Below are 142,909 nucleotides of genomic sequence, written 5' to 3'. Positions count from 1 at the left end.
GACTCCTGCACGTCAAATCTCTTCTTAGCCTCAGCTTCTTAATAGGACCGAACCCATGGAGCCTGTTGGAATAAAATATGAGTATTGAAAACGTGTGCTGTGGCAGGAACATAAAGACGACCCTTGGCTGGAAACATCTGGCCCTATCCGTGTCCAAGGTTGCTCAAGGCTGCTTGTGTGTTGTATCTTATTGCCAAGCTGCCGCCGTGACAGAATTTCTTTCCCTCCTTCCCTCCATCCTTCCTTTCTCCCTCCCTCTTTCTTCCTGCAGAGAACAGGGTCCTGGCCACGCTTGCCTCTCTGTGATTTCCTATTGCGCTTTCTCAGAGGGTCCCCAGGCTCTGCCCAACCCCTGAATAGCTTTGTTCCATTTCCATGGCCTCTGAAACATTGTAACAACCCAGCCTGAAGGAACATGTGTGGAAATCTTAGCTGGAGAATCAGAACTGGGTGTTGCTCAGAATGTGGAAAAAATGCAGAGTGTTTCCTCTGCTAAGCATTTGATCCACACGGTGGTCTGTCCCGCAGCAGAGCTGAGGCCCTGGCCAGGGAAGGTGCTGGAAGACCCACGCAGGATCTGCCCACCCTACCTCTTGACCTCAGTTGTGGGTCACCCCACGCTTCCCTTGGAATGACACCAATGCCCCAAACCAGAGCACCCCCTTCTGGGGGGCTGCTGTGTCCAATGCCGGGTTATGGAGCCAAGAAGTCCTCCCCTCCTCGGGGTCCACAGCTTCTTTCACCAACAGCACAGACTTTTCTCGGAGAAGGAAGAAAGCCCTGGCGGAAGGTGCTGGCCTGTGATGTGCTGGGTCTGTGGGAGGGTGAACCCGATGGGCCACAGCCGAGCCTGCAATGGTGCTAGGAAACACTGCCCTCCTGAATGCAGTCATGGATCTGGTGGTGCTCCCCAAATGGCAGCTGAAGTCTCACTTCCTGTGATGGAATGAACTCTATGCTGTATAACTATGCATATAATTAAACACAAATTTCAGAATTTAGAAAAGCCCTTTCAAGCCTGGCATAAAAAGTCTGATGCTTTGAACTTCTAATGTGTGTGCACCTTACCTGCCCAGACTGACCGTGGGCCCTGTGGGGGGAGGGTCAGTGGGATGGAAGACGGTGCCAAGGGTGGGTGTCTCTGACCCCTTTGGTCTGTTCTCCCAGGCTTTGCGTCCAAGTGGGTTTTGAGGCGTCTCCTGGACACTGTTCCGTCCTCCAGTGGCACAACCCCCTCTTCTGGATGCTGGTCACTTGTCTTCGCTGCACGCCTCTGGCTAGAGACCTGTAGGAGTCAGAGCAGTTCTGATGTGTCTGGCGTCCTCGAGGTGCCCCGGCCAAGCTACCTTTCCGGGACAAGTGCGATGATGCTGGCTTTTGTGTTTACACATGGTCAGTGGATGACCAGCTGCTGAGCCACGGGGTGTGGTGACCTGGCTGGAGGCAAGCCCTGAGGTGGGGATGGTCTAGAGGGAACCCACAAAGACAGGGTGTCCAGGAGACCCCAGAAAGGCCCTGCAGAGGGGTCAGGCTGAGCCACTGCTTCAGGGAGTTTCATGGAGATGTGACTTCTTCGCTGAGCAGTTTGGAGAGACACGGTGGCGACTGTCGCTGCTGCGGAGTCTCTTTGGATGGGACTGTGTGTGAAATGGGATGCATGGCCTCCCTCCCCACCAGTCTCTGCAGCTGACCTTCCCACTCCCCAAATGAGCTCTCGTCCTCACTGGGCAAGGGAGCCAGAGAGACCCCTTCCAAGGGCAGCTCCCTTTATTGATTTCCTGTGGCTGCTGCAACAAGTCATCACAAACTTGGTGGCTTCAAACAACAGAAACTGATTTCCTTGCAGTTCTAGAGGTCAGAATCTGCCTGCAATGCAGGAGACCTGGGATCGATCCCTGGGTTGGGAAGATCCCCTGGAGAAGGGAATGGCAACCCATTCCAGTATTCTGGCCTGGAGAATCCCATGAGCAGAGGAGCCTGGTGGGCTACAGTCTATGGGGTCGCAAAGAGTTGGACATGACTGAGTGACTTCCGCTTTCACTTTCCACTTTCTAGAGGCCAGAAGACCCAAATCCAGGGGTTGGCAGGGCTGCGCTCCTTCCAGAGGCTCTAGGCGGGGAGATGTCCTCCTTTCTTACAGCTTCTGGGGATCCCAGGCGATCCTTTGTTTGTGGTCATGTCACCCGTCCTCTGCACCATTCTCTCCCCCTTGGCCTCTCTCTCTTTAGTCTATTATAAGGGCGCTGCTCATGGCATTTAGGGCCCATGCAGGAAATCCAGGATGTTATCCTTGTGAAACCCTTAATTACATCTGCAAAGACCTTTTTCCAAATAAGGTCAAATTCTGAGGTCCCCGGGGGTTAGGATAGATCTTCTGGGGGAGCTGCCAGTCAATCTGGGCTTCTCTGGTGGCTCAGTGGTAAAGAATCCTCCTGCCAATCAGGAGACATAGGAGAATGTGGGTTTGCTCCCTGGGTCAGGGAGATCCCCTGAAGGAGGAAATGGCAACCCACTCCAGTATTCTCTCCTGGAGAATCCCATGGACAGAAGAGCCTGGTGGGCTACAGTCCATGGGATTACAAAGAGTTAGACATGACTGAGTAACTGAACACACACACACACACACACACACCATTCAAAACACAGTAACTAAACATCCAACACATCCCTTTTTCCAGGCTTCATCCCTATAAGACTCTGCAGAGTCTTACCAGAAGAAGACAAAGGACACAGCTACGTGTTGGCTCTCCAGGGGGCCTCTCTGCTATGTGGCACTAAATGGTGTGAAGGAGAGACGTCTTTTAATTCCTATTTGTTTAGTGAGTGTTTACATTCTGTGTGGTGCAGAGCAGGTAGAGGGGCAGACCAGCTTCTCCTGGATATACAGCTACTGCTCCTTTGTGTGATGCTGGTGCCTGACTCCTTCTCCAGGCTCGCAGACCCTGTCAAGGCTAGACCTTAACATTGGCCTTGCTCCCTCCTGGGCTGGCCTTCCTCTGGGGTTGACCAGTTGTTTGGCCTTGATATCCCCATGGGTCATTCCCTAAACACCCAGACCCCAGTGAGGAAGCATGGGTTCACTGCGGCTCCAAGGGGGGGCATTTCAAGAGCAGAGCCTTCCTCCAGAGAAGGGGCTCCGTTCATTCCAGTTCAGTTCAGTCGCTCAGTCGTGTCCGACTCTTTGTGACCGCATGGACTGCAGCAAGCCAGGCTTCTCTGTCCATCACCAGTTCCTGGAGTTTACTCAAACTCATGTCCATTGAGTCGGAGATGCCATCTAACCATCTCATCCTCTGAGAAGGGGCTAACATGATAATTTTAGGCTGGGTAGTATGTCACAAAGAGTCCTTTTAAGGAGGTAAGTACTCTTCAAATTATAGTAATAAATACATACCTGAACGTTTAAAAGGAATGGTAGAAATAAAAGAGCAGAAACAGGATAAAGAGAAGGAGTGGGTGAGAGTGGACCAGAAACACTGCATTATTCCTCAGAAGTGCTGACACTTTCTGTTTGGGGCCTGTTGCTTAGTGAAATTCCACAACTGGGGCGTCATTCCTACTGGATTCAGGCTTGTTCAGAAACCTCATGAGACCAACGGCTTCTACTATTTTAATATATGGGTCAGTGGAAAACGGTTGGAAATCTGGTAGCTGGTTAAAATTTCACAGGCCCGCCCTGTTTGAATAGACACATTTATACTTGAGTTGATGCTCAAATAAATTACACTGAGAAGTGGTAGAAAGTTTGTCAGAAAAAAGTTTTGGAGGGTGGGAGGAGTGGAAGTCTCAGAGACATGGAGCTGGGTGGGGGGCCGCTGGAAGACCACCAGCCCTGCGCTCCCTCCCCCGCCTCAGGTCTCAGGACCCCCGCTATCTCCCTGCTGTGACAGAGGTCATGACCTAAGCCCTGCAGCGTGTGTTTTGTTTCCAAGAAAACTTGCCCCCAGCTCGAAAAATCCAGATGGACGCAGGGTGAGATCTCCAGCTTGTCTTGAAGAGCCAGAAGTCCTGGCCACTAGGGGCTGGCGTGCTTGCAGGGCAGAGGCTCCTCTGGCCCCCGGTTCCCACCTCGCCTAAACCACACGGGACTGTAGAAATGGGTGTGAGAGGGCATTCTGGAGAAGGGCAGTGTCAGAAGGGGGGCGGCATCTAGGAATCGCAGACTGGTCTCTGAGAGGTCTGTGCATGGAGGTGGGCATTCATACGGACAGACGAGCATATGCACACACACCTGTATATGTGTTCACGTTTACGTGTGTGTGTGTGTGATTCTATCACTGGTCTGTCTATCTGTCCATCTATCCCACAGGTATAACTGATATACCTGGAGCCGGCCTGGGAGCCTGGGCTCTGGTGTGTGGCCCCCTTCAGGGAAGCAGAGCAGAGACTGATATCCTTAACCCGCTGGTGGGCCAGATGGAACCTCTGGGGAAGGGAGGACAGGGCCAGTCCCCAGCAGCTGGGCCTTGGCCTGAAATCCTTCAGGGTTCCAGAGAGCCATGGAGTCCTTCATCAGCACCTCCAGAGGGGAAACAGCCCAGTAAAGATTCTACAGAACTGGCTTCTGAGAACTATGCACTATGTTTAATTAAACAGTAAGTTGATTAACACAATATATAATATATTTAAATATATTTAGCTGTATAGTATAATTAGGTTATATATATTCTATTGTGTGTTAATGTGTATAATACATCAGATCAGATCAGATCAGATCAGTCGCTCAGTCGTGTCCGACTCTTTGCGACCCCATGAATCGCAGCACTCCAGGCCTCCCTGTCCATCACCAACTCCCGGAGTTCACTCAGACTCACGTCCATCGAGTCAGTGATGCCATCCAGCCATCTTATCCTCTGTCGTCCCCTTCTCCTCCTGCCCCCAATCCCTCCCAGCATCAGAGTCTTTTCCAATGAGTCAACTCTTCGCATGAGGTGGCCAAAGTACTGGAGTTTCAGCTTTAGCATCATTCCTTCCAAAGAAATCCCAGGGCTGATCTCCTTCAGAATGGACTGGTTAGATCACCTTGCAGTCCAAGGGACTCTCAAGAGTCTTCTCCAACACCATAGTTCAAAAGCATCAATTCTTTGGTGCTCAGCCTTCTTCACAGTCCAACTCTCACATTCATACATGACCACAGGAAAAACCATAGCCTTGACTAGACGAACCTTTGTTGGCAAAGTAATGTCTCTGCTTTTGAACATGCTATCTAGGTTGGTCATAACTTTCCTTCCAAGCATAATATAATCATCAATCACTTATATTCTGATTTTTCCCAAAAGATATTGAGAGGGTATTCCTTACTATGCACACACATACCCTTTTATAGAAAGTATATAAAATAAGAGAAAAGGCCAGATCAGCTGGAAAAAGGGGTTATAAGATAAATATTGGGAGAGGTAAATTTCTTTTCAAAATTAGTTATAGAAGGAAGTGACTGCATAGCTTCTGAGACAAAATTCTTCAAGTGTCAGTCTGTAGCAAAGGGTCTCAGTGATGCCTTTTTTTGTAGCTGGGCTCTGAAGATGCTGAGAACATGGTAAAGAAGGGTTTCTGTGGGGCCAGGCTGATGGAGTTCAGGAAGGTGGCTTCTGCCCCTTGGATTTGAGGTGATGGTGGGCTTCAGACTGGAGCTGCTGCTGCTGCCAAGTCGCTTCAGTCGTGTCCGACTCTGTGTGACCCTGAGGACGGCAGCCCACCAGGCTCCCCTGTCCCTGGAATTCTCCAGGCAAGAACACTGGAGTGGGTTACCATTTCCTTCTCCAATGCATGAAAGTGAAAAGTGAAAGTGAAGCTGCTCAGTTGTGTCTGACTCTAAGCGACCCCATGGACTGCAGCCTACCAGGCTCCTCTGTCCATGGGATTTTCCAGGTAAGAGTACTGGAGTGGGGTGCCATTGCCTTCTCCTCAGACTGGAGAGGGAACCACATTTCTATCACCCCTCAGAGAAAGTGAAACTGAAAGTGTTAGTTGTTCAGTCCTGTCTGACTCTTTGCGACCCCATGGACTGTAGCCCACCAGGCTCCTCTGTCCATGGGATTCTCCAGGCAAGAAAACTGATGTGGGTAGCCATGCCCTTCTCCAGGGGTTGAACGTGAGTCTCCTGCATTGCAGGCAGATTCTTTATTGTCTGAGTCACCAAGGAAGCCCACCCCTCAGAGGGGACCTCTGAAATCATCTACTCTCAGGTAGCTTGCAAAATCAAAGAGGAAATAGCTTATTCAGATCATCAGATCAGATCAGTCGCTCAGTCGTGTCCGACTGTTTTCGACCCCATGAATCGCAGCACGCCAGGCCTCCCTGTCCATCACCAACTCCCGGAGTTCACTGAGACTCATGTCCATCGAGTCAGCGATGCCATCCAGCCATCTCATCCTCTGTCGTCCCCTTCTCCTCCTGCCCCCAATCCCTCCCAGCATCAGAGTCTTTTCCAATGAGTCAACTCTTCGCATGAGGTGGCCAAAGTACTGGAGTTTCAGCTTTAGCATCATTCCTTCCAAAGAAATCCCAGGGCTGATCTCCTTCAGAATGGACTGATTGGATCTCCCTGCAGTCCAAGGGACTCTCAAGAGTCTTCTCCAACACCACAGTTCAAAAGCATCAACTCTTCGGTGCTCAGCCTTCTTCACAGTCCAACTCTCACATCCATACATGACCACAGGAAAAACCATAGCCTTGACTAGATGAACCTTTGTTGGCAAAGTAATGTCTCTGCTTTTGAACATGCTATCTAGGTTGGTCATAACTTTCCTTCCAAGGAGTAAGCGTCTTTTAATTTCATGGCTGCAACCACCATCTGTAGTGATTTTGGAGCCCAGAAAAATAAAGTCTGACACTGTGTCCACTGTTTCCCCATCTATTTTCCATGAAGTGGTGGGACCGGATGCCATGATCTTCGTTTTCTGAATGTTGAGCTTTAAGCCAACTTTTTCACTCTCCACTTTCACTTTCATCAAGAGGCTTTTGAGTTCCTCTTCACTTTCTGCCATAAGGGTGGTGTCATCTGCATATCTGAGGTTATTGATATTTCTCCCGGCAATCTTGATTCCAGTTTGTGTTTCTTCCAGTCCAGCGTTTCTCATGATGTACTCTGCATATAAGTTAAATAAACAGGGTGACAATATACAGCCTTGACGTCCTCCTTTTCCTATTTGGAACCAGTCTGTTGTTCCATGTCCAGTTCTAACTGTTGCTTCCTGACCTGCATACAAATTTCTCAAGAGGCAGGTCAGGTGGTCTGGTATTCCCATCTCTTGAAGAATTTTCCACAGTTTATTGTGATCCACACAGTCAAAGGCTTTGGCATAGTCAATAAAGCAGAAATAGCTTATTACGACACTGTAAATTCCTTTTATCAATTGGATACTGAAAGTGAGTTTTAAAGACTTGTATACATTTCATCTCATTTTGCCATAACTCACAGCAGAGTTAATGGAATAACATATGCTAAGGTTCCACCATTGATCTTGTTCAGTTTGGATCCCATAACTCTTCAGTGGACATGAGTTTGAACAAACTCTGGGAAATAGTGAAGGACGGGGAAGGCTGGTGTGCTGCAGTCCCTGGGGTCGCAGAGAGTCAGACATGACCTAGCAACTGAACAGCAGCAGCATACCTCTTTCTGATGATTTTGGCAAAACAGCTTACAGAAAAAATCTTCTCTTCCTAGTAGAACTGACAAGAAGATGGATCATTTCATAAAGGAAGAGCTGCGAGCTTTTGAGGAGGTGAGCTCTCTGTACCACGGGGACTGTAATGAGGAGGAGGTCCTCAATCAGCAGAATGGAAGACGCCGAAAGTGATTCTTGAAGTGTGAAAGTTCTTTCTTCTGTGGGATGTCCGGCTCCTCTCTGACCAAGGGCGAGGGCAGCCCCAGGTGGGGGTGCAGAAGGGCTCTGCCTGGATGAGGGCTTCTCACCTCCTCTCTTCTTTCCTCTTCTCTCCCTTTTCTAAGGCTGCTGTGGTATTTTTATTTAAATATCACCATTACAGGTCCAAAGTGTTTCATCATGCAGATCAATTCTAATCACATCCCTAACCTAAAGCAGAAATGTGTGACAGAAATAACCCAACTTATAGATTCGTTTTTGGGGTCTCTTCCTGTGTTTTGCTGTACATTAAGTTCTGCCAGGGCTGGAGTGTGTCATCAGCTCCTAGCATCTGCTGTCAGATAGGAAATACCTGGTAAATGCTTAAGGATTAACAATGCAGCGTTCAGATGCACCCGCCTGAAATTCCTGCTTTCTGGGATTCCTTCTGTGGATGATCTCAGTGGCTCTGGTGTCTGGAGGAGGTGCCAGCTCTCCTCACTCCTTCTGAGGGTTTGGGAAGGGCAGGACACACCCACCTTGGGGTGCAAATCCAGCCTTCTTGGGAGGGAAACAGCGCCCACCTTGGTCCAGCGGATACAGCCTATCAGGGTCCTAACAGGATGAGGGAGGCTTCTAGAAGACACTCTGAGGTCATTGGAAAAGACCCTGATGCTGGGAAAGCCTGAGGGCAGGAGGGGAAGAAGGCAGCAGAGGATGAGAGGGTTGGATGGCATCACTGGCATAATGGACATGAGTGTGAGCAAGCTCCAGGAGACAGTGAAGGACAGGGTGGCCTGGTGTGCTGCAGTCCACAGGGTCGCAAAGAGTCAGACTGAACACCAGCAAGCACCGAGGTCTTTGGAGTCACTGCTGGGTTCTAGTGGCCTGGTGGAGACGACTGTTCAAGCTTGGTCCCCCTACAGGGCTTCATTCATTGCTTCCTGGGTGATGTGGGGACAGAATGCGTGAGGACAGACAGACGGGGCCTGGGAACATCCGCAGGGGCCATGAGTGTCTTCAAGTGCGGCTGTTGCAGAGACCAGTACTCGAGAACGCAAGCACAACTCTCGAGAGCTGGAGAACTCAGGTTCATGACACCAGCAGGGCCCAGAGGAGTTACCACTCCAAGCTCTGAGCCCCGAGCAAAGGGGCTAGAGTTGTTATACACGGACAGGCATGCTTAAGCCGGTTTGCGGGTTTGTAGGGGCTGGGCGATTGCAAAGAGCAGGACAAGGGTGAGTGAGATAAGCTCCAGTTCCTAGTATTGTGAGTCCTCGCTTTCTGAGACTGATGTGATCCAGATTTTGCAAGGAGCAAGCGGAGTTACAGTGGAAGAAGGAGCAGGAAGTCATGTAAAATTTTAACTTCTCCTCTTCACAGCCAGGACAGCAGCACGGCTGTCCTGGGCGCCATGAGTCACTCACCCCAGGTCCAGCTCATCCCAAGACCTGCCCCTCCCTCACGTTCCTGCCTCGCAGGAACGCTGGTAGTTCTGGGCACCCACCGCGCAGCTCCAGGGCTCCCCCTCTGCTGTCACTGTTCCTTTTCCCTGGGATGCCTTCTCCCCGCTGCCTCCACACTCAGAAAACTCCTATACATCCTTCCAGATGAGGTTTAGGCATCCTCTCCAGGAAAGCTTTCCTGACCCTGTCACCTGGGGTGCTCAAGGATGCAGGTCCTAGAAATGACTGAAGTAGGGGTGGCGAGTGGCATTGGTGGGGAGCTAGGCTTTGTAAATAAGTTCCAGATGATTCTGAGATGCAGCCTGGCTTATAATCACTGCTCTGCTCCAAGTGTTGAAAGTGAAACTCGCTCTGTTGTACCCAACTCTTTGCAATCCCATGGACTACAACCCACCAGGTTTCCTCTGTCTATGGAATTTTCCAGGCAAGAATACTGGAGTGGGTTGCCATGCCCTTCTCCAGGGGATCTTCCAGACTCAGGGTTCGAACCTGGATCTTGTGCATTGCAGGCAGGTTCTTTACCATCTGAGTCACCTGGGAAGCCCAGTTGCTCGCAAAGGCCATGCTATTTATATGCTTATTTTTGGGGGTAAGCTTCATCAGTTCTTCAAACTTTCTTCCTGGAAATGAACTTTCAGCCTCAGATGGTGGATAAGACACCGCCAAATGAAAATGCCAGGAGTGAAAAATTGGTACCTGGCTGGTTTGACTGTGATGTTCTTGGGGAGGTGAATGGATGGGTGTCAGGTGCCTGCCTCGTGGCTCAGAGCAGCTGCTACATGATGCAGAGGGAGCAATGGACACCACAAGGGTTTTCTACAGGCAGGGAGTGTCCCACCCTTGGGCATGTGAATATACACACACAGTCTGCACGACACCCTTGTGGGCAAGTATTCCCCACCCCTACCTTACAGAGGAGGACCTGAGACCTGAGAAGAGCAGGGCCTGGCTCTAGGTGACTTGGTCCAGCTGGGATTTGGTGCAGACATTCTGGAACACAGCTGGCTCAGGTCTGACTTCTGGAAGCAGAGGCTGAGATGGATTCTCCCACAAGTGACTGACCGAGGGGCGCCCCCGGGGACATGGGCGGGTCTGGAGGATGGGAGCAGGGGATGGGGAGAAAGGCAAGCCGTGTGCAGCCATGCAGGCTCTCACTGCAGCTCTGGGGCACACGTGGAGCCTGTCCTGCACTATTTGCACCCCCGCCTTGGCCAGTCTTGTGCTTTGGGCCTCGCTTAGGAGCGAGGACGGTGGGGGCACAAATTCCTGGCACTTCTGGAGAGAATCCTGCAGAGAAGGCTGCAGGGGAACGAAAGCCTTTCTCAGCCACACCTGCAGCTGTTTGGGGCTGGGCTCCCCTGACATGACAAGGGGTCCCAGGGGCTGGACAGGGAGCCCCAGGTGTGGCTATAAGGGCCCTACCCCTAAATAGGGTGCAGAAGTGTCAGCCACCCCACCAGGTCCAAGCCTGGTCAGTGCAGTTCTTGAGAGCGGCATGCTTCTGGGGTTTTCCCTGGGCTCATGCATCTTGAGCATGGCAGCCATCAGTAGGTCTGATCCCTGGGCATCTCTTTACTGCTGCCGGGGGGGCATCCTTCCCTGGAGAGAATAAGGAAGTGACAAGGGATGTCCTGAGGTTGTTGAAGCCCTTCCTCTGTGCTGAGGCCCACTTGGTCTGTGTTTAGTGTCTGTAGCCCTTGACAGGTCCTGGCATGAGCAAGCCCTTGGGAACAGCTTGCTTGTATGAGTGAATGAATGAATGACTAGATGAGTGAGTGAATGAATGAGTGAGTGAATGATAAGTGAATAAACGAGTGAGTGAATGAATGAATAAGTGAGTGAATGACTAGAGTGAATGATAAGTGAATGAATGAGTGAGTGAATGAATGAATGAGTGAGTGAATGAATGAATAAGTGAATGAATGAGTGAGTGAATGAATGAGTGAGTGAATGAGTGAGTGAATGAGTGAGTGAGTGAATGGATGAGTGAATGAAGCAATGGTGCCTCCAGCCTCATTGCTATCAAGTTCCAGCCAGGAGGCTGCAGGGGAGACAAGGTCTTGCTTTCCGCCCCTTCTCAGTCTCTGGGCAGGACTGCAGCCCACTCCCCACCCTCCTGCCTGCCCCCCGCCACTCTCAGAACTTGGCTGGTAGATTTCACGTGTGTCTGTGTCTTTTCAAGAGTTCCCTGTGCTTCCTCAGGATGCTCGGCTGCTGGGGGTGAGGAGTGATGGGGAGCTTTGGCATGCCCGGGGCTCAGGGCTGGAGGGGTGAGGCGAGGCGAGGGCGGGGCGGAGACCCGCGGGCACGGCCATGGTTACCGTTTACAGAAGCCAGGCTGCAGCAGCCAGTGGAAAAAGGACTTCACCATTGCCTGTAAACCGTGAATCAGGGGCTGCCCTTGCTCGCGGCTTCCTCGGTGAGTACCCCATTCATTCTGCCTCTGCAGGGAGGGCTCAGGGGCACCGAGAAGGGTGTGCCCCTGCCACCCTTCCTACGGCCGGCTGCCGGGCAGTCTGTCTGCTCCACCCGAGATGCCTCATTGAGCCCAGCCCGCCAGGCCCCTCCCGGTCCGTGGCTGCGGCGGGCGGGCCGGAGGGGAGCGGGCCCTCCTTTGCTGGCCTCCACCCTTACTCACTGCCCTGTCATCTTCCGCTGTCCGCACCCACCTGCTGATCGCCTCCCGGTCCTGGGCAGGGGCAGGGAGCCCACCCTCCTCCCTTCGGTCCTCCCATCTCCACCCACCCTCCTCTCAAAGGGTGCCTGGCTTTCCCCTCTCTCAGTGCTGGCAGCAAGGTGCTGGGTGTGGAGGGTGGACCGCCTGGGTCCAGGGCACAGAAGTGACCCCCTGGCAGCCCTGCGTCTGAAATGGCAAAGCTTCTTACTTGTTAGATCTGCTAGAACATCCCGTGGCCTTTGAAACGCTTTGACTTAACTCCTCTCAACCACGCTCCACAGCAACCCTGTCGGACCAGAAAGATGGGAGAATCCTTCTCATGTTACCAGAGAGAAAACTGGAGCTCAGCTGGAGTGACTGGTTCAAGGTCCCACAGCCAGATGGTGCAGAGCATCTGCACTGCAAGCCCCCTGGGCCAGCCAGATGCGCCCCCGCCCTGCGCTCTGCCCCTGCTTGTCCTGCGCAGGATGTGTTGGTCTGTTCTGTTCTATTCTCCCTGCCTCCCCCCAGCCTCCAGCTCTAAGCAACCACTAATATTCTTGTTTCTGTTGATTCTCCTGTTTGGACACCACGTGTAAATGGAATTATGCAGTATGTGGCCTGTGTGATTGGCTTCTCCCCCTTAGTGTAACAGTTTCAGGGTTAATACAGATGGTAGCATATCTCAGTATTCCATTCTTTTTTAACGCTGAATAATATTCCAGTGTATCGATATGACACATTTTATCCATGCACTCATCAGTAGGTGGACAGCTGTGTTCTTTCCACTCTCTGGATATTCTGAATAATGCTACCTATAACACTGTGTGCACGCTGTGGGCGTGTGTGCGTGTGTTTTTCCTTCTCTGGTATATACTTAGGAGTGGACTTGCTGGCTTCTATGGTGACTCTATGTTCACCCTTTTGAGGAGCTGCCAGCTTGCCCAAGTGTTCACCAAACTGGTGGACTTTCACACTCCCACCGGTAGTGTGTGAGGGTTCCTCTTTCCTCATATTCTCACCCGTACTTACCATCTAAGCTGCCCCAGCAGATGTGAAGTGGTATCTCGCTGTGGTTTTGATTCGCATTTCCCTGAAGGCTGTGATGTTGGGTGTCTTTTTATATACTTACTGGCCCTTTGTATACCTTCTTTGGAGAAATATCTGTGGAAATACTGTTATCTATTTGAAAATACTGGATTGTCTTTTTGTTATTGAATTGTAAGAGCTCATTATACATTCTAGGTACAAATTCCTTACCAGACAAATGACTTGCAAATATTTCCTCCCATTCTGTCTTTTGACTTTCTTGAAGCTTCTGAAGCACAATAATTAAAAAATTTGATGAATTCAGCTTATCTATTTTTTTCCTTTGAACCCTTATTCTTTTGATTATATCTAAGGAACCATTACCTAATCCAAAGTCATGAAGATTTAGCCCTAGTTTTTTTTTTTTTTTATCATTTTAGCTTTTAGATTCATTTTGAGTTAATTTTTATATATGATGTATATGATATAAGATAGGGATCAAATTTAATTCTTTTGAATGTGGACATTCAGTTGTCCTAATGCCAGTGATTGAAAAGACTATTCTTTCTCTTTGGAGTTATTTTGGTGCCTTTGTTGAAAAGCATTTGAACATGAATATAAGGGTTTATTTTTGGATCCCATTCTATTCCACTTATCTTTATGTCTACCCTTATGCAGGTCTCATGCTATCTTGATTACTGTTGCTTTGTATCAATAGTGAGCTTTAAAATCGGAAGGAGTGAATCCTCCAGCTTTATCCTCCCCTTTCAAGCTGGTTTTGGCTACTCTGGGTCCTTTGAAGATTTATATAAATTTTAGAAGCAGCTTGTTGATTTCTACAAAGAAATCAGCTGGAATTCTGGTAAGGACCGCACTAGACAGGTTTGGATGGAATTCTGGTAAGGACCGCACTAGACGGGTTTGGATGGAATTCTGGTAAGGACCGCACTAGACGGGTTTGGATGGAATTCTGGTAAGGATTGCACTAGACGGGTTTGCAGAGCGGCACCACCTCAGCATATTGACTCTTCCAATCCACGAATGCAAGATGTCTTTCCCTTTATTTAATTCTGCCTTAATTTCTTTCAATAATGTATTGAAGTTTCCAGAGTATAATTTTGTACTCCTTTTGTTCGTTTTTTCTAGGTAATTTATTCTTTCTGATGCTGCTGTTAGGTTGTTTGGTATTTTCTACTTAGATGATCATGTCATCTGTGAACAACGACAGTTTTGTTTCTTCCATCTCAGTCTGTGTATTTATTTCCTTTTCTTGTCTTATTAGACTAATACAGACTTCCATTGTAATGTTATTAGGAATGGGAAGAGAAGACATCTTGATTTTAGGGGCAAATTATCCAGGTTTTCATCACTAATTATGATAGCAATAAACTTTCTGTAGCTTCCTTCTATTCCAAATTTGCCAAGAGTTTTTTCCTTCATGAATGGGTGCAGATTTTACTGAATACTTTTTCTGCATCAGTTGATATGATCATATGATTTTTCTTCTTCAGCCTATGGATTTTCAAATGTTGAACAGACTTGCATTCCTAAAATAAATCTCACTTGATTATAGAGTATAATTCTTTCTACAAATTGTTAGATTCAATTTGCTAATATTTTATTGGTGACTTTTGCATGTATATTCATGAGAGATATTGGTCTCCAGTTTCCCTTTCTTGTAATGTCTTTATCTAGTTTTGGTACTAGGGTCAAGCTGGCTTAATGGAATTAGTTCTGAAGTGTTTTCTCTGCCTCTATTTTTTGGAAGAGACTGTGGAGAATCAGCATCATTTCTCCTTAAATGTTTGGTAGAGTTGATCAGTAAAGCCATCTGGAACTACTGTTTTCCTTTCTTTTTTTGTGAAGTTGTCAGCTATTGATTCTGTTTCTTTATTAGATACAGGCTTATGCGAATGATTTGTTTCTCCTTGTGTAAACTTTTGTTCTTTGTTTTTCAAGGTTGGTCCATTTCATCTAAGTTATCAGATTTGTGGGTGGCGGAAAGAACTTGTTCAAAGTATTCTCTCATTGTCCTTCCAGTGTTAGTGGGGCCAGTGCCGATGGCGCCTCTTTCACTTCTGAGAGTGGCAGTTTCTGTATTCTCCCCTTTGCCCGATTTCCAGCTTCTAACTGGCTAGAAGTTTATTAATTTAATTTATCCTTTTAAAGAAACAGGTTTCCGTTTTGACTTACTGTATTATTTTCCTATTTTCAATTGCCTCAAATTCTGCTCTAATTTTTATTCTTTCTTTTCAACTTAAGAAGAAAATTAAATTGCTTTTCTTTCTGCAGTTTTTCAAGGTGGACATTTAGATTACCGATTTTAGATGTTTTTTCTTTTCTAATATATGCATTTAATGATACAAATCTTCCTCTAAGCATTGCTTTTCACTGCATTACACAATTTTTTAAGAATTATACTTTATTTTCATTTAGTTTAAAATGTTTTTAATTTCCTTTGATACTTCTTTGACCCATGTGTTATTTACAACAGAAATGTGTGTTATCTGTAAATATTTGGAGATTTTTCCAGCTATTTTTCTGTTACTTCAACTTCTGTTAAAGTTTACTTGTATACTTTACTTGATATGATTTCTATTCTTTTAAATCTGCTAAGGTGTGCTTTATGGCCCAAAGTGTAGTCTATCTTTGTGAATATTCCAGGTGAATACAGACATTGAGAAAAATGTCTGTTCTGTTGTTTTTTGATAGAATATATCATAAATGTTAATTAGACCACAATTATTGATAGTGACATTCAGGTTACCTATGTCTTTAGCTATTTGATTGATTTATTAATTACTGAAAGAGGGCGATTGAAGTCTCCTAGGAGATCTGTTTATTCCTCCCTGCAGTTCTATCAGGTTTTGCCTAAGGTGTTCTGATGCGCTGTTGTTAGGCACATACATGTTAAGGACTGTTAGCTCTTCCTGGAGAAATGACTCCTTTATCATTACATAATGTCCCTCTTTATTCCTGATCATTTTACTTGCTCTGAAGTCTGCTTTGCCTGAAATTAATATAGCTACTCCAACTTTCTTTTGATAAATGTTGGCATGGTGTGTCTTTCTCCTATTATAGTCTATTTATCTCAGTCTTTAAATGTAAAGTGGGGCTCTTATAGAAAATATGCAGTTGGATTTTTTAAGAGATGCCCTCTGACAATCTCTGTCTTTACTCGGCACGTTAAGATTATTACCGGTTTAAGTGACGACTAATGTAGCTGGATTAATATCTCCTATGTTTGTTAAGTGTTTCCTACTTATTGTACTTGGTCTTTATTTCTCTTCTCCCCCCGCCCCACCTTTTTTATGCCTTCTCTGGTTTTCATTGAGAATTTTATATGATTTAATTTTCTTTCCTCCCTTGAAGTGAAGTGAAGTCGCCCAGTCGTGTCCGACTCTTTGGCACCCCATGGACTGTAGCCTACCAGGCTCCGCCGTCCATGGGTACTAGAGTGGGTTGCCATTTCCTTCTCCAGGGGATCTTCCCAACCCAGGGATTGAACCCAGGTCTCCCACATTGCAGGCAGAGGCTTTACTGTCTGAGCCACCAGGGATATCATTATACATTTATAAAAGTACTTAATGGCTTTTCTAGAGTTCACTATACACATTTACAAATAATCGGAGTCCACTTTCAAGCAATACTCTATCATTCCACAGACAGTGAAGATATCTTACAACAGAGTATTCCCAATTTCTCTCCTCCATCCCTTATAACATTGCTGTTATTTAATTTATATCCATAAGCTATAATCACCGAATATGTTGTTTTTATTATTACTTTGAGCAGTTAACTATTATATCAATTAAGAATGAAAAAAATCGTTTTGTTTTGCTTATACATTTATTGTTTCTCTGATGATCGTCCTTTCTTTATGAATATATATGTTTTTGATATCCCTGCCTTCTTAAACCCAAGGGATGATCACTGGCTGGTACCAGAAGAGCAGTTAAGGAAGTCAGGGTACATTACCATATGTGAAACAGACAGTTAATGGGAAAGTGCTGTGTAACACAGGGAGCTCAACCTGCTGCCCTGTGATGACTTAGAGGGGTAGGGTGAGCTGGGGGGTGGGAGGGAGGTTCAAAAGGGAGGGGACATATGTGTGCTTATGGCTGGTTCATGTTGTTGTACAGCAGAAGCCAACACAACACTGTAAACAATTATCCTCCAATTAAAAAAAAAAAAAGCCAGGTACCATGGAGACAGGAATGGGGAGAGCAGTCAGAGCTGATGCAGCAGAGCTTATGAGCTTCAGGGGGACCATGGGGCCAAGCTTGCCTTGTTGCGTGCTTCTGTCCGGGGACATGGGTGAATTAACGGTACTGACAACCCCCAGAGTCCACTGGAGCTATTCCGCAGTCTATGCTGAAAGTTCTTGCCAAGTTTGGGACAAACTCACAGTTATTTTGGGCTAATGGAAGAAGAGAATTTTGCCTCCAACCTTGTACTTATTCCACTTTTAATTTTTGTACATTAAACTTGGGCTACCTACACGCTCATTATCTTGAATAATTGTGACCCCAAGTAATTTTTCTTAAAAGCTGTATCAAAACTTTTAATGCCTTATTTTGGGTAGGAACCCAGGGCTAGAAAGCTAGGAAGGAAGGCAAAGGAAATTCTTCTTTCCCTGTGAGGGTTGTGACTCAGAGTCACTTAGGTGTTGTGGATGACTCAAGGGAATAACCAGGGTTGAGTTGTTTCGTGAAAGAAAAATCTCATCACAGTGTATCTTCTGACAAAGATTTAAGCAGGGAAAAGCTGTCTCCATTTGGAGGCTAAAGATAGGCAGAATAGAGAAAAACTCAGTGTTCTTTTCAGGAAGCTTGTGGTGAAGGGTGAGAGAATGTAGCAGCCCACAGGGAGACCTGCAGAAAAACGAGAAGGTCATCAAGACGGGCCCTGTGACTCACAGGGCTGGGGAACTGGGAGGCTGAGTCCCCGATCCAGCTCTGCAGCCAGGTCTTCCCGTGGCCTGACAAGCCTTTTACTGCCTCAGTTTCCTCATCAGTAAAATAATTTGTATTAGATGCTCTTTCAGGAGATCGTCCATTCTCAGCTCCACTAGTTCTATGGACTGACACATTTTCCAGAAGAATTCATTTCTTTAGGTTTGGCTGTGCTGGGTCTTCGCTGCTGTGGGGCTTTCCTCTAGCTGGGGTGAGGGGGGCTCGTCTTGGCTGTGTTGCGGTGGCTCCTCTTTCTGCAGAGCACGGGCTCCAGGGGTTCAGTAGTTACGGTGCCAGGCTTTGGTTGCTCCGTAGCTTGCGGGGCCTTCCCAGACCAGGGATCAAACATGTGTCTCCTACGTTGGCGGACAGATTCTTTGCCTCTGAGCCACCAGGAAAGCCTTTGGACTGACCCATTTTGACATGAGGTGAGGTTTTTTTCCTTTTTCTGTTGAACAGACTCTTGGGATTAGACTGAAGAGCGAGTTGAGAGCAAGGATTTGTCTCCTTTGCTGACCGACAACATCCAATTAAATTGTGAGAAGTGGTTTTGCTTGGCAATGCATTTGATGGCATGCTAGGAATTGAGGAAGCTTGATTTTCTGCCAGCTCCGTTGCAGAACTAATCTCAGCAGACATCAAGATGTTTTAAGAGAAGGGAAAAGTAAGAAGTTTTGAGAAAAAGCTATGAACGGAGAAAGAAGCAAAATAGGGGTTAGGGCTGTGGGACTCTGTCTGAGCCTATCTGACCTCCATGCACCTTTAGAACTAAACTCTGAGTCCAGGTGATGTCTTTCTTCATTTCCCTCCTTGGAGACTGCGCAGGGACCAACTGCCTGGGTTCAAATTTCTATCTGCCATTGATTAAGAAGGGTGAACTTGGACAAATGTCTTAATGCTTCCAAGCTTCAGTTTTCTCATCTGTAGATGACAATTATGACCGTAACATCTTATGGGGTCTTGGTGAGGTTAGGGTGGCCAGAGCATGTGATGCCCTTGGCATTGGGTCTGCTTGATGCTGGTCATTATCACCCGAGGATGCAGATCTCCCTGCAAGTCACTCAGACCGTGGGGCAGATGAGGTTTCCCGACCTTGGGCTCCACTGTTCAGAGCCTGGGCCTCCCAACAGAAACCCAAGAGCTAAGCATATGGTGATGAACCAGGCCAAGGACATAAAATTGGACATATTTAAGGCAAAGAGAAGGCACAGACTGTCTTCCGCCATCTTTGCAGTGCGTAGTGGTTACAATCAGACTTCTATGCTCGTCTATTAGTCAGCTCTGTTGTGAGGGACTGTGACAAACAGTCCCTAAATCTCACGGCTTCTAACACTGAATGCTTATCTTTTCATCATGTTGCATAAAGTGGCTATGGGTTGGCTCTAAAAGTCCCTGCGTCCTCTAGCTTGGAGAAGCAGCCCCTGTCTTGGACACCCTGGTTTTGTGCAAATGGAGACAGAGTCACAGGACTGTAGAGACTGGGAGGCATGTCTTCCATATCGTGTTCTCACACACTCCACTGCCCTGAGCAAGTCACTCGGTCTAGCTTGACAGTGGGATGAGAATTAGAATCTGCACAACCTTTTGCTTCTCCAGGGGATCATCCCAACTCAGGGATCAAACCCAGGTCTCCCGTGTTGCAGGCAGATTCTTTACCAGCTGAGCCACCAGGGAAGCCCATGCACAAAGTTGGATGCTGTAAATCAATAGCCACTGGAGGGAACGCATAATTTTCTGGGAGAAGAGGGTGGCTATTAGGGGAGCAACAATATACTCTACCACAACAGCACACTTTCCTCTTTTTCTTGTAAACAAGGGAAAAGCAGAGCGTATTGGGAATTTCAGATAGACTTTGCATGGTGGAGCGGGTTATTCATTAGATGGAATCCTTACATTAATGCAATGCCTGCTGCTTGCTAAGTGTTTGCTGAATTAAAGAACGACACAATGCAGACGTAGCCGAGAGGATCACATGTTGCATTCTTTAACAGCCATTTTATGTGTGTTGTTTCAAATATTTTGAAACACAGAAGCTACAGTGAATTTCACTGACAAAACAAGGTACATTTGGGGAACATCTTTAAAAATTACCCTTTGACCTTCTTTTCCAAGTGGGAAAAATTCCTTGGAACACAGAAACGGCAGTTCATTTAGAATTAATGGAAACCAGATCTTTATAGAAATGTTTAGAAGGATTCAGAACCCTTCCCTAAATACGCCTTTTGTCTTAGAGGAAAGATTAAAAGCACTTTTTGAAGGCAAAATGGTATGGCACAGCTAAAACGTCTCAGTCCATGGAAATCTAAGACACAACTTGTAAACAGCACTGTTCTTTTTGGCGTGCAACCGTGCTCCATAAGGAGTGTTCCACACCACGCCACAACCCCCCCCTTCAGATCACCAAGGAGGAGGTTTGCTACTGGTTTGTGAAGAGATTGGACTCTGCTTGACAAAACAGAGTCTGTTTTAATCATGACAGAGACTCAGTTGTAGAAAAATAGATGAGAGAAAAGCTTTAGATGAACGTTCCCCTTGCTCCTGCCTCCTACAGTGCAAATCCTTAACGCTGAGACATCAAGACACAGTGAAATGTCCTTTGCTTAAATTCAGGTTAATACAATAACCTGCTAAGGCTGTGTTGAAGGGAGTTGAGATTTGGATTTTAAGAAAGCATGTCAGCACTTCTTTTTTTCAATGATGCAAGTGTATATATACATTTATGCCTCAAAGTTTTAAACTTTGAGCCAAAAAATTCACTTCTCCAAATCAAAAGTAGTACTTGGGGACACATAACCTTGATGCGGTTGTTAGGAACCCCTCTCAGAGTTTTCTATCCTTTAATCATCTTCAGAAATTTTGGAAACCAAGTATTAAGCCCACAGCTAAGTTATTTGATTTTCTTCCTGATTTTGTTTTTCTTTCTTTTTTTTAAAAAGGGACAATTAAAAAAATAAACTAAACCCAGAAACTCTCTGTCCTACCCTTTTTGAAACCATCTGAACCCTTTTTTCCTTTCTTTGGATGTTTGTCTCCATCTACGTGGAATACTTACACTGTTATTCTCAGCTTTTTCAGCCACAAGTATCTTCTGACTTCTTCCTATTGATAACTTTATTATGTGTTTGGCTTAAACAGTTCTTCCGTGTTTGCATTTTTAGGAGAATTACTAATGACCTCTTCTTTGCGGTGCTAGTCTCTGTACCTATGCATATTTCTTCCCCAAGCCTCTTTCGATAGTCATCCAGCACAACATGTATCTATTATCAGCTTCCTAAGTTCCTGAGAACCCCCCTTTTGGACTCCTACCCCTCTTGTTTTGGTCCTGGCTCGTTGACTGCCAGGCTCTGCACAAGTGGATGTTTTATATCATCTACCTGCTTCCCAGGCGGCACTAGTGGTAAAGAACCTGCCTGCAGTGCAGGAGACTAAGAGACACGGAATTGACCCCTGGGCCATGAAGATCCCCTGGAGGAAGGCATGGCAGCCCACTCCAGTGTTCTTGCCCGGGGAATCCCACGGACAGAGGAGCCTGGAGGGCTATGGTCCATGGGGTCACAAAGAGTTGGAGACGACTGAACGACTAAGCACGCACACCTGGAAATGCCCTTTTCCTGCTTCTTCTGTTAGATTCCTGTCTCTCAGAGCCCTTGTTTTCCACTTTCTGGTTTTCCTTCTCATTTTGGTGGAACACATCCTTTAGTAGTCTCCTGAGAAAAGGTACTGGAAAATAATTTTCTGAAATCTCACCGAACGGTGTCCTTACTCTGCCCTTCGTTACCGTTCAGCCTCTCAGTCTGACTCTTTGCGACCTCATGGACTGCAGCACGCCAGGCTTCCCCGTCCTTCACGGTCTCCTGGAGTTTGTTCAAACTCTTGTCCTTTGGGTTGATGATGCCATCCGACCACCTCATCCTCTGTGGCCCCTTTGATTAATAGGTGGTTGGATGTGGCATTCTAGGATGGAAATATTTATTTTTAACAGACTTTTGAAGGCTTGGCTCCATGGTCTCCTTGTTTCCAGTACTGCTTTTGAGAACATCTAATAGTTCTTCCTAATTCTTTGTTTAAACCTTCAATCCCCTTTTCCCCTTTTTGATTTTTGGTAAGTTTTTAGACTCTTCTCTTGGTTTGCAGTGCTTTGTGAAATGTGGCAGAGATGTGCCTTGGCAGAGATCCCTCTTCATTCTTTGTTTCATTTATTGTCCAGAAACTCAGCCCCTCCAATTCTGGGATTTATTTATTTATTTTTGTATTATTTATTTGCTAATTTCATCCCTATTGTTTTCTGTTCTTTCATTCTGTACTTCTGTTTCTCAGATTTTGGACCTCTTGGGTGAGCCTGTAATTTTCTTGTCTTTCCTGTTTTATTTTTTTTCTCTCTCTTTGATTTTTGTCACACTGGCTGAGGGATTTCCTCTAGTTAACTGTCCAAAAATTTCTATTGAATTTTTTAGTTTTCCTATAGTATTTTTTTTTTTTTTTGCATATTACCATGATCAAGCTAATTAACACATCCATGACCTCACACAGTTCCTTTTTCGTGTGTGTGTGTGGTGAGGACATTTAAGATCTGTCCTCTCAGCAAATTTCAAGTGTCCAAAACAGTTTTATTAACTATTATCACCAGGTTGTGCATTAGAGCCCCCAGAACATATTTAACTTGTAACTGAATTCTTGCCAACATCTCCCCATCTCTCCCAACACTCAGTCTCTGGGCTTTCTTAGAATCCACATATGAGTTACATTTGCTATGTTAGTTTTACCTACTACTGATAAATGTTTTTTTATCCACTAAATATTCTCATTTAAGAGGTAGCATCCTTTTCTTGTTTCATGGTTGCACTCTCTCTCCATGAGCTGCTATGAATATCCATCCTTACTCTGTAGAAGAGTTTTCTCTGCTTCCTACATTGTTGCTCTCTCCTGTAAGTTGAATTTAGTTCATCTGTGTTCAGGATGGGGCTTGCTGAATGATGCTTTCCACGGTGGGGTGAAGATCTACCTATTTTTCTGCAGGACCTCCTATGTATCAGCATCATCTCAGCTTTTTCTCTTTGTCCAGTGAGTTTTTCTTTCTGGTGGAAATTTCTGGTTTTCTGTGGGGAGAGTGTAATGGGTTGAACTGTCTTTCCCAAAAATGGTTCGTCCAAGTCCTAACCCCCTGGGCTTCAGAGGTGACCTTATTAGGAAACAGGGCTCAGTTCAGTTCAGTTGCTCAGTCGTGTTCGACTCTTTGTGACCCCACAGACTGCAGCACGCCAGGCCTCCCTGTCCATCACCAACTCCCGGAGCTTGCTCAAATTCATGTGCGTTGAGTCAGAGATGCCATCCAACCATCTAATCCTCTGTCGTCCCCTTCTCCTTCTGCCTTCAATCTTTCCCAGCATCAGGGTCTTTTCTAATGAGTCAGCTCTTCCCATCAGATGGCCAAACTATTGGAGTTTCAGCTTCAGCATCAGTCCTTCTAAAGAATATTCAGGACTGATCTCCTTTAGGATGGACTGGTTGGATCTCCTTGCAGGCCAAGGGACTCTCAAGAGTCTTCTCCAACACCACAGCCCAAAAGCATCAATTCTTCAGTGCTCGGCTTTGACCTCATTAGGAACCAGGCCTGTTGCAGATGTAATTGGTGAAGATGAGGTCACAGAAGAGTCGGGGGACGCTGATCCAGTCTGACGAGCGTCCTTGTAAGAAGACAGAGGCATGCGGGGAGAAGCCCTGTGACGCAGAGACAGAGGTTGGGTGAGGAGTGCCTGGGGCACCATCAGCTGAAGGAAGAAAGGGGGTCCCTCTCCCAGGGGTTTCAGAGGGTGCATGGCCCTGCTGACACCTTGATTTTGCACGTTCAGCCTCTAGAACTGAGAGACGAGACCTCTCTGTTGTTTTAAGCCTCCTGTTTGTGGTGCTCTGTCACAGCGGTTCTAGGAAAGTATTCCAGAGGGCACGTGCCAGCTGCTGCTTGCTGTGGGGGCCGAGGGGGCAGGAGAGGGACAGGAGGGGACAGTGAGCTGGGGTGCGGGGAAGACGGGAGCTGGAGGGGGCAGGGGACTGGGAGAGGGGAGGAGGTGGGAGGGGGCAGGGGTCCAGAAGAGGACCCATCCTCTACAAAGTGGGTTCAGGAGGTGGGCTTTATTTAACCCCACATCCTTTCAGGCTAGTTGACGGTCGCAGGCGTGCATGTGTGCTCAGTTTCTCAGTCTTGCCTGATCTTTGAGGCCCCATGGACTGCAGCCTGCCAGGCTCTTCTGTCCATGGAATTCTCCAGACAAGAATACTGGAGTGGGGTAGCCATTCCCTTCTCCAGGGGATCTTCCTGCACCCGGGAAACGAACCTGGATCTCCTGCATTGACAGGTGGATTCTTTACTACTGTACCGCCTGGGAAGCCCAGTTGAGGGTCTGGCCCTTGTCCTGTGCTGTGTCCGCGGGTCCCTGGGCCTGGAGTTCATCGCTCTGGGAGTGAATCTCCTGGTTCCTCTGGGGGTGAGAAAGGCATGGCCCTCATGGGGCAGGGCTGTGGAGCCTGTGTCCTCGTCACTCGGACTCCCAACAAATCCTCGTGCTTTCAGCCTCAGCTCACTCTTGAAAAGCAACTGGAACCTCTCCATCCTGAAAGACCTGCCTCTGCACACCGGTGTTCAGGTCTCAAGGCCCGCAGCCAGAGGTCATGGCTTCCAGGAATCCCTGAGCCCTCCCGGAAGGGGGCGAGGGCGCCCTCTCCTGGCCTCCCCAAGAATTTGCGCCAGGCTCCCTGTAGGTCCCGCCTGGCCTGGAGGGACGCCTTTCTGTCTGATGCATCCTCCCCGCACAGCACTTTTCCACACAATAGTCCTCAGTGCGTGTCTGTGGGATAAATGAATGGATTGAGATGACATTGAAGCTAAAATGAGAAGACATTTGACTTTATGCCTAAGGCTAAGATTGTTAAAAAAAACAAAAAAAAACAAAAAACCAATCCACCCATTCTTTACGGATGGAAATTTATATCTCAAAGCTAAAAAAAAAAAAAAAAAAAAAAAAAGAGTCAAAATTGGGACTCTGGGTAGTCTGATAATTATAAAACCAAACATCCATCTCCTTGCTGGAATTTTTGAATTCCAATCAACTGCAAAAAGTTTCTTGGCCACTCTCACAGTTGGGTTTGCCATCCTTAAAATGAATCGGCAGAGCATGGTTTATAGCTCACAAAATTCTAGGAAGAATGTTATAATTTTAACTGGGCTATTTACACAGATTTTCCTAGAGCCAGCTCAGTGCTGGCAGGCTACCTCTGCTCCATGCATCTTCTCATTCCCCCAAATGGAGGGGGGCTCACATGTTCTCCCAAAGTTATTTAAGCAAGATAAATAGGAAATTCCTCTCGTTAGGCAATTCTTTGCAAGAGCCTGTATTGTCACGAGGTGTTTCCTGAACCCTTACAGTTGAAGACTCGCCTTAGGAAGCAAAGCCCTCCCCTATGTCTCGCTGGGTGGATGCTTTGGAGAGGTCACTGAATGTCTAATTTTCATGGCAGGCGTTTGAGTCCATGTGACACCCTGTGACAACGCCTTCCTGTCTGTTTGATTAGAAAAAATGGCTCTAAGAAAAGTCAAAGAATTCATGGAAAAGGATCTGAAATATATATATATATATATAAATTTGTTCAGTATATATCTGAACTGCTTTGCAGTAAACCCGAAACTCACAAAACATTTAAATCAACGATAATTTGAAAGAGAAATCAAGGAAAATCAAGACAGGGTCCATCTGTACTACAGCAGAAGTGATCATGGAATTGCCGTGGTCATTATTGCGATGGCCGGACTGATCTGCTACCCTTGGACTTACATTAGCCCGTTGCTATGTGAAGAGTTTTTATTAATGGATCAGGCAAGACTACTTTGATCACTGATCTTGAGATCTTAATTCAAATTAGCGTTAAAAATGAGTAAGTTTCAGCTCACAAGCTCAAAGGGAGACTGCAGGTAGGTAGGATGAGACCAGCCCCGGGACAGGCTCGGGGTCTGGACTTCGGGAACCAGGAAGCAGACGGTATTCTCCTCTCCTGGCGGCTTCCTTCTCTCTCGCAGCCTTCCTCCCCACGGCGGCAAACATGGCTGCTCCTGGGATCGGGAGACGGCAGGCTCCAGGCCCGACCTGGAAACCCGGGGCCGGAAGCGCGGAGCCCTGTGTCCCGCACCCTCCCTGGATGGACCAGCGGAGGCGGGCCGGGCGGGTCTGCGTGAACATGGCGGCCCCTGTGAAGCACGTGGTGAAAGCAGGCAGGGCCTTTCCCAGAATGAGGCCAGGGCCCCCTCCAGACAAATGACCAAGTGGATGTCCTTCCACTATCTGTGTATGCTTTCCTTCATAGCTTGCTATGCCTAATTTTTTTATTTTATTTTTGTACAATTCTTATGAGAGTACAGTTGATCTACAATGCTGTGTTAGTTTCAGGTGTACAGCAAAGTCAATCAGTTACGCATATACACATACTCTTCCTTAGATTCTTTTCCCATAGAGGTCATTAGAGAGTAGTGAGTAGAGTTCCCTGTGCTATACAGTAGGTCCTTACTAGTTATCTATTTTATGTATGCGCTTGTGTGTGAGTGCTCAGTCGCTCCAGTCGTGCCTGACTCTTTGTGACCCCATGGACTGTGCCCTTCCAGGCTACTCTGCCCATGGGATTCTCCAGGCAAGAATACTGGAGTGGGTTGCCATGCCCTTCTCCAGGGGCTCTTCAGACCCAGGGATTGAACCTGGGTCTCCAGCTTTGCAGGCGGATTCTTTACCACTAAGCCACCAGGGTGTAACTGTGTGTGTATTTCAGTTCCAATCTTCCAATTTATCCATTTCCCCTTATCCCCTGGTAACCATAAGTTTGTTTTTCACATCTGTGACTCTACTGTTTTATAAATAAGTTCATTTGTATTTTTTTTTTTTAAGATTCCACACATAAGCGATATTCTATGATATTTGTCTTTCTGTGTCTGACTTACTTGACTCAGTATGACTATCCCTGGGTCCATCCATGCTGCTGCGATGGTGTTGTTTGCTCTTTTTAAATAGATGAATAATATTCCATTGTAGATATACCCCACATCTTCTTTAGGTAGCTTTGAAAGGTTGTTGTTGAATCACGCGAATACACCGGGATTCTTGGCCCCCAGAGGACAAGAATTCAATCCGGGGCCAGAGACGAGGCTTGATCGCTCAGAGCTTTTGTGTAATAAAGTTTTATTAAAGTGTAAAGGAGATAGAGAAAGCTTCTGACATAGGCATCAGAAGGGGGCAGAAAGAGTACCCGCTTGCTAGTGTTAACAATGAGGTTATATAATCCAAAAAATGTCTGGAGGTTGTAAAGACCTCATCAGACCTACTCCCATAATTTACATTTTAAGATAACAGAAGGTTGAATCCAAAGACTGTCCTTAGGCAGGATACATTATTGTTATATAATCCTAAGGAATGTGGAGAAAGAAAAAAGTTTGTCCTTTCTTCCTCCTTGAGAATTCCAGACCCCTCTCTCCTTGGGGAACCCTAGACTCCCTATCAACCTGCTTAGGAACTGACTCTCTCAGCTTGCTGTGCTTTAGTAACTGAAGGTGAGACGTCATTTAGCTTTAGACCCCAAAATTGCTACAACTGCATTCTTTGAACAGCAGACTGAGTCAGCGTGGAGGATTTTGCCAATGTGCGCATGCCAAGTGCCCACGGGGAGCTGGGTGAAGAGGCAGTGAGCCCACTGGGTGTTTCTAACCTTGCTCCAGAGCCTGGGATTGGGCGGGGCTGACTCGGGGTGGAGAGTCTGCGTTTGCAGCCTGGGGCAGGGGAGGAGGAAGTAAAGGCTGGTAACCAGGCTGAAGCAAGTGTGGTTGCTCCAGCCCCAAGTGGCCGGCATTGATGCTGGACCGTGCTGGACACCCCAGACACGGCTGCACTTGGTCCGCAGAGGAGAAAGCGGAGCCTCACCGCCCCAGGCCTGCGGTTATGAACCGCAGGGAAATGGCAGGGAAGGACTAGGGCCTTCTTCCTAGCCGGGCAGCCCGCTTTCCACTATTCTGCTCACTAGTGGCAGGGAAGGACTAAGGCCTCATTCCTAGCCGGGCGGCCCACTTCCCACCAGGCTGCTCACGGAGGCTGAAAACAGGCGTCGGGATGGAACGAGGACTCCCGCCACCCTCCAGCCTCGGGGTCACAGGAAACCTCAAGTCCTCCCCCTTGGTTGGACTCACAACCCTTCTTCTCTTGAAACAGTCGAGTTGCCTCTTGGGTTCTTTAAGCCGACTTTGGAATCTCGCATCTCCCCTTTCCCATGGGATGAAACTCCAACCTCATAACAAGCAAATCTATGAACACAATCGCACAGGCAGATGCTTGCTGTGGGCTCTGAATGCAGGAACTCTGCAGGTGAGCAGAGAGCCCTCCAGAGTCTCTCCTGCCCTCCCTACCCCGGACTCTGGCTCTTCTAGGAATTTGATTTTTATCTTAAAGGCAGAAATGCCGGTTAACTTTTCTTCCCTGCTCAGTGTTTCCTACGCGTCAGCAAGTGCAGGATTTAATGCCCAGGTTTGTCTGCACACACCCAGACGAACGAAGGGCCGCTCCAGGCTGCTGTGATGGGACAGCTGCCTTGACCGTGTGCCCTGACCTGAGACCCTACCCCTCCCCACTCTCACCCAAGGAAGATGGGGCTATTTGCCTCTTTGGTGAATGCCCCAGCTGGTGACAATGTGCTTTTCCTTTTATTTTAGGATTATTACAGTCTTTTAAGGTCAGGACATAACTATGCAGAATTGAGATTCTTCCTTTCCCACAATGCTGTCGTCTCCATGTCTGCCAGTCATTTCCCAAATCTATGGATTCCTGTTGAGACGAGGTCTTCGGTCTTGAGCAGTGTCCTGGGGCTAAAGAGTCTGGGTGCTGGCTGCGGTCCAGAGCAGGTCTTTCCAGCGTGGAGGCCAGCGAGGTACCCCTTGACTTAAGAGACCCTGAGCTCAGAGGGCGAGGCCCTGGAGCACACATCTCGGAACTGGAGGCTCTGGTCTCCACGCAGGGGCTTCTGGCTGCCTCCCACTGCCAGCGCTACCAGTGCCTGTTGTGGGATGCTGGTTGTTATGGCAACAGGGAATGGGCGTGGTAGTAGAGAACTGATCCAAGGGGATTATTGAGGACACCAAATAGAAGAGGGCTTAACTCACATGCACTTACAGAAGCTCATTCCTGTGAGCTGGTTGTGAATCATTCGACCCCTTGCTCCCAAGGCGTCTGTCAGGGTTATTTCTTAAGATTCTCATGAGCTCCCTGGGGCTCCATGTCAACTGTGATGCAGTTACAATTTCAGGGCCCTGCTAGTGGTGTTATGTGCATTCTCCTCCCCCTCAGCGTGGACTTAAATGAGAAGGAAGAGACGGCACTGGAGGAGAACGCATTTCACATTTCTTCTAAAAATGAAACTGAAACCCATTTAAGTGTAGACTTTCACATGTATGGCTGAGACAGAGCAATTCATTGGAAAAGCCTGTGTCCCTGTGGGTCGACTCTGTGTGTTCGCTAGTGCAATGAAGTCTGCAAAGGGCAGAGAGACTTTATCAGAAAGAAGCGCCAAGAGAGAAGTGCAAGACAAACAACAGAGCCCGCATTCAAGGGAAGAGACGCACAGGCCGAGAGGCCACTAGATACAGAAAAATCTGTGCGTCACTGAGCCAGAGACTGATTGCATACGTATTACATCTACAGTCCCATTTGGGCATAGCGCTATTTCCTTTTCGTTCAGTCATATAAAATATATAAGCACAGGCTGCTGGAACTGCAAGAAGCTTCAGAGCTGATGTAATACGTCTGTACCAGTCGGGGTTTCAGGCAGGAGACAGAAACCGCTCTCCTTACTGTGAGCAGAAAGGGATCCATCACGGGGAATAATCAGGAGGGCTCAGTGGCGTGAGCTGGGGGCGGGGCCTCCGGGAGTAATTCCCAGGGCCGCCCAGCGTCGTCTTCTGGTCCATTCTGGGAGGTGGGGAAGTAGGGTGCTGCACTGTGGAGCCCGAGTTTAGGGTCACAGCCTCAACCCAGGGGTAAGGGAGGGAAGACGGGGCAGGCGGTCCGCAGCCTACTCCACGCCGTGCTGCACTTTGGGGTTTGGCTGTCGCTACCTTCACAGACTGTGGGTGTGTGTCCCTAAGTTGTGTCTGACTCTGTGACCACAGGGACTACACACAGCCCTCCAGGCCCCTCTGTCCATGGGATTTTCCTGGTTGCCGTTCCCTTCCCCTTCTCCAGGGGATCGTCCTGACCCAGGGATTGAACCTGGGTCTCCTGCATTGCAGGCAGAATCTGTACCACCGAGCCACCAGGGAAGCCTATTGTCTTCACTACCTCCCTGTAACTCCCCCTCAGCACCCAGGAAGCTGGGGTCTCCCTTAGACCCACCACACCCATCCCAGCACCTCCGGAAGAGGCAGCTTCCAGCAGCTGGGGATAATCCTCCAAGGAGGGAGCTGTGGCTAGGGCGGCTGTCCTGGCCTCGGAAGGGGTCTGGGAGGGGCTAGAGCCCCATTCCGTACTGGCCACCAGGGAAAAGACCAGCCTAAGTAGCAGAGAAATCACCCCCCACCCCCACACCCGTCCCCAGCATCACTCCAGTGCATCCTCACCCGGAGCTCTAGCTACAGTGGAGCCTGGGAAACAGGGGTTGCAAGTTTCTAACTTGTGCAGAAGGAAAAGGGAGGAGGTACCAGTGTTGGTTCAACACAGCAGTTACGGGGAAACCAGACTGTGAGATTCGGTGACTTCTGAGTTCCCTTGGGGGGCTTCCAGGCCCAGACCCAGGACCGCCGATGCTGCGGTCAGTGCTGATTTCTGGGATGGTTTTGTCTTGGAACCAGGTGGCAGGAGGAACTGGTCATTTCACCGAGAATCCCAGATCCCAGTGATTCAGTGAGAAAACCATAGGAGCCACAGTGCTCTCTCTGGTGAGTGCCTGGGAGGATGTGGGAGGTTTTCCACCAAAGGCTGCCAGCTTCCAGAAGTTTCTGTGACCACGGGCTGTGTTGGTAAGGGTCTAGATTGTCAATGATTAGTTACAGTTAAATATTACGGAGATCTGGTTCTGATTAAGCAGGGGTTTTCGTTTCTTTACCCTGAAGAAGGAAATGGGAACCCACTCCAGTACTCTTGCCTTGAAAATCCCATGGACGGAGGAGCTTGGTGCAGGCTACTATCCATGGGGTCGCAAAGAGTCGGGCACGACTGAGCGACTTCACTTCACTTTAGTTTCTTTAACGCTTGTTCTCAATGATACATTGCCATTGCAGTTTAAATAATGTTGATAGTCATTCCTAATACCAAGGAATGTATTTTCTCTGTGATTTTGAAAAGAAATAGCTGTATTGGTATTTGAAAAAAGGAACCACTGAATAGGGACACAGAGGCCACACTTGTTCTGTAAACCTCTCTGAGGGGCGCTGCTTGGGACAGAAAGTTGTGAGTGAATGTTCCCTAATTTGCAGCCCGTGATGTGCCTGGCAGCAGTGGTTCCTGCAGACCCAGCCAATGAAGTGGCAGCACGTGTCCTGGTCCATGGGTCCGAGTCCATGCCAGCACCTCGGAGTGGGGACGCTGGCGGGACACGTGCTCTCCTGTGTGGGAACCCTGTCTGCCCACACGTGACGTGGGCCGTGTTGCTCCTGCTCAGAGCCCCCGTTCATTTCTTCTTCCCCTGCAGGAGACAGGCAGGGAAGCACCTCAGTCCAGGTCTTCGTCCCCATCCTGACATTCTTCCAGCCAAGCCCCCAGGGTGTAGAGAAGGGGTGAGCCTTCTGATGGGTGAGTAAGGGGGCCCCTGAGCTTCAGGAAGACAGTGGGCACCGTCTCTCCTGTACCACCTTCCCTTTCTCCCTAAATTCAGGAAATCGTCTGGAAAGGAGTTAAAGATACCTTGACTCCCCAGATTTGCTCTGGAAGGATCTCCAAGTGAAAAGCATCCTTCAGATGTCTCGCTTTCTTTTTTTAAAGGATTGTTTATTGAGGTATGATTTAAAATGTGTTAGTTTCAGGTGTAGAGCAAAGTGAATCTGATATATATACATATACACATAGCCACTCCTCTTTTTTTTTTAAGGAAAACAGTTCTTTACAAATTTTTTTAAATTTTATTTTTAATTGGAGGATAATTGCTATACAATATTGTGTTGGCTTCTGCCATGCATCATCATGAATCGGCCTTAGGTATACAGATGTGCCTTCCCTCTTGACGCTGCCTCCCCATCCCGCCCCTTTAGGTTTGAGCAGCAAATTCCCTTTGGCTATCTGTTTTACATATGGTAATGTGTCTGTTTCCATGCTACTTTCTCAAATATCCCACCCTCTTCCTCCCCAACAGAGTCCAAAAGTCTGTTCTTCATGTCTGCGTCTCCTTTGCTGCCCTGCAAGTACGATCATTAGTGCCTCCTTTCTAGATTCCATACATATGAATTAATATACATTATTTGCTTTTCTCTTCCTGATTTACTTCACTGTGTGTAAAAGGCTATAGGTTCATCCATCTCATTAAAACTGACTCAAATGCGTTCCTTTATATAGTCAAGTAATAATCCATTGTGTATATGTACCACATCTTCTTTATCCACTCATCTGCTGATGGACATCTAGGTTGCTTCCATGTTCTAGCTATTGTAAATAGTGCTGCGACGAACACTGGGGTAGAGGTGTCCTTTTCAATTATGCTTTTCTCAAGCTTTATGCCCGGGGGTGGGATTGCTGGGCCGTTTGGTAGTTTTATTCTTAGTTTTTTAAATGAATCTTCATACTGTTCTCCAGAGTTGTTGTACCAATTTGCATTCCCACCAACAGTGCAAGAGGGTTCCCTTCACTCTTTTTTTTTTTAGATTCTTTTCCCATATAGATCATTACAGATTATTGGGAAGAGTTCCCTCTGCTATACAGTAGGTCCTTATTAGTTCTCTATTTTGTATATAATCATGTGTATATGTCAGTCCCAATCTCCCAACTTATCGCCTCCACCTCCACCCCCTGGTAACAATAAGTTTGTTTCTGCAGATGTCTCTTGATATTTCACATGACTTTTCAGCAGGGTTGCGTGATGGGTGGGCAGTGAGAAGTTTAGGGCGTCCACAGCCAGAATTCTGATCTGAGCTCTGCTACAAAGCCAGGTTCTTCCCATCTGTCAAATGGGACCATAATCTCACTTAAGAAAACATGACCTATATCTATTTCAAAGGTGGGAATGGTCTTGATGCAAGAGATAACGCATATCAAAGCACTGTGAACTGTACCAGCTTTGCAGAAACACAGGTTCTTTCTCGAGGGTCTTCCTGTAAATCTGAGCATGATAACCCTTCTTGTTCCCCTTGTGTGTGTCCTGGAGTTGGGACCATTAGTTTCATAATCAGAATCATTATATACAGAATGACCAAAAAAAAAAAAGGATGTAGCCTTTTTTTCTTGCCTTTTCACTGCCAAACAGAGCTTTGGTTAGCCGAATGCCAAGGCAATTTTAATGGCCGTTTTTTTAATATCTGAAAGGGGAGGTTATTAGGAGAAGTCTCAATTCAGAAACTTCAAGAAGAAGTGGGAGGGTGTGGTGAGGGTGGACGGGGGAGACTGCATTTCCTGTTTTCCTTTCAGATGGTGTTGGGAAACACTGCTGGAAAACCATGGAGACCCACGAAAAAAATTCCAGAATTCATTCTCCTTGCGGCCGCCGGGGGCCCAGCCCCAAAGGTGATGAGTAGAAGGGGTGGATTTTTTTTTTTTTTCAAGAGTTGGGGTTTGCAGGCATCCAGCTCCGGGCTCGTGGGGTGAAGACAGCCTTCCGAGGTGACATCAGCTCGTGGTCCAGGCCAGAAGCGACAGAGCAGGAGTCTGGTTTTCATTTACAGTGTTGGGGCAGGCCCGCTGGGGAGGGGGAGAGGAGGGGCGGAGGAGGGAGGAGGAGGAGGAGGAGCTGGAGGGAGCCTTGACTGTATCCCTGGACCCCGTCCAGTTTGCAGCTCAGTCCTCCACCAAAGGCCGCTCAGTTCTCCCGCGCGCCAGCCTCCTGTGAAGACCACGAGAGCAGCTTTCCGCCCGCCCAGGGTCCCCTCTCCCTGCCTGGGGTCCCCCCTCTCCTGCAGAAGGGAAAGGAGACGCAGCCCGTGGGGGAAAACCATGCGTCAGAATCGCACATAATTGAATATCGAAGCCCAGGGACGCAGGCTTCTCCAGGTTTGCTCAGGGTAAGTGCCCCTTCGCCCCTGTTCCCCCGGTTTGGGGTTTGCGGCCAGAGGGAAGGGCTTCAAACCCCACTGGCCGCGTCTCGATGGCTCTCAGGTTCGCGCCCTGAGAGTCCCTTTTCGGTAGGAGCTGTGGTCTCTGGAAGCCCCGGCCGACTTTTCCTTTCTCCGTGTGTGCCACCTGGGTCTCCCCTGGCGGGGCCAAGGGCTGGGGCTGCCCTGAGTCCTGCAGTGCAGTCTGTCCTGTCCATCCGTCTCTGCTTTTCGGGCTCACGGTTTATTTTATTTGACGTTGCCTCCTCCTTCGAAAGCTCAGCTGGAATCTGAGAATCGGCTTTGTTTGCAGAAGTGCCTGTGCAGGGATCCCAGAGCCACTTTGGGGAGACTCTCTCCGAGGTGGCCGGTGGCGGGGGGGGGCTGGTTGAGCGCCTCTGTCGCCCACCGGGAGACTGGGGTGACTTTGCTGTCCAGGCAAGGGGCAGGTGGAGGCTTCCTCAGCTCTCACCATCAGGGCTCCATCTTTTCAGGAATCTGAAGTCACTGCTGGTGCCTTGGTCCCCTCTGGGGTTCCCTAAAGGAGCTGCCAGGGTCAGAGGAGGAGAAGGAATTTGGTGTTTGGGCAGCAGGCCCGGTGGATAAGGCAGGGCCCCTGGGGCCACGAGCTGGCCTGCGTTGCCCAGATGTGTGGCGTGTGCCAAGCCCGGAGGCCCTGGGGCCTGTTCCCCCGCCGGGAGGGTGGGGCCCCGGTCCTCTCACCCAGGATGCAAAGTGTTCCCTGATAGTCACCAGTCTACTCTGGGGACCTGTGTCGGGGGCTACTGTGTGCGGTGGGCTCCCTGGGAGGGCCCAGCAGAGTCCTGGGGGCTGTAAACAGAGATTGGCATTTCACAGCCAGCCCAAGGAGCAAGTTGAGAGGCAGGTCTGGACCCCAAGAACAAACTGCTCTAGACCCAGGGGAGTGTCCTCCACCCAGTGGGGACTCAGAGGAGCTGGCCCTTGCCAGCCGCTTCTCTTGCTGAACACAGCTAACTCCGCACGAGAACCACTGGGTCCCATAGCTGCAAGGGTGCTTGGACCCTAAAGGGAGAGACAGTTCTCACTTGGGGATCCCCCATCTCTGTAACTTCAAAAAACTGAACAGAAATGACTTTAAAATCAGGTATTTTTTTTTGGTTCCTAAGCAAAATGTTATTGAAAACCAGCTGATTGGTGGATGCTATTGGAACTCCTGAGCTCTTTAGCTGGGCTAAAGAGAAAGGAAGAGATTCATGGTCGGGAGCGCTGAGGTGTGGTTCCCTGGCTTTAAAGATGTTCCCGGGCTCTGAGATGCTCAGTTACTTGCAGAGGCCATGGCACCAGTAGGTGGCTCAGAGGGCAGTCCAGTCTTTACCATTTCAGGAAGGCAGACAGTCTGACTGTGGAGGTCCCCGAACTAGCTTGCATCGCGATTTGAAACGTGCCATTTGATTCTGTTCTCCCAGAAGAGAATGCCCTCCTGTCATATTCTATGAAAAGTGATGGGGAAATCGGTGTATGCTCCCCAGGGTTCTCCCAGCTAACAGGGAAAGGAGTGCCAGGCGAGAGAGCTGGTCCCCAGAACAGACCTGGGCTTTGCAACCAGAGCAGCTGAGCAGGCTTCCTGCATTCAGGCCACCTCTGGGGACGGGGCCCAGAGGGATGGGACCTGCATTCTGCTCCGTTCCTGCGTGGGCTTTGCTGAGGGTGAAGGCAGAGGGATGGGAAGGTGAGGGGTGTTTGTAGGAATTCAAGATCTAGGAATGATCACGTGGTCTGGAGCTCTTGGTTGAGGCAAGGGTTTTCCGTTACCATAAGGTGTACTTTTTTTTTTCTGTCTCCACTCACGGCAGTGAGAAAATCATTAAGAAGATCCTGGGTGGAGAGGAGGCTTGGGGGAAGAGTCTCATCACAGGGTGGTGAGGGTGGCTCTTCTTTTTCCAGTGGGGGAAATGGAGGGTGTGGCCACCCCCAACTTCCTGGGAGGTGGCCGGGGGAAGCCTCTAGAATGTTAGTTCTTGGCCCCGGCTCTTCCAGCACTTGGGAGGGTGTGTGCCCCACCCCACCATGCTTGTGGCCCTTAGGGGGTGGGATACATGGTGAATATCCAAACTGGGGGTCTTCAGGATGCTTTCGATGCCCGATAAGCGTCTTTCTGAATAGGAATTGCTCTTATTTCTGCACTTCCCTTCATTTTCAAAGTGTTGAGGATTCACTGCTTCTCATTCTCTCATCCTAAGTGCCATCTGTGATTTTGTACCTTAGAACCTAATACATCACTGATGATAAAGTAGAAAGAAACCCCCTCTGTTCAATGGACAACTGATGATGAGTTTGTGGCTCCAAGGAGGCTCCCCATCTGACTTTGATTTTAAAGCCAGCTTGAAATCAGACCTCCTGCCTTTTGAAAGTTAGCAGAGTTTCGCCCTGGAGGCTTCATCCATGCCCTCACTCAACTGGTTAAAGTGGTCTTTGTCATTATCCAGTTTTATGTGAAATTCCACATTTAGGATTTAAAATCCACAGGGAGGTCCTGAATTCCTGGGAGGCTGTCTTGCCCGCATGCTAATCACTTTAGGCAAACGTTTCACTTGAAAAGCAGTCCCTGTCGGTTTCCTTTTTGGAAGAACCCGGGGATCTGTTATCTCTTGGGGAAGAATCTTGGGCGGGTTCCCATCTGAAGGGGACTTTCTGTCCCAGCAGCCTTTCCACCAAAACCTACAGGAGCGAACTTCTCACTGTGCCTTTGCTGTGGACAGCAGGCTGTAACACCCACACCACTGCTACGTAAATAGCTGAAGACCCGCGGAGCGACCTGGCATTTAAAAAAATCCCATTAGCAGCTCTCACTAAGGAAAGGAACGCTCAAAAATGATTCAGGTTTTCAAGAAGGGAAGCTTAAAAACATTCCTGCTTCTTCAGATAGTCTTGGGCTGTCTTCATCCACTTTTCTAGATACGGATTCTCTCTTTCCAAACATCTGGGAGATGATCCTACCCTTTTAAGAAAAAAAACACTGTCCCCTCTGAACCAGGGGTGATGACCGTCTGAAATTCAGGGAGCACCCGCAGCACCCCGATTTTCAAAGAGGAGTTCTTCTGGGGAATTTGAAAACGTAATTTTCATACCTTCTGGCCTCATCTGTCTGTTTCAGGAAGGACGTGAAAAGGCGAATTAGTGTCTTCCTCCTGGGAAAGCTTTTCCTGAACGTGCATTCTGCTTTCTGTCCTCTAGAGGGCGACGCATCCCTCTGAGCCCTGCGCGGTGCAGGGAGTCTGGGGGTCACAGGCAATCTGTTGAGGTACATCTCAGCACTTTGGGACCCACCTAGAGACTGTTTCCATACCTAGTTTAAAAAAAATGTGACTAATATCTGAAGTAAATGTACGGTTAAGATTTTACTATTTTCTTTCGAGGTGAACGGCTGCTTGCGGTGAAGCAGGCTGTCATTTTAAAGTACCTTCATGCAAGGGCGTTAACCAAGTAAGAACTTTTAGAGGAAACGTGTTGCTGGTATCTACTGAGAAAGAAAGTTTAAATTAACACGACGGTGTTTTCAGAACCCAGTCTGCTGTATCCGGGTAGGATCTTTGAGTTTTAGAAATAGAAGGGATGTTAAGACGGAACTAACCCAGTAACTCCCAAACTTTGGCCCATGTGTCTCATATTCCTTTAAGCTTAATAAACCCCATTGTGCTCCAGGGCAGGGAACTCTGGGGTGGGAGGAGGGGACAAAAATGACTAAGACTCCGGCCCTGCCCTCGCCTTAGGGCACATTATTGACTTGGCAGGCTATGGACTTCCGTTTGGCTACTTGAAATATCCCCAAATTACTACCTTGGTGGGTGTTCTGCCCACACCCTTGACACCTCAGATGAAGAAATGGAACCCAGAGGGGTGAATGGCTTGTCTGAGGTCCCAAGAGTATTAGTTGCTCAGTCGCGTCCGACTCTTTGCGACCCCATGGGCTGCAGCCCGCCAGGCTCCTCTGTCTGTGGGATGCTCCAGGCCAGAATACTGGAGTGGGTTGCCATTCACTTCTCTAGGGCATCTTCCGGATCTGGGTCCCAAAGCAGAATCAGCATTTCCTGGACATGCCCGTGTGCTCTCACAGGTGGGTGTTGAGGACCAGGAATATAAAGAGAGAATGTATCTTCAGGAGTGCATTTTGGAGTATCACGAGAAGAAAGGTGCTTTTTTTGGCCATCGGCCAGTCTTTTATAGAGTATCATATTTTATTTAGCAGAGAGGTAATTGTTGTTTCAAAAAAAAATCTGGAAAGAAAAAAAAAAAAGCAGAAAAATAGGACAAGTATGAAAAGTTCTGCCAAGCCCTCTCCCGAAGGCTGTTAGTCTTTCGTTGGGGCCTGGCTGCATTTCACATCGTGTGATCCTGCTGTTCTCCTGAATTTTAAGATGTTTCATGAAGTACAGAGAAACATCTGCAAGGTAGGTGTGGCTAGGGAAAGGTGTGAAAGAAGTGCTTCTGTCCAGTCCCCCTGGTTCGGCCCATATCTTTGGTTTTCACGGACCCAGAGCATCAAGAATTGGCCACTGGAAGGGAGAGCTTGTGCACTGATTTAATTTCAAATGCAGAGCTGAACAGCAGCTGGAGATGACTAAGGTCTCAAGAGAAGCCATTCCAGGAAACGGGTTTTCTCTTCTGCAATCCTCATCAGTTGATTCAGCAGCCCAGAGCCAGCTCAGCTAAGCCCACAGACACCCCGCAGCCAGCACTTGGTGGGCTCTCTGTTTCTCACGGGGGCAGAAGGAAACCCACCAGCGGTCAGAGCCTAGGGCGACAGATGGAAAAGCAGCTGCAGGACCACTGCTGGTTAGAGCATCGGGAGTAGACCTCATTCTGCCCATAAAGCTGGGGCGGCTGGGAGAGATGAACTGACCTTTACGGACTGAGACGGGAATGCAGTACATTTTTTCCAGGCTATTATATTAAATCCACAGTGATATTTTATCAGCTACTTAAATTTAATTAAAAAGAACTATTTAATTATCTAGACTTGAACATGAATCAAATTAGAAAACAAACAAAATTGGTTAAGATTCCCTTACCATCTGAGGACATTTTAGCCGCTTTGTTTGAACAGTTCTACAATGGAACCCCATGCTTTGGAGAGGCCAGTGGCCCCTAGTCCCTGGCCAGGGCAGGCAGGGAGGACATACCAGCATCTGCCCTGGAGCCGACAGCACCGTGTGTCATGTGGCAGGAGTGGAACGGGACGATCATGCACTTCCTTTTGAAGCATCTTCTAAGGCATTCTCTTCTCTTATGTTAAATCTGAACTAGTCTCTGCCTAATGCTTATCACTAGAAAGAAAAACCTCACATTTAAAAGGGTAGAAAGTTATTTACGTGTGCATCGTGGTATCTAGTTTTTCCAACCACAGCAAATGTGAAACTTTCTGCTTCGTGTTTATTATCTTGGACCCTAACAATATGTCTTTAAATACATTTCTGAATATCTGGGTGGTTAATCTGGAGGTTCTTCAAGGTGCCTTTATGGGGAAAAGGAAGGTAGCCCCAGATGGTGCTTGGCAGAGCCTCATGGGACCTCGTTCTGGGAGGAGGTTACCTGTGAGGGCACAGTCCCATCTTTCCTTTCTGGATTGCTCTATTCCAATGTATGAGCTGCTGAACAGACTTTTTTTCCTTTTAACAGATAGGCACTTAAAAATTGAAGTATACTGTTGATTTACATGTTGTGTTTCAGGTATATAGCAAAGTGATTCAGTTATACATACATGTTCTTTTTCAGATTCATTTCCATTATGTTATTACAAAATACTGAATATAGTTCCCTGTGCATGCATGCTCACTCAGTCATGTCTGACTCTTAGAGCAAGCCGGTAGACTGTAGTCCACCTGGTTCCACTGTCCAAGGGATTTTCCAGGCAAGAATACTGGAGTGGGTTGCCATTTTCTACTAAAATAGTTCCCTGTGCTATACAGTAAATCCTTTATCTATTTTATATGTAGTGGTGTGTATCTGTTCATCTTAAAAGTCCTAATTTGTGCTTTTCTTCCTTGGTAACCATAAGTTTGTTTTCTATGTCTGTGAGTCTGTTTTGTAAATAAGTTCATTTGTATCATTTTTTAAGATTCCACATATAAGTGATATCATATGTTATTCATCTTTCTCTGCCTGACTTACTTAATATGATAATCTTCAGGTCCATTCATGTTGCTGCAGATGACACGATTTCATTCTTTTTTATGACCGAGTAATATTCCATTGGGCATAAATACCACATCTTTATCCATTTATCTGTCTATGGACACTAAAAGTCTACAGATAATAAATGCTGGAGAGGATGTGGAGAAAGGGGAAGCCTCCTACACTGTTGGGAATATAAATTGCTGCGGCCACTATGGAGAACAGCATGGAGTTTCCTTAAAAAACTAAGAATAAGTCTACCATATGATCCAGCAATTCCATTCCTGGTGTATATCTGGAAAAGACAAAAACTCTAAATTGAAAAGATGCACATACCCCAGTGTTCATAGCAGCGCTGTTTCCAGTGGCTAAGACGTGAACAGACATTGTTTTACATGACATTACCAGGAAGATCCAGAGGTCTTGAATCTGATACTCAGTGTCTGACAAGGACACCAGTAAGTGGCAGTGAGCCCAGGCTGACACTCAGGATCAGAAGAGTTAAGTTTTGCTATCACAGGACATACCTTCAGAGCCTGGGTCAAGGAGATGATTGCTTACAGATGTGTATGCGTGGCTAAGATTTTCTTCTGTAGCACAATTTCATGGAATAGAAATGTGAGATTCAAATTGTAAAATAAATGGTAAAAAGAAGCTTTTGATGCATTTATTTGGAGGGGGTCTTCTTACAGTTGTTCTAAATTGCTTGCTTTTGAAGGTTCCCCCAAAGCTCTTTCAGTAGCAATAATATGTTAGATTCCCATGTCCTCCCTCCCTAACTGGAGGATCTAATAAACCCTCTTTTAGCTTCCTCTCTGGGACAAGAATTTTCCCCAAGATTCAGAGAAGAAAGAGAAGAAGGACAAGAAAAAGAGAGAACTAGGGTGCTGCAAGCTGGAGACCCCTGGGGTTTAGAGAAATGTGACTTTTCATCTCACAGCAGATGGCAGGGCTCTCTGGCTGTGGTCTTCCACTATTCCTGCAGCTCCCACATAAAATGGGACAGTCAGGAGTTAACAGAGTGCTAGAACTTGATAGGAGGACCAGCCTGGTTTTAAAAAGCAGTGCTTGGAGAAGACTAAATAAATGACTTCAAATTGGGAGCTCTGGATACATTTAAGTCTTTGTTGGAAAATGATTTCCTTGTGTGCATGTGTGTGTCTCTTTCTTAAAAAAGATTTCCAGACATGGAAAATGAAAAAGCTTTTGAGTAGACTTAATGAAAATTAATTTCATGAAATTGCAAAATAGCTTGGGAATGTCATTGGAGTCTGAATGCAATTTTGAGTTGAAGGGCCATGGAGGGTAATCTTCATAATGAGAGGTGTCTTTATAAGTTTCAAGTGGACAGCTATGAAAAGCAAAAAGGCATCTCAAATTCTTTTTAGAATGAGACCAGTAAAAAAAAAAGAAAAAAAGACTTACTAATGCTCAATAGAAAGAGAAGAATTGAATGAAGTCCTATGATTGGATCTATTGCCTTTAGGACATAGAATCTATGGTACAAAGCTGCATAACACCCCATCCAACCCAAGGGTCTCAGGCAGCCAATTCTGACTTTTTCATATTTGAAAGAACAGCAGCAGACAAATGAATTCTGTTGATACAGAATCTGTGGTTTGCCACCACCAAAGAAATTAGGTCTGTTCCCACCCCCGCCAAAGACAAGACATGGGGAGTTTCCTTGAGATTGGGGCCAAGTCTGGCACAGCCTCTTGGCATTTCCTGCCTTTGGTTTGGAAACGCAAACCTTCCTTAGGATTCTGGTTCAATCTTGTTTTTAAGTGGCAGTGGACAAAACACTTAGTCTCACCTGGGTTCAGTTTCCCAGCTATAAAATGAAGGAAAACACAGCCATTGGGCTGTGGGAGGAGGGCATGGGATCCCACCTCTGAGACAGGGGCTTAGCAAATATGACTTGTGCCCTCCTGCCTCTGTTTCTTGGGCGTGGGAGGGAGGGTTAAAGAAGGACAATGAAGGGCAGGGAGTGGCTGCCTTGTTCCTCCTTATTAAAATGGGCAAGCTGGGTGATCATTTGGGGAGATGATGTTTGACATGTTTTAATAATCTAAATGAAAAAAAAAAAAGTCTCCAAGATGGGTTGCCAAGAACTTCAGTTTTAAAAAGTGGGATGCCAAGACATGATAAACATTAGGAGAGATTTAACTGCAAACAAAAACATGAACAAATATTCAACAGCTGGGCTGGGCATGCTTGAGCCACATGACTGGCTCCTAAGCACTGCAGCAGGATGAGTGTGGGGGAGCTGAAGGCATTCTTCCCACCTGGGAATTCAGCTCAGCCCAACATGTGAGCTCATTAATCATCCATGGAGCCTGGAATCCTTACCGTCCAGCAGACGTATCTTCTGTCTTTTGCTGTCCGGGCTGGAAGAGCATCTGCCCCCTGCCCTCTCCTCTCCTCCCCCTCGTGTCTTCCCCTCTCTTTCCCTTTCTTCAACATCTGGGTAGATTTTAGGGAAGGCAACTGAACCACACTGTATATATTTTTCATTTCTTTGTGTCCCAATGAGAAGCACTTCATTTAGAAGTCTCCTCGACTAGAGATTAAGAGCTCTGAGATAAAAATCTTTACATATATTTTTCAATCAATTTAAAGCTCATTTTCCCTAGAGAATAAAGTAAGTAGTAATTAATGCCTCAGAAGATTCCCTGGTGGCTCAGCGGTAATAATCTGCCTGCCAGTACAGGAGATGCGGATTCAATCCCTGGGAAGATTCCCTGGGGAAGAAAATGGCAACCCACTCCAGTATTCTTGCTGGGATAATCCCAGGGACAGAGGAGCCTGGCAGGCTACATATAGTCCAAGGGGTCTCAGAGAGTTGCACATGACTTAGCAACTAAACAACAACAACAAATCAGACTGGACAATTATTTTAGAACTTGTCCACAGAGACCCCACCCATTGTTTAAGATATGGCAGAATACATGGGTTCCACAAAGTTGGATCTGATCCTGCTGTAAGATATAGGTCCATGGAATTCTCCAGGCCAGAATACCAGAGTGGGTGGCCTTTCCCTTCTCCAGGGGACCTTCCCAACCCATGGATCGAACCTAGGTCTCCTGTATTGCAGACAGATTCTTTACCAGCTAAGCCACAAGGGAAGCCCAAGATATAGGTAGGGATGGTAAGAACAAGAAAAACCAGCAAAAACCACTCAATGCCCAGTTCACCCATGCTCTCTGTCGAGACTGTCTGCAGAGACGCCTGAAGCTGACCGCACCCCACACCCAGCAGTGGCTGAACAGGTCTTGTCTCATATCCTATTTTTTCTTCATGGATTACACTGTCCAGTGCTTTGCAATGAGGTCCTATACTATTTTCATGCCCTCATTCCAAAACAAAAATACTACTTAAAATCCTGCATCTTGAACTGGACCTCCCAGAAGAGTTGCATCAGATCTTTTTCTTGAAGCAGTGGTGCTTAAACTTCAGGGGGCATTAGAAGAGATGTGGCTAGAATCACAGGTGAGCATGGACCGTGCCCCCCGAGACCCCCACATACACAGGTATGATGTGGTGCACATTTGCAGGAGGTTCACAAATCCTTTGAAATCTATGGATCCATAATAAAAAAAAAAGATTCTTGACCTATTAGAATATTACAAGTTGTCTTCAAAAGCACAGGCTAGCACAGGCTAGAAAGAATCCAGTAAAATGTAAATAATGTAGGTGGACAATTTTCCCATAAAATAGTTTTCTAGTAGGATAACTGTTGCTGATAAATAAACCCAATGTTCAATTTTAATGGAAAGAACCAGGAATAGCAGATGTATGGGGTACTTTTACCTTGCTCTAAAGAAAGAAAGGTATGGCCGGATGGAAAGGTCTGGAAGATTCCCGGGGTAGAGGGCACTGGGGCAGTGCTGGGACAGTGGCTTGGTGGGTCATCCACAGTGAAGAAAGCAGAGCAACCAGCCATGCGTGGGTTTCTACACCGCCTGTGGGGATTGCCCTGAGCACCGAGCAGGACTTGATTACGACTTGGGGACCCTGTGAACAAAAGCTCCGGATGCTGGGGAAATCCCTTCTTATATCATACAGATCCCTGTCTAACACGTGTCAACTGTTTGAAGCCAAGAAGACTGGGCCATATTTCTGGAGTGTTACCATTATCCCCACTGGCTGTCACTTCACTGTGGAAAGAAATATGTTCTCTTGATGACTGGCCTTTTGATCATCTTCAGAACAACTTTTTCTTCTCACTCTTAATACATTTCCAAAAAACAGTTGTATTGATGGGAGGTTTTGTATTAGCCACTGGTGGTGTGTCTGCAAGCTCCTAGAATTTGAATCACAGGGTAAATGTGTCTTATCACAGGTGATACTTTTGGTCAACTTCCCTGGGACATCCAAAGCAACTGCAGGACTTGGAATCCATTCTCTTGTTTACGGTTTCGTCTTTTTCCATTCCACCAGTTTGGCAGGCTGGACTGGCCTGGGGCCCACACTCGGCTCTTGCTATTCCTCACAGCTGGCCCTGTTCCTCCCTCTGGGCCTGACCTCAGGAAAACCACGAGGCTGAGCCCACTTCATCCACAGCCTTGGGTGACAGCCTCAGCAAGGGGCTCTTTGCTCTCCTTGGCCCTCTGTGCTGTCTTGCTATGAGGCCCATCTAGACACCAGTACCCTGCCAAGGCCACGTCTCTAGCCAGACAGACTTTCTTCTGCTGTCATTAGTTCCATTGCTCTAGAATGCAAACATGAGAACCTGAGACCATCCTTAACATTGTCTTCATCAGCAGTAAGGGACAATGGGATTCCTGAATTATGTATACAATGGACAACCACCAATGGAATCGCCCAGTCCATGGCATGGCCATGGCAAGAGGAAAGTCAAGGTAGGAAGATCAAGCAGGTGCAAACGCTTAGGCCTTAGGTGGAGTGGATTTCATAGCTCTGATGACACTATTAACACTTGGGACAGAAATAACTTGTTCCAGGTCTCAGTGTTTATATCAGATTCTTTTTCACTTTCCTGAGATTCAAGTCCTCTTCCCCCAAACTTAACGTTTTGCTGGCAAACACTTCGTTTCTTCTTCCTTTCCAATTGTTTTCTAGTGCCAAGGAAATGTTATGTTATTTAATTATAGGGGCACATATATATGCTTTAAAAAGATGTGTAGTCATACTGTTTTCTTATTTTAGAGAAAACTTAGCTCTTAAAGATTGGTGGTGGTGGTTTGGTCGCTAAGTTGTGTCTGACTCTTGTGGTCCCGTGGACTGTAGCCCGCCAGATTCCTCTGTCCATGGGATTTTCCGGGTAAGAATACTGGAATGAGTTGCCATTTCCTTCTCCAGGGGATCCTCCCAATCCAGGGATCGCACTCGCGTCTCCTGCATTGGCAGGTGCAGTCTTCATCACTGAACCACCAGGGAAGCCCATCGTAAAGACCATCACATCCCAAAAAGGAGATGCCACATTTTTACCATTCCTGTTAAATTGGTGGCTACATTATAGGCGTACAATTCTGTTCAGTCGCTCAGTCCTGTCCGACTCTTTGCGACACCATGGACTGCAGCACGCCAGGCCTCCCTGTCCATCACCAACTCTCGGAGTTTACTCAAACTCATGTCCATTGAGTCGGTGATGCCATCCAACCATCTCATCCTCTGTCGTCCCCTTCTCCTCCCACCTTCAATCTTTTCTAGCATCAGGGTCTTTTCAAATGAGTTGGTTCTTTGCATCAGGTGGCCAAAGTATTGGAGTCTCAGGTTCAGCATCAGTTCTTCCAATGAATATTCAGGACTGATTTCCTTTAGGATTGACTGGTTGGATCTCCTTGCTGTCCAAGGGACTCTCAAGAGTCTTCTCCAACACCACAGCCCCAAAGCATCAATTCTTTGGCACTCAGCCTTCTTATGGTCCAACTCTCACATCCATACATGACTACTGGAAAAACCATAGCCTTGACTAGACAGACCTTTGTTGGCAAAGTAATGTCTTTGCTTTTTAATATGTTGTCTAAGTTGGTCATAGCTTTTCTTCCAAGGAGCAAGTGTCTTTTAATTTCATGGCCGAAGTCACCATCTGCAGTGATTTTGGAGTCCCCCAAAATAAAGTCTCTCACTGCTTCCACTATTTCCCCATCTATTTGCCATGAAATGATGGGACCGAAAACCATGATCTTAGTTTTCTGAATGTTGAGTTTTAAGCCAGCTTTTTCACTCTCCTCTTTCACTTTCATCAAGAGGCTCTTTAGTTCTTATTCACTTCCTGCCATAAGGGTGGTGTCATCTGCATATCTGAGGATATTTCTCCTGCAATCTTGAGTCCAGCTCGTGTTTATTCCAGACCAGCATTTCGCATGATATATTTTGCATATAAGTTAAATAAGCAGGGTAACAATATACAGGCTTGATGTACTCCTTTTCCAGTCTGTTGTTTCACGTCCAGTTCTGTTGCTTTTTGACCTGCATACAGATTTCTCAGGAGACAGGTAAGGTAGTCTGGTATTCCCACCTCTTTAAGAATTTTCCAAAGTTTGTTGTGATCCACACAGTCAAAGGCTTTGGTGTAGTCAATAAAGCAGATGTTTTTCTGGAACTCTCTTGCTTTTTCGATGATCCAACAGATGTTGGCAACTTGATCTCTGGTTCCTCTGCCTTTTCTATATCCAGCTTGAACATCTGGAAGTTCATGGTTCACTTATTGTTGAAGCCTGTATTGGAGAATTTTGAGCATTACTTTGCTAGCGTGTGGGATGAGTGCAATTGTGTGGCAGTTTGAGCATTCTTTGGCATTACCTTTCTTTGGGATTGGAATGAACACTGACCTTTTCCAGTCCTGTGGCCACTGCTGAGTTTTTCTAAATTTGCTGTCGTATCGAGGGCAGCACTTTCACAGCGTCCTCTTTTAAGATTTGAAATAGTTCACCTGGCATTCCATCACCTCCACTAGCTTTGTTTGCAGTGATGCTTCCTAAGGCCCACTTGACTTCACATTCCAGGATGTCTGGCTCTAGGTGAGTGATCACACCATCGTGATTATCTGGGTCAGGAAGATCTTTTTTGTATAGTTCTTCTGTATATTCTTGCCACTTCTTCTTAATATCTTCTGCTTCTGTTAGGTCCATACCATTTCTGTCCTTTATTGAGCCCATCTTTGCATGAAATAGTCCCTTAGTATCTCTAATTTTCTTGAAGAGATCTCTAGTCTTTCCCATTCTGTTGTTTTCCTCTGTTTCTTTGCACTGATCACTGAGGAAGGCTTTCTTATCTCTCCTTGCTATTCTTTGGAATTCAGCATTCAAATGGGTATATCTTTCCTTTTCTCTTTTGCCTTTAGCTTCTCTTCTTTTCTCAAGCTATTTGTAAGGCCTCCTCAGACAACCAACCATTTTGCCTTTTTGCATTTCTTTTCTTGGGGATGGTCTTGATCACCGCCTCCTGTACAGTGTCATAAACCTCCGCCCATAGTTCTCAGGCGCTCTCTCTATCAGATCTAATCCCTTGCATCTGTTTGTCACTTCCACTGTATAATTGTAAGGGATTTGATTTAGGTCATACCTGAATGGTCTAGTGGTTTTCCCTACTTTCTTCAATTTAAGTCTGAATTTGGCATTAAGGAGTTCATGATCTGAGCCACAGTCAGCTCCCAGTCTTTTATTTAAGGCTGAATAATATTTCTTTATATATACATGCCACATTTCTCTATTCATTCATCTACTGATGGGCATGTATTTTATTCTATTTCTACCCTGTGACTAGGTGGTACAGTGGTAAAGAATCCACCTGCCAGTGCAGGAGATGCAAGAGATATAGGTTCGAATCCTGGGTTGGGAATATCCCCTGGAGGAGGAAATGGCAACCCATTTCCAGTATTCTTGCCTGGGAAATTCCATGGACAAAGGAGCCTGGCGGGCTACAGACCAGAGGATCTCAAAGAGTCAAATATGACTGAGTACGCACACATGGCTGTTTCCATCTGCTGGCTATTGTAAATAGCGCTGTGTTAAACTTGGGTGTGAACATATCTCTTCAAAACCTTATTTTCAGTTATTTTGGATACATATTCTGAGTACAGAAGTAGGACTTATGGGTTATATGGTAACTGTACTTTTAACTTTTTGAGGAACCTCCATATAATTTTCTATAGTGGCTGCAACATTTTGCGTTCACACTGACAGTGCCTAAGAGTTCCAGTATTTCTACATTCTCATCAACACTTGTTTACTATCCTTTTTATAGTGGCCACCACAATGGGTGTGAGATAATATCTCACTGTAGTTTTGATTTTCATTTCTCTGATGCTGAGTATTTTTTCACATTCTCATTGGCCATTTGTATGTCTTCTTTGGAGAAATGTCTATTCAAGTCCTTTATTTTTAAATCAGAGTTTGTTGTTATTATTATAAAGTTGTGGGTGCTCTTTGTGTATTCTTGATGTGAACCCCTTATCAGTTATATGGTTTGCAAACATCTTCTCCCATTCTGTAGGTTGCCTATTCACTCTGTTGATTGTTTCCTTTGCTATGTAAAAGTTTTAAAGTTTGATATAGTACCATATGGTCTTCTCTCATTTGGGCTTTCCTGGTGGCTCAGTGGTTAAGAATCACCTGTAGTGTAGGAGATGTGGGTTTGATCCCTGGGTCAGGAAGATCCCCTGGAGAAGGAAATGGCAACCCACTCCAGTGCTCTTGCCTGGGAAATCCCATGGACAGAGGAGCCTGGTGGGCTACAGTCCAGGGGCTGCAAAGAGCCAGTCATGATTTGGTGACTAAACAACAGTACAGAACCATTTGTCCATCCTTGCTCTTGCTGTCTGTGCTTGTGGTATCATATGGAGAAAATCATTACCAAATTCAACTGTATGAAGATTTTTCTCCTATATTTTCTTCTAAAAGTTTAATAGTCTCAGGTCTTACATTTAGATTTTTAATCCACTTTGAGTTAGTTCTTTGTAAGTGGTGTGAAGTAAGGATCCAGCTTCCTTTTTTGTTGTTGTTGCATGTGGATATACAGTTTTCCCAGCATCATGTGTTGAAGACACTGTCCCAGGCTCCTCCCCTCCCCTCCAGGCTGCTCCATGGCCTTGGGCAGGGTTCCCTGTGCTGTGCAGTGGGTCCCTGTTGGTTGTTTATTTTGAGCATAGCCATGTGCACCTGTCCATCCCCAACTCCTTTATAAGAGTTTTGGTTTGGTTGGTATTTGTTTGCAGTTTGAACATATCTACTTGGAAGAATGAAAACAACAACAACAACAACAATAATTTTGATTGGCACACCCCTCCGCTCTAATGCCACTACCCAAGCCTCTGACCAGGGAACCCCTGACAAGTCTGGGTAGGGGTAAGAAGAGTCATTGACTCACATGCACAGATGCAGCAAGGACCAGCTCCAGAATCTGTGGGCTCGGTGCAAAGTGAAGGTGAAGGGTCTTTGCCCTGAAGTTATTAAGACTTTTAAGCAACACCAAACCATTACACCGAGCATGGGTTCCTGTGAGACTGCACAGGTCAGATATCCATGACCTAAGAAAGAGTCAGGGGAAACCAGAGCCTTGGATCAAGGGGAAGAGAAAAGAGGTGACGTCTTGAAAGGGGACCTAAGTGGAGAAGACCTAGGACTGTTCTTTGAAGGGCCATAAGGAAAAGCTTGGCCCCTCGAGCTGAGCTCACTGGAGACTGGAGGGTGATGAAGCTGACTTGAAGGTGTCTTGTGGGTGGGGGTGCTGTCAGGTGTGGGGTGGGAAGAAGGTGGTGTTTGCTTGAAGGGAAAAGGGAGGGTGTCACAGGCTATACTGGGCCCAGCCAGACATGAGCCTGGCTGGCTGGATGGCAAGTTTGCAGGAAGACCACGCTATGTGGCTGTCAGTCCTCAGGACCGGCTTCAGTCTTGCTAATTCAGTATCTCTGGACATGCTCCACTCTGCGACTAGAACTGGGCACACAGCAGGTTTTTATCGGAGGAAAAGTGGTAAATAGTAATGGAGAATAAAGGCAAGATTTGAAATGGTCCCAGCTACTGTGGTTGTGTTTTTGCGCACACTGGGATTCGAACAAAGCCCATTCTCTCCATGAAGTGGAGCTTCCCGGTGGGATTCCTGTAGACGTGACTGACAGGCTGGGCATCACCAACCTCCCCTTTGTGCCTCTGGGTGCCCTTCCTCCCCACCCTTTGTCATTCTGCCATATGCTTCATGAGACGCTATGGTTACCTGCCTTAACTTGAGAGAAAAAAAGGTTGAACTGCAGAGTTTTTTAGCTATGACCAAAGTCCTACAGTCACTAGATTCAGAGACTCCATGTCTCTGTTTAGCTGAAACTATTTTTCATCCAAGGGATAAATCCTTGATTCACTCGTTAGTAACTGGAGAGTCAAAACCTGATGGCTCTCATCTCCCGTTTTCTCTCGTAGGTTCTCACGTGGTGCTTAGACACGATCAAAATGAGGAGGCATCGGCATGTGCCCTTAGTGGCCGTTCTCTGCCTCTTTTTCTCAGGCTTCTCCTTCACTCGTGGTCAACAAGAGCCAGGTAAGACCCAGAATCACCTCTTAATTTTATTAAGAAGGACAGTGTTCTCTGTTTTAGATCTTAGACATCATGAGCTGGAGAGACAGCTTAGATAGGCTTGAAAAGAGAGCCAAGCCATTGATTATAGGGTGTTCATTTATTTTACAGACTTTCTCATCTCCTCTTTATCCAAGTGCGAGAGAGAGACTTTTTTTAACTGAAACTTGGGTTTGCTGTCTTGGCAGTGGGTTGCAAGTGGTTTGTTTTTACATTGGGTGTGAGCAGAAAGTTTGTATCGAAAATACTTTACCATCGGAAGAGCTTTCCCACATTTCTGGCACTGGTTAGTGTCCCAGCACATAAATCCTGGAGAAGACAATGATTAGAGTAAAAATTAAATTCTCTGAAAAAAAAAATACAAGAATAAATACTAGTCTTTCTCTCTCACTCTGGACACAGAAAGACATTTTTTATTTAGAATCATCAAATCTTTAAAAAATTAGTTTCCTGAAACTGTGTAAAAATAGATCCTACCTAATCTTATTAAGAACTTGCAGAGTTTTGGAAAAATGAGGAATGGTGTATTTATTATAAGCTTGGAAGGTTTGACTTGGGTCCCTCTCCTTGTCTTGATGGGGTTATTCCTCCACATCTGGTAGTTCTTAGCAGGGAGGTGAGGACCACCCCCAATGCCAGGGGAACGTGGGTTGGGGCATCAGGTCAGCCCCAGGTAAGTAGAGTCCAGGAGTCTGCTGTGCCCAGCCAGCCTGGCCCAGGACAGGAGGGTACTCCCTAGCCACTCACAGCCTGGAACCTGGAGCCTCCTGCTCCTACTTTTGAGAGATCTGGATTCATCTTTGAAAGGGGTGAATACTGTTCAACATCTCAGAGGGCTTAGATGGCTCTGAAACAAGACTTCTTCACTTAAGATGTATTCATGACATTTACTTTTCTTGCAAATTACCCAAAGCATGGGAGACTAGTTCAGGTAAAAAGTAGTATGTTTCAGTATTCCATGTTGCCAAGGCCCCAGACTGAAGAATGAACTTCTAAGGTGATGTTTGGTTATCTGGAGTAGGATATCCTTCCTGTCTGATCAGGTGGGTCTTGGGGTTCAAACTGCCACAAAGAATCATCTAGAGGTAAAGGACACCCCAGGGAATGTTTGTCCCCATTCTGGAACCTGCTACTGGTTCATGTGTGGCAGTCACCATATATGGAACTTGGGCCAATGACTGGGCACCAGCAGCTGCTGAGTCCATGTGTCCAGGTCCCTGTGTCTCAGGTAAGTCAGTGTCCCCACCTGCCTCACACGTGAGGCGTAAATTATTCAGTCACAGCACCGTAGAAACTGAGTGAGCTGAGGAAGGCTTTGCACTGATGGGAGGTCATTTCTTGAACAGGAGAAACATCTAAACCAATGTCTTCTTTTAAAGATGTCAAAAATGGTGCCGCTGCCGATATAATATTTCTAGTGGATTCCTCTTGGAGCATTGGCAAGGAACATTTCCAACTTGTTCGAGAGTTTCTATATGATGTTATAGAATCTTTAGCGGTGGGAGACAATGATTTCCGTTTTGCTCTGGTCCAGTTCAACGGCAACCCACATACCGAGTTCCTGTTCAATACGTATCGTTCTAAACAAGAAGTCCTCTCCCATGTTTCCAACATGTCTTATATTGGGGGCAGCAATCAGACTGGAAAAGGATTAGCATACGTAATGCAGAACCACCTCACTGAGGCTGCCGGAAGCCGGGCCAGTGACGGAGTCCCTCAGGTTATCGTAGTGTTAACCCATGGACACTCGGAGGACGGCCTTGCTCTGCCCTCAGCGGAACTTAAGTCTGCTGATGTTAACGTGTTTGCAATTGGAGTTGAGGATGCAGATGAAGGAGCCTTAAAAGAAATAGCAAGTGAACCGCTCAATATGCATGTTTTCAACCTAGAGAATTTTACCTCACTTCATGACATAGTAGGAAACTTAGTGGCCTGTGTGCATTCATCCATGACTCCAGAAAGGGCTGGAGGCACAGAGATCCCCAAAGACATCACAGGTAATGGCAACGCCACCAACCTGCTGCCTGCCTCGCTCTTCTGGAGATAAGCTTGGCAACTGCTGGCATTAAGGCAATCCTCTCGCTAAAAGGCGGTGGGGTGGATTAGGGAAGAGATGCCTGTTCACAGGCCTAAAAACAAAGGTTTGAATATTCTCTGTCGTCCCCTTCCAAAATAGAGCATTCACTCCCTCCAAGATGAGTTTTGCCTTTGAAACAGTTAATATTCCAACTCCAAAAAATACACATCCTGATATTATGATCCCACAGGCAGTGCTTCTTGGACAAAAAGCCTCAGTGTGTCTGGGCAGGACTTTGACAAAAGTCCCTCCATTTGTTCCTGGGAAAGAGTCCATTTCCTTTAAAGAAAGCTCAGGGTCTGAAAGAGCTCAAGTGAGAGGGGAAGCGGGCATCCACTTCTGGGTCCAGTGAAGCAACACACAGAGCTCCTCTCTTTGACGCTACGGAATTTATTTCAAAGACTTGATGAACTCAGAATTGTGAGAAGCCTTAGAGATTTGTTGTTTAGTTGCTCAGTTGTGTCCGACTCTTTGCGACCCCGTGGATTGCAGCATGCCAGGCTTTCCTGTCCTTCATCATCTCCTGGTGTTTGCTCAAACTCATGTCCATTGAGTCTGTGATGCCATCCAACCATCTCATCCTCTGTTGTCCCCTTTGCCTCCTGCCCTCAATCTTTCCCAGCATCAGGGTCTTTTCCAGTGAGTTGGCTCTTGGAAGCCTTAGAGATGATCCAGTCCCAATCTATTTTGTAGGAACTGAGTCCAGGAGCTGAAGTCACTTGTGTGTTGGCTCTGGATGGGGTTTTCTCACTTCTCCTCCACACTGTCACCATCGTTGTTCCCACAGAGATGCTTCTGATTCCAGTGGTTCTCGTCAGTGTCCTGATGATGCAAGGACTTTGGATGTGTGTTCATGTCCAGTGACATGCAGAGAAATAATTGTCTGGCAAGTTACTTAACCAGTCACCCCCATTAGTTTTCTTGCCAGTGACTCATAGGGAAGGAATTCCATGTAAATTTCACATGTGTTGCACCACTGCCATTTTGACCAATACCCAAGGCTAGGTTTCCTCATCAGCAACAGGCAGGGTTGGAGGGAATTCTAGGAGAATGGGCAGAAAGTTAGGCTGGAACCAAGGGCCCCTTACTGAGATGAGCTCCAGAAGGAGAGATGTGCATCCCCCAGGATGAAGGGAAAGGAGAAGAAAGGGGTTGTGTAGCTGATATTGAAGTGGAAAGGGAAGAAGCTGGGAAAGTTCAGCTTGAGCTGGCATCAGTCATTTCAATAAGAGATGACAAAGCGGGAGACACAGTGGTATTTGGGAGTGTAGAGTAAGCTGAGCTAATTTCGTCCCAGAAGTTGTGCATAAGATGGTTTCCCCAGTGGTTACCTGTGATGTCAGCTTTGACAGGGGTGGAAGGACTCATGGCACTACCAGTGGGTCTACTTCTAAGAGAGGAGTGAGGGACAGTCTGGATAATTTGCATTAAACCTGAAGATCATTCCCTACTTCAAATGATGTGTCTCACCTCTGCGTCGTTGACACTTGTGTTAATTCTGCCAGATTATAGGGAAAGGAGGTGGGACTCCGCGAGCACCCCAAACCAAACACTGCAGGTTACAAGGAGATTACAAGATGGCAAGTCTAATGACCTTCTGCATTCGCTACAATGTCCTCAGCATCAGTAATTCACTAATCATTGCATTTCTGAATACAACTCATCCACATCAAAATCAATGAAGAGGATTAGGAGCGAAATGGAACATCTTCTCTTTATTGATGTTTTGGCCAATTCAGGAAAATGGATGGATGAGTTTGCCTTTATGTTTTACCATTATATAAATGGATAAACAATTAGATTACCACATTAATGCAAAATAAGCCTATCAACATAGTCTCTTTCCACACAGATGACAAAACCTTTGTTTTTATGCCAAGAAAGCATCTCTGTCTTCTAGTGCCCAAGCCACTAGCAGCTCCAGGGTGGAATATTAATCCATTTATATTGTCTTTCTAATTAACTTCACTCTGCAATTTCTCTTGTATCATGTTCCACTGTGTGTTCCACGGCAGGAAAAAAAATTCCTTTCTTAAAGTTTCTGGAAAAGGTAGTCAGGAAGCCATTATGGAGATAGCTAATAAGTTAGGGCCATTTCTTTCCATTTTCTATCCACTAGGTAACTTTCCCCCACCAACATACATATGATCATCACTGTTCTTAATGAACTCTACTCAAGCAAGCCCTGAAAGTTGTGCCTTTAAAAATCCCTTTTATAAATGGACATAAGATAAAAAAGCTTATACTATAACAAAAGCTAAAAAGGTGACCTACATTCAGTGAGGACGAGTTTTCTTTTCTTTATAAAACAAAGATTTAAAAAACTAGCAAAACCTATCTGCGATTTTGTGTTTGCATAGGAAATACAAATATGATCTTTTATATTTTTTCTTGAAAAAAGGAGCATCCCACTAGCTAAAGAAGGCATTGTGTCCACACCAGTGTGCTCAGGAAAAGTGTTTCCAACAATGTTGAAAGCACCTTCAATTTTTCCATGGATGTTTTGAAACTTTTCCATAGAAAATGCCACTGAGGGTGTGATACTAATACATGAGCCATAAAAGCAGAAAACCAGACAGTTTCATATGTTAAATGTTAGAGAGATCTGACTCCTCTTAGAGTTAATACTGGTCCCTGGTGTGCCTTGCTGTACACAAGAACCCGTGAACGTGTGTCTGTCTGAGGCTTCAGCTCTCCTGGATAACAGCATGCCCTGTGTGTGTCCCACCGTGTGCCTAAGAGAACAACGTTGTTTTTTCAGTGATGACAAATTATCCAACATTTTTCTATGACCTGCTGCTGTTCAGCTTTTTAGAAGACAACGCTCAAGGGTTTCCCCTCAGTGTTTGTTTATCTTATTTATTCCATTGTGAACTGCAATCAAAAAGGAAGTAACAAATTAATAAGGAACGAGTCATCCTGCAATTTAGGGGTCATTTTTCTTTTATTGATCTTAGGCTCAGAGTTAGTCCTTCCTGAAAAGGTCTTGCTTTGGTCATTAAGGGGTAAATCTTGCTTTGCCCCTCAGGGTTATGGGCTTAGGTCTGGGCAGTGTTGAATTTTGTGGTCTGGTTTGCGGAGCCTGGAGCTCCTGGGACCAAGTGAGGGGTTGCTATAGCCTGCAGTGTAATTCACACGCTGGAGCCACATCCGCCCAAAGGCCCCTCGGGAACCTTGTGGTTCCACCGAAGAGTAAAATGCTCTGGAATTCTTAGCAAAGGCTAAGTGAATATCTTATACGATCTTACAAGATATTTCCACACTAGTATCTTTCCCTATGCAAGGAATTCCTCTGCAAAATTGTTGTTAGGGGTTTCATGCCTGTAAGCAGAGAAAAAAGACCAGTTCTCATTCCAGTAATCCTAATGCCAGCCATTCCTGGTTCAGTTTACCCAAGCAGAAAGCTTGGACAAGAACATCTCATGAGACAAGAGTTGCATTCTGTTTCCACTTGGAAATAAAAGGAATTTTGTTAGTACCAGGAAGAATTAATTTTACATATAAAATGTTCACTGTCATTACAAATATCAGAATGAATGAGTTTACATATAATACAATTATACTCCAAATATAGCTTCCTAAAATCCAAACTATAAATACTGTCTATGCTTACATAAAATCTCTGCCTATTCCTAACACACACTTAAGTTATTAAAAAAACACTTGCTACAATAATTTTGCTTTTCCTATGGTTTAAATCAGGCTGATTTAAACGTTCCAGCTGAGGCTTTGAAATATTCCACCCAGGTTGGTAGTTTATTGATTGCAATTCCTTGCTCAGTGCTTCTGTGAAACCCCCATTCTCAGTCACAGAATGGACGTTTCATGTTTGCCATCGTGAGGAGAAAAGAGGTCTTGGTCAGCCTTTTTATGTCCATTTGTCCAAGCCCAGAGCTAACTCTGATTCTGGGTTGCCTAGATACCCATGGTCCTGTCAGGCGCTTGGTCTAGGATGTCATAAAAATAAGGTTGGATAATTATGTCATGACTGGTTTCATATCACTCTGCTTAACATTGTTCTGCATTTTGTGATTGAATAGAGAGGCAAAGGCAAAAATAAACGAAGAAAACATTCATCCCAACCCCAGGTCTGCATTTGAGTTTTACACAATGAAAACATCATTTGAGAAAAAAATTAACCCAAAACGTATCGAGTATTTTTGAATAAAAACTGGGGATGTAGTTCTTTTCATATTTCCAAAGTGGAAGGTTCATAGCCATTTTGGTTTCTAAAGAAAAGCAAAGCATAAACAATGGTTGCTCGAGGAATCAAGTATTTGACATACTGGGACAATGAGTCATCGAAGCCTAAATCTGAGATTCTGTTTTGTGCTGTGGATTTGGACAAAGAAAATTCTTGTGATCATTTGAGGATTATAACAGAAATGTCCTGAAATTCGAAATCATCTTTCGACCTTTGTTACTGTAGTCCTTTATTTTCTCCTGTAGGTCAGGTAAGACACAGTTCTGTGCATCTATGGTTCCCTCCAAGTTCAGTAGAAAATTTCAGAATATACCCAAGACTTCTCCCAGAAAAGTAAACATGATCTTTTGAAATTTAACTACAAAGATGGTGCAGAGGAAACTTTGCTATTAAATAAATGCCCCGACTGAACACCATCATTTCTGTTAAGAAGCTGCCTCTTATCCATTCAGAATGCAGAACTAAAAGAGAATTTCACGTTCCTTAATCAACATGTGTTTGTTTGTCCATATTTCGTGTTTCTTATTGGTTTCTCAAGAAACATGTCAGAACACCGAACGATGCATGTGATCACTTGTTCTAATGCTTTCACATTTTTTGCATTTCTCTCTTTTAAAGCACAAGACTCTGCTGACATTATTTTCCTTATTGATGGATCAAACAACACCGGAAGTGTCAATTTCGCAGTCATTCTCGACTTCCTTGTAAATCTCCTTGAGAGACTGTCAATTGGAACTCAGCAGATCCGAGTGGGGGTGGTGCAGTATAGCGATGAGCCCAGAACCATGTTCTCCTTGAACAGCTACTCCACCAAGGCTCAGGTTCTGGATGCAGTGAAGGCCCTGGGGTTCATTGGTGGAGAGCTGGCCAATGTTGGCCTTGCCCTGGATTTTGTGGTGGAGAATCACTTCACCCGGGCGGGGGGCAGCCGAGCGGAGGAAGGGGTTCCCCAGGTGTTGGTCCTCATAAGTGCTGGGCCTTCTAGTGATGAGATCCGAGACGGGGTTGTAGCACTGAAGCAGGCTAGTGTTTTTTCGTTTGGCCTCGGAGCCCAGGCCGCCTCCAAGGCAGAGCTTCAGCACATAGCTACCAATGACAACCTGGTGTTTACCGTCCCGGAATTCCGTAGCCTTGGGGACGTCCAGGAACAATTACTGCCGTACATTGTTGGCGTGGCCCAAAGGCACATTGTCTTGCAACCGCCAACCATTGTCACCCAAGGTACGTATGCTTTTCTCACCATCTGTGTGGTAGTGGGTGTTCTGTGTGTGGTTCTGTAGGAGTCAGGCTGGCGCCTTGCAGAATGATTCGCCTCGGGAGAACCTGTAAGTACCTATGGTCCAGTCCTTCCTAGATGAGCTAGTTCTTGGATGTGGTGTCTGGGATGGTTGCCGTGTTCCAAAAAACCCCCAAAGATCTGTGAGTGCATGGAAAGCTCTTGGTGGAACACAAGTTGTCAAGAAAGTGTGCTTTCATGGCTAATTCAACAAACCTGTTACTTTGAGGTTATTCAACACCATCATTCATTCATTCATTTCAGTTGCTCAGTTGTGTCCAACTCTTTGTGACCCCGTGGCAACATCATTATACCATCTCCTTATCAAGAGCTTCCCAGGTGGCTCAGTGGTAAAGAATCCATCTGTCCAGTGCAGGAGACAGGGGAAAGACAGGTTCAATCCCTGGGTCGGAAAGATCCCCAGGAGGAGGAAACGACAACCTTCTCCAGTAGTCTTGTTTATTTAAATGAAACAAGAATTCCATGGAGAATTCCATGGACAGAGGAGCCTGGTGGGCTCTAGTCCATGAGGTTGCAAAGTGTCAAATATGACTGAGCGACTGAGCACACACATGCAGGGGTGATCTACTCTTGCACTCGTCTGAAAAATGGATCTCAGTGGATCACTGCGATTACGAGAAAGTTACTGCAGGATAACAGGGTTGAGCGCTGAAAGTCAGCCTGTTAGACTGTGCTGGCTTCTGAGAACTGTCTCCCCAGAGTCACTTAGTGACGGGTAGCAGCAGTGGCCCTTCTGGAAGTAAGAAATAACAAAGCTCTTGCTTGGGGGTCTTTATGGAACTTTTTTTCCCCTCCTCTTGTTGGACTGAAGAGGAATTCTGTTGATGGAGAGATTCTACACTGAGATGGCGGGCCTTTGGCAAAAATGTCCGATTGGAGTCATGTAAAGAAACATAAAACTTGTCAAGTCATATAACAAAATACATTTCACAAATGTGGGAGGGGGGAGGTATATTTCAAAATTTAAGTAAGAACCCAGTGGCTCTTGATGCAGCGGCAGGTAAAAGTCTGATGGACTCAGGTGCACCAACTCCCACCACTGGTAACCTCACTCTCAGAGACTGTATTGCCAGAGGTATTAGGCATATTGTTGGGTGGGGTAAATTAAGATTTGGTGCAAAATTACATCCTGAAAATTCTCTTGATATTTCCAGACACCTGTCTGACTGAAATACAATATGTTAAGGTTTTTCCCTCGGCTGGCATGCTTTTGGAAACAAATGAACAACTTCCATAGGTTTTGTAAATACTCAGGAAGTGCATTGCAGCAGACTGGACCTTTGGTACTGGGTCTTACGTTACCCAGCTGTGTGATCCTGGGCAGGCCACACAGCCTCTCTGGGTTCCAGTTTTTTGAACTGATGACAAAGGATGAAAGTTTGCCCAAAGTTGCCCAAGAGTAGCCTTGAGTCACCCTAGATGGTTGCAGAGGAAGACAGCAGCAAGGAAGGGCTGCGGGGACTGGACATTCGAGGTGACTTTGCTTAGGAGCAAGAGAGAGATGACCACTTCCAGGAGAAGTTTCAGGTTCGTTCTTGTCCACGGCAATCCAGGCCCTCATGTCAGCTTTCCTTAGCTAACTCTCACTCCTCACTTACAAAAACATCTTTAGTCTCTGCAATTCATTTGTAAGTGTTCTACAAATATTCCTGGCGATCAGGTATGTGCCAAACACCATGCCAAGCGTTGGAGACCCCAGTGCTGGTGGACCAGACTGATGTGGCTGCTGGTTCGTTACAGTGAAATGGGGAGACAGATCACAAAAGATGAAAAAACTACTCCCAGAGTATGACAGAGGAGGACATTCAAGGGGGCTGTCTTGGAAAGAAGGAGGGAGAGAGCTGTAGGAGAGTGCCCAGGGAAGACTGATCAGAGAAACTGCAGAACAGAGCAGAAAAGAAGCAGAGGGAATAAGGTGCTAGGGGAGGTGGTCGGTCCTGCAACGAGAGGGAGCCTGGCCCCACCCAGAACTGTGGAGAGGAGGTGGGCTGGAGTTCCCTGATGCCTGGGCACCTGGAGAAACCTTTGGTTTAGGGAGTGAGCATCACTAGCTTGGCTGAGTCTTCCAGGGGCTTCTGTTTTCTCGCTGAAGCTCAGGGTACAGGAGCATCTGCTTTATTGGAGGTTGGGGTCCCTGAGTCACTGAAAAGAGTTGCCCAAGAGTAGCCTTGAGTCACCCTAGGTTGTTGCAGAGGAAGACAGCAGCAAGGAAGGGCTGCGGGGACTGGACATTTGAGGTGACTTTGCTTAGGAGCAAGACAGAGATGACCACTTCCAGTCCTGGCTTGTGAGGGCGGAAGGGGACTTGATGTCCTGCTGGATGTCAGTCAAAAGGGAGCTGAGGGCTACAGCCAACTGGTTACAGGACCTTCAGGGTCACCTCGGCAAGGGGGTTGTGCACCAGCCCCAGCAGAACCTTGTGAAAGAGGGGAGACAGAGCTGCTGGGGCCCTGACTCTCACAGCAGGAAGAGGAAGTCCCTTCCTGGAGCAGGGGGGAGGGGAGGAGATGGGATATAGTCAGCCCGGTGACTGGCAGGTGAAGGGATCTGCCTTTGTCTGCATCTGTTCACATGTTCATACATCTCAGTGAGGATAGGACACTCTGCATTTATGGTTTCAGCACCTGCACCTACAGGTTAGACGGGGCGTGTGTGACAGTGCGTGTGTTCAGGTGTGCTTAATGTCTGCGTGTGTCTAGAGGCACACACGTGGTTACCTGCACAGCCGAAATGTGGCTTTTATGTACCTGTGGAGAGAGGGAGAGGAAGGAGGCAAGGGATGTGGCTTCACGTGTCTGCAGCCTCCATTGAGAGTTGGAGGACTCGGGATACACTGTTCACACCACAACTTAATGCCAAAGCAGTGGTCCTCACATGCCTATCCCTGGATGCTTTGTGAATATGGTACCTTACATGTTTCTTTTAAAGAAGAGACCCTGGACCAATAATGTCAATGTAGTCAAACGTTAAGTAAACTAAGATGTTACATACCATCCATCTGACTGCATGGAGCAATGAGGCCTCCTCACATTCAGATAATCATCCAGTAAGCTGCAGACACACCTGCCTCGGCTTGCACCATTTACCATCTTACAAGTCTCAGAGGCCTCCTCCGGTTTCTGGATCAGGTGCTGAGGTCCGATACGAGCCTTGGTTCCCGAGATTCAGGCGAGTTGCCTGAGAGTTGATACAACAGGTGGAGACAAGTTCATAGTCACTTTGAGGCAGTGATCTTGTTGAAGCATTTTTGCTTTGTGATTTGTCTTTGAGTTATCATAACCTTAACACGTAATGTGGGAACTTCACAACACAGGTCTCTTAAATAAAAATACTTCTGGGCCACTTTCTAGTTTTGACACTGATTTCCTTTTGACATTGATTATGATGCCGAATAATTAGTGTTTTTCTCCTTGACTGCAAACATCAAGGCATAGACCAGAGAAATGAAGGGAATAGGGTGTTGGTGCTCTTTCGAGTTTTGTACTTGGTGATAGGTGTTTATGAAATCAAGGTTGTAAAACACAAGGCCCTCTGAGCAGACACGGATCACTTCTTTAATTACTTGAGCCATGGCTTCATTCTCACCTCTAAAGCCCCAGCAATGGATTTCTGGCAGAAAAGAGCTTTCTTTTTTAGTGACAACATACTAAATAAGTGGTGAATAAAACTACACTGATTTTTGAACAACTGTTTTGTAATGCTTTACATATTAAAAGATTATTATTTACATAAAATTATTTACATATTAAAAGATTATTATTTACAAAAATTATTATTTACATAATAAAGAGAAGGTAGGGGGGTTGGGGAGCCCCACCTGCCAGCAGTTGGGAAGGACACTAGCTGTTACTAATGTGTGAGTTAGGATAAATCCCTCAGGGGCTCCCATGTACTTGACATTGGCAAGAGCAACTGGAGCTCCCCTTGGGTGGAATTAGCTATGTAGAGGGTCATATTGAACGTGATGGGTCAGGCCATTCCACTTACCTTGTCACGTTGCTACCTACAGTCATTGAAGTCAACAAGAGGGACATAGTTTTCCTGGTGGATGGCTCTTCCAAACTGGGACTGACCAACTTCAATGCAATCCGCGACTTCATTGCCAAGGTCATCCAGAGGCTGGAGATCAGACAGGATCTTATCCAGGTGGCAGTGGCTCAGTATGCAGACACAGTGAGGCCAGAGTTTTATTTCAATACCTACCCCAGCAAGAGGGAGGTCATAAACGCCGTGCGGAAAATGAAGGCCTTGGATGGCTCAGCCTTGTACACGGGCTCCGCTCTGGATTTTGTTCGGAACAACCTGTTCACGGAGGCGGCCGGCTACCGGGCTGCCGAGGGGGTCCCTAAGCTTCTGGTGCTGGTTACAGGCGGTAAGTCCCTAGATGCGGTCAGCCAGCCCGCCCAGGAGCTGAAGAGGAGCGGCATCCTGGCCTTCGCCGTCGGGAACAAGGTGGCTGACCAGGCTGAACTGGAAGAGATCGCTTTCGATTCCTCCCTGGTGTTCACTGCCACCGAGTTCCGACCCGCCCCTTTGCAGGGCGTGCTGCCCGGCTTGCTCGGGCCTCTCAGGACCCTCACTGGAACCACTGAAGGTACGAGGATGGGGAACCCCACACGCGATCCGGGGTAGACACACACGTGATAGGGCGGTCTGCAGGGTGGGGGTGGGGAGTCAGACCCGTGATAGGGCTGTCTCCAGGCAGAGCCTTTGGGGAATAAGCAAATTTATTTTGTGTTAGACTAAGATCAGACTCTTAAATGATGGAAACTGAAGCCACCAACTAGATCTACTTTGAGTTTCATCATACCCTGACTTGACAAAGACAGGACTTAAAATGCCGTGTGCTACAACTGTGTGTCGTAAACTGTCATAAATAAGAACGTGGCACTTAAACTGTAGGACCAGGGGCCATCTGTCTTTGGCCAAAGCTTTTGGCCGAGGCGCTCACTTCTCAGTCCTGACCCCTCACGAGGTCCCAGAGTTCTGTCTGCACTGGTGACTGGTCCAGCCCCCGCTCTCCCAACCACCAAGCTGTAGCCTGGCTCCTCCCTTCCCAAACAGATGGTCCACTTCTAAATGGTCTGAAGCTGACCAGTGTAGAGCATTCACCCTTTCCTCTCTTGAGGGAGTTCCTTCAATGGGGAAGCACAGTAAGGGGATGAGTGTGCAGAGAAAAAGCAAGTGGTTCTCCAAACCCCTCTTTTATTATGGTGGTCAGTGAACAGTTTTTTTTAAGACACAATAGTGATCTATGAGCTTACAAATTGAATGAGTGCAGTTCACCGTCCTTAATGAAGATGGATATCACGGAAACAAGCTTCCCCGGCTCACGACCTTTACCACTGGAAGAATGTTCGATGCATGACCCACGGTGCATGAATGCATGCTCACTCATCAAGCACTCTGGTCTTCCAAAAGCCTCCCTCCCTCTCTCTCATTTCCTTAAGACTTCTAATCTACACTTTCATAGCTGAAGTTCAATTTGATGCAGCAAATAGGCTAAAAATAGTTGTTAGGTTCCAATTTTAGTGACACATCAGGGAAGAGATGGGAAATAATTTTTTTTTTTCCAGTGGCCTGTGTTGGGGAAAACACTCTGATTTGAGAAATACTTTTGATTCTTCAGGCTTCCCTGATAGCTCAGTTGGTAAAGAATCCGCCTGCAATGTGGAAGACCTAGGTTTCATCCCTGGGTTAGGAATATCCCCCAGAGAAGGGAAAGGCTACCCACTCCAGTGTCAGGAGAATTCCCTGGACTGTATAATCCATGGGGTCGCAAAGAGTCGGACCTGACTGAGCGACTTTCACTTTTATTCTTCACGAGGGCCGCCTCGGCCAAGCATAGCAAAGAGTTGCTTTGCATTTTAATGTGTTTTAGTCATCCCGTGATCTCACTCAGGAGGAATCCTCATGGGCACTTGCTGGATTATTGCCTGGCAAGGCCATGACTCCCCATAGAGGAGTCTCAGTGGAGAATGAAAAATGTACCTTCCTAGGAATGTTTCAAGATGAGAGCAACCTAATTTTGTTGCCCCCCCCTTTTTTTTTTTTTAGCCTTAGGGAACTAGTGTTCTCAGGTTAATGTGGGCTAACACTTCTAATCTGTCTGTAAGTGAAAATCTCTCTGTAGATGTGTAGAGGGAATCCCTGGGGGACCCAGTCTCGCCCAGGTAAACCTGTCTCTGTCTGTGGCTATAAACTGATGCTGAAAGACACGCACCCTTGTAGCTTTCATTTCCACAGAAGGAATGCTCCGTTTCAAGGATTCTGATCACTATGGTTGGTTGCAAACATTCTAGCTTTGGCACTGTATCACTCTGTGACCCAGTTGGGTTTCGTAACCTCGGCTATCAGTACACCTCACAATCACCAGCCCCCACTGGAGGAAAATATGCAGCCTTCTGCCATATTTTATGAGATGGACGTGCTTGGCCTCACTGGTGTTCTCTGTATTCTGCGTGTTGGCATGTGTGCCCATGCGTGGGCACACATGAGGAAGCCCTCTGTGGTTGTGTGTGTCTCACTGTGTTTTCTGTGCCCCACTGCAGTTCGCGTAAACAAAAGGGATATCATCTTTCTTTTGGATGGATCGTCCAACGTTGGAGAGACCAATTTCCCTTATGTGCGGGACTTTGTCATGAACCTAGTTAACAGCCTTGATGTTGGAAGCGACCACATTCGGGTCGGTCTAGTGCAATTTAGTGACACTCCGGTGACGGAGTTCTCCCTAAACACCTACCCGACCAAGTCAGAGTTGCTAGCTCACCTGAGGCAGATGCAGCTCCAGGGGGGGTCGGTCCTGAACACGGGCGCGGCCCTGAGCTATGTGCATGCCAACCACTTCACCGAAGCTGGCGGCAGCAGGATCCAGGACCACGTGCCGCAGCTGCTACTCCTGCTCACGGCTGGGCAGTCTGAGGACTCCTATTTGCAAGCCGCCAACGCCCTGGCGCGCGCGGGCATCCTGACCTTTTGTGTGGGCACTAGCCAGGCCAATAGGGCGGAGCTTGAGGAGATTGCTTTTAACCCGGGCCTGGTGTATCTCATGGATGATTTCAGCTCCTTGCCAGCTTTGCCTCAACAGCTGATTCAGCCCCTAACCACTTATGTTAGCGGAGGTGTGGAGGAGGTGCCTCTTGCCCAGCCAGGTAAAGCTCTGCGATTGCTCGGGGCTCCCTCTCCCCTCCCCCCACCCCAGACACCTCTTTGGTGGGCAGGTGGCCCGGGCTGAACTCCAGAGGCTGGCGATGAGCTGTGCAGAGATGATGGGGTCCCTTTGGTTCATGGATTTTTGAAGGGAGGCTCAAGACACTGTACCAGCAAGCTTAGGTCGTCTGTCTAAAGGGTGTTTGTCCTTGAAAGTCTAGAAAATCCAGTTTATGTTCTACTCAGGTTATCCCACCCTGGATTCAGAAGCTTTTACTTATTTATTTATTTTTTTTGCCCCAATGTCTTTGAAGATTCTGGAGTGCAAATCCGGATGGAAATGGGAGAAAAACAGAGAAAGAGAAAGCTGGATCCTCTTTTATACATGAGTACACATTGGGAACATTTAAAAGTGGAATTGATTTTCTTGATAGGATGTTTTTATGTTCCAAATCTGCTGTATCTAGAAAAATATTTGTCATAAACCCAACAAAGGCTGTGTCTTTTTGTGATGGTAAAGTGTTTTCCAAAGGCAGCCTAGGTGATGATAATTATGGTGGCATATTAGTAAGATGATGAGTTATGGACCCTTACTTCCACCAGTTGCTGACATCATGCAGATGGGTAGCTAGATGGAGCGCACTGAAGCCTAATCAAAATAGTTCTAAGAGTGGTTTGAACAGAAAATAATACTCACTTGACACATTGTAGCCCCCGACTGGCTGCTGCTGTGTTTTCTGTAGTCTGACCACAGCAGACTGGAAGTCACTGACAGAGGTCCTTACCCACAGAGTCGTGATAGACACTATCTTGGGTTCTAACCCATAACCTCAAATTTAACGGAAAGAGAATCCAAATAGAGCATTGATGACCCCTGATTACGTGTCAGTTACCCTGGGGTGGAAAACCCATAGCAGCATTTGTCACTAGAGACAGGTTGAGTTTTAAGCACAAGGATGATAAGTACCATGTTTTCAGAAGTTGGTAACAATTTGAAAACACCATCTGTTCTCCTAGAATGGTTGGCACTGATGCTAGAACAGACCCCCGAGGCTTTTCTCTGGCTCGCAGCGTTGAGGAAGCAGGGCACTAGATTGGACAAACGGGTCCAGTGGTCCTAGCCCTGTGCACAGATGCACTGCTTTGAAAGGGGGCATTTGAATGACAGCTGGTGTGGGTTTTCTCTTCCCTTGCTGGTACAGTGATCATCAGGTGAATTGCCAGAATTCCCCTGATTGAAAGCTGGCAGTGCTGGGCTGAGGTTGGTTTGGAGCCTATTGTGTTTTTGTCCCTCACTGTGCCCCACGGCCCACTTTTGTTGCAGAGAGCAAGCGAGACATCCTGTTCCTTTTCGACGGCTCAGCCAACCTCATGGGCCAGTTCACTGCTGCCCGTGACTTTCTCTACAAGGTCATCGACGAGCTGGACGTGAAACCTGACGGGACCCGGGTTGCGGTGGCTCAGTACAGCGATGATGTCAAGGTGGAGTCCCGTTTTGACCAGCACCAGAATAAGCCTGAGATCTTGAATCTCGTGAAGAGGATGAAGCTCAAGACGGGCAAAGCCCTCAACCTGGGCTACGCCTTGGACTATGCACAGAGGTACATCTTTGTGAAGTCCGCTGGAAGCCGGATTGAGGATGGAGTGCTTCAGTTCCTGGTGCTGCTGGTGGCGGGAAAGTCATCGGACCGGGTGGATACGCCCGCACTCAACCTGAAGCAGAGCGGGGTGGTGCCCTTCATCCTCCAGGCGAAAAACGCGGACCCTGCTGAGTTGGAGCTGATCGTACCATCCCCAGCCTTTATTCTGGTTGCGGAGTCCCTTCCTAAGATTGGAGACCTGCAACCACAGATTGTGAACCTCTTAAAATCAGTGCAAAATGGGGCACCGGCACCAGGTAAGGCACAAGACATCTGGTTGCTTCTGCAGTCCAGCTCTCCCCAGCATGAGCTGACTCTAGGCTGCTGGCTCCAGGTCCTCAGGTAGAAGCCCTCCTTGGTTTCCAAGAAAGTTAGATAACTTTTGCAGTTGTTCTTTGCTCAGTCCCTAAGTCATGTCCAACTCTTTGCGACCCCATGGGACTGCAGCACGCCAGGCTTCTCTGTCCTTCACTATCTCCTGGTATTTGCTCAGATTCATGTCCATTGGGTCAGTGAAGCCATCCAACATCCAACTCTTTGTGACCCCATGGGACTGCAGCACGCCAGGCTTCTCTGTCCTTCACTATCTCCTGGTATTTGCTCAGATTCATGTCCATTGGGTCAGTGAAGCCATCCAACCATCTCATCCTCTTTCACCCCCTTCTCCTTCTGCCTTCAGTCTTTCCCAGAACCAGGGTCTTTACCAATGAGTCATCTTTTCACATCAGGTGCCAAAGTATTGGAGCTTCAGCATCAGTCCTTCCAAAGGATATTCAGGGTTGATTTCCTTTAGCATTGACTGGTTTGATTTCCTCGCAATGGAATATGACTTTTCATTCCCAAGTTGGCTCTCTAACTTCTCTCTAGGGAAAAACAGAAGAATCAGGGTGATCACTTTTAAGGACATTAGACTGTTTCATCCTAATATGCATTATAAAGATTTAGACATATCAATGATGAAAAATAATTATTTTTCCAAAATCAATACTTTTATTATATGCATAATAAAAGGCATATAACATGGTTCCATTAGAACTAAGAGTCTTCTTCTTTACATATTTCCCAAGTATCTTATTTTAAGTGGAGATCACTGTGTTATAATTCATTCTGAAGTTTCATTAGAAGTACAAAGCATGAATTGAGGCAGGCGCATTCCCATTATAAATGCTATATTAAAGTTTCTGAGTACTAATCTTTGTTACCATGACTTCATGTTTAACCACTTTCCACTGGGTGATAAAAATGTAGTAACAAGCATAATTAATTTCACATATAATCCCTTTGATTGAAAATGCAGAACCTAGAGCTTCTCTTCAATGACGATTGGGCACATTTACTGTTGGTTTTGGGTTGTTAACTGGACATCTGGGTTACATTTCCCTCCATTGACCCACTGTGACTTGCAGCAACTCATTTGAAATCTCTCATCTATAACGTGTGATGCTTATGCAGACTCTGCCAACCCATGTCTCTCCCCGCCCCTCAACATTTCTTCTTGAGTACAGCTTTGAATGTTAATGATACTGTTCAAACATACAAAAATTCTAAAATAATTTTTTATATTTTTATTATTAATAATTTCCTATGGCTGCTTTAAAAAATTATTGTGATTTTTGTTGTTGTTGTTAAGTTGCTCAGTCATGTCTGACTCTTTGTCACTCCATGAACGGCAGCATGCCAGGCTCCCCTGTCCTTCACCATCTCCTGGAGCTCACTCAAACTTACATTCATTGAGTCAGTGATGCCATCCAACCATCTCATCCTCTGTCGTCCCCTTCTCCTCCTGCCCTCGATCTTTCCCAGCATCAGGGTCTTTTCTAATGAGTTGGCTCTTCGCATCAGGTGGCCAAAGTATTGGAGCTTCAGCATCAGTCCTTTCAATGTTTATTGAGTTGATTTCCTTTAGAATTTAAAGCCACCAAATTTGACTTAAATGACAAATTCAATGGCTTGAAACAGAATGATTTTACTATCTTAAGTTTTAGAGGTCAGAAATCCAAAGCCCGCTTTATTGGGCTAAAATCAAGATGTCAACCTTCCTTTTGGAGGTCCCAGCTGATAACCCTTTTCTGGGGTCTAGACACCACCTGCATTCTGTGACCCACGGCCTCTTCCCCTCCATCTGCAGAGCCAGCAGGGTAGCATCCTTTCTTGTCTCTGACCTCTGCTTCCTTCCTTACATCTCTCTCTGACTCTAATCCTCTTCTCTGCCTTTTAGAGGACATGCGATTGATTACAGTGGATCCACCTGTATAATCCAGTACACATCCCCATGCCCCTGATCCTTACTTTAACCACCCTTGAACATTTTCTTCCATACAAATGCCAGGGATTCAGAGTTGGATATCTTTGGGGGCCGTTACTCAGCGCACCACGGTTGGTATGAAATTGTCCCTTTCCTGCCTTGAGTCACATAGACGGTCTTCCTTGTAGTTTCAGTTGAAAAGGATGTGGTGTTCCTGATTGATGGCTCCGAGGGTGTCGGGAGCGGCTTCCCACTGCTGAAGGAGTTCGTCCAGAGAGTGGTGGGGAGCCTGGACGTGGGGCCAGACCGGGTGCGCGTGGCTGTGGTGCAGTACAGCGACCGGACCAGACCCGAGTTCTACCTGAATTCCTACATGGACCAGCAGAGTGTGCTTGGAGCCATCCGCGGGCTGACCCTGCTGGGCGGGCCGGCCCCCAACACGGGGGCCGCCCTGGAGTTCGTCCTGAGGAACATCCTGGTGGGCTCCGCTGGGAGCCGCATAGCAGAAGGCGTCCCCCAGCTCCTGATTGTCCTCACGGCCGACAGGTCTGGGGATGACGTGAGGGGCCCCTCTGTGGTCCTGAGGAGGGGAGGGGCCGTGCCCATTGGCATCGGCATTGGGAACGCTGACATCACCGAGATGCAGACCATCTCCTTCATCCCGGACTTCGCCGTGGTCGTCCCCACCTTCCGGCAGCTGGGGACCATCCAACAGGTCATCTCGGATAGAGTGACCCAGCTCAGCCGCGAGGAGCTGAGCAGGCTGCAGGCGTCTGTCACCCCCTTGACGACTCCGGGTAAGGAGCCAATTCTCTGGCACTTCCTTCCTTAAAATATCTGGGGCTATTGGGACTGTGGGTTACAAAGGCTTCTCAGTTTTGTTTCCTCTTCCATGGGGTGTGAAAACTAGGCTTACGTGAAGAATTAGCTGCGTGGCCTTGGTGGCCAGAAACGACTTGGGGAGAGGCTGAGAGTCATGTTTTTAGCCAAATTTAAGTCTCAAAAGAGAAGTGGGCTTGGTTTACAGTTCAGACCCCTCACTCTGCGTGAAGGCTTCTGTGTTGATAACTGGAGAGAGGGGCCATCTAGTTGATAAAACTCCCATTCGATGCCGGGTCCTCGTTACCCTTGTGGGTTCAGCTGGCAGCCTCTGATGGTCAGGGAAGGTGTTCGTCCCAGGTGCCTCTGTCAAGCTTGGGCACTGTTTCTGAAATGTTGGTATTCTCAGAGCCCAAGTGTGAAGATGGAGTTTGAATTTGCTCAGCGCAGAGAAGGGAGTGTCTGATCTGTCAGGAAGGCCACCTGGCTCTCCTGACCTTGGCTTATTCTACTTCTTGTTCCGCTTCCCCAGGCTTGATGCAGAAGAAAGGGGGCTCAGATAGGCCCGCCCTTCCAAGAATGCCCACAGAGGAGCTCCTCTCCCTGGGGCCTCGGGTTGGGAGGGCACAGTGGAGAACAGGCACACACAACATCACCCCTGCGTGGTTCTCATGCTACACAACAGCATCTGCATCCAGGGATGGGGAGGCTGGGGTCGACAGGTGGGGAGGGAAGCGTGAAAGCAATAGAGAGAAAAGTAGATGCAAGAAACCATTAGGGCGGGTGAGAGAGGGGGCAGCGTCCGCTTGCTGGTGTCCATGCAGAACAGAGCACTCCCTGTGAGCCTTCCTTGGAATGTTCTACAGGGCTCACCATCCAATACATTGGGGGAGACTGTGGGATGAATGCAGTGAGGGTTTTGTTGGCTGTTCCCTAGTTGAAGTGTTTTGTGTGTCCCCCATACAATACGGGAGCACTTTCCAAAACTTGTTTGGCTGCAGGAGTCTCTCTCTCTTTTTTTAGTTTTTATTTTATATTGGAGTACCATTGATTTACAATGTTGTCTTCGCTGCAGATGTACTGCGGAGTGATTCAGTTATACATATACATATATCTGTTCTTTCTAAAATCCTTTTCCCATTTAGGTTATCACAGCCTACTGAGTAGAGTTCTGTGTGCTCTATAGTAGGTCCTTGTTGGTTATTTTTTTAAATATAGTGGTGCGTATATGTCAACTCCAAACTCCAACTTTATCCCCCACCCCACCCACCACCTTTTTTGTGGTGCATTTGAGGCACTGGCGCTCCCAGGAAGGCACTTTGCAAATGCTGGTATCGCGTGTGGCAGCTTCTTTAAACACAAGCACGTTTCTACAGCAGTGTGGCTCCTGCTCCGTTTGCTTTCCCCCTCTTCAGGATGACTATTTTCTACCTTTTCCTCATCCTGCTTCATCTACACCTTTCCCTCGTCAGTTTACTCTGAGCTGGTGATCTTGATTTCCATTTCACGAGAAAGTATAAGTAAAATCAAAGAACATCTGCTTCTCCTAACAGTCTGCCTCCTCCCTATTCAAGAGTGCCTCCTGCAACTCTCCTGTCTCCTGCATCATTGGTTCTCTGATGCACTGCATGGATCCTTTCATGATATGTACACAGTGCCTTTCCTTCTCTCGTAAAAACCCCCTGGATGCTCTGCTCTCCCCTTCAGGAGGGTCCCGGTCTCCTTTTTATTTTTTTTTAATTAAAAAAAATTAATTTACTTCTTTTAATTAAATTGTATAATTTATACAATACTGTGTGGTTTTTGCCATACATTGACATGAATCAGCCACGGGTGTACATGAGTCCCCCGTCCTGAACCCCCCTCCCGCCTCCCATCCCATCCCACTGGGTTGTCCCCGTGCACCGGCTTTGAGTGCCCTGTTTCATGCATTGAACTTGGACTGGCGATCTAGTTCACATATGGTAATATATGTGTTTCAGTATTATTCTCTCAAATCATCCCACCCCGGGCTCCTTTATAAGCATCATCTTCACTGCCTATAGTTCTCTCTGAACTCACCCTAACCTGTTGTTAGCTCTCTCTGCTCCACAGAAAGTGTGCTGGGCAAAGTCCCTCCATCTGGCAAATCCCAGTGGTCAGTGTTGGGTGCTGTTCCGCTTGACCCATGAGTGTCATCTGTCACATCGGTGACCCCCTCCCTCCTAGAATGCCATGCTCCCTCGGTCTAGATTCGGCTCTTGTGTGTCTAGGTTCTTCCTCCTGCAGAGTCGTTCTTCCTTATCCTCTGCTGGTTCTTCCTCTTCTCTCTTCCTCTTCTTCTCTTCATCACTGAATTCCCCAGGATCCTCTCCTGGGACTGATATTTTAACTTGAATAGTCTGAATTAGGATGCCTCGCCTGCCAGGTGGCAATTCTGTGACAAACTGGGAGGCAGTTCATTCAACACAAAGGCTCTGGTGCCAGTGGAGTTGAAGCCCTATGATAACATTTGATTCACAGTCAGCGGCAAGAGGGACGTGGTCTTTCTCATCGATGGGTCCCAGAGTGCTGGCCCCGAGTTCCAGTACATCCGAACGCTCATCGAGAGGCTGGTCGACTACCTGGATGTGGGCTTCGACACGACCCGGGTGGCGGTCATCCAGTTCAGCGATGACCCCAGGGTGGAGTTCCTGTTGAACGTCCACTCCAGCAAGGACGAGGTGCAGAACGCCGTGCGGCGGCTGCGGCCCAAAGGCGGGAGGCAGGTCAACGTTGGGGGTGCCCTGGAGTACGTGGCAAGGAACATCTTCAAGAGGCCCCTGGGGAGCCGGATTGAGGAGGGTGTCCCTCAGTTCCTGGTCCTCATTTCCTCCGGGAAGTCGGATGATGAGGTGGAGGACTCGGCCATAGAGCTCAAGCAGTTTGGCGTGGCGCCACTCACGATCGCCAGGAACGTGGACCAGGAAGAGCTGGTGAAGATCTCGCTGAGCCCCGAGTACGTGTTCTCAGTGAACACCTTCCGGGAGCTCCCCAGCCTGGAGCAGAAACTGCTGACACCGCTCACCACCCTGACTGCTGGGCAGATACAGCAGCTCCTGGCCAGCACGCGCTACCCGCCTCCAGGTGAGACTGGGTGTTGGCTATTGCTCTTCTGTTGTATCTTCTAAAAAAAAAAAAATATATATATATATATACATATACATACACACACACACATATGCTGCTGCTGCTAAGTCACTTTAGTCGTGTCCGACTCTGTGCGACCCCATAGACGGCAGTCCACTAGGATCCCCTGTCCCTGGGATTCTCCAGGCAAGAACACTGGAGTGGGTTGCCATTTCCTTCTCCAATGCATGAAAGTGAAAAGTGAAAGGGAAGTCGCTCAGTCGTGTCTGACTCTTAGCGACCCCATGGACTGCGGCCCACCAGGCTCCTCCGTCCATGGGATTTTCCAGGCAAGAGTACTGGAGTGGAGATATAGAGATATATATATATATATATATATATATATATATATATATGGGCTCAAAGGCCATGGTGCTCACAAGTAAAGCTAAGATAACAGACACCTGTGATGGAACCAGTTGGGACTGTGGCTTGCTGCAGGGAAGAAGGGCACCAGGAAGGGCTGACGGCAGGTTTTGAATTTGCCAAAGATGGTTTTGTGGAAGGCTTGAGGAAATGGGACTTTGCCCTGGATTGGGTGTTGTTGAGAAGGGGGAGTAGTTCTTTGACTGGGTGTCTTACTAACTCTCATAGCTAAAGTTGTAATTGGTAAAGAAACAGTGGTCACACCTGTGATCCAAGATAGGGGCGGGTATTTGGTTATTTTGTCTTCTTTTTGTCAGTGTTCAGACACAAAAAGAGCATGGCTTTCCCTGATGTTGATGATTCTGTGAAATCTTTTGTGTTCCACTGGAGAATCCAGGGCCTGGCTGTGTGTGCTGGGGCAGCTTTTCTGTTTTCAACAAAAAATGGTTCTGTTCCACGACTTGCTCAGCTTTTGCTGTGCTGTTTTTCCACTGGAAGTGGCCAGTGTGTTATGAAGCAAAAGGTTGAATTTGTTGAGAGGCAAGATGTGAGCTATTTAATAAATGACATCCAGGAAGTACCTAGAAATCCAATTAATAGGAAGGTATGGTTTATCTTTCCTGAAAAGTGAAAATGTTAGGGGCTTAGTCATGTGACCGACCGCATGGACTGTAGCCCACCAAACTCCTCTGTCCATGGAATTCTCCAGGCAAGAATACTAGAGTGGGTTGCCATTTCCTTCTTCAGGGGTTCTTCTCAACCCAGGGATCAAACCTAGATCTCCTGGGGTCTTTTTTACTATCTGAGCCACCAGGGTTCCTTATCTTTCCTAGGACTTTTGATTAATTGTATAGTGAAAAAACTGATTCATGCAAAGAAGACAGGGGAATAACAGCTAAAATAAAAAGTTTGTATAAATGCTAGAGATATGTGAGGAAAAAGAAATACTGTGAATCAAACACCCTGGGAGAGAGTTGGGCTTCTCCTGGCTGTCACTAGCTAAGTGGTGGCCTTTGTCCTCAGCTGTCTCTCTTTTCTTGCATAATAATAAGAGATGTTGGTCTGGGTGATCTCAGTCTCTGCTGGTAGTAACAGGTCATGATTCATAGATTATGGTCACCCAGGATTTGTTTCTAAGCGCTGTTTATTTTGAAAGAAGTTGTAACCCAGACTGCAAAGCCACCATTAAACTCAGAAAGGGGAAGTTTTGGAGAACTAACAGTATTTCAAGAAGCAGAAATTGTTTTGATGCAAAAGGCCCAATATGTAATGATTGATAGAAAACCTGGGAGACAAAGACACGCACATTGGCTGGTAGTTTTCAGGTTAACTGGCATGATGGTGTGATGGAGTGCGAAGTTCAGAGATAAAGCCAGATGCGCGCCAGTCCTGTGCTGAGTTTTCCTTTTCCTCACCCGCAGCTGTGGAGAGCGATGCTGCGGACGTTGTCTTCCTCATCGACAGCTCTGATGGAGTGAAGCCAGATGGCATCGCGCACATCCGGGACTTTGTTATCAGAATCGTGCGGAGACTCAATGTCGGTCCCAACAAAGTGAGAATTGGGGTCCTGCAGTTCAGCAATGACGTCTTCCCAGAATTTCAACTAAAGACCTATAAATCCCAGGCCAGCGTGCTGGATGCCATACGTCGCCTGAGGTTCAAAGGGGGGTCTCCTCTCAACACTGGCAAGGCTCTGGAATTCGTGGCAAGGAATTACTTTGTCAAGTCTGCCGGGAGCCGGATAGAAGATGGGGTGCCCCAACACCTGGTTCTATTTCTGGGTGGAAAATCCCAGGATGATATTTCCAGGTATTCCCAGGTGATAAAATCTGCAGGAATTGCGAGCTTAGGGGTTGGAGACCGAAATATTGACAGAACAGAGCTGCAGACCATCACCAGCGATCCCAGGCTCGTCTTCACGGTGCGGGAGTTCAGAGACCTCCCCAACATAGAAGAAAGGATCGTGAATTCCTTTGGGTCCTCCGGGGTCACCCCTGCACCTCCGGGAGTGGACACACCCTCTCCTTCAAGGCCAGGTATGTATTTGGGCCCTGGGACTACAAAGTGGTTATTATATTATTTTTATTCAGTTTTAATTGAAGGATAACTGCTTTATAATATTGTGTTGGTTTTTGCCATACATCAACATGAATCAGCCATAGGTATACACACAGCCCCTCCTTGAACCTCCTTCCCACCTCCCACCCCGTTCCACCCTTCTGGGGTGTCACAGAGCACCGATTTGAGCTCCCTACGTCATACAGCAAATTCCCACTGGCTATGCATTTTACATATGGTAATGTATTTGTTTGCTACTCTCTCCATTTGTCCCATCCTCTTCTTCCCCTCCTCTGCCCCATGTCCATCTGTTCTCTATGTCTGTGTCTCCATTGCTGCCCTCCAAATAGGTTCATCAGTACCATCTTTCTAGATTCCACATATATGCATTAGCATATGATATTTATTTTTTTTACTTTCTGGCTTACTTCACTGTGTAGAATAGGCTGTAGGTTCATCCATCTCATTAGAACTGGCTCACATGTGTTCCTTTTTATGGCTGCGTAATATTCCATCGTATATACACACCACAGCTTCTTTATCCATTCATCTGTCAATGAACATCTGGGTTGCTTCCATGTCCTAGCTATTGTAAATAGTGCTGTGATAAACATTGAGGTAACATATGTCCTTTTCAATTATGGTTTTCTCAGGGTATATGCCCAGTAGTGGGATTACTGGGTCATATGGTAGTTTTATTCCTAGTTTTGTAAGGAATCTCCATACTCTTCTCCATAGTGGGTGCATTAATTTATATTTCTACCAACCATGCAAGAGGGTTCCTTTTCCTCCACACCCTCTCTAGCATTTATTGTTTATAGATTTTTTGATGGTGGCCATTCTGAGGGAACACCAACTATTTTTTAATTGAAAAAAAGCAATCAGCATTCATTTTAATGATTTTCTTCTCTCAGATTTGTGGCTGTGATACTGTTAGAAATTAAATGTTTTTTTAGTTGCTAAATCATACTTGAGTCTTTGTGACCCCCATGGACTGTAGCCTGCCAGGGTCCTCTGTCCATGGGATTTCCCAGGCAAGAACACTGGAGTATGGTGCCATTTTCTTCTCCTGGGGATCCCCACTCAGGGATTGAACCCAAGTCTCCTGCATTGGCAAGTTTATTCTTTATCACTGAGCCATCTGGGAAGTCCCTAGAAATTAAATACAAGAAGAATAACTCAGTTGAAATTGTAGGAGGAATAGAAGGAACCATTTCAGAAAGCAAATGTCCTTGCTTCTTCCATGAGTTTCCATGAGACTAGCTGTAGCCCTATTGAGATGTTCTGTAATAGTGCATTGAGGGTTAGCCACAGACTCATTGGCTCTCAGAATAAAGTGGCACCATTGAGGTTGTCCAGTCCATGCCCCTCCAAACATGATTGAAAGGCAGCCTCTGTCCTAGGTGGGACAGAGACAACCCTCCTTCCTTGGACTGAATGCACCTCCCTGGGGGAATTGAGAGCTGTCCACCTATAGCTTTGACCTCATGCTCCTGAATCTGACCTTGAGTGCTGCCAAGAGCAAGTTGGGTTCCTCCACCAACCCATGTCTTTCTCAGCTCCTCCGCAGGTGATGGCCATGCAGACATCTGGAGCAAATGATTAGGGTTGCTTTTCCATGAGGCATCGCATTCCACTTAGCTCTTTCATATCCTCCTCCTGTGCTGGTGGTGGGACATTCCACACTGCCCTGAATCTCCCTTCTCTCAACTCCATTCTCAACTCCTTGGTTAGAATTGGGAAATTCTCTCCCACAAAGCACTGGCATGCTGTCCAGCAGTCCTCCGAAGGTGCATGCGGTCTGCTTCCTGTTTCCCAGTCTTTCTCCAGCCTTCCCTCGCCTTGCCTCTAGGGCACGTCCCCCCTCCTGCCAGACACTGTCATTTGCTTTTGACCAGGGAAAAGACTCCAGTGGCATTTCCTAAAACACTTGATACCATGGACTGGTGAATCCATGGCATAACCCCATTTTGCATGGGATAACTGGGGATCTGCTGAGTTCTCACAGCTCCTTTCCTTTCATTTAGATGATTTATCATTTATCTTCTTGTTTTGGGCATGATGGTTTGAGAGCTGTGAATCTGGTACCTATAGAGTCATGGACTAGAGCCAAGGTGTTCACTGTGAATGAATGACAGGAAGGCCTTATTTTAATCATTTTCTGCTTGGTGATTTTGTTCTGGGTATGGAAACTGAATTTCCCCTTTTCTCATTGTCATCAACTTTAGAGAAGAAGAAAGCTGACATTGTGTTCCTGCTGGATGGTTCCATCAATTTCCGGAGAGACAGTTTCCAGGAAGTGCTCCGTTTTGTGTCAGAAATTGTGGACACGGTTTATGAAGGGGGCGACTCCATCCAGGTGGGGCTAGTCCAATACAACTCTGACCCCACTGACGAGTTCTTCCTGAAGGACTTCCCCACCAAGCAGCAGATTATCGACGCCATAAACAAGGTGGTCTACAAAGGGGGGAGGCACGCGAACACCAAGGTGGGCCTGGAGCACTTGCGGCGGAACCACTTTGTGCCCGAGGCAGGCAGCCGCCTGGACCAGAGGGTCCCGCAGATCGCCTTTGTGATCACGGGGGGCAAGTCGGTGGAGGACGCTCAGGAGGCGAGCATGGCACTCACGCAGAGAGGCATCAAGGTGTTTGCGGTGGGCGTAAGGAACATCGACTCGGAGGAGGTTGGGAAGATAGCGTCCAACAGCGCCACGGCCTTCCGGGTGGGGAACGTCCAGGAGCTGTCGGAACTGAGCGAGCAGGTTTTGGAAACCCTGCATGATGCGATGCATGAGACCTTATGTCCAGGCGTGACTGACGTTTCCAAAGGTAACGCCCTTTAGATGCATATGTTCAATCCTGTCTCTTCAATGCTGGCACGTTATCTGGTTGCCCAGATGCCCAGTGCTGGCCTTGGGTCTCCTGCAGCACCTGCTGCTTCTGGGACTGACTTACATCCACGTGGTTGGGTCCTGGTTGTCGCCTGCCTCTGAGATAGGATGTGTTTCCCGGATAGGAGTGGACGTCTGTCTTTTCTTGCTCTTACCAGATTTACCCGTCCTGTCTAATCCCCTAAATAATTCAGACTGATTGATGTCTATTTCAATTTGTAGGTTCCTTAGATTATTTGAGACCAGAGTGTTTGAATTCTCAAGTGTGTTTAATCTAAAGCCGACACTTGGGATGCATCTAGACACCGGCTGCATTCCGCGCTAGGGCTGATTAAGTCCCCAAAGCTAACATACTAAAATGTCAACAGTTTTGGTTCCTAAGAGTCAGTATGCATTTTCCTGGTGAGAGAGGCAGATCCAATTGCTTCTCAGAGTTCGTACACAGACGATCTCATCTTGCCCTTGAGTGAGTGTGTTCCTGGTCCACGTCCCTAGCTGTGCCTGTAGGTTGAAAGCGTCTCAGCAGCTTGACTTTGAGCTCATGGCCTGCTTCTCCCTTTATAGCCTGTAACTTGGATGTGATTCTGGGCTTCGATGGTTCAAGAGATCAGAATGTCTTTGTGGCTCAGAAGGGCCTCGAGCCCAAGGTGGACACCATCCTGAGGAGAATCAGTCAGATGCAGAAGATCAGCTGCAGCGGCAGCCAGCTGCCCACGGTGCGGGTGTCTGTGGTGGCCCTCACGCCCTCAGGCCCCGTCGAGGCCTTTGACTTTGCTGAGTACCAGCCGGAGCTGTTTGAGAAGTTCCAGAACATGCGTGCCCAGCACCCCTACGTCCTCACCGCGGACACACTGAAGCTCTACCAGAACAAGTTCCGGCAGGCCTCGATGGACAACGTGAAGGTCAGGGCGGCTGCCGCGTTTCTACTTCCTGTGTCACCTCTCGGTTTTACTGGGCAAGGGTCATACCCTGATGCCCTGAAAGCCCCGTCTCCAAACTGTTCTTCTGTGGACGTTCTTCATGTTTGGTGGGGTTGGTGGTGCCTGTGTATAAGAGTCCTTTATCATCAACTGAGCTGAAATGAAATATCTTTGTTTTACTAAAGTTCTTTAAAAAAAACAAAACTCGAAAATCAGTAATTAAGCTTGAATGAGTTGAATTTGTGACTAATGCATGTTTAACCATAGCCCTGCCCTTTAAATATGTTATGTTCTCTATTTGTATATAATTTTATCTCTCTTTCTATGTTTGTACACACACACACACACACACACACGCACATCAGTTCTCCAGGGCTGCCATAACAGAGCTCCACAGGCGGGGTGGCTTACACAACAGTAATTTGCTCTCTCGCAGCCCGGGAGGCTGGAGGTCTGGGATTGGGGGGGAGGCAGGGTAGTTTTTTGGGAGGTCTCTCAGCTGGGCTTGGAGACGGCGTTGTCTCTTCTGTCTCCATGTGGTCTCCCCTCTCTGTGTCTGTATCCCATCACCTCTTCTTAGAAGGACACCGGCCACGTTGGATGAGAGCCCACTCTGATGACCTCATTTACTTCATTGCCTCTTTAAAAGTCCTGTTGCCAAATACAGTCACACTCTGAAGCACTGAGGGTTAGGACTTCAAACTGAATTTCAGAGGGACGCAGTCCAGCCCATGACACACATGCACACCCCTCCCCCCACACACATGTGTGAAGCTACATCCCCTAAATAAAGAGAATGAGATAAAATTTTTATTTCTATTGTTGCTTGTGCTTTTTAATAAATCAAGCCCTGCAACATACCCATTTATTTTATACCCCATCTAATGCACAGTATCAAGGAACTATGAATAGGGGGTAATTGGTTTTCAACCTTGGCCCCCTGTTTCCTCCACCGTGAGGTGAAGGATTTGAACTGGCTAATGTTCCTTGCAAGGGTCTGTGATGTTTCTTTTTAATTTCAGCTGGGTTTTCACACATCTTTTATCTTCAGGTGGTCATTCATTTTACCGATGGAGTGGATGGGGATCTGGCTGATTTACAAAGAGCATCAGAGGAGCTCCGACAAGAAGGTGGGTTCTGGGGGTTTCTAAATGGGAGGCAGGGGCACTGCTGGGCTGGAGAGAAACGAGTTCGCTAACAGACCCTGTGGGGCAGCGGCTTGTCCTGCGGGCACCTCTGTCCAGCATCTTGGTCCTCTTTCACCTGCCTGAGGCCGTGGGATGAACCAGCTAGTACCCCTCACATAGACCAAAGTCCTGACACAGACCCCATGGTGTCCTAGGCTCATTCATGTAGTACAACATCTAGAAAGCTTGATGCTTTTGCAAAATAACATGAAGTTTTGATTCATTTGGCTGTATCGTATAACTTAGGAATTACTGTGTTTTGGGTTTGCAGTTATCACAGCCAAAAATAGTATAATGTTAGGCAAAGTTAACATAAAATAATGAAAGCGTACTTCCCAAATTTATTATGACTGGTTTGCAGTGGTACCTGTTACCAGATGTACTATTTGATCATTTGCTTTGGAATTTGATAGCACTGACGATCGAAAAAGTAAGTGCTAACGTCAGAGGTTTAAGAAGGATTTATGGAAGCATGACTTAGCTCAGGAATGTTCAGCTTATTAGCTTGCTTCTCCAGAGCAATGGAGAAGAAGCTCCTGTCATCTGATTTTGGAGGCGTGGGATTTCAACCTTCCCACGGCACATCTGTGTTAGGTGGGACCGGAACTTGAGCTTTATGTGTGTCATAAAGGACAGTGTCGCTTCCTATAGTCGCGTCCATCAGTGCGCTTTTTGACACCTTGGGAACAATTGCGCAGAAGGGTCCAGAGTTCTAGTATTGTAGCTCAGCAGAACAGCCAATCGTGTGATTACATGCGTGTCAGTTAAAGGTCAACTTTTATTTATTTGTTTTATTATTTTTAACTGGAGGATAATTGTTTTACAGTGTTGTATGGGTTTCTGCTGTACACCACCACGAGACCAGTCATAGTTATATACATATTCCCTCCCTCTTGAACCTCCCTTTCCCTTCGCATCCACCCCTTCAGGTCATCACAGAGCACCAGGCGGGGCTCCCTGTGTTATACAACAGCTTCCCACTAGTTATTAATATCTGTTTTACACGTGAGAGTGTGTGTATCAGTGCTACTTTCTCAGTTCGTCACACCCTCTCCTTCCCTTGCTGTGTTTGTAAGTCCATTCTCTATGTCTGTATGTCTCCATTCCTTCTCTGCAAATAGGTTCATCAGAGCCATTTTTCTAGATTCCATATATGCGTGTTAATATATGATATCAGTTTTACTCTTCGTGACTTACTTCCCTCTGTGTAACAGGCTCCAGGTTCATCCACCTCACTACAAAGCCAAATTTTTATACTGAAGTTTTCTTTAAAAAATAGAGGTGGGAGGAAAGCGCTGTGTTTCTTGAACGCCCACGTGAGCAGTCTTAAGTGGACCTGTCCCTGCAGGTGTCCGAGCTCTGATCTTGGTGGGCCTCGAACGTGTCGCCAACTTGGAGCAGCTCATGCAGCTGGAGTTCGGGCGAGGATTCACGTACAACCGGCCCCTGAGGCTGAACTTGCTGGACCTCGACTACGAACTAGCTGAGCAGCTTGTGAGTGTTTTGTGTATCTGTATACATGTTGGTCTAGATGCCACAAGTTGGGGCATCCCAGGATAATGCAGTCCGTTATCACCAGGCAAATGGAGGAGAGACTCCTGGGTGGGCAATTAACTCGTCTGATTCACTAGGGACCTGCTTTGTTGCCACTACACGAGTCCTGGGCAGGGAGCTCTCTGAGGACTGGAAAGACGGCCACCTGGGAGACAGGTGTCCAGGCAGCGTTGCCTCAGAGGGGCCTCTACTCCGTGAACGAGGCGTTTTCCCCTTTATAAGACGGCTGAGAAGACATAACGTTGAGATCGACCCTCTCCAAGCCAAAAACAGGGAAGACAAGAGTAGGCAGGAAAGAGAGATCATCTCTGGGTGGAAAGGGGCTTCTGTCGCCTTCTCTTCTAGTTTCCTTTGCTGCAAATGAGGACAGACCATGAGGTTTCCTAATCCCCCTGAGTTCAACCTCTCAGCTGGTGGGTTTAACTCCTGGGTTAGGGGTGAGCCTGGGGGCTTTGGGATGTGGGCCTGAGTGTTCAACGCAGAGGCTCTTTGGCGGAGGCAGCAGTGAACTGCAGAATTCAGTGACTCTGCCCGTTCTTTCCCTCCTGCCTTCTTCCTAGGACTGGGGTTAGGGTTTTTTTTTTTTTTTTTTGAGTGGAAGGAGGTTAGTAGACAAATTTGGGACTTGGGAGAGCGTGAAAATTCTAGGAAATTCACTGCAAGCAAACGCATTGACCCTCATGAGTTCAGCAGGTGGAAATCTATCTTGGGTGTGCTTTCCCACATGAGGCCAGGGGCTGGGCTGGGAGGTCATGTCCAGGGTGTCTTATGGATATTGGAGGCCTTGGTGACCAGAGGTGGGGTGCTCATGGCTCAGGCAGGGACCCTACCCCATGGCCACTCCTAGGCCTTCTCTCAAGGCAGGTACTCTGTTCTGTGACTCTGCCCAGGGTTCAGGGAAAGACATATGGTCTGCTCTAAAACCCCCTTCCATCCTGGACGTCCGCAAGGGTTTGTTAGGCTTTGCTTTTTGCAGCTTAAAAATATCTATGTTATACTTAGCAACTGAGGCTTGACTATCTATGCTGGGAACTTTAGAAGTAAGGCCCAGCATTAGGTGAATATTTTATGAAGAGGGTGTATTATCTTTGGTGGCTCTTCAGACTCTGTCTGTGACATCCCATAGCCTGCTGATGGCTAAGTCTTTGAGGAAATGCCACGGGGAGTGATGTCATTTCTTGCTGTGAATGCCACATTCCTCAGACTTATGCTTTTTTCCTAGGCATTTACTGAGGGGTGAACTTTGCCTTTTGTCTCGGTAGGACAACATTGCTGAGAAAGCCTGCTGTGGGATTCCCTGCAAATGCTCTGGACAAAGAGGAGACCGAGGGCCCATAGGCAGCATCGGGCCAAAGGTAGGTGGCTTTACTCTCTTTTTCACCTGAGACTAGCTTCAGAACTGGCACTGCTCCGGCTGAGAGATTTCTCCACTGTCACGGCGGGGAGATGGAGAGGAAGGAGCAGGAATAGCTGTGCTGTAGGACGGGGGGTCTGAGGGGCAGACCCTCCCCCGTGTCTGCTCCTGCTTCCCTTTCCATAGGGTTCAGTTCTGCATTGTAGCTTTATTTTATAAAACCATGTTGAGACCAGGGGCATCATTGACTGGCAGCCTCACTACGATGGTCAGCACGATTCTTTGCATTTGCTTCTAAGTTACAGGACTTCACACAGTATTTCTTTGTAGATCAAGAGCCTTAAAGATCCTGATAGAATAATTGCACTGAAATAATGTGTGGAAAGCTGTCACGTTCAAGGGACACCTAACACATGGCTGTACTGCGTGAAGGAGGATCAGGGAGATGCTTAAGTAGGAAACAAAGAAAACCACAGCTCTTAACCAAGGAACTGGTGACTTTGTTCTAGGGCATTCCTGGAGAAGATGGCTACCGAGGTTATCCTGGTGACGAAGGTGGACCTGTAAGTCAACGTTGCTTTATTCCTTAAGTCTTTATTCCTTCCTTGTTCCTTACATGTTGGGACTGAATTGTGGAGTTCATCTGTTTCATTTCCAATCTTTTCCACTGGGAAAACCATGAATTCCTGTCTGTCTTAACAACTTGACTCGGAGTTCTGTGCTACAGGAACTGGTCTGATGCATGTGGGTATGAGGTGTAGGTCTTCACTTGTTCCATCTCAGAAGGGGGACAGAGTGGCTTTGGAGACAGAGGGCCACCAGGGATACCAAACCCAGCATCTACCAAATTCAGATACCCAGGCGAGAGGCGAGGGGGGTGGATTGGGGTGCAGGAGAAACCTTGGTAGGAATTAGGGGTGACACCCTTTGAGAGGAGTCTCCCCGAGGGCGGTTGGGTTATCAGGAGCCAAGGCGTCCAGTCGGGGTGGGTGGAATCTGCAGCAGGGCCTTTGGGAAGCAGAACCTGACCTAGAAGTGACTTGAGAGGTTTTTGAGAACCGACAAGGCCCAGCCTTGGGATGGAGATAGAGAGCTCCTGGTGGGGATAGAGAGGTCCTGGGGTGGGGATAGAGAGCTCCTGGTGGGGATAGAGAGCCCCAGTGGGAGGACTGGAAGGTCCTCCCAGGAAGGACAAAGGTCTGGAAGGACTGGAAGCCACAAAGGTCCCATCAGCAGAACTGGGTGTCAGCACTGGGCTTGGACCTCATTGGAGAACTGAAACCAGGGACCACACTGAGGAGCAGCCAGCCTAAGGGCCCTCCACAGGGCCCAGTCCTCACCAGATGGAGCCCCCCAGGGCCTGCTCGTCCTCTACCAGCCAGGAGGTGCCCTGTGCTGCTGACTGCCCCAGACGGTCTCCCTCCGGGGCAGGGAGCTGCAGGTTCCAGGCCCAGTGCAGCGAGGCTGGAGGCCTGCCTGGCACGTCACCCATCAGCCCCGCCTAATGCAAGCCCTCCTCAAGGATGCCCGCTCGGTGGGCACACTCGACAAGAAGTTCCAACCTGCAGAGCCCCTTTGTATCTCCCCACAGGGTGAGCGCGGTCCTCCTGGCGTGAACGGCACTCAAGGTTTCCAGGGCTGCCCCGGGCAGAGAGGAGTCAAGGTAGAGTGTGGGTGCCCCTCAGTGTGGGGAGGGGACCCCTGCAGCCCCGCACGTGTGCAGAGGGAGACAGCTCCTCCCACGCCTCCTGGGGGAGGAAGATGCCCGCCCGGCTTCTCCACTCAGCACTGGGCAGCCAGTGGCCTCGCATGGAGGTGGCCCCGGGCCTGGCGGGTTCAGGAGCACTGGCCGCGTTGGGAGGGGAACCTGAGGCTGGAGAGATAAGTTGCCTGTGGCAATGTGAAGTGACCAGCAGGTACTGACAGGACAGAGAGAACCTGGGCTGGGCAGAGAGAGGACCGGTGCCCAGAGTCTGTAGAGCCCCGGACCTGGGGGGAGTGAGGGAAATGGGGGGCGGGGCTCGGGAGAGGACTCTCGCGCTGGAAGTTTCTGCGTGTGAAATACTTGGATCAAGGGTGGATGAATCTTCTCCATCTGCTGGAGTTTGGAAGCCCATGTCAAGGGACCGGCCCCCACACTGCAGTGCTACCAAGGGACCTCCTTGGAGCTCCTGCCCTTGGTCTGCAGCGCCCCCGCTCCTGGGGGGGCCAACAACACCCACGTACTCAGGTCCAGGCAGGTTAGCCTTATGATCCCCTTGTGATGGAGAGAAAGCTATCCCAACAGGTGAATCTCTAACACTGAGTTTTTAGACCCCGCCCTTCATGTTGGGGATGGGGAGGGGTTAGCCCTTAGCCTACTCTGGCCTACCCTCTCCAGCCTCCAGGAAGCAGCTCACATTCCTTCTTCCCTTCCCTTCCAGGGCTCTCGTGGATTCCCGGGAGAGAAGGTACTTCAGCCTGGTTTTCTTTGTATGTTTAAAACTTTCCCAGTATTCTGCCAGATTTTGCACTCACTCATGTGTCTTGTCCCCTGACAGGGTGAATTAGGAGAAATTGGACTGGATGGTCTTGATGGTGAAGATGTAAGTGAGTTTCCACTCTTAAGTCCAAACCGCTTGGGCCTGAAGATGCTGGTGACTGATCCATCAGTCTACGGCAGACACTGCGCCAGGAGTGACATTTTATTGTTGTCTTTGGCAGGGCGACAAAGGGCTGCCCGGTACTTCTGGAGAGAAAGGGAGTCCAGGAAGGAGGGTAAGCATATGTCTATAGTGTGGCTGTCCTGGAAAAGTGACAAACATTTCACTCAACGATGATTTCTTTTACTTGTGTATAAGACCGCTTCCCCTGGGCAGCCTTCCCTGACCTCCTGGGGTGCGTTCTTGGCATCTCCTAGGTCCCTGTCAGTCACGACATATTTGTGTTGTCTTTTCTTGTTTGGAGAGTATGTCCCATAGGGCAAGACCTGAGTGTGTTTTGTTGAAATAAGTCCCCAGTGCCTGATGCAGCCCAGGTCCCCATAAGTACTTGGGGGTTACCTGAAATGTTTGGGGATAGTTTTACCTTTGTGGCAGATGACTAAATGGTAAATGTTGGAACACTGTTCAGTTTAAGATCTGTGATGGGATGAACGCAATTTTGAGGGCGAGATGAAAATGTAAGACTAATTCTCAGGCTCTGCTTGTGGTTTTTATTTAGGGTGACAAAGGACCCAAAGGCGACAAAGGGGAGAGAGGTGATGTCGGGATCAGAGGTGACCCGGTAAGGGGAGCTAACTCTTCATCACTGATATGAGACTCAAGCCTGGGGAAAGGGGGTGTGGGGAGAAGTGGATTGAAAGGAAGGATTTCACTGTTGAAATTGCTTTAAAGCATGCTGGTGAAATATGTGGTTTGTCCTTTTCTTAGAATTTTGGGGTGGCTAGAGATGTCTCTGCTCTCTAACTGCAAGATAATTCTTTGCAAAGCCTCTCCTATTAAGACCCAAGAAGCTTCCCTAAAGTGTGGTCTCGGGACGCTTTAAGTTTGGGTTAGAGAAAGAGAAGTGTTTACAGCTTTTCCTGTTTTATGGGGCTATAAAACCTGTCAGCAAGTGACCACCACTGAGCCAGCCTCTTGGGGTCCAGACAGGATGAGGCAAGTGTGAGCCTGGCCCCTGTCCTCCCCAGGAGAAGGAACAGGGAGGAAGAGCCATCATCCCCCACCCCATTTGGGGCTCAGAACAATGGCTGACCCCACAGCAAGCTCTGTCAGGTGGGATGGGCATTACCTGAATGGGATGCGGCTGAAGCACTGAGTTGCAGACGTCACTGCAATTTTCTTGGTCCCTGGCCCCCCGCAGCAGTGGCTTTCTGTATATGTGACTTATTCCCCACCTGTGCTCTTTTCAGGGCAATTCAGGACAGGACAGCCAGCAGAGAGGAGCCAAAGGAGAAACCGGAGACATCGGCCCCGTGGTACAGTGCTCTGCACACCTAGACCCTCCCTGTGCTGCGGGCCTGGGGGGCTGGCCTCGCCCTGGGTCATTGCCAGCCCTGGGGGCTGTGGACGGGGGCCTTGAGGCTGTGGGTGCATAAGGTCGAGGTCGGGAGCAGAGACCTGGAAGCCAGCATGCGTGCTTGAGAAGGGGTCTCCGAGGGGAACCCAAACAGCCCCTCCCAAGAGGGGCTTCTTCTGGGAGGAGTTTGTGCCCCCTAGATGTTTCCAGAAAGTGCGCGTCAAGCCAAAGCCTCGGGGTGGGCAGAGGGCACCTGTGTCTGAGGCATCCCTGGCATGGGCGACCGGCCCTCTCTGTATGCACCCCGTCCCCCGGCGTCTTGGGCAGAATTTGAGTTACACAGTCTTCTTTGCGGAGAATCTTACATTAGTTTTCTTTCCCACGCCAGGGTCTCCCTGGGAGAGATGGGGTGTCTGGAGGGCCTGGAGAACCCGGGAAGAGCGTGAGTGTCTCCTGGGGCTTGGGGCGGGGGTGGGGGGACTTTGAACTATTTGCCTAACTCTGCCAGGCTTCCTACTCAGAGCTACTGAGCAACTTTTTATTGGGGGAATTAAGGGATTTTGGAAGCCACCTGTTGCTGCTTCTACATACTCTTTGTCATTATCATTTACTCTTGACCCACCCCCAGTCTGCTTCCCTCCCCTCCCGAAACAGACCAAAGGGTTAAGTCACTCAGTCCTGTCCGTCTTTTGGGACCCCACGGACTGTAGCCTGCCAGGGCCCCCTGTCCATGGAATTCTCCAGGCAAGAGAGAATCTCCCAGTGGAGTGGGTTGCCATGCCCTTCTCCAAAACAGACCAAACAGACACTTGAAAAAGTAATAACTTTGCTGCTTTTGACTATTCGGCCAGGCTTTATCCCACTGAATAATTAAAAAATCCAAACAGAAATACAGAAAGAGTGAGGGGATTAGGGGCAGGGAGGCAGACGGGGTGTATGTTTATTTTGTTTGATAATTGTTTGTTGTTCTTCCGCTGCTGTAAGTCAAGCAGTGAATCCAGAGCCAGATTTCCAGTGAAATGCTTCTCACAGCTGCTTTTCCAAGGCATTTCAGAAATGCCTGTTGCAGACCACTCACTGCCTCGTCTTTGTCTTGTTGAAAAATTGCTGAGGTCAGAGGGGGATGGATGATCATTGAGAAGCCATTTGAATGCTTTCAGGGCCCAGGGGGTACCCGGAGCTCGGACCCCCTAGCTGGAAGAAGATGGTCCAGAAGCCTGTGAATCCTTAGTCAGTTCAGGGTGCTGGTGGGTGCCTGAGACTGGTGTTTGCTCAGCATCTTGCTGGCGATGGTGGTGGCGGGGGTTGAGACCGGGGCCCCCTCTGCTGTGTCCCCCGGGGAAGTCACATGCTGCGGGATCCACAGCTGGATCACCCAAGGGTGTCTGCTGACGGTGGCTTTTAAAAGAAACAACTTACCTGTAAGCAGATGATACGCTATGGGCATCACCTTACTTTTAACATTCAGAAGAAAACTTAAATTTTGAAAACCGCTCTCTTAAAAGTCTCGAGTATAGTTTTTGAGTGATACTGTTGATGTATACAATGAAAAGCAGTGAGGATACACTCCACTGTTGTGCTGTCCAGCTTTGTGAACAGAGCCAAAACTTGTTTCCATGATGAGCACAGAATTCAGTTGTATTTCTAAGCATGGGTAGAAACTTGGGGTTTGAGTTTGGTGTGGTCAAGTTGGGACTTCTGTTAGGAGCTCCCCAAGTGAGGCTCACGCTGAGATGAAAGATGTCCTCTCCTGGGCTGCCTCCTGTCCCATGCGGCCCGAGCACAGGTGACCTCTGGAAATACTCAGGGATGACTCTGTGAGGAGGGAGCAGATTGTGCCCTGTGGAGGCGAGGCCTGGCTGCACCTCTCCCACCTGTCCACGGTTCGTCCCTAGACGGAGGCCCAGGTCTTCACTAGAGGGGCTGCCATTGCAGCAAGTCATGGCGGAGCGGTGGCCCCAGAATATCACTGGGCTGGTCCACGGCGGGCAGTGGACGTGCTTCTTGGGTTGAGGAAGCAGACGGGCCATGCCCATCACAGGCTGGCTGATGACAGGCTCTGGAGTTCCACCTCCTAACCTCGCAAAGATGTATCCAGGATGGGTGCCCACCCCAAACCTTTCCACCAGAGAGGAAGGAATCAGAAGGTGGGACTTCCTGGAGTACGCGCAAGTGCGCCCACATTCATTTGAACTAAGGTTCGCTTCTGGAGCGTCGGGGAAGATGCTGCCAAGTCTTGAGCTCAAACCGAGACAGCCGGGCTCTTAGGTCAGCGCACATGCGCTCCAGACACGTTACTTAACCGAGTGTGTGTTATAGTGGCTGGGACAGTGTGGAGACTCTGGGGCTTCCTCCCATTATAATTGCTGTCTTACCTCTCCCTCCAGTTAGGAAAATGCAAGAAAAATAGCCAGGTCGGCATTCCTGTTTTCTTGAAACTGGCTGGGGCCACGTAGCCCGAGGACTCCTTGTTTTACTTGGCAGGTCTGAAGTCACTCTCAAATCTTCCATTTAGATAATTGACAAGGGCAGCGTGGGAACACAGCTTTCCCTCGGGGAGGCCGGGCGGGGCTGAGAAGGTGTCACTTTGTGAGAGTTTCCTGCAGGCTGGTAGGCACAGCGTCTGGCTCCCAGCGGGTGTGGTGAAGGTGCCCAGTCTCCTCCAGCCTCCCTGCCTCCCCCTCACAGTTGTGTGGTTTCTCCCCAGGGTGGCTTTGGCCGAAGGGGACCAGCAGGAGCTAAGGTAAAGCCTCTATGCCGCCGTCTCCTTGATGTCATCTCCATATAACTCACCGGGAGCTTCCAGGGGCTGGCCCTCCCATCCCACCCAGAAATTAAGAGGGACTCTCTCTCTCACCATCAAGGCTTGTGGCTCCAACAGCAGCTTTCCTACCATCTCCTTGAATTTAGCCTTTTCTGCAAAGGCTTGGGAAAATCTTGATGATGCAGTGAGAATGATTATCAGAATGAAAGTGGCTGTGGGAACGGGGGATGGAGGAGAGGGAACGGAAAAGAGGCAGGAGGCCGTGTCCTGGACATCTCCTGCTGGGGATGTGCCCACTTACTGGTCTCGGTGGCTCTGCCTCTCAGCTGTCTCTGCGAGACACATGTGGGCCGAAATAGCTTCATGTCATGAAGTCATCTTGAGGAAAAGGTGAGATGAGCGGGGCAGTCAATTCTAAGGGTGCCAAGTGACAACTGGCTCCACGTGTCCAATGCCTCTCCCTGGAGCTGCAGTGTTACTTCTGACCCCCCGCAACAGCTGGGACAGTTCCCTGCACCCTCCTCCAAATGTGACCGTAGCACAGACGGCTGACCTCTCCCTGCCTCTTCTCTCCTCTCAAAGGGCAACCAGGGCGGCCCCGGCCAGCAGGGCCCTGTGGGAGAGCAGGGGACCAGAGGCGCGCAGGTCAGTACCCCGGCATGCCCGCGTGTCCTGTGATACGTTCCCAGATGTCTTGCTGTTGTTGTTTAGTAGCTAAGTCATGTCCGACTCTCTGCGACCCCATGGACTGTGGCCCACCAGGCTCCTCTGTCCGTGGGATTCTCCAGGCAAGAATACTGGAGTGGATTGCCATTTCCTCCTCCAGGGGATCTTCCCAACCCAGAGATCAAACCTGCATCTCTTGCATTTCCTGCATTGGCAGGTGGATTTTTTACCACCGAGGCACGTCTTACCGTGTATTTTTTTTTAATTGAGGTGACGATCAGTTTTGCAAAATTGAACACAAAATTTAATCTTTTGAAGGGGCACTGAGAGCATTCCCAGCGTTGCCCAAGCAGCATCTCCATCAGGTTTCAAAGCATGATTATTGTCCATCAGGGAGACACTGTGCCTGTTAAGCAGTCCTGCCACACCCCGCCCTCCCAGCTCCTGGCAACCACCAATTCCCTTTCTGCCTTGGTGGACTGGCATCTTCGGACCTTTTATACAAATGGAAGCATTTACCAGGTGGCTTTTTGTATCTGGCTTCCTTCACTCAACGTCGCATTTTTGAGGTTTATCCGTGCTGTGGCCTGCGCCAGGGAGCGTTCCTACCTGTGTAGAGTAACCTCCCATTGTGTGGGTCCTGTGGTGGTCGTGGCGGGTCACCTCCACGCAGCACTTACGTGGGCATCTTACTTCTCCAGGGTCCGCCTGGTCCCACCGGTCCTCCAGGCCTGATTGGTGAACAGGGCATTCCCGGACCTCGGGTAAGTCTGGCTTGGACCTTGAGTAAGTCCGTCTGGACCCCTCTTTCGCTAAATGGCCAGCATGGATAGCCCGTGTTTCGTGGGTGGTAGGACCCCTCAGCCCGACACTTTCATAACACAGACCTCAGTTCTCATAGCAACTGGCTCATCCGCCCTGAGGAAGTTAGATGTCGTTTTTCTTGGGGCTCCTTGGGCTAAGTCCCAGTGGACATAAGCTGGGTGGGTATCCCTCGCTGCAGAAGTCTTAGGGTGGACTCAGGAAGTCAGATGAGTCTACTAAGATGCTCAGATTACAACATACTGCTGGAAATTATTTCTGTGCTTTGATATTCTGTGTAAGGAAATTCCCCTACCCTTAAGTGTGATGTGGGAGGTGGTCCTTAAACTCGCCACCACTGCAGACGTCAGCATCTGTCTCAGCTGTTAGCGATGATGAGCAGAAGCAAGTCGGTGTAGCTGAGGCGGGCCCGGCTGCCCTCACACCCACACTGTGGTGTCCCTGGGGTCTGCTGTGATCCTGAGGGAGCCATCCTACTGTTTGTTACAGAAAATAGTCATGACTAACAAACCGGCGAAGAACTGACCCGAGGCTAGGTAAACGCCGAAGTGTTTTACAGGGGCAGCAGGAACTTCGTGAGAACCGCTATTTGCTTGAGAAGTCTTTCCTCAATTTGAAATCTGATAGATACCTATTTTTAAAGCTTGTGTTTTTTTCTCTAACATACGTTTAAGCTCTGATTAGTCAATTCTTTTTTGATGGTGCAGAGGTGAAGTGAAACTCTTCAAATAGCAAGCAATACAAACAGCTATCACCATCTGGATTTGCTGGGCCCGGCAGGGTCATTTCTGGGCTCTGTGGGCTGCCCTGCATTTTGAGAGCTGTGTCCCTTTGTTGATGTATTCTCACTCGACGTTTGAGTGTGTATAGGTTTCCACACCTGTAAAGTCAGGTGCTTGTGGGGAGGTGTGGAAAGCGAGAGGAGGGAATGCCATATACAGCTGCGTGTTTGTCCCTAATGGGTAACACAGGAGGTGAACGTTAATTCCTGGGATGTGTGCACACATGTGAAAAGAGGTCACGCTCATATTTTAGGTTGGCACAGGCCCTCTCCATGCACGTTTGCACAGGGCCCCCAGGGCTGGAAGTGGCAGAGAGCTGCAGGTTCTGACCTCCATGCAGAGGCAGAGTGGGGGCCGCAGGAGGTGGGATTCGGACGCTTTGGCTTTGGAGGGGTGGGTGTCTCACTGCCTGTCTCCCCTCCTCCTGCTCCAGGGAAGCGGGGGAACTGCAGGTGCTCCTGGAGAACGCGGCAGAACCGGGCCTCTGGGAAGAAAGGTTTGTCTGGACAAGAGCAATGCGTGTTTCTGGAGGCCAAGCCACCCCTCCCCCAAATACCCCGTCCCGACTCCCTCGTCTGTCAGTCTGTCCAGCTGCTTGGTGTGCACATCCTTCTCCTCCCCTCTGGTCTCTTCCACCCACCACCCCTGCTGACAGCGGCTGGGCCGGGGGGATCCCTGTCCCCGCCTCGAGGGTGTGCATGGGCTGTGAGCTGTGGATTGGTGTGTATTCGCATAACTAGGACACCAGCCACTGCTGGCCTGCCACATCTTTCCAAGTCCGGGCTCGTGAGGATGGTTCAGGGAGCCCAGGGCATGTTGGCAGCCCCCAGGACTGCCTCCAGACTCTCCGAGTGTTCTCCAGATGGGCCGGCAGCCTCGCTGGCCGCATGCAGCTGATCCAAGGGCCCCAGAGCCCAGCAGCTTTGGGTAACAGCAGCTTGCTAGATGCAGGCTGACGGTCCGCAAGCCCCGGGAAGAGCTGCTGTCCTTCGTCCGAGACGTAGCATTTCTCAGGGAAAGCAGTGAGTTCGGGCAACTCAGCCTCGCCTCTCTGCCCCGGGTGTGGCCTCGGGTTTCACTGCTGACTCCACGCAGCCCTCTTTCCTGTGCCTGCCTCTCTTTCCTCCCCGGCAGCCTGTCCGCTTGCTGTGATGATGGAAAGAACAAGCATAGAAGCCTGCCTGGATTCTCTTCCAGAAGTTCATGCATGAGCCCTGCAATGTAAAAAACTCACTAACTTCAAAATCTAAAAGGTGAAGCTGGCAGCTTGTGGCAACCTGCCAGTGACATCACCCAGAGCAAGCGCAGTCCTGAAACCACAGTTTGCGTTGTCTCAGCCCTGTTTCTCATGTCTAGGGTGAGCCCGGAGATCCAGGACCTAAGGGGAGCATCGGGAACCGGGGTCCTCGTGGGGAGACGGTAAGGTCGCCACGTGCATGGGGCCCCGGCTTCTGTCGACTCTGCTGAGATGCTCGGGGAGCAGGGAGTTGGGCCTTGGGCTGGGCTGGGCTTTGTCATTGCCGCTTGGGTTGGTTCCACGCAGAGACAAGCTGCTTCTTATGTTACTGGGGATGTGATTGAAAATAGTGAAACTTGGTGCTTATGAGTTTCAAAATACTTCTTATTTCATTGGAGGGGTAGTGAGTAAAGGCAGTTTTTCTAGATTTTTTTTTTCTGAGGAGTGAATGTGGTGGTGTCTTGACCCTCGAACCACCTTCATTTCAGGACTTGCAAATGCTTTTCAAGTCCAGCTAGATGGAGCTTTTCTGTAAAGAAATAAATGTCCTTGGTTTAAAATGGAGTGAGCTTTGATAAGGTCTCAGTTCAGACTGAAACAGTTTGTTTTGAATGAGATATGAAAGTCAAAGTGTTAGTTGCTCACTCCTGTCCGACTCTGCAACCCCATGGACTGTAGCCTGCCAGGCTCCTCTTGCCATAGAATTGTCCAGGCAAGAAGACTTGAGTGGGTTGCCATTTTCATCTCCAGGGGACCTTCCTAACCCAGGGATCGAACCCGGGTCTGCTGCATTGGCAGCCAGGTTCTTTACCGTCTGAGCCACCAGGGAAGGAATGAGATATCCCAGAATGGAAATTCTTACTTTGAGAATTCATTTTAAAAATATTTAAAAATCCTCTAACTGCTCACTTACAATAATGTTGTAACATATATTTCTATCTAGGGAAAAAAAATCTCTCCAGTGCATTGGGGAGTTTCTAGCGCATTGGGGAGTTTCCTAAGATGAGCTCTGACACCTGAATACCACATACATGGGCCAGGTTGGTCTGACCCGTGACCCCGAAGCTTGAAAATATTATTCTTGTGTTTGTAATTTCTCTATAGTGAATGGCAGTTTAAAAATCCATCGCTATTACTTCGTCTCAGAAGCAGAGGGGAAAAATAAGATCAAACTTTAAAAACTACTCAAATCATTGAAAGAAAATCTCTTCTTGATTCTGTTTCTGTTAATTGGGGGCAACAACTCTTTAGTTGTTTAAAACTGTAAATTAACTGAGGAGCATGTTCTGCATGTGTTTTAGAGGTATTATTGTATATTTCAAGTACATTCTTCTGATTCTTTTGGAATAATGAACATGTCCAGTTCAGAGAGCCCCCCAGGAGAGAGTGACAGGGACAAATCTCTGAGTACAGGGAGACGGGTTTTGGGAAGAAAGGAAATCTAGAGGTGTGACCTGGAAGGAAGGGAAGTGGCGCCCAGGAGAGGGGAGCAGGGGCTGAGCAGAGAAGACTCAGGAAGGTGTAGATTGAGCCCCGTGTTCTTTCTTTGAAGTAGAATCAAAGACTCATGGGGCTTCCCTGGTGGCTCAGTGGTAAAGAATTCGCTTGTCACTGCAGGGGATTAGAGTTCAGCCCCTGGGTTGGGAAGATCCCCTGGGGAGGAAATGGCAACCCACTCCAGTATTCTTGCCTGGGAAATCCCATGGACAGAGAAGCTTGGTGGGCTACAATCCATGGGGTTGAAAAAGAGTCGGACATGACTTAGCAACTAAACCAACAACATCAAAGACTCATAGATCCATAGGTCAAGGTGACCTTCAAGAGTCCTATCGACTCTAAGATTCCCTGGCTCCATGACTGTTTCTACATCCAAACAGCATCGTTACCAATAGCTTGTAGCAGTTTTTTACATTGTAGTCCACGAAGCTCACCCACCTATAGACACGGTCTAGTTCACACTGAAGGGTGGGTGGGTGTAGGAACTTTCCCCTGAACTATACCCTGATCTGACGCACTGTTCAGGGCTTTAGACAAAGAAGGTCGTGGAGCGCCTGACATGGGCCCCTGCAGCAACGCTGTCTTTCCGTTCTTTCAGGGAGATGATGGGCGAGATGGAGTTGGCAGTGAAGGACGCAGAGGCAAGAAAGTATGTATCTGCCGAGGAGTCTTGAACTCTGACATATTGTAGTTTTAAAGATTCATCTCAAAAAATTTAATCGTAACATGGTGAACTTTTTCTCTTGGTGACACTGGATCTATTTCTTTTCTGCTTGAGAATAATTTATGTTAGATGATTTTAAGTTGCGACCCAAATATTGAGTCATTTATTTATCTTTTTTAGGGAGAAAGAGGATTCCCTGGATACCCAGGTCCAAAGGTAAGCATTACCCTAGTGGGTAAACATCTCCATTGTTTTGAATGAGTCTGATGGGAACACGGCTGAAGGTCACCGTATCTTGGGTCTAGTCGTGGGTCAGACACTAACTGAGTGACCCTGGGAAAGACCCAACTTCTCTAAGACCTTCCTTCATCAGTCAGATGAAGATGACAATATGCACTTGGCGTGCCCTTGTGAGGATTAAATAATGACACTGCAGTAAAATATAAACCTTAAGATGCTATAATCTATACACATGGATGCATGTATGCTAAGTCGCTTCAGTCGTGTCTGACTGTGTGTGACCCCATGGATAGCAGCCCACCAGGCTCCTCCGTCCACAGGATTCTCTAGGCAAGAACACTGGAGTGGGTTGCCGTTTCCTTCTCCAATAATCTATATAATGCTGTCATTAATATGAATTCTAAGTTCAATAATGTTAGACTAAGTCTATACTGGTAACTCAGTGGAAAAGTCCATCAAAGTCCAGCCACATCCATTTGGCTGCCCTGGGAAGTGTGATTCGGAGGTCCCCAGGGACCCTCAGTTGGACTTGCCACTCCAGAGCTTAATGTGCTGCTTCCTGGCTGTCTTCTCAGGGCAATCCTGGTGAGCCAGGGACAGACGGACCACTGGGACCCAAAGGCATCAGAGGCCGAAGGGTAAGTTTGCCTGCCCCTTTGCTGAAGGTGGAGAACCAGACCCTTCGTGGCAGTAGGCCTGAACCCTGAAGACTCCATTGCTTCTTTCAGAGTTAGCCTTCTTGGCCTGTGACCCGGCTGGAGATTGTGGGGTGGGAGTAGAGGAGCCCTAACCCTGGACTGGCGCCCTCCTGGCCCCCTGCAGCTCTGTCACTGCTGTCTCTCTTTGGTTATGCTCCCCTGCAGGGAGGCCTGGAGGGCCCCCTCCTCTGATACGTCTCGAGGGTCACTAGTCCGTGGTCCACTCCATGCATGGCACCAGGGGACTCAGAATGAGTGATGTTGAAAGTCTGTGTAGACACAGTCATTGGTCATGCCCATTGGATGTTGCAGACACAATTTCATGAGATGCACAAAGTGCTCACCAGGGTTCCAGGCCATGTATTCCCTCGTCTCCCCATTATGCTAAGGCTCCTCTTTCTTAAGTTACTTTTTGTTGTGTTATTTTTCTCCCTAGAGGATATTTACTCATCCTCTAAAATTACACTGAATCTTGAATTAGCAATTTGTGACCTAGAAACAGGGAAAGGCATCTAACAGGTATTTTTAGCTTAAAATGCAGTTAAATTCATCATCATTATCCGGTTAATTTGCTCAGTGAGGACATTCAAACTAGATCATTTACTACTCACGGTGGAGTCTGAAAACACTGAATTGGTTCTCTACGTTCGAAGAGTGAGCTCATGATCTGTCAGTTCCTGATTTCTTGCACATCCATTGTGGTCTTATTAAAGGTTCCAGCATCCTCTTCCCTTGACCTGCCAGAGAACAGAGTTTGGGGAGATGCACTCTGTTTTGTTAGGGCTACTTGTCCCTACACTTAAGGTCTCTTGAAAGATTCCTCTTGGTGATGGGGAACGTCGGACAAGATCACATCTACCATCCCGCCCGACTGTAGGAACTGAGAATTCTCCCTTTTCTGTCACAACTGAGCCATGTGTATTCTGCTTCTAGGGAAACTCGGGACCTCCAGGGATAGCTGGACAGAAGGGAGACCCCGGTTACCCAGGGCCATCTGTAAGTACCTACCCATTCCCAGTCAAGCTGCCTGAGGGCTCGGAGCCGTACACATGGTCCTTGAAGACTTTCCACTATCTCCTTTCCTTACGAAAGAGTTGTCTGCATTTTTGTTGTTTATTTGCTTTTTAACCAGTTCCCTTTTTGATATCACAATGAAGAAAAGACTTTTTGAATTTTAGAGTACCAAGACAATGGTAAAGCAAATTTCATGCGAAATTCTGTAATCCAGGGTGTATTGTAAGTTGCCTTTAAAATTTCCTAGTGTAGGTTTTGAGGTTTGTGTAGAGGGCAAAGAAAAGTAAACACGTCTAAATACATCTTGATTGCATCTTGAGGAAGTTTAGTATAGATCTCAGTTTGGAGGAGACTCCCTTTGGGCTATAAAGTCCCCAAGGGATTCATAGTTGAAACCCCACTAGTGACCTGCCACCTGGAACCATGAGGGCACCCTTCTCCAGCCCTTAAACATCCTTCATTACAAATGTCTTCGTTTCCTTGCTTGAATTTCTCCCGGTACTATCTCCTGACATTGAAATTGATGAAGTTCAAAGAAGAGTGGGGATGATAACGCAGGAAGGAAAATAATCCCTGAAAGAACATGTTGAAGGGTTGGGCTGGTTGAACCCAGGAGAAGAAGGCAGAGTCAGGAGTTTAACTGAGGGGAGCCTTTAATGGGCGATGGTTAGTCTAGTGACAGTGAGAGGCGGGCAGGCACAGCTGGACGGAAAGATGCTGGCTAGCCCACGAGAGGATAGCCTGACCCTCGGCAGCCACACACAGGGATGAGATGTCGAGGGCGGCCGTGGGTGTATCCTGGGGGTGGAATCCAGCCAGGATGCTTGGACCTGGAGCCTCACAGTAGCTCTGTTGACTCCTGGGTGTCCCTCCTGCGACAGGACGTGGGAAGCTAGGGGCAGAGTGGGGGGGAAGGCAGATCTGTTCTCCTTGGGGAAGTGGCATTTAGACTCAAGCTCAAATGTGTGGTTTACCCTGATTGGTGATGAGCATCCTGGTTTCCAGGACGCAGGGCTGATAACCTCAACTGGAGATACTTCTGTCTCTCTTTTGCTCCTGGAGCAGTTAAGTCAAATTTAGAGGGAGAGCCTGTGAACGATCAAGGCCAGCCAGGGACCACCTCACTTCCTCTGGTGTGCGTCCATGGTCCCGGGTTCTTTCTCTGCGGGACGCTCCATGCCTGCACGTGTGCAAGGTCTCAGCTGCCCGTCCTTGTTTTGCAGGGTTACAAAGGCAGCAGAGGCGACTCAATGGACGTAAGTTGCATGCGTGCTGCATGAGCCCTTGCCCTGTGAGCCTCCTGTCCACCTTCTTACGTCTTCTCTCCTTCCCTTTTTCAGCAATGTGCGCTGGTCCAGAGCATCAAAGATAAATGCCGTAAGTACGCTATTTTCTGCTGTCTGCACCGCGGTTTTATTCTTGTGTGTGGAACCTTGCGTGTGGAAGCCTGGTGGACATGGCTTTCATGCTCCTCTGTTCTTTTCCAGCTTGCTGTTACGGTAAGTTATCTCGATGACTGGACTTCCTCCTGAGGGAAGCAGAAGTCCCCTTTTCCGGTAAGTAGTGTGTCTGTGAACCCCCCTCCCCCACTTCCCACAGGGCCCTTGGAGTGCCCCGTCTTCCCGACGGAGCTGGCTTTTGCCTTGGACACCTCCGAGGGGGTCACCCAGGACACTTTCAGCCGGATGAGGGAGGTGGTCCTCAAGATTCTGGACGACCTGACCATCGCCGAGAGCAACTGCCCACGGGGGGCCCGCGTGGCTGTGGTCAGCTACAACAACGAGGTCACCACGGAGATCCGCTTTGCTGACTCCAAGAAGAAGTCTGTCCTCCTGGACAAGATCAAGAACCTGCAGGTGTCGCTGACCTCCAAGCAGCAGAGCCTGGAAACCGCCATGTCCTTTGTGGCCAGAAACACGTTTAAGCGGGTGCGGAGCGGGTTCCTGATGAGGAAGGTGGCGGTGTTCTTCAGCAATAAGCCCACGAGGGCGACCCCGCAGCTCCGGGAGGCTGTGCTCAAGCTCTCAGATGCTGGGATCACACCCTTGTTCCTCACGAGCCAGGAGGACCGGCAGCTGATCAATGCCCTACAGGTCTGTGTTCTGGGCATCCTGGGCTCTGAGAAGGCACTCGGGCACATCCGTGCCCAAATCTGGGACCAGTTTGCATCCTATAGCTTCTCAAAGTGTCTAGATGAGGCTGGTATGTAAGCTGGGATTTCTGGAACATCCTGATGGCTCTGGACATCCAAGTGCCTGTGACTTATTCCCACCGGGTCCCTCCTCGAATCTTGGAAGAGACGCTCCCAGGCTGACCCTGGGAGCCCTCCCTCCCCTAGGGACATCAGTGAGCCAGCCCCCAGAATGCATCCCAATTCAGGCGTTTCTCAGCCAGGTTGCCATCTAACAATTAAACAAGTCATTTAAACAAAGAACAAGGAAGCTTTAGCTTCTGCCTGTGAAACAGCTAAGTACTCCCTTGTCATTTGCTTAAATAACTTGTATAATTGTTATAATGATATATACATATATAAAATAATTATTGATCAATCAATAATGATCAATCAATATATAAAATCAGTTGATCAATTGATCAATTTAATCAATCAATCAGTCTTTGCTCAATGCCGATCCTGGTTGTGCTGTCCAGGATGGGTGGATGATGGTCAAGAAGGGAAACAGCGGGACCAGGATCTTGGCTCTAGTTTTAATTCAGTCACCTTCTGGCTTCAAGTCACTGAAAGTAACATGGCCCTCCCCCTTAGCTCTCTGTGGCTCAGGTTTCTCAGCTCCAACAGATGCAGATGGGTGAACTGGTCTCTAATATCTTCCTTTCCAAACCAAGTAGTCTATGGTTTTATCACTGCCACGTCAGCCAGGGAGAGTTGGGTCACTGGTGCCATCTCTCAGGGTTTGTTCTGCCAAACTTCAGGCCAGTTTGAGCACCAAGTATTGGGTTGGGGCTCTGCCTTTGGTTTACCAGCTGTGTGTTCCTATCAGGGTCTCATGAGTGTACATCTCCCCTTATGAGGGCCAAGTGATCCAGAACCTTGCATGGTCCTTTTTACCTGTTTGTTTATGGGCCTCACTGGGTCTTTGCTGCTGTGCACGGGCTCTCTCCAGTTGCAGTGCTCGGGCTTCTCATTGCAGTGGCTTCTTTTGTCGCTGAGCACGGGCTCTAGGTGCACAGGCTCAGTAGCTGCGGCACACAGGTTTAGTGGCCCTGAGGCATGTGGGGTCTTCCTGGTCCAGGGATTGAACCTGAGTCCCCCTGCACTGGCAGGCGGATTCTTAACCGTTGGACCACTAGGGAAGTGCCACCATGCATGTTTCTCAAAAGGATAGTTTCAGGCAGTCAATTATTCATGCATTCAATTATTCACAAAATAAATCATTACCGATGGTGTGTCAGAGGCTGTGATCGGCAGGACTTTTAAAATCTTCTGGAAGTGATTGCTTGTTTTGTTGTTAAATCCCTTTCTGGACCTGGGCACATGAAAGAGGGATGGAGCCAATGTTGGCTAGTTGCTATTATTGTTGCTAGAAATAACAGTTAACATTGAGGACCCTGCTGTTTGCTGGAGACTATACCAGGCACTTTAGCTTCATTACCTAATTTAATCCTCCAAATAACTTCATGGGAATCTACCATTAGTCCCAGACTGCAGCAGAGGAAACTGAATTCCAGAGAAGTTAAATAGCTTTGCTTCAGGTCCAGCAGAGAGTGCAGGAGAGGGGTTTGAACTCCAGCTCATCTCGTTGGAAGAAAACCTGTGCTTTTCTATTATAATCAGTGCCTTCCTTCCTAACCCCACTTCCTAAGAAAGAGAAGCTATTGGGGGGTTATTTAATTGATGTGACTCTAATGTTTTCTTCAGCTGTATTCTCAAATGGTAACATCCAGTATATTCCTCCTGAACATTTCTTTTTGTTTAAACCAGATCAATAACACAGCGGTGGGACATGCCCTTGTCCTTCCTGCTGGCGGAGACCTCACAGACTTCTTGAAGAATGTCCTGACTTGTCACGTCTGCTTGGGTAAGGTGCTTCTCCAAGAGGAAAGCCTGTCCAGTGGCAATTGCAAAACACCGTCCACAGGGGGACACTGAGTGAATAATCACCATCTGTACAAAAAGCCTGAGTTAAACGAAGATTCACATGGCCCTGTATTTACCAGTGTGAATGCTGCATATGTAGGTTCCATGGTTGAAGCTGACTCCCCCCAAACAGAGCCTGTCTTTGTTAGGAGAACGTTGGGTTCCGTAGGTAATAAAGGAGCAAGTGGGCTCTGCTTATGTTTTGACCTTGGAGTCCAGAAATTAATAATCTGGCTTTGTGACTTTCTGGAAAACACTCTTCAAGGAGTGGCAAAGAAGTAAGGTGTTTTTCTTTCCTTCCCCCCTTTTTTTACTTTTTCATTATGCCAAAAGTGTCTGTTGCTCAGTCGTGTCTGACTCTCTGTGACCCCATGGACTATAGCCTGCCAAGATCCTCTGTCCATGGGATTCTCCAGGCAAGAATACTGGAGTAGGTTGCTATGCCCTCCTCCAAGGGATCTTCCTGACCTGGGGATCGAACCCAAAGCCATATTAAAAAGGATTTTAGCTTGCTGATTAGTTTCCCCTGGTAAGTGTTAGGTGATGAAAAACTGAAATCTGGCCACAATAATGTCAGTAAGGTACACATAGTTTCTACATTATGTGACAATTTTAATGACCCCAGACCCCCTGCAGACTGACGTGCAGTTTCTCACTCTGAGAGTGACAGAATAAACAAGCTGCCATGCTTCTTTCTAGACATCTGCAACATTGACCCATCCTGTGGATTCGGCAGCTGGAGGCCTTCCTTCAGGGACAGGAGGGCAGCAGGCAGTGACGTGGACATCGACATGGCTTTCATCTTAGATAGCTCCGAGTCCACCACCCCGTTCCAGTTCAACGAGATGAGGAAGTACATCGAGTACCTGGTCCGACAGCTGGACGTGAGCCCGGACCCCAAGGCCTCCCAGCACTTTGCCCGCGTGGCGGTGGTGCAGCACGCGCCCTACGAGGCGGTGGACAACGCCAGCGTGCCACCCGTGAGGGTGGAGTTCTCCCTGACCAACTATGGCTCCAAAGAGAAGCTGCTGGCCTTTCTTGGCAGCAGGATGACCCAGCTGCAGGGGACCAGGGCTTTGGGCCGCGCCATCGACTACACCATTGAGAACATCTTCGAAAGTGCGCCCAACCCCCGGGACCTGAAGATCGTGGTGCTGATGCTGACGGGAGAGGTGCAGAAGCAGCAGCTGGAGGAGGCCCAGAGAGCCATCCTGCAGGCCAAGTGCAAAGGCTACTTCTTCGTGATCCTGGGCATTGGCAGGAAGGTGAACGTCAAGGAGCTGTACAGCTCTGCCAGCGAGCCCAACGACGTCTTCTTCAAGCTAGTGGACAAGTCGACCGAGCTCAACGAGGAGCCCCTAATGCGCTTCGGGAGGCTGCTGCCGTCCTTCGTCAGCAGTGAGTCCTGCGTGCCCTTGGCTCCAGGGGTGGGCCCGTGGGTTTGGGAATGATAGCTGGTGTGCCCACGTTGACCTGTCCATTCATTCAGCCGGTGTCTATTGGCATCTCCCACGTCCCAGACACACTAGTAGGAGCTGGGGTTGCAGTGGACATAGATGGGAATCCTGCCTTCTTCCACTTGTTTGTTCAACCAGACTTGACCGGGCTTCTCCCAGCCACAGGCTGGGCTCCTGGGGGCTAATGGTCGAGGAGGGCACAGGGGTCAAGTACACATTTATTAAGCCCGACACTAAGCATGCTGGTCACATTGAAGTGTGTCCCCTGGGGGACCAGGGAAGCTTCTAGAAGGAGCAGAGTTGATCTGATCTTACCCCCCAACCCCACACTTGGCTGCTTCCAAGCCTTTGCTGTTGCGGCTCTCCCTCCTTGAAATGCTCTCCACCCTGCTTTAGCAGCAAACCCACGTTCATCTTCAAAAATTCCCTCCATGTGCCCCTTCTCACTGGGGTGCTCCCCACGCCCAAGGCTTGAGCGTCGTTAATCTGGATGCTGTACTTACTGCATCTGTTACATGGCCTCTTGTCATTCATTTCTGGATCTGTGGTCCCTGTAGACCACACGTCCTGGGGGAGGTGTAGCATTCACCACTGCCTTATCCAGAGTCAGCACAGGAACGTCTTACAAACAAGGGAGCTTTATAAAGTATACTCTGCACCCCCCCCCCCCACCATAAAATTTTAGGGAAAAAAAAATGTAAAGCAAAGCTGGGCTGGCAAGTTCACGCGGGGGTCACTATTCCTGTCTTCAGAAGTTTAAAAACAGAAGCTTCCTTAAATAGCATTGAGAAAATGTTGACAGTAAGGTCAGCATTGTAAATGTTGATTCTAATCTGACGTTCAAGAGCTTGGAGCTTACTTAGCTCTGCGCTTGATTTCTCCTCTATTCCTGTCTTCCTGCACACTGAGTAAATGTCACCTTTAACCTAATCACCCAAATATTGCCAAATAGAAGATACTGATTTAAGATGCTTTATGGACTGAGGACCATTACGCTTCATGTTTCAAGTCACTGGATTTAGATCGTCTGGAAGAATGAATTGATTCAACAAGTGTTTATGGACTACCCACTGTGTGATCCATTTAACTCCTGAGCAGAGTAACTTTAATTTGCGTGTGGTTCACATGCACTTAATTTTTTTTCCCTCTAGGTAAAGATGCTTTCTACCTGTCCCCAGATATCAGGAAACAGTGTGATTGGTTCCAAGCAGACCAACCGGCAAAGAATCTCGTGCAGTTTGGTTACAAACAAATGTAAGTGATGATAAGAAGTGTCTCAGAAGCAAGAGTGCTAGAGGGCACACACAGGTCCTTTAGCCAACACATAACTTTTTGGGGTGAGGATGCTGAAATCCAGAAAATGGGACTTCCCAGAGGTCACGTGGAGCATTTCAGGAGAAGAATCTGTCATCTCCATTGGTTTTTGCTGTGTAACAAACAACCTGAAACTTAGTGGCTGACAATAACAACTGTTTAATTTGCAATTCTGTGGGCTGGTGGGTTTTGTTTGGGCTCAGCTGGGCAGTTCTTCTGGCCTCTAAGGGGCTCACTTAACATGCTTGTGATCAGCTGCTGGTCGGCTGTGGACTGATGGTCTGGGGTGGTATGACATGGGTCACTTGTCTCTGCTCTAAGTGGCAAGCCTGGATTTGTACCCAAGGAGACTGGGCAGGGTTCCAAGAGAGAAGATGAAAGTGGGCAAGCCCCCCTGAGGTCCAGGCTGGAGCCAGCACACTGTTCCCTGTGCTCCGCTCCACTGGCCAAAGCCTGTCCAAAGCCAGCCTTGCTAGATTCAAGAGTCTGGAGCTGGACCTGTTGGGGAGACTTGCTGCATCACACTGTTACGAGCATGGGTACAGAGAAAGGTGAGCCACTGGGCCATATGTCCCAGCAATCTAACCAGTGTGCAATGATTTCCTATAGAAGGGTTAGACACTTGAAGCAAAAAATGGACTCCAGTCTTCTTAAACAATGGCACCCCACTCCAATACTCTTGCCTGGAAAATCCCATGGACGGAGGAGCCTGGTAGCCTGCAGACCGTGGGGTCACGAAGAGTTGGACACGACTGAGTGACTTCACTTTCACTTTTCCCTTTCATGCATTGGAGAAGGAAATGGCAACCCACTCCAGTGTTCTTGCCTGGAGAATCCCAGAGACGGGGGAGCCTGGTGGGCTGCCGTCTATGGGGTCGCACAGAGTTGGACACAACTGAAGCGACTTAGCAGCAGCGGCAGCAGCATAGGTGATGGTGGTGACTGAAGGCGGAGACATGTACGATCTCCTGGACAGAGCATGAGGGGGTTGGGAGGTGGGTAGGGCTGCGGCGCTCACAGTGATGCTGGCCACTTGGCACATGCTCTGTGGTCTTATGTCCAGCACTATTGTTGATGCCAAATCCAGGAACAGAGAGGAGGGCAGTGTGGCCGTGTGATGGGGGGACTGCAAAAGAGGGACATGGTGACAGGAACTGGGGCCAAGCACTGTGCCAGCAATTCATGCCCTCCAAGAGAGGATGGAGCGTCACACTCTGGGGAAAAGGCAGGTTTTGGCTGTTGAGTCCAAATGAGATGCAGATTAGAGTTAGCCTTGCAAAGTGATTTCCTGGCTTCTCCTGGCTGACCCCCAGGTGGCCTCTTCCTACCACCCTTACGTACTTCTCTTCGCACCCCTTAACTCCTTCAGCTCTTGCCTCTGTCCTCAGAGGGAGCGCTTTATGTCAGTCTCAGTTCAGTTCAGTCGCTCAGTCGTGTCTGACTCTTTGCAGCCCCATGGACTGCAGCATGCCAGGCTTCCCTGTCCATCACCAACTCCCAAATCTTGCTCAAACTAATGTCCATTGAATCGGTGAGGCCATCCAACCATCTCATCCTCTGTCATCCCCTTCTTCTCCTGCCTTCAATCTTTCCCAGCATTGGGGTCTTTTCTAATGAGTCAGCTCTTCGCATCAGGTGGCCAAAGTATTGGAGTTTCAGTTTCAGCATCAGTCCTTCCAGTGAATATTCAGGACTGATCGCCTTAGGATGGACTGGTTGGATCTCCTTGCAGGCCAAGGGACTCTTAAGAGTCTTCTCCAATACCACAGTTCAAAAGCATCAATTCTACATCACTCAGTCTTCTTTATAGTCCAACTCTCGCATCCATACATGACCACTGGAAAAACCATAGCTTTGACTAGACAGACTTTGTCAGCAAAGTAATGTCTTTGCTTTTTAACATGCTGACTAGGTTTGTCATGGCTTTTCTTCCAAGGAGACGGTGTCTGCAGTGATTTTGGAGCCCCCCAAAATAAAGTCTGTCACTGTTTCCATTGTTTCCCCATCTATTTGCCATGAAGTGATGGGACCATATGCCATGATCTTGGTTTTCTGAATGTTGAGTTTTAAGCCAACTTTTTCTCTCTCCTCTTTCACTTTCATCAAGAGGCTCTTTAGTTCCTCTTCATTTTCTGCCATAAGGGTAAAAGTGTGGTAAGCCTGGTAAGTTGAAAATCATTCCTAATCCAACAGTGACCCTCCTCTGGTGCTCATCCTGCTAGATCTAGGTCCACAGGTTCTATTTTTCTAGACTTTTAATATCATCTGTCTAATTTCCCTTGAATACTCCATCACGTTGGCTCAACTTTATCTTTAAGAAAACAGAATGAACCAAACAACGTAGGGTTTGAAGTTTTATGATATCAACTTGAACAGAATATATTGTATATGCCATATAGCATGACACTTCTATGAAACAATAACGATCGTCTCAGCATAAGAAACAAACAAAACTGGGTCTGTGCTGTCGTGTCTGCTGGTTATGCTGTTATTCTTTTTAAGGGTTCAGAATAAATTAATAAATTGTGAGAGAAACAACTACACACACAGAAATTAGTACAAACAGAAATCCACAGTGAGCACTGGGACTCAACTTGTATGTCGATGTCATAGTTTTCCAGCTCAACGCAGCATCTTGCTGCGTGGATACCTTCTTACAATGAGAGTGGCTGTTAAATGAGCTTAGTTTTTGGGGTGTGTTTTTCAGTTGGTCAGTTTTTATAATTAGTCTGTTGCTCCGTTGCTAAGTCATGCCTAACTCTTTCTGACACCATGGATTGTAACATGCCAGGCTTCTCGGTGCTCCACTGTCTCCTGGAATTTAGAGTATTATTTAAATATTATTTTATTTTTTATTATTCATTATTGATAAGTATTATTATAATGACAACATTTATTTTTGTTTCTTTACTCTCTCCCTGGTTTTACTTTATAAATTGAAAATAAGATGACAAGTATATTTATAGTACAATTGAAGTTTCACCTCTAATAATTCTATTTTTAATATGCTGTTAAATGTCTTTTCTGTGGCACAGATCCTAGAAGGACACATTTAGTATATGTAATATTGTATGTAATATATATAAACTACTGCATGTGTTTTGCTGAGAGAGCAAATTTTACATAGCACATGGAATTATGTCTTTGTCTGTTTTAAATGGCAGGAGAAAATATGTACGAATCAAAATAATGTTTAATATATTTTAACAGAAATGTTCCTAATAACGTTACTTCAAGTCCTACATCCAAACTGGTGACCACAACGAAGCCGGTGATCACCACCACCAAACCAGTAACGGTGGTGAACCTGCCAGCCTCAAAGCCAGCTGCCACGAGACCTGTGGATGAGAGACCCGCAGCTGGGAGATCCGTGGCCACCAAGACGGACAGTGCCAGGCCCGTGGCCACCAAGACCGAGGCCACCAAGACTGAAGCTGCCAAATCTGTGGTCACCAAGGCTGAGGCTGCAAAACCCACGGCCACCAAGACTGAAGCCACTAAGACCGAGGCTGCAAAGCTCATGGCCACCAAGACTGAGGCCACCAAATCTGTGGCTTCCAGGCCCGAGGCTGTAAAGACAGACACAGCCAGACCTGCAGCAGCCGCGAAGCCTGCAGCAGCCAAACCTGCCCCTGCCAGACCCCCCACTGCTGCCAGGTCCATGGCCACGAGGTCCGAGGCCCCCAGGCCCCAGGCAGCCAAACTGGCTGCCAGCAGACCCGGCACTGCTAAGCCCGTGGGTAAGAAAGCCGCCAGCTTGTGCTGTTCTCATTTGTTGTGTCCAGGGCTTGTCCCCGGAGCCTGTTACAAAGCAAACCAGACAGTCCTTGATCTGGGATCTGAGATCCAGATGCAGTATCTTGTAAGGTGTTGATCTGAGCATAGAATTACCAGAACATTGCTTACTTTCTGTATTCAAAAGCAATCTTTCTCTCCCCTGCTGCGCACCCTGCAAGGCTGATGAGTTCCATGCAAAGAGCAAGTGAAATAAATCCCCCTGCCTTTGCTGCCTGTTCTCCCACACTCCCCACCCCAACTCCAAGCCTGCACCAGGTGAGCTCGGGAGTGACCCATTCTCTTCGGGATGTAGCATGTGGCCAGCCCCCTCCCCAGCTGGAGATGCGGTTGTCTTAGGCTAAAGGGAGAAGTTCTAAGCCGATGTAGAGTTTCAGACCCCGCTGAGGGAGTGAGAGAAGGATAAAGCCTGTTGTCAGCACTTAGGCAGTGAAAAAGATGTTTCTAGGCTTTAGTTCTGGAGCTAGACCTCCCTCCCTCAGACTGTGACCCCCAAAGTTCTGGATGGAGCTTTGCAGTTACAAGCCTTGTCCCCACTGTGAAGCTCATAGCCACAGAAAGGAAGCCCAGGCTTTGTGCTCTGCTTACCTTGGGCCATTTTGTTTAGCAAAGAGGAAAGTTAGAGCCAGACCATCCGTCTGTCCCTGCAGGCTGGACTGCATGCTGGTACTGCCTCAGGGAAGAGTACATTCCAGGCTGGATTAGATGATCAGGGGCAGGTGGGCTTCATGGGACTCAGACTGTGTTGTTTTATTTTTCCATCAAAGAAGACACTTAGAAGTTCCTTTGGAGTCACAAACTGAGTTGAAAAGTGAAGGCAGAATGTATGTGCTCCTGAAAAAGTGGACATTGTCTTCATTTTATGAACAGAGAGAGAGCAGGGATTCCTTCAGAGAATTTCAGGTCATGCCCTGAAGTGCCATGATGTGTATTTAATAGACTGTAAATTATGGGGCTTATTCTGTCTTGAAGATTTCAGATTAAGCACACTGGACTGTGCATTTTCAAAGTATCTTCTTAATTAGATTTTCAACAGAAAAAAAAAAAAGGTAGTGTTATACCTGGTGGATGAATGATGAGATTTTTGATTACTGTGAATTTCATATTTCACATATGCTGGTAGTTACATCAGTCTTTCTCAGGAGCTTAAATGAGAAATTACTCCTCTGCCTCCCCTAAGCTTCAGATCAGCTGTCTACTGGTACATATCTTTCAGATTTCACCTTTGGCCTATATGTTGCAGTCATTTAGGGTTTTACTTTTTATCAATTAATGTTTTAAAGATTTTTTTTAATGAAGATCATTTTAAAAACTGTGTATCTATTTAATTTTGTCTGCGCTGGGTCTGCGCTGATGCCAGGGCTCTCTAGTTGCAGTGAGCAGGGCTCCCCTTGGGTTATGGTGCACGGTTCTTGGCACCGTGGCTTCTCTTGTGCAGAGTGTGGGCTCTAGGTGCACGGCCTCCAGGAGTTGTGACGCACCAGTTTAGCAGCCCCTCGGCGTGTGGGATCTTCCCGGACCAGGGATCGAACCTGTGTCTCTTGCACCAACAGGCAGATTCTTATCCACTGCGCTACCAGGGAAGCCCCTAGGGTCGTATATTGTATCTCATGCTCTCTACCCTCTGCTCTATTCTGCAGTGAAAGCACCTCGCGAGATCCACGTGTCCGAGGTCACAGAGAACAGCGCCAGGCTGCACTGGGAGAGGCCCGAGCCCCCCAGCCCTTACGTATACAACCTCACCGTCACCTCGGCCCACGATCAGGCCGTGGTTCTGAAGCAGAACCTCACGGTCACGGCCCGTGTCGTCGGGGGCCTGCTGCCCGGGCAGACTTACCATGTCACGGTGACCTGCTCCCTGAGGTCTCAGGTCAGAGCCGTCTACCAAGGCAGCTTCAGCACGAGTAAGTGCAAGGTCACCTTAAGGACAGTCAGTACCCCTCTCTGCACAGGATATCAAACGGGGAGGCCAAGGGAACAATTCCGATCCACTGGACCTTGTCCTGAAAAACAGCAACAAGGTTACAGTGAGATCCTGCACATCCTGGTTGTACCCAACTTAATAAATTAACAAAACGGAAACTGGGCAACTATTGTAACTATTACCCTGCCTTTGGGGTCCTGGGATACTTGATGGAGGAAACCTGATCCATGGGGCCCAAGTGTAGCCACTTCCCAGGGAGGAAGAAATATGCCCGCAGAACCTGGCTGGGTCTCAGCCACCTGCCGTGCCTGAGTTTCCGTGTTCAGTGAACGGAAAACCCCGAGTGGCGCTCCATAGGGAGTAACCAGGGAGCCCTTGGAGTTTCGCCATCCCAGGACCGAGGGACATCCGCAGCCCTGCAGAAAGGGCACCGGCGTGCCCCTCCCCTGGGCCCACAGTGTCCTGCTCTGCCCTCTGCTGTGTGGGCCCCGTGGTGCCTGTGCTGCCCCGGGGTTTGCCCTTGCCTGTGCTGTCCTGGTCTCTGTTCAGTACTCATGCCCCACCCCCCAAGTTCTCCTGGACCCTCCCCCCTTAACCCTGACTCTTCTCTGCCCCTGCTGCTCCTGGGACGTGGAGGGGGAGGCTCCTACTCTTTTCTCCTGGGCCGGTATCATTCACATCAAGGAACCATGAGTGAGGATGGGCAGTTCTCATCTGTTACCATGCAACGCAGAAAGATGTGAGTCCAAAGACCATTCAGCCCCAGGGCTCTGTTTCCTAGGACGGAAACAGCAGAAGTTATGTGGAAACGGTGAGGACCTGTTCCAAGTTCAGAGGTTTTCTCTGTTTGCTTGTTGAGATGAATCAGATGTGTAGACAATAGACAGGAGTCGTGTGTGTAGAGACTTCTTGGGGCTCTGTGTTTCAGTGGCCCACCCTTACCTAAGACATGATCCAGAAAATCAAGCCTGCCTCGGTCTCTTACTTTTCCGAGTTACTTACTAGGGGTGAATCTTTTTCTTTTTCAGAGAAAATTCAGCCTCCACCTCCACAAACAGAGCGATCAGCCTCTAGTGCAACCATCAATCTAGTGGTGAGCGCAGACCGGTTGGCTGGGAGTAAAGCAGGTGAGCCGTTGAAAATCTTAGGTGCGTTGTTGCACTAAGAAAGCATTCTTGGGACTACGCTGGCGGGTCCAGTGGTTAAGACTCCGTCTTTCCACGGGAGGGGGCATGAGTTGATCCCTGGTTGGGAAGCTAAGATCCCACGTGCTATGTGGTGAGGCCAAACGTTAAAAACAAAAGCAGAGCTAAAAGCAGAACTCCACGGCCCATTCACACTTAAAAGGAGAAAGTCCAGTAAATTATACTATTAAAAAAAAAAGAAAGAATTCTTCCAAACAGTTTAATTTGCTGGGGTTCTAATCCTCAGACCAGGAGGGACTTGTATGGGGAATGTTCTAAAGTGGCTCTCTGTGGTCCATCCTGGTCTTAACTTCCATATTCCAAGTTCCAAATGGTGACTTACCTTGCCGGTCCCGAGGTTCTTAGAAAAAGCTGACCGAGGGCAGCTTTGGGGGACTGTAGCTAGGAACTCATGAGTCCCTTAGTCATTTCCCCGGTGCCTCATCTTGGGACTTGAGTTTATTTGTGGTCTGTGATGCAGCACAGCATAGGGTTTCATCCACTCAGTGATTTAATTTAATAAGAAACGATTCAGAAGAACACGAGACAGCTCAGTTTGGAATCCATGAAATCCGGGGGTTTGGAAGTGACTCACGGAACTGATGCTCAGGTCCCAGTTCCTCAGCATATACCCTGGCTTAATCTAGCCTGCCCTTCTCTTGGGCCTGAGCTGAGCATGTGCATGTTCTATGTGAAATCTGTGACAGGTTAAGACGTGTTTCTGGAAGTGACAGCTGTTTCTTGTTTTTGTTCCTGGGCAGTGGAACTCTGGGCAACCCATAACCTCTCCTCCAGGGGAACGTGAGCTGTGATTGTTCATCTGTGGGAAACTAGTTATTGAAATGGCCAATATGCTTTGCTTAAGAGTATTCTGCCAAAGATACTGGTATTAATTCCACAGTCAAAATTCCATGGGATTTAGATATCTTTTTGGTTTATAGACCCCAAAGCAAAGGGTTTCCACTAATTATGGGGACAGTTTGTTAGTTTTGAATTAATATGTTGGCTCCAGAGGGTGAGATAGTTAGATAGCATCACTGACTCAATGGACATGAATCTGAGCAAACTCTGGGAGATGGTGAAGGACAGGGAAGCCTGGCGTGCTGCAGTCCATGGGGTCACAAAGAGTTGGACAGGATTTAGCCACTGAACAACAACAACCTATTGGCCCCAGTCAGGAGGAGGGAGGTGTATTTCTTTACAGAGTTTGTTTCTGTTATGGATTAGGGCGAAAGGCATTTCTTGGGTGCTGAGCCGCTTTTGTGGATCCTGGATGTACAAGCAGCTGTGCTTTCCCACTTTGTCCTGTATCATCAGAAGCAGCGGCACACTCATTTTTTGAGCTGTGAGGATTCCCCATTTTACTCTTTCCATTGCAAGTTTTAAAATGATCCTTGTTTCTCCACCTCACCCTTTTTGTAGCGTCTGTATCCTAGCTCTGCTGCTGCTGCTGCTGCTAAGTCGCTTCAGTCGTGTCCGACCCTGTGCGACCCCAGAGACAGCAGCCCACCAGGCTCCCCCGTCCCTGGGATTCTCCAGTCAAGAACACTGGAGTGGGTTGCCATTGCCTTCTCCAATGCATGAAAGTGAAAAGTGAAAGTGAAGTCGCTCAGTCGTGTCCGACTCTTAGTGACCCCATGGACTGCAGCCCACGAGGCTCCTCTGTCCATGGGATTTTCCAGGCAAGAGTACCAGAGTGGGGTGCCATCGCCATCCTAGCTCACCTGCCTTTAAATGAAACTGGGTGGCTTCCTCCTCCACACCTCCATCTCCTTGGGCCTGCTTGGAAATATAGGACTTGGTTCTTTTAGTTGTTTCTGGAGGAGTCTTGTCTGTTACTAGAAGAGTATTTTATTCCACTGATGGACTTTCCCCCTGTCCATGTATACATGTGTATATCTACATCTGTATTTTCACATTTATCTATCATCTCTTAATTCAGCCATAACCCATAATGACTTTTGACATAAGGAGTTATTACAGAGAAGATAATAAAGTCAATACAGGAATTATGAAACTATTACATACATAGATGTTTAATGAGGGTCAACAAACCAACTACTTATAAAGCTGCATAACGTTTCAGAATAGTTTATATTTGGAAACAAGTTTAGGAATTGGTCTGTGATAGAGGTTGTTATTCAGCTGCTAAGTTGTGTCTGACTCTTTGCAACCCCATTAACAGACACGCCAGGCTCCTCTGTCTCCCCCGGAGTTTGCTCAAACGTGTCCATCGAGTCGGTGATGCCATCCAGCCATCTCATCCTCTATTGCCCCTTCTCCTCCTGCCCTCAATCTTTCCCAGCGTCAGAGAGCCAGGTGTGTTTCAGGCTCCTCTGGCCTTTCCAAGTTCTTTCCTGACATAAATGTATGGGAATAACTCAGAAATTCATGTTACATTGGGTAATTAAGTTTCAACTTCTTAAGAGTTGTGTTAAAAAACTTTATAAAAGCTTTCAATGTTATGACTTTTAACTTAGACTAAAAGAATGGCAGTAAGGATGTGGCATGATGGTTTGAGATGTAGGAGGAAATTGAAGTCTCAATGCCTCTGTTTTTTTTTTCTTTCTTTTTTTTTTGAAATATATTATTGAAGTATATATATTTGGAGTCATTGAAGTATAGTTGAATTACAGTTTACAATGTTGGGTTGGTTTCTGATGTACAGCAAAGTGACTCAGATATACATATATATTCTTTTTCATATGGATTATTATATGATATTGAATATAGTTTCCTGTGCTAAACAGAAGGGTCTTGCTTCTATTTTATGTGTAGTAGTTTGGATCTGCTAATCTCAAACTCCTAATCTATCTCTTCTCCCTTGCCTCCTTTCCCCTTTGATGCCCATCAGGTTTGTAGGCTTCTTTTCTATGTCTGTCTGTAAGTCTCTGTTTCATAAGTTCATTTGTATCATATTTTAGATTCCACATATAAATGATATCATACGATATTTCTATTTCTCTGACTTAATTCACTTAGTAGATCATCTCTTGGAGAAGGCAATGGCACCCCACTCCAGTACTCTTGCCTGGAGAATCCCATGGACAGAGGAGCCTGGTGGGCTGCAGTCCATGGGGTCGTTAAGAGTCGGACACGACTGAGCGACTTCACTTTCATGCATTGGAGAAGGCGATGGCAACCCACTCCAGTGTTCTTGCCTGGAGAATCCCAGGGATGGGGGAGCCTGGTGGGCTGCTGTCTATGGGGTTGCACAGAGTTGGACACGACTGAAGCGACTTAGCAGCAGCAGCAGCAAGATCATCTCTAGGTCCATCCAAGCTGCTGCAAATGGCATTCTTTCATTCTTTTTTTTTTTTTTTTGTGGCTGAGTCGTATTACATGGTGCACATACACCACATCTTCTTTATCCATTTCTCTGCTGATGGACACTTAGGTTGCTTCCACGTCCTGGCTATCGTAAATACTGCTGCCGTGAACATTGAGGGGCATGTCTCTTTTCAAATTAGAGTTTTTCCAACCCCTTTGATTTCTGCTCATAATCAAAGGGCCATGGATCAGCTTTTGTCTCTGCTCTGGGGGTTTTCTGCAGCCCGTAGCCCACCCAGCATGGTGCTTGAGTTCAGAGAAGCCATAAGGGACCCACTAGGATTTCACCAAAGATAGGGGTCAGGACTGATGACATTCTGACTTCAGAGTCCCTGAGATCTGTGCATATTGTCGCCACTCGTTGGTGACTTCATAGAGTGTGGAGAATGTGAAACTTCTAGAAAATTTGATGCTTCATTGAGAGAAAATAATTGGGAATAAATTGCACAGTGAGATTTGGGGATGTGTTTGGTCTTCTTATGTGTGGTCCAGAAGGGATAAGAATATATAAACAGTGTTGAGTTAATATAAACAACACAGTCTTTAAACAGGCATCTTGCTGGGCTGTCTTGTTTTTTAAGACTGAGTCACAGATTCAGAAGTAGGAAGGTATTCTCAGTCCACACCTTCAATGCTTAGGTCTCCTCTCTTCATGTGACAGAGAGAAAAGAGATGTTAAAACCGGGGCTTGTGTGTGGTGACGACTGGTAGTTAGATTTGTATGAACCCAAAACCTTTCTCCTTCCTTCTGATCTGTACAGAACCCTCAGCCCCAGGACCTGAGTGCTGTTTCACGTGTGTGTGTGTGTGCGCAACTATGTGTATTTCCCCCCAGTGATTCAAGTCAGTCTGAAAGTATAAATTACTTGCTCTTCTTAACAAGCTTCTGCATAACTGATCTCTATCCCACAAGTAACAAAACAGTGCTGTGCCTGGAGAAATCACTTAGTAAACATTTGCTTGTGAACATATGGAGTTACACGCACACACACATACACATACCCTGTCTTGAAAGCTCTTCTTGAATTAATTGGGTATTTACTTTAGAATGTATAAATTCAAAATGCATAAACAGATCAGGAGATGAAAGCTTGCTTTCCTCCCTCCCAGTGCCTCCCTTTCCTCTCTCCCATATAATTAAGATGTTTTAGAAACTTCTCCAGGGGGTAAAACATTTTAACAATATTCATGTTTTGGCAGAAAGGAAAAAAGAATAACAACAAATCATTGTTTACAAGTAACTTTACAAGTACAGTAACTGTATTCTTCCTCTGTAGTTATATGTATATTTGACATCTAAATGTCAATTGCCACAATATGCATTCTTTCTGCAAACCTGTATTTTCTAGACAATTCAGGCAAGTATCAGTTTTAAAGCCAGCATTTTTATGTGAACATGAATACAGTTTGATTCTTTTTGTTTTTTGCAGCGCCAGTTTACTAGAAACGTGGTTTGTGCTTGCAGAGATGTGGCCCTTTCTTGTATAGTAAATGCTAGACACTTGTGTGCCTTTTTTACCTCATGAATAAAAGATTTACTAGGTTTTGATTCTGTCTTTAGGAACTGAATTTTGTCATAGTTAGCCACTCTGGGTTTGGGGAACATGGTGACCAGTGTTTGAATCTGTGCAGGAATCTGTGGGCCAAAATCCTGTGAAATGAACAAGTCTCTGATCCGTGGCATCCAGTGAGGGGGAGGAAGACTGGACAGTACTGATACCTGAGTTTTCGTTGGCGTTTGTTAATGTTCGCCACTTTGGAAATTCACATTTGATAGGTACTTCTTTACCACAAGTGTGACACAGGCCCAGAACGTGAGGACACCCTAGCGAAGGGATTCTTTGTCTCCCCTGATGAGGCCTAGCCCTGTTTTGCATGGAGTGTGAGGTGTGGCATCAGTGTGAGGTGGAATGTGAGTAAGGCAGCAGTTTGAGACGAAGGTTGACCACAGCAGCAGACCGATAGCATCATTACTGACGAGGATTCCAGGCTTTGCAGTCCTACACGATGCCATTCTATTGCACTTTGTTTAAGACGTATTTATTTATTTATTTATTTTTAGCTGTGCTGGGTCTTCGTTGCTATGCGTGGGCTTTCTCTAGGTGCGGCACGTGGGGGTCTGTCCTTCCTTGCGATGTGTGGGCTGCTCATTGCGGTGGCTTCTCTTGTTGCGGAGTACAGGCTCTAGGTGTGTGGCCTTCAGGAGTTGTGGTGCATGGGTTTAGTTGCTCCATGGTATGTGCAACTTTCACCTACTGGGGATTGAACCCAGGTCCTCTTGATTGGCAGGCAGATTCTTAACCACTGGACCACCAGGGAAGCCCCATGATTCCATTTTAAATGGTTAATCCTTTTTTTTTTTTTCTCAACAAACTATAACAAGCCCTGTGAAAAGAAAAAAAATCCCCACCCACTTTTTGCTTTTCTCAGCATCTAAAAGAAACACACCCACTTTTCTGGGATGCATTTGCTGCCTGAAAATGGCATTTAGTAGCAGTTAAATGAATCTTCCAGTGATCATCACAGTCTTAAAGCACAGACTGCTAGGCATTTTTGTAGGGTGCTTCGCTCCTGCTGGTTTGGAGGACACTGCATTTGTATTACGTTTCTGTCACCATCTGTCTCCTGTTTCTCTTATTTTTGGCTGAAGAAGCCTTGGAGAGATATTTTATATGCATATGATTAGTAAAGCAAAGACTCTGAAGGTTTCAAACAGCAAAAAAAAAAAAGACCTCAGAAAATTTGCTTTTTTAGTGTTATAGAATGAATCCTAAATTATTGACCTACCTACGTATGAAGAGATGTTTCAGTGCAAAAAGGAGTCAAATGACTAACAAAATCTGTAGCATTCATTTTAGTTACTCTAGAAATTAGCAGTCTGTAGAAATGACCATGTTTTGTCTGAGCAGGCATTTCTGGGTCAGTTACACAGCTCAGAAGAAAAAAAGTTCACCAATGTTTTGCTTCCTTTATTGATTCTAAGATGCACAAATTTTCCCACTGCAGTACTTCCAAAATGGAAATGTGACTTGAAGTTGATGACACATTGTGTCTTATTGGCAGCATTTTCTCTTACTTAGCGGAATATAAAACAATCATGCATCATAAAATTAAGGTATCTTAGATTTGATGAAATCCAGTATTTGTGTGTTCTACCATGACTATATAGTGTTGGCTGCCATAAAATGATGTGATGTGGAAAATATATGACTTTATGTTGATAATAATGTAAAGAACGAACTTAACCCCACAAGCTGAGGTACGTTAAATAGCTACAAACACTTTCTCTCCTTGGTTGAAGAGACGCAGCCATCTTCAAGGCAGTGTGTTTACTGCTGCGTGAGAAGGTAGCTAAGTCAGCTACCATGTTTAAATCATGAGGGGTCCCCAAGGGCATTTGGCATTTTTTTTACTGTGAAGCATAAAAGTCTTATGAAATGATACTTTATTGGTCAAGACCTGAAACTACATTTAACATACAGCTACAACTACATTTAAAATAAAGTCAAAAATGCAGAAAATATTTCCTTGGTACTTCTGAGTCAATACTCAAAATATAGACGTGGGAAAGTTTTATTCATTCCACCAGTTGTATCTGCTTCAGAGGTTTGGAAGCACTTCACATTATGTCAACAGTGTCTGGTCCAAAGGCAATTAAACCTTCTTGTTTTGAAGCCGTTAAACTAATAAGGAACATAATTGCACGTATTTATATCTGTACCATAAACACTTTCCACTCCTCTTAAGCCCCACAGTTTTGCTTAAGAAAGTACTTAAATATTGATAACTTGCTGGCTTGGAAAATGTCAAAGATGATGCCTTTAAAAATGCTACTTTTAGACACTGTAGAAATCTCAACTGATTTTTGACAAGAATTTCCACTTTAACATGTTTTCAGTTTTAGATACCTTTTTCTAGTAATAAAACAATAGATACTCATTGTTAAGAATTCAGAACATACAGAAAAATGTTAGAACATAAAACCTCCCATTTTGATGCTTGAGAACCTACTGTGGATCTCCACTCAGTGCTCTGTGGTGACCTAAATGGAAAGGAAATTAAAAAAAGAGGAGATATACATAATCTATGGCTTCCCTGGTGGCTCAGATGGTAAAGGATCCACCTGCAATGCCAGAGACTCGGGTTTGATCCCTGGGTTGGGAAGATCCCTTGGAGAAGGGAAAGGCTACCCACTCCAGTATTCTGGCCTGGAGAATCCCATGGACTGTATAGTCTATGGGGTCACAAAGAGTTGGAGACGACTGAGTGACTTTCACTTTCATACTTTTCAGGGTTTGATCTCTGGGTGGGGAAGATCTCCTAGAGAAGGAAAGGGCCACCCACTCCAGTATACTTGGCCAGAAATCCCGTGGACAGAGCACCCTGGCAAGTGACATGTCCATGGGGTTGCAAAAGAGTCAGACGCAACAAATATGTATACTATAGTGGACTCACTTTGCTGTACAGTAGAAACTAATGCAACCTTGCAGAGCAACTATACTCCAATACAACTTAATTTAAAGAAATGGAGAATCCCAGGATTTTGTCTTTGGATACTACTGAGGCCCATGTTAATTTATTTCTCTTGGTTCTTCAAGTGTCTGTGTGTCCAGAGTGGTCGTGTGCTGATAGTTCATTAGTAAACCTTTCAGGTCTTAGCAGCAACTCCTGCTGGAATAAAGGCTATAGAATGCAACAGCTGTGGTTTAGTGCTGGAGAGCAAAGGTGAAGATCAAAGGAAACTGGAAAAGCCAGTGGGTCAGGGAACAGTGTCCTACTGCAGGGCTGCCTGCAGGCTGGGCATCCTCGGGTCTGGGAAGACTTATCTGCTTCAGAAAGCACAGTGGAGTAGGACCCTAAGAGTGAAACACGGTTGGCCAGAACGGGAATGCACTTTGAATAAACAACGTGGAACCAACCTGGGCCCCTGGGGGACGCTGTAGGGAAGAAAGAGGAAGGGATGCGGTGACCATTCGGCCAGGTTCCCACACTAATGGGGACCCACTGCTAAACAAGGGATGTGTGTTTGTGGCTGAATGGTCTTACTTTGCTCAGTCCCCTCTTTCCTTAAAACCAGGCCTTCTCCCCCAGTGCTGGCACTTATAAGAGGAGGAACATTGGTTTTGTGAGTTATCATCACTTTATCCTGGCCTCCTCAGGTCTTCAAAAAGCTCTGGGTTGCATTGCTGGCCTTCTGGGCCTCTGAAAAGTCTGCAACTCAGAGATGCTGTAATTGTGGGGCCACCTTCCTCCTGCAGGGGTAATAGCCTCCCCAAAGTCACCAGGCAGGGTCTTAGACCAATTCTGAGCTTCAATCCTGTGCCTGTAAGTCTGCTCCATTATGGCTGACCCAAGCTTTGGTTTTCTATCTGAAGACCCAGGTCTTTCCTTTAACTTCTTGGCATCAACCAGCATTTGCAGAAGCTCACCACCCCTGCCACCCCTGCAGCTGGGGAGAAGGCCCCCAGAGATGTGAGCCTGGTGTGTGTGTGTGTGTGGAGAGGGGAGCAGTGGTTCACACAGGTAGTTACATAAACAAGTAGTGTTGTCCACTCCAGGGGCTTTGTTTTATGTTTTTCAAATTTTCATTCAACAGTTGATATTAATATTAATGCGTCTCTTCTCCCAGCCCCATCTAGAGTTTGCCAAAAAAACTCTGTAACCAGAAGTTTTACTGTGTGTGAACTGTAGACTTTTCTCTCCAGGCATGGTGGAAAATGTGGCTTTCACTCTGCAGCTGGGCTGTATCAGACGCATGCATTTAAAATGCATTCAAAACATAAAAGACTTCCTTAACTGGCAAAAGAATGCTTCTCTGTCTTCAAAATAGCTTTACTAGGTGACATTTTCGCTGTTGTGAGTTTTACATCAGTGTTAGCACTTCTTTTGGCTTGTAAACTTTGGCTGGTCACAAAGTCAGTAGCTACACACACACTTGTGTGCATATACACACGTACTCATAAAGGGTTTTCTTTTCCACTTTGACTTTTGTTTTTCATCAACTTGGCTTGTAGTGAAATGGAGAGTCTTGTTTTTGAACAATGTTCTGACAGAATTTAATTGCTATTTTGCCAAGGAGTAGAAAACTCCAAGGTTTTAAAATTTAAGTTGCTTCTCTGGGGGTTGAGCATTGAAAGAACCGTAGACAGTGATTGGAAAGGGGAAAACAAGTTCATTTCGTCTGAAATCATCCGATAATAGTTGCCAACAGTTGAGATTCCAAGTGCAGTCTGTGAAGCCCTTTTATTGATAGGATTGTATTTATTGCTCTCGAAGCTGTAGGTGAGTATTATGTCCCCCTGACAGTATGGATATCGAGGCTCTGGGGGGTAAAGGAATTTTTCCTTCTGGAAACGCTTCTGCTTTCTTTCTCTGACAGCACTGGGATTAGACCTTCAGCTCCTCGTGCGAGGAGCAGAGTCACTGACACATCTGCATTAATCATCTTTCCCCATCTTGTTCCTCAAGATATATGTAAGTTGCCAAAGGACGGCGGAACTTGCAGAGAGTTTGTATTAAAGTGGTACTATGATTCCGTAACTGAAAACTGCGCCCGATTCTGGTATGGAGGCTGCGGTGGAAACGAAAACAGATTTAATTCGCAGGATGAATGTGAAAAGGTTTGCCCTCCTGGTAAGTGATTCTGATCTTGTGTTCGTGGTTTTTGTAGATAAAGGGTCCAGGCCAAGCATTCATCTTTTAAAGATGTTTAATGATAATGATGCTGATAGTTTTGAAAAAGAAGGTAAACTGGATTTTCGGATGAGGAAGTTATACAAATAAAATACATAGTATTCATTTTCTGAGTTATTATTATCTCCTAAAAGCATTTTTGCCAATGAGGAAACATATGGCTAACCACTCGTCACCCTTTAGAAATATTCCTAAGCTGCTGGGACTTCCCTGGCAGTCCCGTGGTTAAGACTCCATGCTTCCACTGCAGAGGCTGTGGGTTCAACCCCTGGTTGGGGAACTAAGATCCCACATGCCACCCTGGTGGCTAAAAAAAAAAAAAGAAATATTACTAGGTTTCTGGTATTCATAAATATTGTAACAGAGATGATTATTGGGAAAATAATGTAATGAAAAATTAATAATGACCTCTATATAGTCTGTGTGCCAAGTCGCTTCAGTCGCGTCTGACTCGGTGTGACACTATGGACTGGAGCCCACCAGGCTCCTCTGTCCATGGGATTCTCCAAGCAAAAGTACTAGAGTGGGTTGCCGTGCCCTCCTCCAAGGGATTTTCCCGACCCAGGGATGGAACCCACGTCTCTTACACCCCCTGTATTGACAGGCAGGTTCTTTACCACTAGCGCCACCTGGAAGCGCCTATATGTATAGTCTGTGCTCAGTCCCTTCAGTCATGCATGACTCTCTGCGACCCCATGGACTGCAGCCCACCAGGCTCCTCTGTCCATGAGATCCTCCAGGCAAGAATACTGGAGCGGGTTGCTGTGCCCTCCTCCAGGGAATCTTCCCGACCCGGGGATCAAACCTGGGTCTCTTGTCTCTTACACTGGCAGGCAGGTTCTTTACCACTAGCGCCACCTGGGAAGCCTCTGTATAGTCTATTCATCTTTAGATAGTCCTGCTTCCTCTAAATAATAAAGTTGACAGCAAGGCCATCTGATAGCTCTATCATGTTAGGCAAGTTGATTGATAATAAAGTCACAACAGCTACACAGGGAGTCTGGGGCCAGTGCCAAACGGGAGTGTTGGATTTGCTTAACGGCCAGGCAGGTGATACCAGGAGATAGAAAGGGCTCAGAGGACACAGAGAACCCTGAAGTCCAGGCCAGGAAACTCCAGGGGAGGTGTTGAAGGAAACGAGCTGACGAGTGAGATTGATGGTGAAAGCCAGAGGCCATGGACCATTTTCACGAGAAACGCGATATTCTTGCGGGTCAATCATGTGACTTTCCCCCCCTCTTCTGCCCTTCCATCCTCACCCCCTCCCCACCCCTCCAGTGCCCATCAAGCAGCCCGGAGTTATCGCCGCGATGGGGACCTAGGCGTGGCCGACCAGCGACACATACCTCTTGAAGAAGAAGGAGTCAGCCATCGCCGTCGTCTTTGTAGGAGCTCTGGGTGTAGATTCCCTCGCACTGTACCGTCTCATGCTTTGATTTACACCCAGACTTGGGAGGAAGCCTCTGCCGCGTAACCTATCAATATGGTGCTACATGTGTCTGTGGACCTGACCCTCTTCGTCTCCGGGCGATTCCATCATACACTCTGAACATTGTGTAACCGTTACCCACTGCTGGCGTTTATGTGAACGTTCCTATAGACTCAACTTCCCTCTGGAGTTTTACGTTATGCCTCTTTCAGGCAAGTGTAAGATCTAGAAAATAAGCCCCTGACTTCACAGCTACCCTGTATACTTCTGCTTGGTTCGTTTTCTCGCCTCTTTATTAAGCATGACTTTAGATGGAAAGCCTGTGTATGGAGAAGAAACAAGAATCCAGCTTTTTCATCCCCCCCGCCCCCAGTCTCCTGCAATAGATTTCAAGCTGATTTTCTTTTTCTAAAGCTTCTAACAAACTAGTTAGAAGAAAGCAAAATCCCTTAATCTTGGCGCACTGTTGTGGGACCAATGCCTTAATTAAAGAATGAAAAGAAAGTCACGATAGAGAAGATTTGTTGGCATTCCTCTAATGTTGTGTGTGTGTTAAAAAAAATTTTTTTTTTTTGTGCGGGGGGGTTTAATTTTAATTTTAAAATTTTTAGGAAATTTATACAAAGGAACTTTTTAATAAAGTATATTGAAAGTGTGGGTTTGGCGTTCTTGGTTGCGTTGTTTCTATATGGCATCTGTCGTCAGAATCTCCCCAGGCCGGGGGAACTGGGCCCTGTCCAGGTGCATAGTCTTGCACACCACCCTGTGATGTCCAGTGAAGGGCAAAGGTGCTCTATCAGACAGAGCGTGGGAGACCCGGGGGGTCCAGCCCCCCTGCCCTCCAGCGCTCCATGACCAGGTGGATCACAGTCCTTGCTTAGGGCCCCTGGAGTCTCCCTGGTCTTAAGAAGCAGCCTGGCCTTCACGCCCACCTCTGACTTGCAGTTGTGTCCCAGAGACGTGACCTTCCCCACTGCCTCTTTAAGATAACCGTTTCATGGGGGCTCTGTTTGCTTCCATCCAGTGGCTGAGAAGTGGGAGGTCGCTGGCCCAGGACTCCCCAGCCCCTTTCAGGAGTCTCAGACAGACCATAAAGTATCTTTTTCCTTTAAAGACCCCCTTTCTCTTTTCTTTAGAAATAACACAAGAAACAAAGAAATACATATTTAGGTGTTACCTCAATTCCACTTAGGAAGGAAAGTGAATTTCTATGATGAAGCACAAGGACACAGGCAAGGACTTTTGGTAGCGTTCCTTGGGTGGGGACAGAACTGCTTTATGTAAGACGGGGGATGGTCTGTCAGTTACTCTGTTGATGGAGGTGAGAGAGGACGAGTCAGCGCTTGTCACGAGCCATGGAGATGGGTGGGGAGAGACTGGGCGGTCACAAAGACCCCTCACTTCTTGTGATTTCCACCCAGATCTTTAGGTGCAATTTCTAAATTCACCAATGCACTCAAAGCGAGCACATTTGCCTAGCACCTGGAGGAAGAACTGAGCTTTGTCTCTGAGTACATCTGCCAAAGCAGGTAGACAGAGTCAGGGATGGAGGGGAGGACTGTGTGGACAGAGGAGAGCCCTGCTGGAATCTGCAGGAATTCGGGGGAGGACTTGGCACTTCACAATCCATGACGCTGGGGATTTGAGTTCACCGGCAACTTGCTGGGGCAGAGAGCCCAGGTGACCATCAAGGCAACTTCGGGGGCGATTGCAAAGCTTTGAGGACTCCCAAGAAGCTCTCATGGTTGGGGGGGCCCTGGACCACCCTTGCCCTCTAGGGCATGCTGCCTGCCTCCCCATCTTTGAAGGGCCCTCCTTTTAGCCCAAGGCCAGACCAATGGAAGGACTAAGAGCCCCATGATAGCCATGATATCCAGAGGGATGTTCACCCAGGGTGGAAAGTGTGGGTTCTGTGCCTTTCTCAGCCAGCCTGCCCAGAGCCCTCCAGCCCCGGATCACTCCCCTCCATAGAAACTGGTCTGCCTGCCTCCCCTCAGGTGTGTAGTCAAGCCGAGTTCATTACATCTCAATGGAGCAAAGAAACATTTGCAGTGGGGGTCAGGAAAGGGGGCCTCACTGGAGTAGTGGACTGGACAGCCTGTGTGCATTTCCTGGGGCTATGTGGTACTTCCATAAGCAAGTACCACAAACCAGGTGGCTTCAAACAACAGAAATTCATCCTCTCACAGTCGTGGAGGCTGGAAGTCCAAAATCAAGGTGTCAACAGGGCCATACTGCCTCAGAAACCCATAGCGCAACCCTTCCTTGCTTTTTCCTACTTTCTGGTGACTCCTTGGCTTGTAGGCACACAAGTCCCATCTCTGCCTCTGTCCTCACATGGCCATCTTCTTATAAAGACACCAGTTACATGGGACTAGCACGTGTGTGTGCTAAGTTGCTTCAGTTGTGTCTGACTCTTTGCCACCCTATGGACTCTAGCCTGCCAGGATCCTCTGTCTGTGGGATCTTCCAGGCAAGAATACTAGAGTTGGTTGCCTTTTCCTTCTGAGATCTTCCCGACCCTGGAACTGAACCTGGGTCTCCTACATCTCCTGCATTGGCAGATGGGTTTTTACCCTAGCACCACCTGGGAAACCCACACGAGACCAGGGTGTATAGCCTCATCTCACCTAACTATATCTGCAATGGCCCTATTTCCAGATAAGTTCAGATCCTGAGGTCCTGAGGGTTAGGATCTCAGCATATCTTTTTTTGGAGGGTGGAAAGAAAGACAGTGAAGTCGCTCAGTCGTGTCCTACTTTTTGCGACCCCATGGAATGTAACCCACCTGGCTCCTCCATCCATGGAATTTTCTAGACAAGAATACTGGAGTGGGTTGCCATTTCCTTCTTCAGGGGATCTTCCCGACCCAGGGGTTGAACTTGGGTCTCCCGCATTGCAGGTAGATGCTTTACTGTCTGGGGGGTGGGTGGGGGACACAGTTTAAGGCATCCCACGGTTTTAGGGGCTCCAATTCCAGCTCCCACCTCTGATGTAGAGGCCCTGCCAACAGGAGGGCAGCAGCTGCAGTGAAGAGTGAGTCCTGCCGGTTTCTTATCTGCCCTGGCTACTGAAACCGTGGCTGCGGGATCCTCAGGCCAGTCCTGTTCATTTCACACTCGCATCCCAGATGCTGCTCAGAGCCTTTCCCCTGTGGTCCAGCACCGGCTGGACACCCGGCCCCGATGACCAGAGTGGAGAAGCCCTCGGCTCGTCCCTGCCCTACTTCCTCTTTACTCTCCATGCTGGAGGGGTTTTCTGGGCTGGAGCTCCATCCTGGGCTCCAGAGGTGAACTTCCCTGTTGGTCTCCATTGTTCTTTCTCACCATTCCCCCCCACCCTGGCCTCCCTTCTGCCGCGGGGTCCCCTGCTGACTCTGTCTTGGGGAATAGGTCGTCGGTTCTCTGGAGGAAGCTGGGGGGCCCGCTCCTGGGCATTCTGGCTTCTGTGAACCTCCTCTTCCTCCCCACAACCCCCTCCTGGGGATCACCTTCCCCACAGACCCTCACCGCTGGTGTCTTTGTGCAGGAATGCAACCTCCTGATGAGCAGTGGCAGCCAGTCGGCTTGGGTCCAGCCAGCTTTTCAGGTCACTTAATCCACAGGAGATTTGTGTAACCTTGCCCTGTTGACTGCCACACCCTTCCTTTCATTCAGCCAGGGGTCAGGGTCCTAGGGTCCAGAGGTCAGGCCCATGGTCAGTTGAGAGCTGGTCTCTGGCCCCTGACTTGGTGGTGGTGGAAAGGAATGATCAGACCCTGGTCTCCAGCCCTGGGTGTTTCTCTTAGGGCTTTTGGATGGGAGCTGGTCCCCATCAGCAGAGATGGGGCTGGTCCCCGTGGACAGGTGGATGTCCTTTCCCGATGCCACTGAAGTGGGTCCCTTCCTTCCCCCCCAGGAGGTGAGGGAAGAGCACAATGTCTTCATAAGCATGTTCTTGCCCCCGAAAGGCCCCTGACCCCTCCTCTGGTCTTCGCCTACAGCATCAGTGACTGGGGCTACCCTGCAGTCACTCTGAGAGGGGCCCCCAGCCATCAACTCTGGGAAACAGGGTCCACCGGGCACTTGACACCAGCCTCTTGCAGGAACCTGAGGAGTGGAGTGCTCTGAGCCCCAGACCCCTAGTGCAGGCTGAACACTGCTCCCCCCACACCCCTGGATGTCCCAGGAGTGAGCCTCGGCACCCCAAGTCACCCCACGAGTGTGTGAGCTGGTGTCAGTACGCGTTAGTGGCAGGCTCCTTGAAGGGACGGGAGAAGGCTTGTCATGTGTCCACGGTTTGACTTCACAGGCACACTCTTGAACGAGCCGCCTTAGCCCCAGAGTTCTCCTCCCCCAGCCACCACTGCAAGTCTCCCCTCCCCTTCCCTCCTCCGGATGCTTAAAATCCCCTCCACCCTCACAGTGGTTTTCAGATCTTCCTCTTGGTGGGAAGGAATGCTTAGACAGAGAAAACCAAAACCCGAGAGACGGCGGAGCGGTGGACCTCTTGTTTCCTGCACGGTACAAATGGGGTCTGTTCACCCATTGCATTAAAAGCAATCAACTTTACATAAGGTAAAATGCATCCGCTTCTGTGTGTGGCTTGATGAGTTCTCACAAATGAGTACATGCAGGTAACCCTCACCACGTGCATGATGGTCATCATTCCCATAATCCCACCCGGCAGCATGTATGTGTAAATGAACAGCATTTAAAGTGTTCCTGACTTTTCTCCCAGTAAATTTGCAAATAGAGATTTATCCCAAGGAAACCATCAGAGATGCACAAAAATTTATGTTCAAGGATATGGCATTAGGTGCAATGACAAAAATGTATTAGAGATCATCAAAATGGCCAACAAGAAAAGGATGCTTAATCAACAAAAGAAAAATACAGCCATTAAATATGTCGTAATGCAGGTAAATGGTCCTTGCAATTAATCAATTGATGTATATGATACAATGTTAAAAAATATACAGATCTGTGTATTTAATATGATACTTTCATATACATGTGTACATGCACACATGTGTACTTCTCTTTGGTGAGAAAAAAATAAAAAATACAACAAAATTTAAGCAGTGGTTATTTCTGGCATGGTGATTTAAATGTTTCTACACTTACATTTTTTCTAAAATAAACGTATATTACTCTTATCAAGCATTTATTTTAAAATTGAAGATATTTTTATATACAAATGACACTATTTGAAAATTTTAATTGTTTTATAATCTGTGTTGTACGGATGTACTTAACCACCCATCATTCATTCATTCTTTTGTTCCATAAGTGCTTACTGAATGTGTATCATGTGCTAGACCAGGTCTAGGCACTAGAAATGCAGTTCTGTTGGAACTGACCTAGTTGGGGGAACCGGACGATACAAATGCAGCTATAAAATGTGAGGAGGTGGGAAGAGAGGAGGAGAAACATAGCCATGGCCACCTTTCTGATTCCCGTGGTGCCATGAGCATGTAGGGATGCCCAGGAAGAGAAAACGTGGTCTTTGGGAGAGCTTAAGTCAGGCCACACACATCACTGCAGCCACACCTCACACGCACACCAGCGACGCTCAGACGTGCAGAATCAAGCCCAGCTGGAGGGAGGGCTGCCGTCCTGGGGACCCCATTCAGCCACAAGATGTGCGCCCTACTCAGCTATGGCACTTTCCCTTCCCAACGTCCAGACCTCATCTTGAAGCTGCATTTTACCCCAACATTAGTTATAAAAAGAACTAGAACGATCATGAATGGGTTCAGTTATCCCAGATTTTCAGTGTCACATGAAGATCCAATTTTCACATAATTCTGCCTTGTTAGTGGAGACAGTTAGCTAACTAATTCATATGACAGCTGAGCACATTGTATGTGTTCCTCTGGGCTTTTAGGGTGAAGTAGAGAACAAACCAGATAGGATCCCTCACCACAGGGGGCTTATGTCCTCCTGGCGGGAGTCACACAGAATGCAAGGACCAAGATGAAGAAGGATCAGTTCAGCTCAGTCGCTCAGTCGTGTCCGACTCTTTGCGACCCCATGGACTGCAGCACGCCAGGCCTCCCTGTCTATCACCAACTCCCAGAGCTTACTCAAACTCATGTCCATCGAGTCGGTGATGCCATCCAACCATCTCATCCTCTGTTGTCCCCTTCTCCTCCTGCCCTCAATCTTTCCCAGCATCAGGGTCTTTTCCAATGAATCAGTTCTTCATATCAGGTGGCCAAAGTATTGGAGTTTCAGCTTCAGCATCAGACCTGCCAATGAATATTCAGGACTTATTTCCTTTAGGATGTGAAATGTTGTTGCTGAACCACGAAAGATGCTGGGATTCTTGGCCTCCGGAGGAGAAGAATTCAGTCAGGGGCCAGAGATGAGGCTTGATCGCTCAGAGCTTTTGTGTAATAAAGTTTTATTAAACTATAAAAGAGATAGAGAAAGCTTCTGACATAATCAGAAGGGGGCAGAAAGAGTGCCCCCTTGCTAGTGTTAGCAGTGGAGTTATATACTTTTTAATTAGCTATTACGATGAATCTACCAGACCACCTGACCTGCCTCTTGAGAAATCTGTATGCAGGTCAGGAAGCAACAGTTAGAACTGGACATGGAACAACAGACTGGTTCCAAATAGGAAAAGGAGTACGTCAAGCCTGTATATTGTCACCCTGCTTATTTAACTTATATGCAGAGTACATCATGAGAAACGATGGACTGGAAGAAGCACAAGCTGGAATCAAGATTGCTGTGAGAAATATCAAAAACCTCAGATATGCAGATGACACCACCCTTATGGCAGAAAGTGAAGAGGAACACAAAAGCCTCTTGATGAAAGTGAAAGAGGAGAGTGAAAAAGTTGGCTTAAAGCTCAACATTCAGAAAACGAAGATCATGGCATCTGGTCCCATCACTTCATGGAAAATAGTTGGGGAAACAGTGGAAACAGTGTCAGACTTTATTTTTGTGGGGGCTCCCAAATCACTGCAGATGGTGACTGCAGCCATGAAATTAAAAGACACTTACTCCTTGGAAGGAAAGTTATGACCTACCTAGATAGCATATTCAAAAGCAGAGACATTACTTTGCCGACAAAGGTCCATCTAGTCAAGGCTATGGTTTTTCCAGTGGTCATGTATGGATGTGAGAGTTGGACTGTGAAGAAAGCTGAGTGCCAAAGAATTGATGCTTTTGAACTGTGTTGTTGGAGAAGACTCTTGAGAGTCCCTTGGACTGCGAGGAGATCCAACCAGTCCATCCTAAAGGAGATCAGTCCTGGGTGTTCATTGGAAGGACTGATGCTAAAGCTGAAACTCCAGTACTTTGGCCACCTCATGCGAAGAGTTGACTCATTGGAAAAGACTCTGATGCTGGGAGGGATTGGGGGCAGGAGGAGAAGGGGACGACAGAGGGTGAGATGGCTGGATGGCATCACTGACTCGATGGACGTGAGTCTGAGTGAACTCCGGGAGTTGGTGATGGACAGGGAGGCCTGGAGTGCTGCGATTCTTGGGGTCGCAAAGAGTCAGACATGACTGAGCGACAGAACTGAACTGAACTGAATCCTTAGTAAAGACTTTAAACTGAGTTGTTTGTTGTGTAATCATCAGTTCCAGGCTTAAAGATAAAAACATTTTATGTGACTAAGGAATGTAGAGGGAAAAAAAAATGTTTGTCCTTTCCTCCTCCTCGAGAATTCCAGACCCCTCTCTCCTTGGGGACCCCTGGACTTCTTATCAACCTGCCTAAGCATTGACTCTCAGATGGACTGGTTAGATCTCCTTGCAGTCCAAAGGACTCTCAAGAGTCATCTCCAACGCTGCAGTTCACGGGCATCAATTTTTCAGCGCTCAGCTTTCCTTATGAAGAAGTATACGTAGAATCTAAAAAAAATGATACAAGTGAACTTATCTACAAAACAGACATAAAGTCAGGTATGTAAAAACCCTCTGGTTACCAGAGAGTGAATGGGGGATGGGCTGGGAGACTGGTGTTGACATATACACACGAATGTACATAAAATAGGTAAATTATAAGGACCTACTGTATAGCACAGGGAACTCTACTCAATGGGAAAAGAATCTAAAAAAGTGGATGTATGCATATGTGTAACTGATTAACTTAGGTATTCAGCAGAAACCAGCGCAACATTTTAAATCAACTATATTCCAATGAATATTTTTTAAAAAAATATCTTTTAAAAAAGAAGCAAAAGGTGGACTTGATTTTGCAGGAGGTGACCAGGCTGTGGGGCAGGAGGCAGGTAGTGCTGTGCTGGGGTGGCTGCCATGTTTCAGGAGTGGGAACACCATGGGCCTCGTTGAGAAGGAAACGGAAAAACACCTGAAGATGGTGAGGGAGACAGCCAAGGGGGTAACTGAGGAGAGAGTTTGGGGCAGGCAGGGCCCCGAGAGCAAAGGGTGTGCATCAGATGGAGGAGAATGACATGAGCTGGGCTGTGTTGCATGAGAGCAAGGGGCTGGGGGACCCTTGGGAGCCCAGATCACCCGACTAGTGACATGGAGCCATTGTTCAGCAGCTCCATCCAGGGACTGACAGCAAGGTCCTTGACCTCTACAGGATCCACCGGTTGCTGTGTGTAGACCAGACATGAGGGCAATGAGGGGCTGACACCAGTGATGGAGTGGCGACATTGTGGTGAGGCTGCGGCAGAAATTCACATGAGAGGCAGTGGTGACAAGGACCAAGCAACAGCAGACAGAATGAAGGGGGAACTCCAGGGACAATGATCTAAAATACGCAAGAATTGATAGTAGCGTGGAACTACAACCAGCCGCCCGCTGTTAGATCATCTGTCCTAACTTTGGTTCAGCAAAGTGTGGTCCCAGCTGCGGGACTTCTGCCTGGAGACAGATGTGGACCTCTTTCTGAAAACCGTTCTTTGCCAAACTGTGCCATGGACTCCACATCCTCACTCCTGAGCTGTGCCCCTGATTTGAGTGTCCACCTAATGCTTTCTGGGGCAGCTGCAGACAACCTCCAGCCTGGCTGTGTGGATGGAAGTGGCTTGCTGTGAAAGAGCACCTGTTCAGAATTTTGTAAGCAAGAACTAAACTTCCACTGGGGTAATGTGCTGAGGTTTGGGGCTGTTCTAGAAGACAGTACAGTCTTAAAGAACACAATTTACTTCTGTCCAGTAGCAGCTACGTGTCAGGCTTCACACGCATTATCCCAGGCCGTGTTGTCTGGCAGTGGTCACTATACTAGCTGTCCAGTTGATGAAACAGAGGGTCAGAGTGGTCCAGGTCACCCAGCTATGACCTAACAGGCTGCATCTGACAAAGTCTTTGTGACCCAGAAGTCCTCCCCGAGTTCCCAAAGATGTGCTGGTTCCCAGGGGACCTTGACTCTCTTTATCCAGGGGCTCTTTGGCAGGAAGTTGGTCCAAGTTCTGACTCCACGTCTTCCTCCAGCACAAAGTTTGCCCTTCTCAGCTCACTTTTCAAGACCTTCTGTAACTCTTGGTGGAAAGAAATTCTCTCTATCCTTCCCTTTTCCTTTAATGACAGTTTTCCCATCATTTTTTTCCATTATTCAGAGCTGCTCTGGCTCAAGAAGGACTCGGAGAAGCTGGATATTCTGGTCTTGTGCCTGGTTCTCTGGGGCTGGGTCATTGGGACATCTGTTTGGACGGTACTATTAGCACATTTCAATCATTTCATCAACTTGACTGCATCTGGGAACATAAGTGCCTCCCCCACCACCTTTAGAACTGTCTATATAGTTAAAAAAAATCACAAAGAGTATGACTGGGTGTCAGTCTTTCTGTAGGAAGCCAAGATCCCGAACCCTCAAGATCAATTTGAAATTCTCCCCTACAGCGAATCAGTTTCAGGGAATGGTTTAGATTTTGCTGCCAAATTTCCCTTGTTGTCAGATTTCCAGCTGGACCTGGCTGTCTGTCAGGAGCCAGGTTCTCTGAGTCCAGCCGTCCGGGCGTGGCTTCCGGAGAAGATGGATGCTGCTGATGGTGCCAAGCCACGGGGCTCTGGTCCAGGGGTGTCCAGGGGTCCACGCGTGCTCCAGTTGTGCTTCAGGCCTCTGGTCTTTGGTGCTGCCTGTGCCTTCTGCCTCCCCCTGGAGCCAAAGTGCTGTCCTTCACGCCATCAGATTCTCAGGGAGGGCTTCCTGTTTGTTTGGAATCCCAGCTTCAGATTTGGACCATCCTTCAGAGATCCTGCAGCCCAGCCTGGAGCCAGTTCAGAGATCCCTTTCCATACTATTCCTGACTCTGCAACCCCCAGGGTGGGCATGCAACTGCCCAAGAGTGAAACGCTGGAGAAAGAGTATTTAAAAATCCAGTCATGACAGCCCAAGACACTTGGTGGCTGGTGATGGGAAACAAACAAAGTAGAAAGGACCTCTGTGCATAAGGGGGACACTGTCCAAGTAAGACTCAACCTGGAAAATAGATAGGATTCTCCTGCCTGAAGTCAGAGGTGTCTGTGAAAACCTTCAGGCCGCTGGTACAAAAAGTCATCTAGTGGAAAGGATTTGGGTAGCTGCAGGGCGAACCAGCCAAGCATGTTTGAATTCCAGAGGAATTCTAAAGTTCCAGCGTCCACACGGATTTTCCAGGAGATGTTAGAAACAAGGCTGAAAAGTTGGGGAACCTCTATATACATGAGGGGGAAAAAACAACAACTCTGTTTTTAAAGATTGAAACGAGAGAAGCTGAGCTGGATGGCAGCTCTGGCTTAAGGACTTGCCAGGTCGTTTGTGCAACAGTCCTGGCGTGGGTTCTTCTAAAAGCAGACCCTAGGTTTTGGCTGCAAGTCGCTTATGTGGGAAGGTAGGTGAGAAACACAGATGTGGGCCTTGAGAAGCAAGACAGAAAAGTCTAACAAAAGTGTGTCAATCTGAGCAGGTCACTGCTGTGTTGCAGTGGGGGTGGGTGGTGGGGCTGCAGCCCGCCGGGGCCCGGGCAGGAGGTGGGGAGAAGGTGATGGAGAAGGGGAGCTGGTGCTTATCTCCTGGTGCACCTCCTTTTTCGTGGGGCTACTGTGGGGCGGGGAGGAGGGTTATTAAGGCCCAGCTGTTCCAGGCTCCCTGCCCACACTGTTAGAAACAATTCTCAGCCCGAGAGACTGGCAGTTGTGGAAGTAGAGAGCTGTCAATGTGCCTGCAAACACCATGTTGCTGCCTGTGCACTCAGAGGTGGGCTGCGGAGTGTGGCATAAACAACACAGCTACCTGCCCGTTTGGACGTGAATCCACGGGAACGGAGGTGCAGACATAAAACCCAGCTGATGAGAGAGTGCTGTCTGGAGAGGACAAAGACACTGCACATCTGGTTACTCCAATGGGGAGAGAGAAGGAGATTCACTGACTCAGCAGATAATCTGAGCTCCTACTGTAAGCCCACTGTATGCCCAGCAGACGGGGACTGGCAACCTGCTTTGGTAAAGGACCAGCCTGTGTCCTGTGGTTCCCCCTGACCTGCCGTGGTGTGAATTTTGGCTGTGCCCCTGATTGCTTAGTTCCCAGGGTCCTGTCCTTTTCTGGAACCAGACCTGGTTTTCCAGTCTTCCCTTTGTGTCTATCAGCTACTCAGCATCCTCCCAAGAAAATAATTTTCTGCAGGTGTTAAGCAGAGAAGTTTCTATCGCCACTTAGAACCTAGACTGGTACACACTCCATCATTCAATCACATGTTTCACAAATGTTTGTTGAGCACCTAACGGGCCAGGTATTGTACGAGGCACTGGGATACGGGGTGAAAAATACACATACCCACTTGCATGGATCTGATGTGGCAGGGGAGATGGACAGATCTCACAATAAACGATGATGTACCCACAGGCAGAGGGCACCTGATGAGCTTTTGGGTGGTTAAGGCAAGTCCTTCTGAGGAGTTGATTTATAAGTTAAACTCCAAAGGCAAGAGGGAGCTAGGCACAGGGAGACCTGAAGGAGGAGGAATCCGGGTTGGGAGGAGAGCTGGGTCAAGGGCTCTGCTGAGTCTGACATGCTGAGTCTGGTGTGTTGGAGAAAGAGAGAGATCGCTGGAGGGGCTGGAGCACACAGGGAAGGGGGTGGTTAGGAAATGCAGCCCTGGAGCAGATGGAGGACGTGGAGAAAAGAGGGTGTGTTTGGACTTCTTTGAATCAAAAAGTCAATAAGCAGAGTCAGAAAGACTTGCTACGAATCAGACACAGGGCTGAGGAAAGGGAGTTAAATGGTTGATGCCTTTTACTGAGACGAGAAACAAATGAGGAATAAATGGTGTTCTTGGGGCGCCATTTGCTTCATTTTACAAACGAGTGGTGGGATCAAGGATTCCATCGTGTGTTTTGTCATGTGGGATCCTGTTGAATTTTCAAGTCAACAATATCAGAAGGGCGACTGAAGTTCAGGGCAATATCTGGGACCAGAGGCATGGATCAGGCACTTTGGGGAAATATATGATATAAAGAAAGTCACAGATTTTCTAGACAACTCTAGACACATCTAGGATTCCCTGGTGGCTCAGGGAAAGCGTCTACCTGCAATGCGGGAGACCCAGGTTCAATCCCTGGCTCGGGAAGATCCCCTGGAGAAGGAAATAGCAACCCACTCCAGTACTCTTGCCTAGAAAATTCCATGGATGGAGGAGCCTGGTGGGCTACAGTCCATTGGGTCACAAAGAGTCAGATATGACTGAACGACTTCACTTTCACTTTTCTAGACACATCAGCGGAGAAGGCAATGGCACCCCACTCCAGTACCCTTGCCTGGAAAATCCCATGGAAGGAGGAGCCTGGTGGGCTGCCGTCTATGGGGTCGCACAGAGTCGGACACGACTGACGCGACTTAGCAGCAGCAGCAGCAGACACATCAGAGTACAACTACCAAAAATCAAAGAATAAGACATAATTTTAAAAGTAGCCAAGTAAAATGGTCCAGGCTTCCCGGATGGCTCAGCAGTAATCTGCCTACAATGCAGGAGACATAGGAGACACAGGTTTGATCCCTGAGTCAGGAAAATCCCCTGGAGGAGAGTATGGCAGCCAACTCCAGTACTCTTGCCTGAAAAATCCTGTGGACAGAAGAGCCTGGGGGACTACAGTCCATGGGGTCGCAAAGAGTCATGCATGATTGAGCGACTAAGCACATGATACTTTAAGTCACAAGTCCAGATGAGATACCCCAGTCTGTGAGTGTAGACAGGGAAGGGAAAGCAGCTTAGAATAGACTTCACAGCACACTTAGAGGTTAGGGGTTGAGCAAAGGAGAAGGACCCAGCTAAAGAGTCTGAGAAGGAGCAGCTGGAGCAGTTAGAAAACAAGCAGGAGAGAAGGCTATCTTGGAGAGAATGGAAGGAAACTCTATCAAGAAAAGAGTGTATGCGGCTGTGTTGAGTGCTGCTGAGATGAGGGCAGGGAGGTCTCGAGAAGGTTTGCACAGTTGCTGACCTATGCGTTAGGTGCCCTCTGCAGCCAGGAACGGAAACCCTGTCTCACACTGGCTTTGCCTGTAAAGATAATTTTTCATCCCCACCTCACAGGAAATCCAGAGCTTGGGCTGCGGGGTCCTTCGGTTAGATGGTTGACTGATGTCATCAAGGACCAGGTGCTTTTCATCGCTCTGTGCTATTTTCAGTGTGGGCTCTACCTTGTATCAAGATGGCCCCATTTGGACCTGGCAGTATTTAAAGGAACAGAAGGCCCGTCTCTTTCTGTGGCTCTCTCAAGAGGGATGGTGTGTTTCCTAGTAGCTTCCCAGCAGACACCCCTGGAACTCGGACGTTTAGAATGGTCTCAGGTGGCCTTTCCTGGGGGGTACTTCCCAGGTGGTAAAGAATCCACCTGCCAATGCAGGAGATGCTGGAGATGTAGATCTGATTTCTGGGTCAAGAAGGTCCCCTGGAGTAGGAAATGGCAACTCACTCCAGTATTCTTGCCTAGAGAATTTTATGGACAGAGGAGCCTGGCGGGCTACAGTCCATGGGGTCACAAAGAGTCAGACATGACTTAGCGACTGAGCATGCACGACCTTTCCTAATCTGAACATTGGCATGATAACTCTTAGACAAACGAGCCCACCTCCATTTGGGCCCAGGGCGAGAAGGTCAGTGGTTTTCTGGTCAGGGGGCTGGGGGCTGGCTGTATCCCTTGCTGTATGTGCATAGGTTTCTGTATGTGTGTGTCCGTGACATAGTGACATGTAAAAAACGGTGTGTCCTTCCCCCAGGGGTGTAAGCTTTATTCTTGTAAATCAGCTCTTGATATTTTTTCAAAGGAAAAAACCAAACAGCAGAAACAAAACTATAGTGTTTGTTAAAGAGCACTCAAACCAATGGGGCTAGTTGACATTTCTTGTCTATTGTGGTCCCTCTCTGTGGTCCAGGAAGAGCCAAGATGTCAACTCAACTGCTTCAGTGAGGCACCTGCTCTGTTGCATCTCAACCTGGATGGCGGTGGCCCTTGCCTGACACTCTTGCCCATGCCTAATTCCCCACCTTCTCAATTTTTATGGTTTCCTTCACTCGTCCCAGGGCCAGCAGTATGCTTGTAACCCATGGCAGTGCTTGGAAAACAGCAAGTGAAAAAAGACTTTGATTTGTCCACCTTTGGTTTTTTGGGTTTTTTTTTGCACTTTCATGGGCAAAAGAGAGATTCAATGTTCGAGTGCTTGGGCCTTGTTTACATATAATAGCTTGTTGAATTTCCCACCCCATCAAGGGAATTTAGGCTACTCGTGATAAGACACAACTTCAGAATAATAAAAATAAGGATTAACCATTTCCACAAGCAAAAAACCTGTGCATGCTTTCTACTATTTAAAGAAAGGGTGTCAAATTAGAATACATTCTAATTCTGTTCCATTCTATTCTACTCTGTTCATTGTATTCTATGTTAAAACATATTCAGAAAACCGTTTCCTTCTGTGGGATCACCCTGGGAAAGGTTGGAGTAAGTCCTGGTCTGTTTAGCATCAAACTTGAACCAAACGGCCAAACAGCTTTGGTTTGTAAAGTAACTGTCTGAAGGGAATTTATACGAGTGGGTCTCTAGTCTTGCTGCAGATGAATCACACTGGGATAGTCTTTCCTCCGATGACCAGAATGTAATGTATATCAGCTCAAATCCTTGCCTTTATTTGAGTTTCAAAATAAAAACCCCTTTTCATTGAAAGGACGCTCACACGCAGACTCTTGTTGGTTTCCTTGTCCCTGAAGAGCCCTCTAGGATGGAAATTCGCCGGCCGCTTGGGGTCCATGCTCCGGTCCCCATAGCCGTCGGATTGGACATTCTCCTGCCTTTTAAGGAAACGTGCAGCCACTGGGAGCGGGCCAGCCTGCACACCCGGATCCCATTGCCTGCCGTTTCACAGCAGAGCCTTGCCAGCGTGGCAGAGAGGAGGCTAAAAATAGCAGGCAGGGTGCAGCAGTCTTCCCCACCACGGCCGCTCTGGTCTGCTGTGAAAATATAGGAACCGTCTGCTGGGTCTCTCTGGGCTTCTGTGCTTCCCTTGTTTGGCAGAAGTTGCAGTGCCAGCCTCAGCCCAAATTAATTTTTGCTTTCAGAGAGGAGCCCCACCTGCCCAGGGCTTTCAGGCCAGGCCCTCTTTTGATCACCCTGACATCCAGGCTCACACTTTCCTGGTGGGCCTGTGGTCCCCACCCTTCAGAGTGGACAGAATGGGACGGTGCAGAGGAGAGGTGTTAGCAACCAGAGCAGCCTCCCTGCTGCACCAGAGACCCGCCCCCAGTCTCAGCTCCCGAGTCTGGAGCTCATGCAGTATGTGGGGTGGGTGGCCTCTTGGACCCAAATCTTTCAAGGGCCTGGCAGCCTTCCTAGATGAGCAAGGCTGGGGAAAGGACAGCTAAGGGGTTGTGGTACAGCATGGGGAGAGGTCCATCAGATGGGCATTCAGGTTTAGTCAATGTCCCCCAGGCACACCCGGCCCTCGGGCCACCAATTTGCAGTCTCGGGTTTAGAGGTGCTGTGCGGAAATTCACTGATGCTGTGTCTGGTCTGCAACAATGCAGAACTCTGAGCTGTGGCCTGGAAGTAAAACCCAGCTTGACCTCAGAATCACTGGATGTGACCCCCAACAGAAGATTAAAGCAAATGATAAGGTCTGCAGGTCTGATGGTAAATACGTGCCTGACTGTGAGAGTTGCCAGGGTTGTCTGAAGATCCATTGTGTCCAGCAAGGCTGTTTCCAGGAAGAGTAAACAGAATCTGTGATACAATGCAGGGGTGTCCTGAATGTGCTGGGCACTCAGGGTCATGAGGAAAGAGGAGGCTGACCTGTCTTGTGAGCCAAACGCTCAAGATGTTATCATAAATGAAGTGCCTGGAGGAAGAAGCTTCTGGAAGAGAAGCTCAGACTAACTCCTTCTTCTCACTCCAGCCTCGGGGATTTGGCCCTTTCTGGGCATTGTCGTATCTGGTAATGACAAAATCCAGACAATGTTAAGAACAGTCATGCTGGCGTGCCTGAGGGTGTGTGTGAGCCCGACAACTCTTTTGATGTGCGGTACCAGACACTGCGGGCCGGGGGTTGTGTGTGTCCCACCCAGACGGGCTCTGTGTTAATCACTGGGGGAACGGTGCAGCTGTCCTGTCTGCTTGAGTAGGGGAGACAGACACGCACACAACAATCACAGGGCAAATGAACTTATCCTCAAAACAGAAGCAGAATCACAGACGTAGAAATCAAATTTATGGTTCCCGGGGCAGGGAAGTGAAGGGGAGGGATACCCTGGGAGATTGGGATTGACATATGCACACTACTATATGTAAATTAGATAACTAATAAGGACCTACGGTACAATTCTACTCTACTCAACACTCTGTAATGGCTATATGGAAAAGAATCTAAAAAAGAGGGAGTATATGTATGGATTTCCCTGGTGGCTCAGTGGTAAAGAACCTGTCTGCAGTGCAGGAAACAAGGGTTCAGTCTCTGCGTTGGGAAGATTCTCTGGAGAAGGAAATGAAAATCCACTCCAGCATTCTTGCCTGAAAAGTCCCATGGACAGAGGAGCCTGGCGAGCTACAGTCCACGAAGTCATAAAAGAGTAAGATACAACTTAGCAACTAAACAACAACAGGTATGACTGATTCACTTTGCTCTACACCTGAAACTAACACAGCGTTGCAAATCAGCTGTACCCAATAACATTTGTTTCAAAGATTGCAGTGCGATACAGCAAGAGCTTTGATAGAGGGATGCCCAAGGCAGAGACACCACTGCCAAATGAGCCTGTGAAAGCCTGTAGGGATGAAAAAAATGAAAACTCTCGGCCCCGCCTCTTAAATAGCATTTAGAGGCCAATGTACAGACAAGGAAACCCACGATCTTCGCTCCAGTGGAGTGAGAATGAGGGGAGTCCCTGAGCACGACGGCTTGGTGGTTCTGGAGAGAAGCAAGTGTTCAGGAGACGTGAATTTTGTTACTGCTGGACCTGCCTGAGATGGTAGAGATGATGCTGGAATGAAAGCCAGCCCAAGGATCTTCAAAGGCCTTACTTGTCATGCAAAAGGCTTGTGCTTAATACCTTGAAGTCAGAGGGACATTGACAGGCAAAGGACACAATTGTATCTCAGCACAGCTGGACAATCTCCTTCCACTTTCTGTCGTTTTGAACTGTTGGGTTTATGTCAAGGGGAACAGGGAGGTTGGAAAGGAGTCTATCAGCAGCTCTTGTTTTGTAGGCAGGGCAGTGGAGGCTCAGAGAAGATTTGAGCCACGTAGCTGCTGGTGGACAAATTGGCCCTTGAATTCAACATGGCCTGAACGTCTGTCTTGACTTCTTTGTCTGTTTTCCTTTTGGCCTATTTATTGTTCTGTTTGAAAGATGACTTAGTAAATGATTTTCACAAATATTGTACATTTTTAAAGTGCATACCATTTTCCTTTTGTTTACAAGACCTTACATTTTTCTGAACTCATATCTGCTTCCCTGGTGGCTCAGACGGTAAAGAATTGACCTGCAATGCAGGTGACCTGGGTCGGGATGACCCCCTGGAGAAGGAAATGGCAATCCACTCCAGTGGTCTTGCCTGGGGAAGCCCATGGACAGAGGAGCCTGGTGGGCTACAGTCCATGCAGCTGCAAAGAGCTGGACTTGACTGAAAATTCATATCTAATGTCCCCCCCACCACAATAAACTTTTTCTCTGCTACCAGTCTTCCAAATGCAATCTCTATCTCCAGGTTAAAAAACGGTGTGGGAGATGCAGCTTGACAGGCCCCAGACCCCTTCTCTGACAACTGCCCTGTATCTCCTACCAGACAGTGTCAGAAGTCATGTCTTACTCAAGGGACCACAGCGAAGGGCGAAATCCCCAGGTCAGCTGTTAATCCACAGAAGTGAGCTTTCAGAGTCCCTAGGCAGTCAGGAGACCTGGCTTCCACCCCTGGGTTGGGAAGATCCCCTGGAGAAGGGAACGGCTACCCATTCCAGTATTCTGGCCTGAATTCCAGAATGTATAGCCCATGGGGTCATAAAGAGTCCTACGTGACTTGCATTTTTGGGGGGCTTCCCTGGTGGCTCAGCTGGTAAAGAATCTGCCTGCAATGCAGGAGTCTTGGGTTCGATCCCTGGGTTGGGAAGATCCCATGGAGAAGGGAAAGGCTACCCACTCCAGTATTCTGGCCTGGAGAATTCCTTGGACTACATAGTCCATGGTGTCGCAAACAGTCGGACACCACTGAGCGACTTTCACTCACTCCCTCACTCAGGCATTGGGGTCTTAAGAGTGGCTGGCCTGGGGATGCCAGGCTGTGGCACAGACATCATGGGCACCACCTGCTGAAACTGAGAGGTGGCTCACCGAGGCTCTGTAGCCAGGGAAACCTCAGTGATTGTGAACGGAGGCCTCAGGTTCCTCAGCTTCTCAGGTCATCCTTGGGCACAAAAAGCAAGTGGCTGACCCCAGCTCTAAGTGGCCTGAGCAAGAATAAAGAGGCCTCTGCACATGGGCGCACAGCAGTCGTACTGCTACAGAATCACGTGGCACCAGCCCCGGCCTCGCCCCCGCTGGCCGGATGCCCAGGCCGGCTGCTCATCTCCTTCTTTCCTTCAGGCAGGGCACAGGAGAAGTGACCATTGGTGCCTTGCTCATCTTCTGCTTCTCAATTCTGACCCCCAGAGGTTTGGTTTCTTTTCCTTCTGGTAGGGTCTGGAAGAGTACCTTATTTGGTTGAAACATGCAGGGTGAGGAGTATTGACTGAGGCTGCTTGTAAGTTTCACGAGCCGCCCAGAAGCCCTTCTGCAGAAGCTCTGGACTGGCTGGTACATGAGGATGCTTTATCCTTCACTGCAGCCAGCAATCATCTCCCACGTGCTCTCAAATCACCTAATTAAGTTCTCCATCCTCCACTTCTTCCCTGCTTCCCAAACCTTGCCCTTGAGCCTTCTGAATCACCGCTACCATCAGCAAACTCCCCTTATATCAATAAATTTTTCAGAGTGATCTTTTCCCCCTCCTATTTGCCTTGCTTGAGAACTAGCTTTCCGCCCCCGGGGAATGCTGTCTGCCTCGGCCCTTTGAAGGTTTTTGCTTTGAAGCCCATTGGTGCCGGTGCTGGAGGGATGGGTGTGCCATCTTGCTTCCATCATCACCTCCCA

General features: G+C 47.7%; 1 protein-coding gene across 11 annotated transcripts; it reads left to right on the top strand.

The window, feature by feature from the left end:
* The first annotated feature begins 33,868 nt into the window (after positions 1–33,868).
* COL6A3 (collagen type VI alpha 3 chain) lies at positions 33,869–124,009 on the top strand. Of its 11 annotated transcripts, none has more exons than XM_044945339.2 (45): positions 33,869–34,124; positions 50,687–50,804; positions 52,220–52,837; positions 57,740–58,342; positions 62,428–63,012; positions 64,970–65,569; positions 66,892–67,464; positions 69,641–70,249; positions 70,464–70,466; positions 72,774–73,376; positions 75,206–75,820; positions 78,071–78,670; positions 79,297–79,634; positions 80,704–80,782; positions 82,188–82,333; positions 83,656–83,748; positions 84,257–84,310; positions 85,339–85,410; positions 86,171–86,197; positions 86,288–86,332; positions 86,451–86,504; positions 86,949–87,011; positions 87,640–87,705; positions 88,135–88,188; positions 90,454–90,489; positions 91,093–91,155; positions 91,878–91,940; positions 93,214–93,276; positions 94,137–94,199; positions 96,113–96,163; positions 96,359–96,394; positions 96,994–97,056; positions 98,050–98,112; positions 99,354–99,386; positions 99,471–99,507; positions 99,618–99,629; positions 99,730–100,223; positions 102,071–102,167; positions 102,926–103,624; positions 104,835–104,937; positions 108,208–108,737; positions 110,433–110,696; positions 111,745–111,843; positions 121,699–121,863; positions 123,202–124,009. In XM_044945339.2, the coding sequence occupies exons 2-45, from the start codon at positions 50,717–50,719 to the stop codon at positions 123,243–123,245; spliced, it is 9,666 nt and encodes a 3,221-aa protein (XP_044801274.2). In that variant the 5' UTR covers positions 33,869–34,124; positions 50,687–50,716; the 3' UTR covers positions 123,246–124,009. The 11 variants fall into 11 exon arrangements, with proteins under 11 accessions (XP_044801274.2, XP_044801272.2, XP_044801273.2 ...); XM_044945337.2 differs by having other exon boundaries at positions 111,745–111,864; XM_044945340.2 differs by having other exon boundaries at positions 33,870–34,124; positions 52,730–52,837; positions 111,745–111,864.
* The last annotated feature ends 18,900 nt before the right edge of the window (positions 124,010–142,909 follow it).

The sequence above is a fragment of the Bubalus bubalis genome, chromosome 6, assembly GCF_019923935.1.
Source record: "Bubalus bubalis isolate 160015118507 breed Murrah chromosome 6, NDDB_SH_1, whole genome shotgun sequence".
Taxonomy (NCBI): Eukaryota; Metazoa; Chordata; class Mammalia; order Artiodactyla; family Bovidae; genus Bubalus; species Bubalus bubalis.
This window is presented reverse-complemented; position numbering and strand designations above follow the sequence as displayed.

Coding starts and splice junctions, on each gene's coding strand:
- COL6A3 (XM_044945337.2), top strand. CDS start 50,717: ATGAGGAGGCATCGGCATGTGCCCTTAGTGGCCGTTCTCTGCCTCTTT. Junction 63,013..64,969: donor CCTCACTGGAACCACTGAAG/GTACGAGGATGG, acceptor GCCCCACTGCAG/TTCGCGTAAACAAAAGGGAT. Junction 86,198..86,287: donor GTGGATTCCCGGGAGAGAAG/GTACTTCAGCCT, acceptor GTCCCCTGACAG/GGTGAATTAGGAGAAATTGG.